The 122,365-nt window shown below is 42.8% G+C and overlaps 6 protein-coding genes across 11 annotated transcripts in view; 3 read left to right on the top strand and 3 right to left on the bottom strand.

Annotated features, from left to right (window-relative positions):
• LOC112236514 (sodium-dependent noradrenaline transporter-like) overlaps positions 1-5,860 on the bottom strand; it is a 52,564-nt gene extending 46,704 nt beyond the window's left edge. Inside the window, exons 1-3 of the mRNA XM_042331048.1 lie at positions 5,543-5,860; positions 3,231-3,362; positions 85-322 (exon numbers count right to left, since the gene is read on the bottom strand). Coding sequence (XP_042186982.1) covers positions 85-322; positions 3,231-3,362; positions 5,543-5,858 — 686 coding nt within the window. The 5' untranslated portion in view covers positions 5,859-5,860. The remainder of the gene's footprint in view (positions 1-84; positions 323-3,230; positions 3,363-5,542) is intronic.
• Positions 5,861-38,267: 32,407 nt separating this feature from the next.
• Positions 38,268-80,751, top strand: LOC112236507 (solute carrier family 12 member 4-like). Of its 3 annotated transcripts, XM_042331049.1 has the most exons (24): positions 38,277-38,785; positions 53,178-53,272; positions 54,417-54,548; positions 55,151-55,297; positions 55,729-55,783; positions 55,983-56,113; positions 56,557-56,798; positions 57,142-57,356; positions 60,113-60,277; positions 60,444-60,542; positions 60,760-60,817; positions 61,024-61,198; positions 62,781-62,899; positions 65,773-65,871; positions 72,688-72,807; positions 72,929-73,033; positions 73,228-73,396; positions 73,653-73,848; positions 74,127-74,296; positions 74,533-74,664; positions 75,175-75,282; positions 76,736-76,923; positions 78,836-78,969; positions 79,327-80,751. In XM_042331049.1, exons 1-24 carry the CDS (start codon positions 38,647-38,649, stop codon positions 79,416-79,418), a joined length of 3,285 nt encoding a protein of 1,094 aa, XP_042186983.1. In that variant the 5' UTR covers positions 38,277-38,646; the 3' UTR covers positions 79,419-80,751. The 3 variants fall into 3 exon arrangements, 1 of the variants encoding a protein (XP_042186983.1); XR_006084736.1 differs by lacking the exon at positions 79,327-80,751 and having other exon boundaries at positions 38,270-38,785; positions 76,736-77,043; XR_006084737.1 differs by lacking the exons at positions 78,836-78,969; positions 79,327-80,751 and having other exon boundaries at positions 38,268-38,785; positions 74,533-74,666; positions 76,736-76,881.
• Positions 80,236-101,083, bottom strand: LOC112236508 (dipeptidase 2). Of its 3 annotated transcripts, XM_042331050.1 has the most exons (12): positions 100,804-101,083; positions 97,802-97,986; positions 93,899-94,044; positions 93,368-93,494; positions 93,038-93,167; positions 91,525-91,666; positions 87,921-87,990; positions 86,323-86,499; positions 82,911-82,995; positions 82,657-82,732; positions 82,327-82,462; positions 80,236-81,992 (listed from the first exon to the last, which is right to left on the bottom strand). In XM_042331050.1, the coding sequence occupies exons 3-12, from the start codon at positions 94,039-94,041 to the stop codon at positions 81,768-81,770; spliced, it is 1,311 nt and encodes a 436-aa protein (XP_042186984.1). In that variant the 5' UTR covers positions 94,042-94,044; positions 97,802-97,986; positions 100,804-101,083; the 3' UTR covers positions 80,236-81,767. The 3 variants fall into 3 exon arrangements, with proteins under 3 accessions (XP_042186984.1, XP_024260868.2, XP_042186985.1); XM_024405100.2 differs by lacking the exon at positions 97,802-97,986; XM_042331051.1 differs by lacking the exons at positions 97,802-97,986; positions 100,804-101,083 and adding an exon at positions 97,587-97,605.
• A 1,005-nt stretch (positions 101,084-102,088) lies between these two features.
• On the bottom strand, positions 102,089-114,366 carry LOC112236509 (E3 ubiquitin-protein ligase AMFR). 2 transcript variants are annotated; one of them, XM_024405102.2, is made up of 14 exons: positions 114,122-114,366; positions 113,239-113,626; positions 113,038-113,130; positions 112,504-112,668; positions 111,206-111,358; positions 110,469-110,509; positions 108,720-108,852; positions 106,352-106,485; positions 105,995-106,105; positions 105,612-105,814; positions 105,321-105,427; positions 104,942-105,076; positions 104,527-104,717; positions 102,089-104,000 (listed from the first exon to the last, which is right to left on the bottom strand). In XM_024405102.2, the coding sequence occupies exons 2-14, from the start codon at positions 113,524-113,526 to the stop codon at positions 103,850-103,852; spliced, it is 1,905 nt and encodes a 634-aa protein (XP_024260870.1). In that variant the 5' UTR covers positions 113,527-113,626; positions 114,122-114,366; the 3' UTR covers positions 102,089-103,849. The 2 variants fall into 2 exon arrangements, with proteins under 2 accessions (XP_024260870.1, XP_024260869.1); XM_024405101.2 differs by having other exon boundaries at positions 113,973-114,366.
• Positions 114,367-117,353: 2,987 nt separating this feature from the next.
• LOC112236512 (leukotriene B4 receptor 1) lies at positions 117,354-120,422 on the top strand. Its single transcript, XM_042331052.1, has one exon. The coding sequence runs from the start codon at positions 117,426-117,428 to the stop codon at positions 118,497-118,499; it is 1,074 nt and encodes a 357-aa protein (XP_042186986.1). The 5' UTR covers positions 117,354-117,425; the 3' UTR covers positions 118,500-120,422.
• On the top strand, positions 119,289-120,422 carry si:dkey-148a17.6 (leukotriene B4 receptor 1). Its single transcript, XM_024405107.2, is given in 2 exon segments — positions 119,289-119,808; positions 119,811-120,422. Coding segments are annotated over 2 exon segments (1,056 nt in total). The 3' UTR covers positions 120,347-120,422.
• Positions 120,423-122,365: the final 1,943 nt, after the last annotated feature.

Consider the following 122,365-nt stretch of genomic DNA (forward strand, 5'->3'; position numbering starts at 1 on the left):
CCCACTGTACTCACTCATAGAACAGGAACAGGACAGAACCCACTGTACTCACTCATAGAACAGGACAGAACCCACTGTACTCACTCATAGAACTCTGCAGCAGGCGTCATCTTGTACTTGGCATAAGACGTCCCATTGCCCAGGAAGGATCCGTTTAGTAGCTTGGGGTCTGTGCAGTTCGGACTGTTCCAGGCGTTGCCACAATGGAGCCAGGGCAGCTCACTGGTCATAGAGGAGAACAGGTAGTACAGGGACCAGGCTATGATGACGTTGTAGTAGAAACCCACATACAACGCTATGATGATCACAGTGTAGCCCACACCTGAGGGAGGGAGGGACGGATATGGACGAGAGAAACAGAGAGAGAAACAGAGAGCAGAGAGAGAGAGAGATGGTTACATACTGTAGGTTACATAGGGTTACAGAGGGTGGAATCCTGCTACTCCTGTCTAATGTCAATCATAAATGTGTATGTGTGAGGGAACACAAATATCAAACAAAACTCTGCAGCGTGTATCCACAAGACCTTGGACAGCAGAGACTACTGAAAAAACGAGCACAGCAGTGGAATACCAGCTAGTATTATGTAAAACAAATAATAATAAAGAACTTGAGGAAATTTGAGGATTCAACCACTTGTTTCGCCTGATTCAATGTATTATTTGAGCAGAATGTGATGTGCTATAACTCTACCATCAGAACAAGCAGCAGATGAACTTAACACTGTCAGTTTAACATGGTCTTTTTTACTTTTACCCCTTTTCTCCCCAATTTCCTGGTATTCAATTGGTACTTACAGTCTTGTCTCTGCAACTCCCGTACGGACACAGAGCCATGCATCCTCTGAAACACAACACAACCAATCCGCACTGCTTCTGGACACAATGCCCGCTTAACCTGGAAGCTAGCCACACCACACTGAGCAGCACCTCTTACTGGAGAATGTATCTATCTACAGCTATCTCTTTGGTCTCCCAACCAGGGTTTAAAAAAAGCAAAGCCGTGCTTTATCACTGACACCATTGTGCTATCGTGAGAATGAGAGATCTCCACTTAAAAACTAAATAGATTTACTGTTGCTATTAAAGTCATTTCCAAAGGGTAGGTTTAAGTTTAACAGAGGTTTAACATATAGCATAAATTATACAATTTAGGCCTATATAGCCTTTGCATCAACAGCTATTGTTTCAATTCAACTTAAAAATAGACAATAAATAGGCTTAGGGTTTCAAGTTTAGCTTGATTTCAAATTGAATCTACAAGTTAATAATGAATATGTTGGATTCAACGTCTCCATCTCAACTAAAAATCTAAGTTATAGAATAGGACAAAATGAAATACAACTTTATTTAAAGTGCATTTAAAGTTTCATTTGATTTGATTTTGTCCTATTCTATAACTTAGATTTTTGGTTGAGATGGAACCGTTGAACCCAACATATTCATTATTAACTTGTAGATTCAATTTGAAATCAAGCGAAATTGGAATTAAAGCCAGACTCAGTGGCACAGAGGAAACTTTCCAAGCAGAAGATCTCCTTCAAATGGTGACACTGTAACTATAAATGTGTAACCATATAAAGCAGACGTGTTGAAGATCGCAGGTCTGTGGAGATCTTCACAATTTCTACAATAATCTGCCCGGAATCTCCAACGGCATTGATCACTTGCATAATATACAGTGGGGCAAAAAAGTATTTAGTCAGACACCAATTGTGCAAGTTCTCCCACTTAAAAAGATGAGAGAGGCCTGTAATTTTCATCATAGGTACACTTCAACTATGACAGACAAAAAATGTGATTTTTTTTTAATAAGAAACCTGGATAAGATGCCTTGGACAGGCTGATCTAAGACTGGATACTGTGACATGTAAACATCCTATCCCGTTTACTGTTGTTTCTGTGGTCTGTGCTGTCAGGCTCAGTTTCACATATCAGGAGTGTTGTGTGATGATGTTTTCATCTGATTGTCAAACTAATCACTTCAAAAAGTAGGTTACCTGCTCAGTTCGATCCACAAAAATACTTCCATAATAATTTAGCCTACTATAAATCATTTACTACAATTTAAATTATGTTTCTGCTCATAACTTCCCAAATTTGGGAGTCCAAATTATAATTTCCAGCATTTGCCATTTGTTTGTCTACTATAGTTTGATACATGCAGCTTCTCTTCTGTCATAACTTCTGCCTAATTACATCTTCTGCCTAGTTAAATAAATGTTAAATTAAAAAAATTAAAAATAACTTGTTGCCACAGAAGACTAAATAAAGTAGTGCTCACCAGAATAACGTATTCCATGGATAAAATTAATGCATTAGTAATCTAGATAACACTGGTAAAGTTGTCTGTCCAAATGTCATCAGTTTGACCTGTTTTAAGGACATGAAAAGCTGAGAAAACGACAAAACACGTTTCAGAGAAGACTTTAGTTGGTCTTGGGTGCATATTTGATGTGGTTGAAATACTGTCTGCTTACATAACAGTGTGAAAGATAACACATTACACAAGCATTTGCATTTTCTCAAGAGATGCTGAAAGAAAGAAATAATATTTCTTAACTACTGTTCCCGAGACAAAATTAACATTTGTTGTATAATTTCACTGCAAGAAATGCATAATTCTGCAAGAGTTAATATGATATTACACTACATGTGAGAGGTTATAGGCCTACAGGCAGTGTCCATAGTTCAGTTACTATTCCATTTAACCCAAATGAACTTCAATTAGAAGTATTCATTTTATTCATGGATACAGGGATACTCATGAGTGGGATATATCATCTATATTACGGAAGTCATTTTTGCTGGACCCCAGGAAGAGTAGTTTCTGCCTTGGCAGCAGCTAATGGGGATCCATAATACTGACAAAATATGAAAGGTGCATGTAAACAGCTTATACCGAATAAGACCTTAAAGCGGGATATGAGCTACCGTCCAGAATACTGTGCACCTTTAAACGTGGTCACTGATAACACATTGGTAATTCAACAAACTTTTGGCTGTCTTTTTGACTGGGTTGCAAATTAAATTAAATGATGTGGTGTGCCCACTGGGAAGGAACATTAAAAGAGCAGGGAAAGGACAAGAGGTGAGTGAAAAGAGAGAGAGATGTTCAAAGATAGAGAAGAAAAGAGAGGCCAGGAGCCTTGAGAAGGTGAGAGGTGGGAGATGAGGCAGAGGTCAGGGAAGAGATGGAATACAGAGATGGGAGAGAGAGAGACAGCTCACCTTTAAAGACAGGGCAGATCTTCCAGACTGTAGCAGCTCCTTCCCTATTGTACTGTCCCAGGGCTAGTTCCATATAGAACAGTGGCATCCCAGCAATCACCAGGAACAGAATGTAGGGGATTAGAAAGGCACCTGAAATCACCACAAAACCCCACAAAACAACGTTTTTGAACGTGAACCTTTTGGCATTTGTGTTCCAGCCAAGACAACATATTTAGCATTTTGTGGGTGTTTTCACCCTGGCAATTTGTGTTGATGATGATATCTAAAGGGAAATCACATGAAACAAACATCAACATGGGACTCTCCAGGCACAGACAGTGAATTGTCCATGCTTGGTAGCTTTTTATGTTCCAGTGAATTCTAGGAAGAATAAAATTCCCTTCGTCTAGTATAATTAAAAATATCTTGTATGCAACATTTTAACAAAAAGCTGAGCGTTGGGCTGCATTACAGCCTTTCAGAGAGCGCCAAATGAACATGACCCACAGCTGAAGAGTTGGCACCACAGGACACAACACTGCAACACTCAGTTCACCAGATGAAGATACACATGTCTATTTTCACCACGTGAAGTGTGATGCTGCCAAAGGGGACAGGAAACACTAGTAAACACTAGTAAACACTGTTATTACAACAAGCTACTGAAGGTCTGTGGTGGCAAATCCAAAATGTCACTTTGTAATTCACAATGACCTTTGGTTTCTTAACATTCACTCGGCTCGATTATAGATATATTCAGGTGCAGTTTTTATGTTTTATCTTGTTTTGGACACTTGTTTTGGGTATTGTTGGCAATCAATCATCTCTGTAGTTAGCCGTTGCTTTGTTGTTCATTCTTCAGATTTGTGATAACCCTGACTGGCACTTCTAACAGATGTTATCTAAAACTCTTCTTATCAAACAAATGCAGCACACATATTACAAGTGATTTGCTTACTTGTTCCACCACCACTACTGAGCCACTGAAATATGCCTAAGCCATTATTATTCGCTCTCAACCTGGTCTCAGAGCATTTTGTATTATTCTGTATGTAAATCCGAGGTATTACATTTTGTATATGTTAAGAATCACAATTCGTATTATATGTTACAAATTAGCAAAACGTACAATATGTTACGAATTTGCAGAACTTATGATATTTTACGAATTCTAGCTAGGTGGCTAGGTGGCTAACGTCAGCTTTCTGGCAAACGTTATCTAGGCTATGGGTTAGGGTTAAGGTTAGGAGTTAGGTTAAAGGTTAGCTAAAAGGAATAAGGTTTGGGAAAGGTTAGCTAACATGCTAAGTATTTGCAAAGTAGCAAATAGTTGAAAAGTTGCAAATGAGCTAAAGTTGTCTGTCATGAGATTTGAACTCACAACCTTTTGATTGCTAGAAGTTAGCATTACACACCCACCCACCCCAACCATCTGTCTTAGGTAACCATACCAAAAGTAGCATGTCATACTATTTTGAGTGTCAGGGATAAATTTTTACTATGTTAAGACTAGATTATGAGACCAGGCTGTCACTCTTAATGGTCTAGACCACATGTCGAGGCCTGCAGGCTGGATCAGGCCCTTGAGCCCATTCAAAATTCCAAATCCAATAGTTAAAGGACAATTGCTTAGCAGATTTTGACTGCGAGGAAATATAATACATTTTAAGTGTGGCCCCCCAGACCGCGGTGAAGACCGAATGCAGCCCGCAGGAAAAATGGGTTAGACACCGCACACATTTAAATAAAGTTATTCATAATTCACATATTTGCATAGCTATCTGTTCAACTGTGAGTATTTAAATATTTCCTAACATGTGCCATCAGCAATAAAGCACTTATGAGCCAGCAACTGGTGTGAATGGGTTATGAGTCAACCCTTTACAGTAAGAGACAGTAGCACCCAGATACAGTGAGTGTATTTGCAGTTGAGTCAACCACACTGACCTGAATGAATTTATGCAATGAGGTATTTCCGTTTTCCTCTTAAACTACACTGACCTGAATGAATTTATGCAGTGAGGTATTTCCGTTTCCCTCTTACCAGCAAAGCCTCTTGGATCAAAAAAGCCTGCGCAAAGCTATTTGGGGATTTCAAATAAATCACTGACTAGTGACTGGTACGTATGGTAGCATACAAACTAACAGATTGGCACATGTTATCATAAACTCATGAAGAATGTTATTTCACAACAGTAAAACAAACGTGATATTAGTCCCAAAGCAGTCTCGCGTTGCCATACCCAGCCTGGATCTCGACGAGGATAGTTAAAAGGAAAATGGGAAAGTCTTAACAGAAGTCTTTACAGAAGTTATAACAGTTCACTCACCACCTCCATTCTTGTAGCAGAGGTAAGGGAATCGCCAGACATTGGCCAAGTCCACTGCGAAGCCTATGACGGATAGGAGAAAGTCTATTTTCTTTCCCCATGTTTCCCTCTCCTCCAGCTCCTCGGCGGTGCAGGGGGTGCCGTGCGTGCTGGGGGTGCCGTGCGTGCTGGGGGTGGGCATGATGGTCGAACTGGTATACTGGACCCCATTTTGGTCCTTCACCAGTATCAGTTCCACCTCCTTCTTCTCCACATTGCAGGGTTTCAGCGGGGCCACTGATGACAGCTTGTGGTCTGGCAGGACCTGGATGTTCATCTTTTCTCCGGTGTCGGTGTGCAGCTCGCCGACGGCCTTGTGCTCTCACCGCACGGAGGAAGTATCCGTGGCGGAGGTGATGCTCGCGCTGCGATGGACCGTGATGACGATGGGAGTCCCGCTAGCGTGGAAAGGCAAACTCTGCATAAGTGACTATTTTCTCCACGAACTACAGTGGACTCCACCGCATTCATCGGCTAGAGAGGTAAAAACAAATACACTCAGAAGTTTGCAGAGGTGGAATAGTTATGAAAAGTTGTATAGCTACACTAGCGCACAGAGAGGAATAGTTATGAAAAGTTGTATAGCTACACTAGCGCACAGAGAGGAATAGTTATGAAAAGTTGTATAGCTACACTAGCGCACAGAGAGGAATAGTTATGAAAAGTTGTATAGCTACACTAGCGCACAGAGAGGAATAGTTGTGAAAAGTTGTATAGCTACACTAGCGCACAGAGTGGAATAGTTATGAAAAGTTGTATAGCTACACTAGCGCACAGAGAGGAATAGTTGTGAAAAGTTGTATAGCTACACTAGCGCACAGAGAGGAATAGTTGTGAAAAGTTGTATAGCTACACTAGCGCACAGAGTGGAATAGTTATGAAAAGTTGTATAGCTACACTAGCGCACAGAGAGGAATAGTTGTGAAAAGTTGTATAGCTACACTAGCGCACAGAGAGGAATAGTTGTGAAAAGTTGTATAGCTACACTAGCGCACAGAGTGGAATAGTTATGAAAAGTTGTATAGCTACACTAGCGCACAGAGAGGAATAGGCAAAATATGGGCAAAAATGATTTCTATGTTTCCGAAACCTCAGTCATATTTTACAAATACATTGTCTTATATTATATTAAATCATATAAACTACTAGTCATGCTATTGGAAACATTTTTCAAAATGTTCAAATAAACGTAAATAACAGGTGAACGTCGTAGAATAGGTTGAGGCTATTCCTTTGCTCCTGCGTATTTCTCATAATCCCCGTGCGCATTTGTTGAATGCAGCTAAGCAACATTGGTTAATTAATCAAAGTGATACAAACTGGCAGCAATACACAATAAAATATACGTTAAGCGTGCAATAGTATAGTCAGTGATGTATAGTATCGTTATTAAAGCATATTAAAACCCGTATAAGTAGAAGAGGAGCCACGGTTGGTTCGTACTTGTGAAGCTACGGACACCTCTCCATGACCCGTTGCTGCTGTAGTCCTGCTGCGTCTGAGGATAGACTGCCCATTCTGATGGAACTTTAAGACTCGCCTTCTCATGAGAGATAGACGATATACATTCAGAGCTTTTAAATCAGCTTGCTCGGTCTCTCTCCACGTGATTTTTTATAATTGTTTTTTCTGCTCCTCCCTTTCTCACTATGTTGGATCTTTCTTGGCACGCCGTCGCCACTGTTGTGAAGTGCGCGCCAACATGCGCCCGTGGTCTCACCTCGACAAACCCGCTGCACCAGACCTAAAGGAATATACACTACATGACCAAAAGTATATGGACACTGTTCATCAAACATCTCACTCCAAAATCATGGGCATTAATATGGAATTGGTCCCCCCCTTTGCTGCTATGACAGCCTCCACTCTTCTGGGAAGGCTTTCCACTAAATGTTGGGACATTGCTGCAGAGACTTGATTCCATTCGGCCACAAGAGCATTAGTAAGGCCAGGCACTGATATTGGCCGATTAGGCCTAGCTCGTTCCAATCCATCCCAAAGGTTTTCAATCCGATTGAGTTTAGGTCCTCTGTGCAGGCCAGTCAAGTTCTTCCACACCGACAAACCATTTCTGTATGAACCTCACTTTGTGGGCATTGTCATGCTGAAACAGGAAAGGGCCTTCCCCAAACTGTTGCCACAAAGTTGGAAGCACAGAACCATCTAGAAATTCATTGTATGCTGTAGTGTTAAGACTTCCCTTTAATGCAACTAAGGGGCCTACTACAAACCATGAAAAACATCCCCAGAATGTTATTCCTTCTCCACCAAACTTTACAGTTGGCACTATGCATTGGGGTAGGTAGCGTTCTCCTGGCATCTGCCAAACCCAGATTCAACCGTCGGACTGCCAGATGGTGAAGTGTGATTCATCACTCCAGAGAATGCGTTTCCACTGCTCCAGAGTCCAATGGCGGTGAGTTTTACACCACTCCAGGTGATGCTAGGCATTGCGCATGGTGATCTTAGGCTTGTGTGTGGCTGCTCGACCATGGAAACCCATTTCATGAAGCTCCTGACGAACAGTTCTTGTGCTAACGTTGCTTCCAGAGGCAGTTTGGAACTCGGTAGTGAGTGTCCCAACCAAGGACAAACACTTTTTATGTGCTACGCGCTTCAACACTCCGCAGTCCTGTTCTGTGACCTTGTGTGGCCTACCACTTCACGGATGAGCCGTTGTTGCTCCTAGACATTTCGACTTCACAATAACAGCACTTACAGTTGACTAGGGCAGCCCTAGCAGGGCAGACATTTGACTAACTAACTTGTTGGAAAGGTGGCATCCAATGACGGTGCCACGTTGAAAGTCACTGAGCTCAACATTAAGGCCATTCTACTGCCAATGTTTGTCTATGGAAATTGCAAAACTGTGGGCTTGATTTTATACACCTGTCAGCAATGGGTGTGGCTAAAATAGCCAAATCCACTCATTTGAAGTGGTGTCAAACATACTTTTGTATATACAGTGCATTTGGAAAGTATTCAGACCCATTGACTTATTCCACCTATTACTATATTATAGCCTTATTCTAAAATTGATTAAATCGTTTTCTTTCCTCGTCAAACTACACGCAATACCTCATAATGACAAAACAAAAACAGGATTATTGTTTTTTTTGCAAATGTAAAAAAAGAAACGGAAATATCACATTTGCATACGTATTCAGACCCTTTACCCTTTTTGTTGAAACACCTTTGGCAGCAATTACAGCCTTGAGTCTTCTTGGGTATGACGCTACAAGCTTGACACACCTGTATTTGGGGAGCTTCTCCCATTCTTCTCTGCAGATCCTCTCAAGATCTGTCAGGTTGGATGGGGAGCGTCGCTGCACAGCTATTTTTGATCGGGTTCAAGTCCGGGCTCTGGGTGGGCCACTCAAGGACATTCAGAGGCTTGTCCCAAAGCAACTCCTGCGGTGTCTAGGCTGTGTGCTTAGGGTCATTGTCCTGTTGGAAGGTGAACCATCACCCCAGTCTGGGGTCCTGAGTGCTGTGGAGAAGGTTTTCATCGAGGATCTCTCAGTACTTTGTTCCGTTCATCTTTCCCTTGATCCTGACTAGTCTCTCAGTCTCTGCCGCTGAAAAACACCAACACATCATGATGCTGCCACCCCCACGCTTCACCATTGGGATGGTGCCAGGTTTCCTCCAAACGTAACGCTTGACATTCAGGCCAAAGTGTTCAATCTTGGTTTCATCAGACCAGAGAATCTTGTTTCTCATGGTCTGAGAGTCATTTAGGTGTCTTTTGGCAAACTCCAAGCGGGCTGTCATGTGCCTTTTACTGAGGAGTGGCTTCCGTCTGGCCGCTCTACCATAAAGGCCTGATTGGTGGAGTTCTGGAGAGATGGTTGTTCTTCTGGAAGGTTCTTCCATCTCCACAGAGAAACTCTGGAGCTCTGTCAGTGACCTTCGGGTTCTTGGTCATATCCCTGACCAAGGCCCTTCTCCTCTGATTGCTCAGTTTGGCTGGGCATCCAGCTCTAGGAAGAGACTTGGTGGTTCCAAACTTCTTACACTGATGGAGGCCACTGTGTTCTTGGGGACCTTCAATTGTTTGCAGAATTGTGTTGGTACCCTTCCCCAGATCTGTGCCTCGACACAATCCTGTCTCGGAGCTCTACGGACAATACCTTTGACCTCATGGCTTGGTTTTTGCTCTAACATGCACTGTCAACTGTGGGACCTTATATAGACAAGTGTGTACCTTTCCAAATCTTGTCCAAACAATTTAATTTACCACAGGTGGATTCCAATCAAGTTGTAGAAACATCTCAAGGATGATCAATGGAAACAGAATGCACCTGAGCTCAATTTCGAGTATCATAGCAAAGGGTCTGAATACTTATGTAATTAAAATATTTCAGTAATTATTTTAATTGTTTTTTTGCAACATTTTCAAAAAACCTGTTTTCGCTGTTTCATTATGGTGTATTGTGTGTAAATTGATGAAGGGAAAGCATAATTGTATACATTTTAGTATAAGGCTGTAACGTAACAAAATGTGGAACAATGGAAGGGGTATGAATACTTTCCGAATACACATGTGTACATACACATTGAATCTAATCCGTGGTAAATGCAGCATAGGATACAGAGAATGCAATAGGCCTTCTTCTCACGCAAGTAGATTTAGATGACTTATTATAGGGAATTTTCAATAGGATTTTTAGAAGTGTTGACAGACTTAATTTTATGCATTTTTAGCATATTGAAGCCATTACATTTTTTGAAAGTATGAACAGTTAAAAATGACAGTTCTATTTTTGTTCTATTTATATATTTTCTAAAATTGTTTTTTCTTTTACCGAAAGCAAGAAAATAAAACTTATTTCAGAAATGTTTTAATTTGGACTTTATTTATCTGTTTCTTCTCTCAACTAAATATATTGAATTACAGTTTTCTAAGAAGCGGTAAAAGCACTGTGTTCCATACATAATTAAATAACACACCAGCTTTTGCCATGGGCAATGATTTCTATTAGATATGGGTGATCAGTTCATCCCATTAAAGTCAATGAATGTCCCCTTAAAGCTCTCCAGTGCTTTCCAGGCTTCTCTTATAAAACCTTAAAAGGGCTGTTTGGGGGCGTTTTGTTTGTAAAGATGAAATAATTGAAGTGATAGAAAAGGAAAGAGCGAGGTGAGGCCTATATGGATGGGTTATATGTTATTAGTGGTGTTTTCCTCTGTGGCATCTTGGATTTATTTCCTCCCATTTAACAGAGTTGTGAAGGTAGGCTACATTTGAATAGGTGAACCCAGGGCAAACAGATGGCAAACAATACCTACAAAATCTGTCTAAAGTTCATGTTTTGATTCATTTAAAGGCCTATTCATGTTAAAGAATAAATGGCAATAGAAAAACATGCACTAACCAAGGACTGAATCTTAACATACATAATGTGAATTTCCATACACATCTTCCATTGATATCAATGTATTAATAAGATAGCCGGGAATACAAACTTGTGAAACATATCAGTTTGGTTTCCAGGCTAGTATTATGCAACAGTTGAAGTGACGTCTCAGGATAGATTTTCGGCCTTTGGTGACATATTACATCCTTACACTTCGATGGATAGGCTGTCCAGTGTTGTGCCTGGCTGTCAGCCTAAAAGATGACCTGTGACTGGAGATGGATTGCCATGCTGTTCTAGATCAGCTCTACGGTGCTCTGGTTGTCTCGACAGGGACATATTTGTCCTCCAAAACCACAGCAATTCTGATAACCTCTGACAACAACCCACATGACATGGAGCACCATCATTCTGAACAGGGAGTACAGGAGAGGGCTCAGAACGCACCCTTGTGGGGCCCCCAGGTGGTGAGGGTAGGCAACAACATCTCCTCCCCGCTGATCCTCAACACTGGGGCCCCACAAGGGTGCGTTCTGAGCCCTCTCCTGTACTCCCTGTTCACCCACGACTGCGTGGCCATGCACGCCTCCAACTCAATCATCAAGTTTGAGGACGACACAACAGTGGTAGGCTTGATTACCAACAACGACGAGACGGCCTACAGGGAGGAGGTGAGGGCCCTCGGAGTGTGGTGTCAGGAAAATAACCTCACACTCAACGTCAACAAAACTAAGGAGATGATTGTGGACTTCAGGAAACAGCAGAGGGAACACCCCCATCCACATCGATGGAAGAGTAGTGGAGAGGGTAGCAAGTTTTAAGTTCCTCGGCATACACATCACAGACAAACTGAATTGGTCCACTCACACAGACAGCACGTGAGGAAGGCGCAGCAGCGCCTCTTCAACCTCAGGAGGCTGAAGAAATTCGGCTTGTCACCAAAAGCACTCACAAACTTCTACAGATGCACAATCGAGAGCATCCTGGCGGGCTGTATCACCGCCTGGTATGGCAACTGCACCGCCCTCAACCGTAAGGCTCTCCAGAGGGTAGTGAGGTCTGCACAACGCATCACCGGGGGCAAACTACCTGCCCTCCAGGACACCTACACCACCCGATGCTACAGGAAGGCCATAAAGATCATCAAGGACATCAACCACCGAGCCACTGCCTGTTCACCCCGCTGCCATCCAGAAGGCGAGGTCAGTACAGGTGCATCAAAGCTGGGACCGAGAGACTGAAAAACAGCTTCTATCTCAAGGCCATCAGACTGTTAAACAGCCACCACTAACATTGAGTGGCTACTGCCAACACACTGTCAATGACACTGACTCTACTCCAGCCACTTTAATCATGGGAATCGATGGGAAATGATGTAAATATATCACTAGCCACTTTAAACAATGCTACCTTATATAATGTTACTTACCCTACATTGTTCATCTCATATGCATACGTTGATACTGTACTCTATATCATCGACTGCATCCTTATGTAATACATGTATCACTAGCCACTTTAACTATGCCACTTGGTTTACATACTTATCTCATATGTATATACTGTACTCGATATCATCTACTGTATCTTGCCTATGCTGCTCTGTACCATCACTCATTCATATATCCTTATGTACATATTCTTTATCCCCTTACACTGTGTATGACAGTAGTTTTTTTTGGAATTGTTAGTTAGATTACTTGCTCGTTATTACTGCATTGTCGGAACTAGAAGCACAAGCATTTCGCTACACTCGCATTAACATCTGCTAACCATGTGTATGTGACAAATAAAATTAGATTTGATTTGATTTGATTTCTGTCATAAGGAAGCGTCCCTTCCTTTTAGATGCAGATCCTAGTGACCTAGGTCTACCAACACCCAGGCCGGCATTTACTGCTGCCTTACCCTTATTTCTGAATCATTCTAACTGCTCACGGCAAAGCAATCTCTTCCCTCCCTTCTGGCCTCTATCAACCATCCCTTCCAGGCCCCTGCAGCCAGTCTGTCTTCCTCCATGCCTGTCTGCCTGCCTCCATGCCTGTTTTTCTGCATTTATATCTGTCTGTCTGCCTGCCTACCTACCTACCTACCTACCTACCTACCTACCTACCTACCTACCTATGTGTGTCTGTCTGTATGTGTTCCTGTCTGCCTTTCTGTCTCTGTGTACCAGCATCCGTCCATCCATCTGCCTACCCGCCTGCCTCCTTCCCTTCCTCTCCCTCTCTTCCTTCCCCCTGTCTTCTCTCTGCCCCGGGGCCTCTTCTCTCCATGGGCCAGCTAGATCCTGATCTCAGATCAGATGAGGTTGATATGAAGTGAAATGTCTCTCACAACAGTCCAGAAAGGCTGCAGCCTCCTCTAGGACCACAGCCAGTCAGGGACCCCTATGCTCTCTGTCCACACCGCTCTCCATCTTCCAGGCCTGCCCTGCCATCAGAGTACCACCCCATCTCTTAACCCTGGAAAGAGCAGAGGCAGGTCCACCTCTGCCTGGCCATTCAGGCTCAGTCCAAGTGACTCAGGCAAGAGAGTGGAGAAATGTTGTTTGAGCTAGGATGAGTAGGTCACTTTACTCTAGACTTTTTTCAGTATGTTTTTGAGATTAAATTAAATGAGCGGTTTCTTAAGTACCATGTTCTTATGTCTCATATTGTATTGAATGCATTTCCAAAGTTATATGGCATTCAAGTTGATTTCCATGCACTTGTAATATGAACTTAGGATACAGCACTTTATGTTACTTTATAGATTTAGCCCACATTAAAAATACTAAAGTTTACTATGGAATACTACAGTACTTTATATAGAATTCTGTAGTAAACTGTAGTATAATGTAGAATACTATACTACACACTGTAATATCCCTCGATCATCTGAACAACTTAGTATAGAATTTTGCAGTATACTGTAGAATACTATAGTAAATACTACAGTATTATCCCCAAAAAACATTGTAGTAAATACTACAGAAATATCCGCAAAAACACTATCGTCCGCAAAAACACATTTTTATCTACTAGAGTAAATACTACAGTATTTCATTTACCCTGCCCATTCCTCTCACCATATCCCAATTTGTGAGAAACCTACAAGCCAAGTACAGTTGAAGTTGGAAGTTTACATACACTTATGTTGGAGTCATTAAAACAAATTTTTCAGTTTTGGCAAGTCGGTTAGGACATTTACTTTGTGCATGACACAAGTCATGTTTACAGGCAGATTATTTAACTTATAATTCACTGTATCACAATTCCAGTGGGTCAGAAGTTTACATACACTAAGTTGACTGTGCCTTTAAACAGCTTGGAAAATTCCAGAAAATTATGTCATGGCTTTAGAAGCTTCTGATAGGCTAATTGACATAATTTGAGTCAATTGGAGGTGTACCTGTGGATGTATTTCAAGGCCTACCTTAAAACTCTCTTTGCTTGACATCATGGGACAATCAAAAGAAATCAGCCAAGACCTCAGAAAAATATTGTAGACCTCCACAAGTCTGGTTCATCCTTGGGAGCAATTTCCAAACGCCTGAAGGTACCACGTTCATCTGTACGAACAATAGCATGCAAGTATAAACACCACGGGACCACGTAGCCGTCATACCGCTCAGGAGGAGACGCATTCTGTCTCCTAGAGATGAACATACTTTGGTGCGAAAAGTGCAAATCAATCCTAGAACAACAGCAAAGGACCTTGTGAAGATGCTGGAGGAAACTGGTACAAAAGTATCTATATCCACAGTAAAACAAGTCCTATATCGACATAACCTGAAAGGCCGCTCAGCAAGGAAGAAGCCACTGCTCCAAAACCACCATAAAAAAGACAGACTATGGTTTGCAACTGCACATGTGGACAAAGATCGTACTTTTTGGAGAAATGTCCTCTGGTCTGATGAAACAAAAATAGAACTGTTTGGCCATAATGACCATGGTTATGTTTGGAGGGAAAAGGGGCAGGTTTGCAAGCCGAAGAACACCATCCTGACCGTGAAGCACAGGGGTGGCAGCATCATGTTATGTGGTTGCTTTGCTGCAGGAGGGACTGGTACACTTCACAAAATAGATGGCATCATGAGGGAGAAAAATTAGGTGGATATATTGAAGCAACATCTCAAGACATAAGTCAGGAAGTTAAAGCTTGGTCGCAAATGGGTCTTCCAAATGGACAATGACCCCAAGCATACTTTCAATGTTGTGGCAAAATGGCTTAAGGAAAACAAAGTCAAGGTATTGGAGTGGCCATCACAATGCCCTGTCCTCAATCCTATAGAAAATGTGTGGGCAGAACTGAAAAACCTGTGCGAGCAAGGTTAAACAATGTAAAGGCAATGCCACCAAATACTAATTGAGTGTATGTAAACTTCTGACCCACTGGGAATGTGATGAAAGAAATAAAAGCTGAAATAAATCATTCTCTACTATTATTCTGACATTTCACATTCTTAAAATAAAGTGATGATCCTAACTGACCTAAGACAGGGCATTTTGACTATGATTAAATGTCAGGAATTGTGAAAAACTGAGACTAAATGTATATCGCTAAGGTGTATGTAAACTTCCGACTCCAACTGTATATTCCATATTCCATACAGGTTATAGAAAAGAGCAGAAGCTCTGAACTCTCCGTTCAGAACCCAGTCCTGCCTACCTACAGGTTATAGAAAATTTGCTCTTTTAGTATCCAGTAGGTTTCCTCAAGGAGAAAGCCCCCCCCCCACTTGTCCCCAAAAGCACTACAGTAAATACTACAGTATGCTACAGTCCAGAAAAGCACTACAGTAATTACTATAGTATATACTGCAAAAACACCACAGCGAATTCTACAGTAAAGTCTACAAAAAACATTATAGTGATTTTTATAGTATTCCTAACATAGTATATAGTACACTATAGTATTTTTTCATGTGGGAGTGGGTGGTTGGGTTGGGTTTGAACATCTTGTTTATAGAATTATAATTTCTAAAATGTTCTCATGCATAGATTTGATCATTGTGTGAAATTTTCGCCAATATTGTAATTTATTAACAGAACATGACGTGGAAAAGGGCATTTTCTTTTGATTTTGAATTAGATTTACAAATAAAATGTGTTATAATGTATTCTTTTACACTACCGGTCAAAAGGTTTAGAACACCTACTCATTCAAGGGTTTTTCTTTATTTTACTATTTTCTACATTGTAGAATAATAGTGAAGACCTCAAAACTATGAAATAACACATATGGAATAATGTAGTAACCAAAAAAGTGTTAAACAAATCAAAATATATTTTATTTTTTAGATTCTTCAAAGTAGCCATTCTTTGCCTTGATGACAGCTTTGCACACTCTTGGCATTCTCTCAACCAGCTTCATGAGGTAGTCACCTGGAAAGCATTTCAATTAACAGGTGTGCCTTCTTAAATGTTAATTTGTGGAATTTATTTCCTTCTTAATGCCAATCTTAATGCCAACCTTCTTTGAGCCAATCAGTTGTGTTGTGACAAGGTAGGGGTGTATACAGTACGTGGGCGGAAGGTAGCCTAGTGGTTAGAGTGTTGAACTTGTATTTTTTTAAAGACCAAGTCCATATTATGGCAAGAAATGACAGTCCATCATTACTTTAAGACATGAAGGTCAGTCAATACGGAACATTTCAAGAACTTTGAATGTTTCTTCAAGTGCAGTCTCAAAAACCATCAAGCGCAGTGATGAAACTCCTGTGGCTCTAATGAGGACCGCCACAGGAATGGAAGACCCTGAATTACCTCTGCTGCAGATGATAAGTTCATTAGAGTTACCAGCCTCAGAAATTGCAGCCCAAATAAATGCTTCACAGAGTTCAAGTAACAGACACATCTCAACATCAACTGTTCAGAGGAGACTGTGTGAATCAGGCCTTCATGGTCAAATTGCTGCAAAGAAACCACTACTAAAAGATACCAATTAGAATGAGAGACTTGCTTGGGCCAAGAAACACGAGCAATGGACGTTAGACCGGTGGAAATCTGTCCTTTGGTCTGGAGTCCAAATTGGAGATATTTAGTTCCAACTGCGTGTGGGTGAACGGATGATCTCCGCATGTGTATTTCCCATCGTAAAGCATGGAGGAGGAGGCGTTATTGTGTGCGGGTGCTTTGCTGGTGACACTGTCTGTGATTTATTTAGAATTCAAGGCACACTTAACCAGCATGGCTACCACAGCATTCTGCAGCGATTTGCCATCCCATCTGGTTTGCGCTTAGTGGGACTATCATTTGTTTTTCAACAGGACAATGACCCAAGACAGCTCCAGGCTGTGTAAGAGCTATTTGACCAAGAAGGAGAGTGATGGACTACTGCATCAGATGACCTGGCCTACACAATCCCCCGACCTCAACCAAATTGAGATGGTTTGGGATGAGTCAGACCACAGAGTGAAGGAAAAGGAGCCAACAAGTGCTCAGCATATGTGGGAACTCCTTCAAGACTGTTGGAAAAGCATTCCACGTGAAGCTGCTTGAGAGAATGCCAAGAGTGTACAAAGCTGTCATCAAGGCAAAAGGTGGCTATTTGAAGAATCTCAAATATAAAATATATTTTGATTTGTTTAATGCTTTTATTTTTTTACTACATTATTCCATATGTGTTATTTCATAGTTTTGATGTCTTCACTATTATTCTGCAATGTAGAAAATAGTAAAAAAGAATGAAAAGCCCTTGAATGAGTAGGTGTGTCCAAACCTTTGACCTGTAGTCTATGTGTGATTTATTTTATATAGATGTGTATGCACATGTTCTAAATTGTATGTCCTCACTTTGAAGAACTGACTGCATGCTGAGCATTTTGGTCATTTAGGTCCTGATCTATGGAAGTACACAATGTGCTGGACGAGACCTAGTGCAAGCTGTCATTACCAGGTTTGAGCCCTGTTAGTGTCCCTAAACATCCCTTGTGTAGGGCTGCACTTTACCATGTGCATCTATGTAGCCTGGCTGGGTAATCATCATACCAGGAGAATGGCACTAGCAGTCAGGTCAAATGAGATTTCTGAGGGGCTCCTTAGGATGCGTGTGTTGGCTCTAAACACCCTGTCTCATACATCATACTCTTCTATACACTTCAGCTTCTTTTAGAAATCCTCTGGTTCATATTTTGGTTAATTTCATTTGTGCCTATAAGCCTCTCCGTGTGACCTGCAGATGTGAAGAGATTTAAGTACCCCAGCAATGTTAAGTCTTACTGAGTCAGACCCCATCCACCCAGTGAGAAAAAAACCTCCCTTCAACTGTCATTGGATGAATCAACAATTAATAATAGGACTTTTCATCCAGTTTCAGCTGCTTATAAGAGACATACAAATTAATCACCAATCAGAGATGCACAAAAGCTCTTTATAGTGGCAATAGGATCAGCTGTGTAACAAATTTGAAGCACGCTTTATTGGTTGGTGTGGAATGCTATTTGGCATCAGAGAAAGGATGGTTAGAGTGATTGAGGAAATGACCCATGCGTTGCAGTGTGTATATTCCAAGGTGGAAGTGACACATGAGGAGCAGACTTGTTTACGTGTTGCTGTGCGTTTTGTTGCCAACCTTACTTTGCTACCTGACAACTTTAAGGTTTTTACTTTTTAATTACCGTTTATATTTTTCGTTTTTCTCTCACTCAACTTTTTTTCATTCAACTTTTTCACTCCGGACGCTTTATCTGGACATGGTTCAACAGGACTTCCAACAGCCGACGAAGCTAAGTAGTTCCAACGAAGCTAAGTAATAACATTAACATGATGCCTTCTAATTGCAGTCGCTGTACTCATAATATACAGGAGAACGATTGCCTTATGGTGAGGATAGCTGTGCCGCAAGCCTAACTTCAGACGCAATCGTTAGGCAAGGGTAATTTCAATTTAAAGTTTTATTAAGTTTTCTTGTTTTTCAATCAACCAACAAAACACACTCCACATTCACAGATGTGACAGACTTTTAAAAAAAAATAGAAATAAAAAATAATAATCATATATTTAAAAAATAATAATGAGAATTACAAATTAAAAATAAAATAATAATAATATATAATTATTAAAAAATACATATATATATAAAACTTGCATCAGCACTATCAAGGTTCTTATTAGCTATTTCCAGCCTAAGCTGAGACGACGAGCAAATAATTCGGTTTTAGATTTTACAGCACCTTACACAACATGTATCTGCTCATTTCCCTAGTCACCCCATTCACTCTGTCCAATTTGAAATATAGTTGAGTAGTGGAGACCAGAGTCTATCAAACTTGGGCTGTCTCTTGCGGAGGTCATAAGTGAGCTTTTCAAGAGGGAGAAAGTCAACAATCTGGTCAATCCACATTTTAAAGGGTATTAGAGGCCCACAATAGAAGAATACATTTCTTAGCAAAGTATGCAATAGTCATACGCAAATTTTCTCTGTCAGGATCAAGATCAAAGTCCTGCTGGGCATTAAGATGATAGATACACGGGGTCATATCAAACTGTACATCTAGTATTTTCTGTGCAGCAGTATGTATAGATTGCCAAAATCTGGCAATCTCTCTACAGTTCCAAAATACATGCATTTTGGTTCCACTTTCAGAGGTACATCTTTTACAGTTAGGAGAGATGTCCGTTTTCATTCTATGGAGTCTCAAAGGAGTGTAATAAAATTTGTACAAAAATTTGTAATTAGATTCTTTCATTTTTACATTAGTAGAGGAGCAGTATACCCTGTTGCAAACCTCCGCCCATAACTCATCACTGATAGTCAGACCAAGGTCCTTTTCCCAGATTATTTTCAGAGGAGTAAAGGAGGGAGCCTCCTTTCTCAGAAAGGAGTCTATAGATGTAAGGTATTTTGCCTTTAATGGATTGTGCTGTGACAAGAAGGGTTTCAACTTCATTCAACTGAGTTCTAAACCTCCTCTTGGAAGTAAATGAGGAAATGACATGTCTAATTTGAAGATATATATTTTAAAAAATGGGATCTGGCACATTGAATTCACTGCAGAGCTCTTGAAATGATTTCAGTGCAGTTGTTTTCTGATGAAATAGGTCTGAAAGGGTCCTGATTCCTAGAGTATGCCAAAGATTAAAGTTGGCATCCTTCAGGACTTTTGGCAAGTGTGGGTTGCCTACTATGGGCAAGTGAGAACATATTTGGGAGGAAATGCCCAGGTATTTCTTACAGTCCCTCCACACTAGTAGGGTGCTGTAAATCACAAAGGCTTTGGCTATGTTGCCCACTTCACTAAAGTTATTAATGAATATAATTTAACTTAGTGGCAATGAACCACAGGATTGGGCTTCTATCTGAATCCACGTTGACTCTTGTCTGTTTGTGATCCATGTTAGCATGTTGTGGATTTGGGCAGACCAGTAGTATAATTGAAGGGAGGGAAGGACAAGACCACCCTTAGATTCAGGTTTCGAAAACTCAATAACAAAAAAATAATAATAATACAAATGTAAAAAATGGGAGGGATTTCTCAGGGTTGGATACGTAGAGCAAGACATCATCCGCATGAAGCGAGTTCAGGGTCGTGCTAAGTTAATGCACAAAACGGCGAACATAAGCCAACCCCACAAAAACAGGGCGTACAACAAAACAAACGCCCCAAACATGGGGACTTAAACTGTCCAGCAAAACCCTCGAAATGGCAAACACGTAACCCACAGACGTGCACACAAGTTACAAAAAAACAATCCCGCACAAAGAGCAGGCGGGCCGGCTAGCTAATAAAGCCCAACTAATCAGCAAATACTCAACAGGTGTAACCAATAAACAGACAAGGAGGGGGAGGAAAGAATAAGTGGCAGCTAGTAGGCCGGTGACTACGACCGCCGAGCACCACCCGAACGGGAAGGGGAGCCACCTTCGGTAGGAGTCGTGACAAACTCTTTGGGATAAAAATGTCATCTATACGGGAGTAGGTGTTATGGACATTAGAGTAGTATGTATAGTCCATAGATGAGCTATTAGTCTCTCTCCAGATATCTATCAGTCCCATCTCTTTAGTAAGAGAGTTCAACATCTTTGCAGATCTAGGATTTGTGGTGGGGACTTGAGATGATTTGTCTAGGGTTGGGTTAAGGGTAGAGTTAAAATCTCCGACCACCACACCAAAGGAAACACAATGCTCATTGAACAGGGTTATCATTTTTGACATGAAAGCAGGAGTATCTGTGTTAGGGGCGTATATGTTTAAGATAGTGATTGGTTGTCCATACAGTGACCCAGTTATCAAAATAAATCTCCCCTCCGGATCAGATATGTTTTTGTCAATTATGAATGGAACATTCTTATGGATAAGTATGGCTGTACCTCTACTGTTTGATTTGAAAGATGAGAAATGCACCTGTCCCACCCAAGCTCTGCGGAGTTTGGCATGTTCAGCATCACAGAGGTGTGTCTCTTGTAATAGCGCAATGTCTGCTTTTTCCTTTTTTAGAGCACATAGTATCTTTTTCCGTTTTATTGCATGACCTGACTGTTTTCTGCCCCTCCCAAAAGAAAGAATTTGTAGATAATTGGCCCTCTTTCTGGGACTCACCCACAAACAGGACCAAGCCTGGCCTGTTGAGGAGTGACGGACTCCATCCTAGCTGGAGGGGTGCTCTCATCTTATCTACCAACATAGTCAGGGCTCTAACTCCTCTAGCTCCACAATGAAATAGGGTGCAGGCCAGGCAACAAGCTGTTAGCCAGCCTGCCAGCTTAGTGGAGTCTGCCACTAGCACAGTCCGTTCTCAGCTCAGCTATCCCCATTGAGACCGTGTCTGTGCCTCGATCTAGGTTGGGCAAAACTAAACATGGCGGTGTTCGCTTTAGCAATCTCACTAGAATAAAGACCTCCTCCATTCCTGCCATTATTGAAAGAGATTGTGATACCTCACATCTCAAAATATGGCTATGTAATGTTAGATCCCTCACTTCAAAGGCAGTTATAGTCAATAAACTAATCACTGATCATAATCTTGATGTGATTGGCCTGACTGAAACATGACTTAAGCCGGATGAATTTACTGTGTTAAATGAGGCCTCACCTCCTGGTTACACTAGTGACCATATCCCCCGTGCATCCTGCAAAGGCGGAGGTGTTGCTAACATTTACGATAGCAAATTTAAATTTACCAGACGTTTTCGTCTTTTGAGCTTCTAGTCATGAAATCTATGCAGCCTAGCCAATCACTATTTATAGCTACTGTTTACAGGCCTCCTGGGCCATATACAGCGTTCCTCACTGAGTTCCCTGAATTCCTATTGGACCTTGTAGTCGTAGCAGATCATATTCAAATTTTTGGTGACTTTAATATTCACATGGGAAAGTCCACAGACCCACTCCAAAAGGATTTCGGAGCCATCATCATGGGTTTTGTCCAACATACCTCTGGACCTACTGACTGCCACAGTCATACTCTGGACCTAGTTTTGTCCCATGGAATAAATGTTGTGGATCTTAATGTTTTTTCTCATAATCCTGGACTATCGGACCACCAGTTTATTACATTTGCAATCGCAACAAATAATCTGCTGAGACCTCAACCAAGGAGCATCAAAAGTCGTGTTATAAATTCTCAGACTCCCTCTGCCTACCCAAGGACATCAGAGGACAAAAATCTGTTAACCACCTAACTGAGGAACTCAATTTAACCTTGCGCAATGCCCTAGATGCAGTTGCACCCCTAAAAACTCAAATACATTTGTCATAAGAAACTAGCTCCCTGGTATACAGAAAATACCCGAGCTCTGAAGCAAGCTTCCACACCAAACGGGAAGTCTTCGGACTAGAAAGACAGTACCGTGTAGTATCCTCACAGAGCCCTCACTGCTGCTCGATCATCCTATTTTTCCAACTTAATAGAGGAAAATAAGAACAATACTAAATTTATTTTTGATACTGTCGCAAAGCTAACTAAAAAACAGCATTCCCCAAGAGAGGATGGCTTTCACTTCAGCAGTAATAAATTCATGAACTTCTTTGAGGAAATGATGATCATTCATGATCATGATCATTAGAAAGCAAATCACGGACGCCTCTTTAAATCTGCGTATTCCTCCAGCTCAGTTGTCCTGAGTCTGCACAACTCTGCCAGAACCTAGGATCAAGAGAGACACTCAAGTGTTTTAGTACTATATCTCTTGACACAATGATGAAAATAATCATGGCCTCTAAACCTTCAAGCTGCATACTGGACCCTATTCCAACTAAACTACTGAAAGAGCTGCTTCCTGTGCTTGGCCCTCCTATGTTGAACATAATAAACTGCTCTCTATCCACTGGATGTGTACTAAACTCACTAAAAGTGGCAGTAATAAAGCCTCTCTTGAAAAAGCCAAACCTTGACCCAGAAAATATAAAAAACTATTGGCCTATATCGAATCTTCCATTCCTCTCAAAAAATGTTTGAAAAAGCTTTTGCGCAGCAACTCACTGCCTTCCTGAAGACAAACAATGTATACGAAATGCTTCAGTCTGGTTTTAGACCCCATCATAACACTGAGACTGCACTTGTGAAGTTGGTAAATTACCTTTTAATGGCGTCAGACCGAGGCTCTGCATCTGTCCTCGTGCTCCTAGACCTTAGTGCCGCTTTTGATACCATCGATCACCACATTCTTTTGGAGAGATTGGAAACCCAAATTGATTTACACTGACAAGTTCTGGCCTGGTTTAGATCTTATCTGTCGGAAAGATATGTTTGTCTCTGTGAATCTTTTGTCCTCTGACAAATCAACTGTCAATTCCGGTGTTCCGTTTCAGGACCACTATTGTTTTCACTATATATTTTACCTCTTGGGGATGTCATTCGAAAACATAATGTTAACTTTCACTGCTATGCGAATGACACACAGCTGTACATTTCAATGAAACATAGTGAAGCCCCAAAATTGCCCTTGCTAGAAGCCTGTGTTTCAGACATAAGGAAGTGGATGGCTGCAAACTTTCTACTTTTAAACTCGGACAAAACAGAGATGCTTGTTTTAGGTCCCAAGAAACAAAGAGAACTTCTGTTGAATCTGACAATTAATCTTGATGGTTGTACAGTCGTCTCAAATAAAACTGTGAAGGACCTCTGCATTACTCTGGACCCTGATCTCTCTTTTGACGAACATATCAAGACTGTTTCAAAGACTGCATTTTTCCATCTACGTAACATTGCAAAAATCAGAAACATTCTGTCCAAAAATTATGCAGAAAAATTGATCCTGGCTTTTGTTACTTCTAGGTTAGACTACTGCAATGCTCTACTTTCCGGCTACCCGGATAAAGCACTAAATAAACTTCAGTCAGTGCTAAATACGGCTGCTAAAATCCTGACTAGAACCAAAAAGCTAGCATCCCTATACTGGCTTCCTGTTAAGGCAAAGGCTGATTTCAAGGTTTTACTGCTAACCTACAAAGCATTACATGGGCTTGCTCCTACCTATCTTTCCGATTTGGTCCTGCCGTACATACCTACACGTACGCTACGGTCACAAGACGCAGGCCTCCTGATTGTCCCTAGAATTTCTAAGCAAACATCTGGAGGCAGGGCTTTCTCCTATAGAGCTCCATTTTTATGGAATGGTCTGCCTACCCATGTGAGAGACGCAAACTTTTCAACCTTTAAGTCTTTACTGAAGACTCATCTCTTCAGTGGGTCATATGATTGAGTGTAGTCTGGCCCAGGAGTGGGAAGGTGAACGGAAAGGCTCTGGAGCAACGAACCGCCCTTGCTGTCTCTGCCTGGCCGGTTCCCCTTTCTCCACTGGGATTCTCTGCCTCTAACCCTATTACAGGGGCTGAGTCACTGGCTTACTGGTGCTCTACCATGCCATCCCTAGGAGGGTGCGTCACTTGAGTGGGTTGAGTCACTGACGTGATCTTCCCGTCTGGGTTGGCGCACCCTCTTGGGTTGTGCCGTGGCGGAGATCTTTGTGGGCTTTACTCGGTCTAGTCTCAGGATGGTAAGTTGGTGGTTGAAGATATCCTTCTAGTGGTATGGGGGCTGTTCTTTGGCAAAGTGGGTGGTGTTATATCCTGCCTGTTTGGCCCTGTCTGGGAGTATCATCGGATGGGGTCACAGTGTCTCCTGACCCCTCCTGTCTCAGCCTCCAGTATTTATGCTGCAGTAGTTTATGTGTCGGGGGGCTAGGGTCAGTCTGTTATATCTGGAGTACTTCTCCTGTCTTATCCGGTGTATGCTCTCTCTAATTCTCTCTTTCTCTCTCTCGGAGGATCTGAGCCCTAGGACCATGCCCCAGGACTACCTGGCCTGATGACTCCTTGCTGTCCCAAGTCCACCTGGCTGTGCTGCCTGTAGTTCCCCTTTTGTACATATTTATGTTTCTTCACCATTTAAACAAATAATAATCTGCTTTGACTGGCCAACCAAGAGGTCAAGATAGACAGAGCTGGCCCTGGACCAAGTTTAGGTTGCCATCTTCCTGGGCACATGTATCTTCAACACCTAGGCACATACGCTGATTTCTCACGTAAATACACACATTCATTCAGGTTACAGTTACAGACCATGTAAATAGGTCTAGGACCCCTACACAAAGCGAGTGCAACAATATCCATAGACTAGTTAATGGTTTCATAGCAAACCAATAACTGGCCTACCTAACAAACCTTCCTCTCCCAGCTGTCTCCCACCTTCACCCCATTAAGGATCATCTTTTCCAACCAAAGAGCAAGCTGACCCACACTTGTACTAGAGCTCAGGAAAAGTCTATCCCGCTTCAAACAGATGTCTGGAAACAAATCACACACACTCTATCCCAGGGTTGTGAAATTATACAATGAGTTGGAAAACAAACGTGATGTTCAAAACTTTATCCAAAAATATTTTTCTTTGCCCAGAACTTTGTTATTATTCTGGAAAAACGTCAAACAGGATTTTGTTTTTCTTTTTTGAGAAAATAATAGAATAGAGAAAATCAACAAGATGTCATCTGCCAGTTTAAGCTAACTGGAGGAACTAGTAAGTGCCAAACAATGTGGTGTTGTGGAAACCCCCAGAGGGCTGAATGGTAAACTGGGGGAACTGTGCCAGAGTCAGCCATGCTACAGCCAAGGGTGACTGGGTGTCAGCTGGAAGAGCAAGAAGACCCTATAGATACAGTCAACTCCAAAATTATTTGGCAAAAAAAATACTGTCAAAAACTGTTGAGGGCCTCTCGAGTGGCGCAGTGGTCTAAGGCACTGCATCGCAGTGCCAGCTGTGCCGCTAGAGATTCTGGGTGCGAGTCCAGGCTCTGTCGCAGCCGGCCGCGACCGGGAGACCCATGGGGCGGCACACAATTGCCCAGCGTCGTCCAGGTTAGGGGAGGGTTTGGCCGGCAGGGATGTCCTTCTCCCATCACGCACTAGCGACTCCTGTGGCGGGCCGGGCGCAGTGCACGCTGAAACAGTCGCCAGGTGTACGGTGTTTCCTCTGACACATTGGTGCGGCTGGCTTCTGGGTTAAGTGGGCATTGTGTCAAGAAGCAGTGCGGCTTGGTTGGGTTGTGTTTCAAGGATGCACGACTCTCGACCTTCGCCTTTCCCGAGTCCGTACGGGAGTTGCAGCGATGAGATAAGACTGTAACTACCAATTGGATACCATGAAATTGTGGATAAAAAGGGGTAAAATAAAAAAACGTAACTGTTGAGCATGAAAGACCCAGCAGCGCTGCAGTTCTTCACACAAACCAGGGACCCTGGCTCCTACTACCATACCCTGTTCAAAGGTACATAATGGTTTTGTCTTGTCCATTCACCCTCTGAATGGCACACATACACAATCCATGTCTCAATTGTCTCAAGGCTTACATTTTTTTTAAACTTCTTTAACCTGTCTCTTTCCCTTCATCTACACTGATTGAAGTGGATTTAACAAGTTACATCAATAAGGGATCATAGCTTTCACCCTGGATTCACCTGGTCTGTCTGTCATGGAAACATCAGCTGTTCTTAATGTCTTAATGTTTTGTACACTCAGTGTTTATTTCTTGTTCCCCAAAATATATTAGAGAAGTTTTTTATTAATTATTTTGTTAAACAAAATATATTTCCTGAGCAGTTGTATTAGTAAAAAAGTATATAATTTTAAAATGTTTGTTGAGCAATCAATATAGCTCAGTATTTGTATCATTTATTTTATACAGTCTTTTTTGCTCAACTTTATCAAGAGTGAGAATCATTTTTGAGATGACTCTATGTCATACCTCTATGTGCAATGCCTGACTGGGGGGTGGTGGACTCTAGGGCGGCATAGATGTACAGCACCTCCTAGACTCCATCTTAAATATCAACAAATGAATCCAAACGTGTATACACTCAGATAGACACTAGGTCACTGTCCTTTACAATCAAGGGAGGGTCCTACTACTTACAGTGTATAGCACCCATCTAGATTGATTGAGAGACACTCCACACATATGTTCTTAGTGGGAACCTCCAAGCATGAAAAGGGTGAAACACACATAAGTTAATCTTTCAGTGTTTGTTGTCTGTATTATTAAGCCGTCAGCGCAAAGGAGAACACACTCCCATCTGACTCCTCCTACCTTCCCGGTGAGATAAATAAAAGCCATTCAATTGCAGCGTGTCAATTAGCCTGTTGTTGCTGTCAGGGATGACCTTTTCTTTATGGCTCTGGCCAGCACTGAGGCCTCTCATCTGTCTGCGCTCGGTCCAGCCACAGCCCCAATGACCAGCCACATCTCTGCAGGAGAGGAGACCAAACCCGATTACAAACACTGATCACCTGCAATCTAACCAGACAGGTTTACCCTCAGGTAGGGTTGGAATGGATACGGTAATATTGAGAGAGATGCAGAACAGACTGAGAAAGAGAGAGAGAGTAGGAGAAAAACAACACCAGACAAGACAACAACAATGTGATGTAATTGATTTTAATTGTGATTAAAATTAAATGGGCTCTGTACATTTGAAAAGGTTAAATTCAATTGAAGGTAGAAATCACAGCTGGCAATCACGGTCTGTCTAACAGCAGGCTTTTAATGAAGCACGCTGGTCCCCATCATTCATCTGGAGGTGTGTGTGTGTGTGAGAGAGAGAGATAGAGAAATTGCATCTGGGTAGTAGACACTCTTCATGTATCGTTCTAGGGCAACAGACATCATGTTGACAGTTATCAACTGACAAATCACAGCTATGATGTGGAGCTGTTACTTTTGTCATGACTTTCCATTTCATTTAAGAAAACAATGAGAACCAATATGATGCAGTGACATTTAGACCTCTCCTAGATTCCCAATCCTTCATCTTTTGAATAATTATTTCTCTATGTTATCAATAACTCTTTACTGAATGAAACATATTAATACTGGATAACACCATGATCTCCATCTATTGTTCATTGTTAGCTCCTGACTGCACTGCTCTGTAATGTCAACAAGGAGCATTAAGTTCATCTTAAAAGTCCCAGATTTACTAGTTCAATGAAATATTACTATCTAACTGCTATACATGTTGAGTTGAGTCAAAGATACTCTGTGGTTGAGTGAGTAAACCCTTTCTTCTCTAACAGAGGTGTGGTTTTAACATGATAACGTGTATGTAAATGCCTCCATCTAGTGGTTCATTTAGAACTGCGCACCTGTTTATTGTTTTGGCAGTAGACTATGGGAATATCTCAATTGCATACTCCTTGCGTCCTCTCTCCTCATCTCCTTCTCAAAACACATTGGCTGAGAGTGCCAGAGGTCCCTCCCCTATGACCTTCTCCTCCAATGGGTTTTGAGAAGGAGGCAAGGAGAGAGGACTTGAGCAGTATGCAATTGAAATCTCCCCTATGCCTGCCAGGACCATTGACCAATTAGGAGACGGGGGTGGAGAATGGCGAGAACAACAATGAACAACATTTTGATCAATGGGTTAGTAACGCTCACATAACATTAAAGTGGTGCTCCAGAACTTTTGTATAATTTCAGACAGTAGCTTTGAAAGTAATGTTAATGATGTAGAAGTCCTATTGTTGACCTCTAGGTTTACTGTTAATGATGTAGAAGTCCTATCGTTGACCTCTAGGTTTACTGTTAATGATGTAGAAGTCCTATTGTTGACCCCTAGATTTACTGTTAATGATGTAGAAGTCCTATTGTTGACCTCTAGGCTTACTGTTAATGATGTAGAAGTCCTATTGTTGACCCCTAGGTTTACTGTTAATGATGTAGAAGTCTTATTGTTGACCTCTAGGCTTACTGTTAATGATGTAGAAGTCCTATTGTTGACCTCTAGGCTTGCTGTTAATGATGTAGAAGTCCTATTGTTGACCTCTAGGCTTACTGTTAATGATGTAGAAGTCCTATTGTTGACCTCTAGGTTTACTGTTAATGATGTAGAAGTCCTATTGTTGACCTCTAGGTTTACTGTTAATGATGTAGAAGTCCTATTGTTGACCTCTAGGTTTACTGTTAATGATGTAGAAGTCCTATTGTTGACCCCTAGGTTTACTGTTAATGATGTAGAAGTCTTATTGTTGACCTCTAGGCTTACTGTTAATGCTGTAGAAGTCCTATTGTTGACCTCTAGGTTTACTGTTAATGATGTAGAAGTCCTATTGTTGACCCCTAGGTTTACTGTTAATGATGTAGAAGTCCTATTGTTGACCCCTAGGTTTACTGTTAATGATGTGGAAGTCCTATTGTTGACCTCTGCTTACCCCTATTGTTGACCACTAGGTTTACTGTTAATTATGTAGAAGTCCTATTGTTGACCTCTAGGTTTACTGTTAATGATGTAGAAGTCCTATTGTTGACCTCTAGGTTTACTGTTAATGATGTAGAAGTCCTATTGTTGACCTCTACGTTTACTGTTAAGGATGTAGAAGTCCTATTGTTGACCCCTAGGTTTACTGTTAATGATGTAGAAGTCTTATTGTTGACCCCTAGGCTTACTGTTAATGATGTAGAAGTCCTATTGTTGACCTCTAGGTTTACTGTTAATGATGTAGAAGTCCTATTGTTGACCCCTAGGTTTACTGTTAATGATGTAGAAGTCCTATTGTTGACCCCTAGGTTTACTGTTAATGATGTGGAAGTCCTATTGTTGACCTCTAGGCTTACTGTTAATGATGTAGAAGTCCTATTGTTGACCTCTAGGTTTACTGTTAATGATGTAGAAGTCCTATTGTTGACCACTAGGTTTACTGTTAATGATGTAGAAGTCCTATTGTTGACCTCTAGGTTTACTGTTAATGATGTAGAAGTCCTATTGTTGACCTCTAGGTTTACTGTTAATGATGTAGAAGTCCTATTGTTGACCTCTAGGTTTACTGTTAATGATGTAGAAGTCCTATTGTTGACCTCTAGGCTTACTGTTAATGATGTAGAAGTCCTATTGTTGACCCCTAGGTTTACTGTTAATGATGTAGGAGTCCTATTGTTGACCCCTAGGTTTACTGTTAATGATGTAGAAGTCCTATTGTTGACCCCTAGGTTTACTGTTAATGAGGTAGAAGTCCTATTGTTAACCCCTAGGTTTACTGTTAATGATGTAGAAGTCTTATTGTTGACCTCTAGGCTTACTGTTAATGATGTAGAAGTCCTATTGTTGACCTCTAGGTTTACTGTTAATGATGTAGAAGTCCTATTGTTGACCTCTAGGTTTACTGTTAATGATGTAGAAGTCCTATTGTTCGCCTCTAGGTTTACTGTTAATGATGTAGAAGTCCTATTGTTGGCACTCTAGGTTTACTGTTAATGATGTAGAAGTCCTATCGTTGACCTCTAGGTTTACTGTTAATGATGTAGAAGTCCTATTGTTGACCTCTAGGTTTACTGTTAATGATGTAGAAGTCCTATTGTTGACCTCTAGGCTTACTGTTAATGATGTAGAAGTCCTATTGTTGACCTCTAGGCTTACTGTTAATGATGTAGAAGTCCTATTGTTGGCCTCTAGGCTTACTGTTAATGATGTAGAAGTCCTATTGTTGGCCTCTAGGTTTACTGTTAATGATGTAGAAGTCCTATTGTTGACCTCTAGGTTTACTGTTAATGATGTAGAAGTCCTATTGTTGACCTCTAGGCTTACTGTTAATGATGTAGAAGTCCTATTGTTGGCCTCTAGGCTTACTGTTAATGATGTAGAAGTCCTATTGTTGACCTCTAGGTTTATTGTTAATGATGTAGAAGTCCTATTGTTGACCTCTAGGTGTACTGTTAATGATGTAGAAGTCCTATTGTTGACCTCTAGGCTTACTGTTAATGATGTAGAAGTCTTATTGGGGGGAAATGTTCTTGACCACTTTGAATAGATTTGCCCACTGGCTTGTAGACTTGTGTGTTCAGAACAGTTGGTTTATCGTCTCACCTCATGGTAAACGTTGCTTGAAGTTTACTTCTCAGTTGGTAGTGTCAGTTGTAGTGTCAGTTGTATGACATAATTCCCAGAGTTTGTTTAATCTTGTTAATGATAAAAACAAGCCTTTGTTGTCTAAAAGCAATAGTTTGTTTTAGTATGGGCCTTTCTTTAGACATATCTGTCAAGCACAGAATTTATTCATGATTGTCAAGGTACTGTACTTTGTTATTTATCCAAAAGAGGGCACTAGAAGATGACACAGACAACTAATCAAGAGCTTATCTCCCACACATGGCTTTGCTGCTTGTTCAAAGCTTCTGTTTGCACTCAAACTATAAGTTTACAGTGGCCTTGCTCTAACCCCCGGATCTGCACCACATCACACAGCACACGTTCATAGCTCTGCTCTACCCTGAGGAAACGCCACACTAGGTCGATACAAGAGATTGTGTCTGTACATAAGTGTCTAGTGTCTGCTGGTTTTTGTTTTTTCCTTTCAATTAAGACCTAGACAACCAGGTGAGGGGAGTTCCTTACTAATTAGTGACCTCATCAATCAAGTACAAGGAATGAGTTTGACATGTGCCGTACACAGTGAGCAGTGGGCTGAACCTGGGGTTGTGCCTAGGAGCTGGGGCTGGAGCAGTGGCTGGAGCAGGGACTGGGACTGTGGCTGGGGCTTGGCAGGCTGAGGCTGGGTAGTTCGGGCCAAAGCTTATATGGCCTTTCACTGGCATCCCGGGGGCAATTACACTCCAGGACAGGCATGGTAAATGCAACGTAGGCGAGTAGTTAGGAAAAACCTATCCTCTACTACGTCAAAGGCTTCTGTCAGTGGAGACGAGAGAGAGAGAGAGAGAGAGAGTCTGTGTGAAGAACTGGGAAATGTTTGATGGGGAGCTGGGGAGACACAGAGGTGACAATTAGTTTAGCGGGCTGGGTAATACTACTGAATGAATGAACTGTGAGTAACTAACTTGTTACCATGCTGTTACCATGTAATCACTTTATTCCGGGCTGTAAAGTAAAGTGCTACCGAATGTTCGACAAAGGACCACCGCTTTCATTCGGAGTAATTCTTTGTCAATGTATATTTAGCAGACCAGGGTTCAAATACATATGTATTTGAGTATCTGGTATTTAAAATATGTTCAAATACACAGCACAAAACAAGTACTTTTGTTGGAGCATTTTAAATGTTAATTGTAAAAACCAATGGTCTGCCAAAATGTATATGATAGGATTCTCAAATACTTATTTCAAATACTATTTTCAAATACCTGCATGGGAGTGTATTTGAATCAGTGTATTTGAGTATTTCAAATAGTTTCCAAGGGTATTTCCAAATACATAAACATTTTCAACTACTTGTCTTTTCAAATAAAATATATCTGAATACTTACTTTGAATGTATGTGAAAGTAATTGAGATATTTGAATTAGTATTTGGGCTCAGGTCTGATATTTGGACCCAAAAAGGTCTATAGAAACAGATTCTGTATTACTGAATTGAACTTAAAGACACAATGTACTGTATATTGAACTGTTCTGCTTATTATTGTTACTGTTACTAGGCAGGCCAAAGTACGATATGTGACATTGCCAGCATTGCCTGGATTACGCAAGAAAGTCAGACTTTCAAACACAGTCATTGAACTGTCATTGAACTGTGAACCATAAACGGAAAACTGTCAGTTTTGGCTGTTGTGCAATAAGATAGAAGGGGGTAAATATCTAAACCCATGACATCCACTACATAATATAATAATAATAGTATGTGCCATTTAGAAGATGTTTTTATCCAAAGTACCTTACAGTATTGAGTGAGCGCAAACATTTTCATACGGGTGAGTCTTGAGTGACCCCAACAAGAATTGAACCCATAACCCTGGTATTGCAACTTGTAAGTGCCATGCTTTACCAACTGTGACACCGTTTTCTACAGAGGCCCCAGAAGTCCAAAGAGAGCAGAAGAGTAGAGCTCAAATGACTTAAAATAGGACGTTTAATGGGCCTCTGTAATTACAGGCTGCTGTAGGCCCTGTGATCTGTCTTCCTGGGGACTTCTGGCTCTCAGTGAAAGAGGGAAGGAAAGATATGATGTTATTTAAGGTTAGTTCCCCTGATATCTTAAATAGATGCCATGAAACTCACAACTAAAATGGCCTGTTCTGGATTATGGGTAAAAATGTATTTGTAGGCTATTTATATTTACATTAGGCCTACATTTTCTCGCCTATAATTTACATTGTTACTTTAATGTCACAGTACCCAACATTTCACTTTAAAATTATGTCAAACAAAAAACAATGATTACAAAGTTAAACAAACCATACAACTCTATGCACAAGGACTGCTTTTAACAATTTCCAAAGAAAATTTTACAAAAAAACATGTATTTGAAGAACAGTGCAGATGCAAAGTTCGGTAATCATCATTGTTTTTTGTTTGACACATTTTAAAGTGAAAAATTGGATTCTCAGCATCATTACAATGGAATTACCTGTAGGGTAAAGCTTACTACATGATAGCCTTTAGCCGTACCCTTATCCTACTCCTCTGTTCCTATTGTGATGTAGAGGTTAACCCAGGCCATGTGTGTCCCCAGGCACTCTCATTTGCTGACTTCTGCAACTATAAAAGCCTTGCGTTCATGCATGTTAACATCAGAAGCCTCCTCCTTAAGTTTGTTTTATTCACTGCTTTAGCACACTCCGCCAACCCTGATGTCCTAGCCATGTCTGAATCCTGGCTTAGGAAGGCCATCAAAAATTCAGAAATGTCCATCCCCAATTAGAACATTTTCCGTCAAGATAGAACTGCTAAAGGGGGTCGGAGTTGCAATCTACTGTAGAGATAGCCTGCAGAGTTCTGTCCTACTATCCTGTTCTATGCCCAAACAATTTGAGCTACTAAATAAGTCTCTCACTGCTGCCGCTTGTTATAGACCCCCCTCAGCTCCCAGCTGTGCCCTGGAAACCATATGTGAATTGATTACCCCCCATCTATCGTCAGAGCTCGTACTGTTAGGTGACCTAAACTGGGATATGCTTAACACCGTGGCCACCCCATCCTACAATCTAAAATAGATGCCCTTAATCTCTGACAAATTATCAAGGAACCTACCAGGTACAACCCCTAATCCGTAAACATGGGCTACCTCATAGATATCCTGACCAACTTGCCCCCTAAATACACCTCTGCTGTTTTCAACCAGGATCTCAGCGATCACTGCCTCATTGCCTGCGTTTGTTATGGGTCCACAGTCAAACGACCACCCCTCATCACTGTCAAACGTTCCCTAAAACACTTCTGCGAGCAGGCCTTTCTAATCAACCTGGCCCAGGTATCCTGGAAAAATATTGACCTCATCCCGTCAGTAGAGGATGCCTGGTTGTTCTTCAAATATGCCTTCCTCAAAATCTTAAATAAGCATGCCCCTTTCAAAAAATTCAGAACTAAGAACGGATATCGCCCTTGGTTCACTCCAGACTTGACTGCCCTTGACCAGCACAAAAACATCCTGTGGCGCACTGCACTAGCTTCAAATAGTCCCCACGATGTGCAACTTTTCAGGGAAGTCAGGAACCAATATACACAGTCAGTTAGGAAAGCTAAGGCTAGCTATTTCAAACAGAAATGCGCATCCCGCATCACTAATTCCAATAAGTTGTGGGACACTGTAAAGTCCATGAAGAATAAGAGCAACTCTTCTCAGCTGCCCACTGCACTGAGGCTAAGAAACACTGTCACCACCGACAGTGTTTGGGGCGGCAGGTAGCCTAGTGGTTAGTGTTGGATTAGTAACCGGAAGGTTGCAAGATCGAATCCCCGAGCTGACAAGGTAAAAATCTGTCATTCTGCCACTGAACAAGGCAGTTAACCCACTGTTCCTAGGCTGTCATTGAAAATAAGAATTTGTTCTTAACTGACTTGCCTAGTTAAATAAAGGTTTAAAAAAATAATAATAATACTCAATAATTTCAATAAGCATTCTTTACAGCTGGCCACGCTTTCTACCCGGCTAGCCCAGCCAACAGCTCTGCACCCCCTGCAGCAACTGGCCCAAGCCCCCCTTGCTTCTCCTTCACCCAAATCCAGACAGCTGATGTCCTGAAAGAGCTGCAGAAACTGGATCCCTACAAATCAGCTGGTCTTAATAATCTGAACCCTAACTTCCTAAAATTATCTGCCGCCATTGTCTGTTCCATCTCTCTTAAGTATCGTCCAAGATTCCTACATATTGGAAAGCAGCTGCCGTCATCCCCCTATCAAAGGGGGAGACACTATAGACCCAAACTGTTACAGACCTATATCCATCCTGCACTGCCTTTCTAAAGTCTTCGAAAGCCAAGTGAACAAACAGATCACCGACCATCTCGAATCCTACCGTACCTTCTCCACTATGCAATCCGGTTTCCGAGCTGGTCACAGGTGTACCTCAGCCACGCTCAAGGTCCTAAACGATATCATAACAACCATGGATAAAAAAACAGTACTGTGCAGCCATCTTCAACGACCTGGCCAAGGCTTTTGACTCTCTCAATCATCATATTCTTATAGACTCAACAGCCTTGGTTTCTCTAATGACTGCCTCGCCTGGTTCACTAACTACTTCTCAGATAGAGTGCAGTGAGTCAAATCGGAGGGCCTGTTGTCTAGACCTCTGGCAGTCTCTATGGGGGTGCCACAGGGTTCAATTCTCAGGCCGACTCTTTTCTCTGTATACATCAATGATGTCGCTCTTGCTGCTGGTAATTCTTTGATCCACCTCTACGCAGACGACACCATACTGTATACATCTGGCCTTTCTTTGGACACTGTGTTAACAAACTCTTAAAAGGCTAGTAAAACTAAATGCATGCTCTTCAACCGATCGCTACCCGCACCCGCCTAAGATCACTACTCTGGACGGTTCTGACTTAGAATATGTGGACAACTATAAATAACTAGGTGTCTGGCTAGACTGTAAACTCTCCTTCCAGACTCATATTAAGCATCTCCAATCCAACATTAAATCTAGAATCGGCTTCCTAATTCGCAACAAAGCCTCTTTCACTCATGCTGCCAAACATACCCTCGTAAAACTGACTATCCTGCCGATCCTTGACTTCGGCGATGTCATTTACAAAATAGCCTCCAACACTCTACTCAGCAAATTGGATGCAGTCTATCACAGTGCCATCCGTTTTGTCACTAAAGCCCCATATACTACCCACCATTGTGACCTGTATGCTCTCGTTGGCTGGTCCTCGCTACATATTCACCGCCAAACCCACTGGCTCCAGGTCATCTATAAGTCTTTGCTAGGTAAAGCCCCGCCTTACCTCAGCTCACTGGTTACCATAGCAGCACCCATATGTAGTACATGCTGCAGCAGGTACATCTCACTGGTCACCCCCTAAGCCAATTTCTCCTTTGGCCGCCTTTCCTTCCAGTTCTCTGCTGCCAATGACTGGAACGAATTGCAAAAATCACTGACTTTGGAGACTTATATCTCCCTCACTAACTTCAAGCATCGGCTCTCAGAGCAGCTTAACGATCGCTGCAGCTATACACAGCCATTCTGTAAATAGCCCATCCAACCTACTACCTACCTCATCCCCATATTGGTTTTTTGTTTTTTTCTGCTCTTTTGCACACCAGTATTTCTACTTGCACATCCTCATCTGCACATCTATCCCTCCAGTGTTAATTGCTAAATTGTAATTACTTCACCACTATGGCCTATTTATTGCCTTACTTCCTTACTTAATTTGCACACACTGTATACAGATTTTCTATTGTGTTAAAAACTGTATTTTGTTGCATTTGTTTATCCCATGTGTAACTCTGTTGTTGTTTTTGCCACACTGCTTTGCTTTATCTTGGCCAGGTCGCAGTTGTAAATGAGAACTTGTTCTTAACTGGCCTACCTGGTTAAATAAAGGTGAAATATATATATATACAGTATATATATTGAGTTTATTTTTTAAATAAGGTCGATTTGGAAAATAAAAGAGGGCCTTGGGAAGGAGTGCCAAAGACATGAGAGCACATGAGGTTTTCCTTCCAGCTGCAGTCTGTTACTGATGCTTTGGGTTGGGTCGTTGTGGTAAAGACGCTGTAAAGATTCTGTTGTAAAGATTCCGTTCATGTTTATTTTACTGTATACAGTAATTGTACTGTATAATTTTACTGTATTGTATTACAGCTATAAGGCCTAAAATGAAAGCAGAATCATTTATATCGTATGTCTACACAGTGTAGGAATACACAGGATGTTGCTGTCTGTTCCTCGGGTCAAAGGCTGATATGACATCAGCATTATGTTGTTTGTAGGAATAGGAGGGGGAGAGTTGGGTAGTTCACTGTGTCATATTTTCCTCTGCTTATGCCAAACGCAGGGGCTGTGTTACACGCTTGCTCTCTCGCACTCCCTCACTCTCTCTCTTTCATCTCTCTTTTTATTTATTTCTCTCTCCGTCTTGCTCTCTCGCACTCCCTCACTCTCTCTCTTTCGTCTCTCTTTTTATTTATTTCTCTCTCCGTCTTGCTCTCTCGCACTCCCTCACTCTCTCTCTTTCGTCTCTCTTTTTATTTATTTCTCTCTCCGTCTTGCTCTCTCGCACTCCCTCACTCTCTCTCTTTCTCTCTTTTTATTTATTTCTCTCTCCGTCTTGCTCTCTTTCTCTTTTTATTTATTTCTCTCTCCGTCTTGCTCTCTCGCACTCCCTCGTCTCTTTATCTCTCTCTCTCTCTCTCTCTTTCTGTCATCTCTTTCCCGCTCGCTCTCTGTTCTCTCTCAAACAAACACTTGGTTAATTTGATTATTTTCCAAACTGCCACGTCTCAGAGTTGTGTGTGTGTTTTGGTCAAGACCCACATACACAGAGGACTGTCTGTCTGTGTGTGTGTGTATGTGTGTGTGTGTGTGTTTGTGAGAGAGAGAGCGAGAGAGAGAGAGAGAGAGAGAGAGAGAGAGAGAGAACGTGTTCAGTGTGGAGAGGGTCAATTAACAACATGGCCATGGAATGGGTTTCTCTGCTGTCCCTCTTTTCTCACTCTCTCTCAGTATATGACCACTGAGTATATGATATGAGTCAGTGGTGCTGACGACAGTGGGACACTGACTGTGTCTCAGAGTCCTCTCCTCCCCTGCCAGACTGAGTTTCCCAGGCTACATGACAGGCAGCACCTCTTTTATTCACACAAGCAGCCCAGGAGGCTGGCCTGGTCGGGGCTGGTAGAGGGGGCAGGGCTATGGTATGGTAATGTGCTCAGAGGAAGTGAGCGCAGGGTAGTGGAATGCTGCTGAGATTAGTAGTACTGACTGACTGCCTGGGAGTTCAGCTGGCTGATCAAGTCTGTCAGGACAGCGCTAACCGCTAGCTGCTGAAAGCCTATCCGGAGATACTGAGGATTATTAGCATCAGGGCCTAACCAGCGGATGAAAACATGCCCCATTTCACAGTGGTACCGGTGGAGGACAGCGCTACATCCAACTATGACAGCCTGGAAGGAATTAACTGGGTGGACTACAGAGACACAGGACAGGGGGGACACCCTGGACATCTAGACACTGTCAGCTCTGATGGTGAGTCTCTCTCTCTCTCGCTCTTTCTCAGACAACTGTTCCTCTCAACTCTTTACAAAGTAGAACAACATTGTTGTCTTGTTAACTAAGAACTGCTTGGAAGAACAGACAGACAACTGTTGCTCAACTCTTTATAAGCAGGTTGTCCTATTTACTAAGAGAACTGTCTAGAAATGTGAAGTTAATGAGATGTTTTCTATAGTGTGTTGTTATGAGTGTGACCTGAGGAGAAGTTGTGGGAATGCTTTACATTGTCCTGGGGGCTGGCTGAGACAGAACAGCTGGTTGTATGTTTACCATGGCAATCCTCCAACCTACCTGGCAGATTTCCTTTCCTGGCAGAGAGTTTTCCAGCCTATTTTTGAAAGCTCAGGGAATTTTCTGTGGAGTGTTATCGTGGGATTTCAGAGATTCAGGACAGACTCAGGAAGATTACCCCATCATGAGCCCCCTCATGCCAAATATGTCTGTGGTGACAAAGGGAAAATAATTGGAGGGGCAAGGGTGGGGGTGGGGTGAGGGGGAGGGGGTAGAGGGGGCGGAGAGGCAGGGGGACCAGCCCTGCTTAGGCCTCAAGTGTTCCATCTGACAAAAGATGGAGCACTCTTTGTGCATAGCGTTTATTTATTTTCACACACAGAGGTTGAGCAGGCTGTTAAACCAGTGAGAAACAGATTTTTCTTTCTCTCAGTCTATCTCAGCTGTATATCTAGTTCTAGTCCCTCTTTCAGTTTCTCAATTTGCTTCTGTATCAAGTATGGGAAAGTGGATAAACCACTCCTAGGTGGAGAGGAGAGGAGTTTGTAGCCAGGGGGCAGGATTATATGAGACTGCTGATATGCAAGGCTGACATGGGAACCGACCAGGCGTGAGTCTGCTGTATGAGGGAGAGAAAGGAGAGCTTTAATAAAAGGGAGCTGCCTCATAATGAAGCACCCACACAAAACCACAGGCTGGCCGACCAGGCACACAGACCTACCCCTGCCTGGCCTTCCATCCATTACTGCCAGGGTAATGAATACACCACCATCACAGGCTGGCCAGCCAGGCACACAGACCTACCCCTGCCTGGCCTTCCATCCATTACAGCCAGGGTAATGAAAACACCACCATCACAGGCTGGCCGGCCGGGCACACAGACCTACCCCTGCCTGGCCTTCCATCCATTACTGCCAGGGTAATGAATACACCTCCATCACAGGCTGGCCAGCCAGGCACACAGACCTACCCCTGCCTGGCCTTCCATCCATTACTGCCAGGGTAATGAATACACCACCATCACAGGCTGGCCAGCCAGGCACACAGACCTACCCCTGCCTGGCCTTCCATCCATTACTGCCAGGGTAATGAATACACCACCATCACAGGCTGGCCGGCAGGGCACACAGACCTACCCCTGCCTGGCCTTCCATCCATTACTGCCAGGGTAGTGAATACACCTCCATCACAGGCTGGCCAGCCAGGCACACAGACCTACCCCTGCCTGGCCTTCCATCCATTACTGCCAGGGTAGTGAATACACCTCCATCACAGGCTGGCCAGCCAGGCACACAGACCTACCCCTGCCTGGCCTTCCATCCATTACTGCCAGGGTAGTGAATACACCACCATCACAGAGTTATAGAGGAAGTAGGTGCTCAATGTTCTGGCCTGGGATTAATTACTATTGTTTCCAAGATAGTTAATATTGGTTGAGCAGTTTTTTCTCTCCCACGGAGAATGCGTAGGCAGGGAGAATGCGTGGGCGGGGAGAATGCGTGGGCGGGGAGAATGCGTGGGCGGGGAGAATGCGTGGGCGGGGAGAATGCGTGGGCGGGGAGAATGCGTGGGCGGGGAGAATGCGTGGGCAGGGAAAATGCATGGGCAGGGAAAATGCTGTGCAGGGAGAATGCGTGGGCGGGGAGAATGCGTGGGCAGGGAAAATGCATGGGCAGGGAGAATGCGTGAGCAGGGAGAAAGCGTAGGCAGGGAAAATGCGTGTACAGGGAGAATGCGTAGGCAGGGAGAATGCGTGGGCAGGGAGAATGCGTGGGCAGGGAGAAAGCGTGGGCAGGGAGAATGCGTGGGCAGGGAGAAAGCGTGGGCAGGGAGAATGCGTAGGCAGGGAGAATGCGTGGGCAGGGAGAAAGCGTGGGCAGGGAGAATGCGTAGGCGGGGAGAAAGCGTAGGCAGGGAGAAAGCGTAGGCAGGGAGAATGCGTGGGCAGGGAGAAAGCGTGGGCAGGGAGAATGCGTGGGCAGGGAGAATGCGTGGGCAGGGAGAAAGCGTAGGCAGGGAGAATGCGTGGGCAGGGAGAAAGCGTGGGCAGGGAGAATGCGTGGGCAGGGAGAATGCATGGGCAGGGAGAAAGCGTGGGCAGGGAGAATGCGTGGGCAGGGAGAATGCGTAGGCAGGGAGAATGCGTAGGCAGGGAGAATGCGTGGGCAGGGGAGAATGCATAGGCAGGGAGAATGCGTGGGCAGGGAGAATGCGTAGGCAGGGAGAATGCGTAGGCAGGGAGAATGCGTGGGCAGGGAGAAAGCGTAGGCAGGGAGAATGCGTGGGCAGGGAGAATGCGTAGGCAGGGAGAATGCGTAGGCAGGAGAATGCGTAGGCAGGGAGAATGCGTAGGCAGGGAGAATGCGTAGGCAGGGAGAATGCGTAGGCAGGGAGAATGCGTAGGCAGGGAGAATGCGTAGGCAGGGAGAATGCGTAGGCAGGGAGAATGCGTAGGCAGGGAGAATGCGTAGGCAGGGAGAATGCGTAGGCAGGGAGAATGCGTAGGCAGGGAGAATGCGTAGGCAGGGAGAAAGCGTAGGCAGGGAGAAAGCGTGGGCAGGGAGAATGCATAGGCAGGGAGAAAGCGTAGGCAGGGAGAATGCGTAGGCAGGGAGAATGCGTAGGCAGGGAGAATGCGTGGGCAGGGAGAAAGCGTAGGCAGGGAGAATGCGTGGGCAGGGAGAAAGCGTAGGCAGGGAGAATGCGTGGGCAGGGAGAAAGCGTGGGCAGGGAGAATGCGTGGGCAGGGAGAAAGCGTGGGCAGGGAGAAAGCGTGGGCAGGGAGAATGCGTGGGCGGGGAGAATGCGTGGGCAGGGAGAAAGCGTGGGCAGGGAGAAAGCATAGGCAGGGAAAATGCGTGTGCAGGGAGAATGCGTAGGCAGGGAGAATGCGTGGGCAGGGAGAATGCGTGGGCAGGGAGAAAGCGTGGGCAGGGAGAATGCGTGGGCAGGGAGAAAGCGTGGGCAGGGAGAATGCGTAGGCAGGGAGAATGCGTGGGCAGGGAGAAAGCGTGGGCGGGGAGAATGCGTAGGCGGGGAGAAAGCGTAGGCAGGGAGAAAGCGTAGGCAGGGAGAATGCGTGGGCAGGGAGAAAGCGTGGGCAGGGAGAATGCGTGGGCAGGGAGAAAGCGTGGGCAGGGAGAATGCGTGGGCAGGGAGAATGCGTGGGCAGGGAGAAAGCGTAGGCAGGGAGAATGCGTGGGCAGGGAGAAAGCGTAGGCAGGGAGAATGCGTGGGCAGGGAGAAAGCGTGGGCAGGGAGAATGCGTGGGCAGGGAGAAAGCGTGGGCAGGGAGAAAGCGTGGGCAGGGAGAATGCGTGGGTGCACGTTTGGGGTGCACTTCTTTGTGACTGTGTCCCTGCATGTGGCGGGAAACAGTTTAGTAGTGATACGCTCCACTAGACCACAGGACTGATATCATCATCATAATCTCAAACACCCTGGAATTATGGGACATCTTTGCCTAAAGTCTCCTCTATATTCCTGGAATGTATGGAATTCATTCATGGCTTGTTTTGTTGGATAGGATTTTGGCCTGGGAACAAACTGAAATACAAAGTGAAACAAAGCAAATCTAGTGTTCACAATCTAGTGTTCACAATCTAGTGTTCACAGGCAACCTCAATTTAACCCAGTTTGCGAAAACACAGCTGTTATGTGTTATCACTGGCAGTTCATGTTTTGTCCATAAGAGGGGCTCCTGAATGAATAAAACAGCTGATGGCATGAAATGACCTGGAATGGTTATCCGAGCCTGTTGAGCTCTTTCTTTCTGCACATGCCTGTCTTGAGATGACTGTGAACTCTCCCCTTCTTCTTCCTCTTAATCTCTCTCTCTGTCTTTCTCTCTCAGGCAGTGGGGTTTCCAGAGAGAGAGAGAGAGAGAGAGAGCTATGTCACCATTTCCCACTGACAGGAAGAATAACATCTAGGAAGTGAGATGGAAACAGATGACTAGGAAAAGGAGGAGTTGTTGGTGAGGTGAAGTTAGGGAGGAGATTGTTGAAGTAAAGGAGGCTATCATAGATGGTGTGATGGAGGGAGGAGGTGTGTGGGTCTGGTATGGTTGGGTAAAGAGGGTGGAGGAGAGGAGGGAGACAGCCACAGTCACAGTGCTAACTCTGTTCCAGGCTGATCGCCCTGCTCTCTCCAGAGCTGGTCTGGACTGGACTACACACTGTGGCCATTGTACCAGAGAAGCCTTCCACTAGAGTGGTAGCTAGCTAGGAGTCAGTCAGTTCTAGTCAGCCAGCCAGTCAGTTTATCCACTGTACAATATCTGGCAAGGCCACATTTGCGCATGACCGAATTAGTTGTGAGAATTTGTGTGTGTGAAATAGTGTGTTTGAGTGAATGTGTGAGAGAGTGTTTCTGAGTGAATGTCTGCATCAGCATTATCATCATGTCCTACAGTATTGTTGCCTTGCTGTAATCTAATCCACTATTGAAGGAATCTTTAGTTTTGTCTTCTATACAGAAAACAGTTGGCCTCATACTGAACTGTACAGTACAGAACAGAACAGTAGATTACGTGAGGGGAGAATCATTGTTTTTCTTCCTGGGTCTTCCCAGCCTGTCTTCAGGAGAACAGTGTCCATTCCTGTCATTCTGTCCCACATGCTTCATAGATAGTCTTAACCTCATAGAGATCAACACCCACTCTGCAGACAGCTGATTCTGTGTGTGTGGACTGAGTGATGACCGATGGGCTCTGGACAGCCGGACTGCTAATTTGAACCCTGAGACCAGTGACAGATAATGAGTCAGTCAGAAGAATTTATCATGAAGGGAAGCTGAAGTGTAAAGGATGGCTTGCAGACCGGTGTCAGTTACTGATTTGTAGTAGAATAAGGATGGCTAGTTGGCTGTGTTGATGAGGGGATTTACCACTATACATTTCTTCTATACATTCATGTTACAAGACAATGTTTTCTCACAACCGTTTCTTTCTGTAAATCTGTAGGCAATGTTTTACTTCCCATCACATCAATGCTTCCGTTGATAGAAGTGGTGACTAAGCTCCTGTATTTAGAACTGTTAAACATATGATTTTAGACTGAGAAAAAGACATACAAATAATGCCCTATAGAGTGTTCATGGGTGTACTCTGCTCTGCTGTCCCAAGTGGCTTACACATTACCCTGTGTTCCCCATAGGGCTCTGGTCAAAAGTAGTGTACTATTATAGGGATAGGGTACTGTTTTAGGACACAACCCCACTAGCTACAGCTACAGTTGTCTCCCTGAGAGGCTATAGCAGAGCACTGCTGGTAGGGTAGGGTTAGCTGTATTATTCTACTAGAGCCCCTGGGGTTAGAGCTATGAGAGACATGTAACAACAAACTGGGCTATTTTAAAGTGGGAGTTGGCAGTCCTTTATGTAGGGAATGACTGTATGTTTTCCACAGCCTCTAGCTTGCCCGGTAACAATGAATCCCAATCTCTCCTGATTGGGCTGCTAAAGTGTATTAGCTTCTGTTGAAAGACAAACAGTCCTCAAAGACTGTCTCCCAAATGGCATGTTATCCCCTATATAATGAACCCTTTGGGCCCTGATCAAAAGTAGCGCACTATACAAGGAATAGGATGCAATTTGGGACTAACCCTAAGTCTTCAGGAGAGTGTCACTGTATTGTATGATAGCTTGACTTGAGGAATTAACAGAATGCACAAAAACAACACAACTTCCTAACACAACTCTCTGAAGAAAGTCATGACCTGATGTGCAATTATGTTGTATCTATTTGGCACTTTGCCTTGTTATACCTGTATCCAAAGAATGTTCACCTGTTGCTGTTTCTGTCTGCCTTGTTTCCGAATCCACCATTTGTGCCAATGTTGTGTCAATTTGATTTTCCAATTGGTGGCCCCCCTCCTCTGTACAGATGTAGGATTTTAATTTGATCACTCTTTTGTTGCTGAGAATTTTCCTGCACAGCAGGAAATACAAACTTGTAGTGTATTTGAGTTTTAAAAAGGCTTCTAAAGTTTGTAATTTCCACTTTGAAATTTGTCCTAAAGAAAAATGTATCAACCCCTACAAGAATGTTCAAGAATTATAATCCATGTAATAATTCACATTTCCTGTTGCTGTAGGATTATTTTTCTGCTGTAGCTGGTGAACATTAAGATCCTACATCTGTACTGTACAGTGCTCCTCTGTCCTTCACTGTTGTGCTGTAATCACCCTCTACTAACCATAACCACAAGAAAAAAACGGGATGAGGGTAGATAATAACAACAAAATGGAACAGTCCATTTAAATAACGTTCTCCTAGGTAGCTCAAGATGTTCTGAAAAACTTGAAGGAAAATAAAACTGGGATGTAAAATACTTCAGTAATTCAGAATTCTGAAGAATATTGCTAGTGAATTTGGATATAGTTGTCTTTATTTTTTAGATGACAGTAATTTAACAATTTATGTATGTATAAAAAATATTCACAATCTCACTTCAGTCCTCTCAATCAGTATATCTTCATCTCCATAGCAGATTACAAAGGGAAACCCAGACGCGAGCTGCCCAGTGACACGAGCCTACCAGACAATCTAAATGCCTTTTATACTCGCTTCGAGTCAAGGAACACTGAAGCATGCACGAGATTACCAGCTGTTCTGCATGACTGTGTGATAACACTCTCGGTAGCTGATGTGAACAAAACCTTTAAACAGGTCAGTATTCATAAAGCCGCGGGGCCAGATGGATTACCAGGACGTGTACTCAAAGCATGCGCGGACCAACTGTCAAGTGTCTTCACGACCTGGTGTGAACGACCCAGTACATCACTGGGGCCAAGCTTCCTGCCATCCAGGACCTATACAATAGGCGGTATCAGAGGAAAACCCATAAAATTATCAGAGACTCCAGTCACCCAAGTTATAGACTGGTTTCTCTGCTACCGCACGGCAAGCGGTACCGGAGCGCCAAGTCTAGGACCAAAAGCCTCCTCAACAGCATCTACCCCCAAGCCATAAGACTGCTGAACAATTAATAAAATCACCACTGGACAATTTACATTGACAGCCCCCCTTTTGTACACTGCTGCTACTCACTGTTTATTATCTATGCATAGTTACTTCACCCCCACCTACATGTACAAATGACCTCTAACCTGTACCCTGCACACTGACTCTGTACTGGTGCCCCCTGTATATAACCTCATTGTTATTCTTATTGTGTTACTTTTTAGTATTACTTTTTATTTTAGTCTACTTGGTAAATATTTTCTTAACTCTTCTTGAACTGCACTGTTGGTTGAGAGTTTGTCAGTAAGCATTTCATGGTAAAGTCTACACTTGTTGTATTCAGCGCATGTGACAAATAAAGTTTGATTTGATGTGATTTGAAAGAAAGAGTGGCCTATAGCGTACTTGAAAGAGCTACAGAGACTTGATGGCTGTGTTTTGACATTTATAACCAAACCACTGATAAGCATGTGCAACTTTTAGTTTTAAATTGAATCTCAACTTAATTTACCCCTTAGTGGTAGAGAAACAGTTCATCTGATTAAGTTCATCTGATAAACAATATATCAAACAGAACTGGATCCACAAATTCTTCTTCCTCTTCTTTTCCCCAGTGTCATTAAACACAATCTAACATCTTATCAGTCAGTCATTGTTGTTTGTATGATTATTAACACTGTCCAGACAGTGACTAAGTAGACACATTTCTAACTATGAAATATGAAGAATATATTCACAATTACTTAGTTGAGCACTTCACCATCCTTTATAAATGTGTAAGGACAAGTCAAATCAAAGTTTATTGGTCACATGCGCCGAATACAGCTGGTGTAGACTACAGTAAAATGCTTACTTATGAGGCCATTCCCAACAATGCAGAGTTAAAAAGTAAGACAAATATTTTCTGTATAGAAAAGGAAAAGGTAACACAATAAAAACAATAACGAGGCTATATACAAGCAGATCATGGATCAGTTCAAATGAGCTAGACAAACTAACACCAAGTTATTATACAATACACAGTATTACAGTATTATCAAATCAAATGTAACTTAACTGCCTAAGGCTCTGGTATAGTTGTGTACCCACCTTAGTGTTGCTTGGTACAGTAGCAGGCTAGCAGCATCTCTGTTGTGGACCCTGGTGTCCGTTGAGAGTCTAACCAGTGTTGACAGCTACTGGAGCTACCTGACTAGTGTTCTTACACACACCCAAATGCTCACTCACATACACACACTCACGTTTAGGTATTCTAGCTCGAGTGCATTTGAATCTGTGCTTGCATGCACGCTCACACAGTCTTGTTTTTGTGAATTTTCAGGGACTATTTTATTCCCATTCAAAATGGGAATCTCTTACCCTTAACCTAACCCTAACCTTAAACCCTAAGCCTAACCTTAACCCCAAACCCTAAACCTAACCCTTAAGCCTAAAATAGCATTTGAACAATTCATTTTTTTATCTTGTTTTCCTACCTTGTCAGAACATTCTGGTGGGTTGTCAGGACATTGTGATCCTGATAATGTAGGGAAACATGTACACTTTATCTCTCACACACACACATTGCCTTTGAACAGCACTAATCAGAATAGCATCTCTGCCAGCTAACCACACGAGGTAGAGCCATAGAGAGGTCTAAGCTGCATGACTTCTCTGCTGCTTAATAAAGTCTTAAATGTTCATTTAAGGAGAAGTTTAGCAAAGAGGCTTTCATACCGAATGAGCTAATAGGGTGACAAAGTGTTTTTCATGGATAAGCAGCTTTGGTGATTGCTGACATGTTGAAGTTTTCTTGCTTTCTTTTGCATTATTGGTTATATAAATGGTTATCTACTGAAAAGTCACAACTCCAGAGTCTAGAGCCCAGATTCTACCTTATTAAGAAAAAATGTATTCTTAAGTGCAATGTTTTCCTTAAGTTATACTTAATGTGTATTCCTCAATAAAGTTATTGGAAATGTTCTCAAGTTTCTTCCTAAGAAAAAAAATGATGTTCTTGGATGTCTTCTTGGAAACGTTTTTAGTTCCAAGATACCTAAAACCCTTGTCTTAAACTCAGGGCAGTGTGAGATGAAGCTAATGAAAGTAATTGAGAATGTTTAAGTCATTCACAAACTTCATATGAAACTTTCAGTATTGGTTGTTTTCAACCGAAGAACATGTTTTAGAACAGTAATCTCAGTTTGAAATACGCTAGCATGATTGTCATTACTAGCTAGATTGGTTGCCTAGTCGCAATCATCTTAAGAAGATTGTTAAGAAGTTTGCAAGAAGATATTTGAGACGCCTGTAAGAAAAAAATGAAATGTTAAGATAGTTGTTTTTTTCTTTATTCAGAAGCTTCTTATGTTTTTGTGTTAGAAGTGTTCTGTGAATCTGGGTCCAGAACATCTATTGGGTTCTTTTGATGCTGATGCTCACTGTGCCTTTCTTAGAGATGAGAAGATTCTGACTGTCGTCTGGGACCAGCAAGGTCGCAAGTCACCAACTGTGTTGGGTGTGGACACTGGTTCTGTGTCAGTCAGACTCTAGTCTAGGGTATAGATCTGTGTCAGTCAGACTCTAGTCTAGGGTATAGTTCTGTGTCAGTCAGACTCTAGTCTAGGGTATAGATCTGTGTCAATCAGGCTCTAGTCTAGGGTATAGTTCTGTGTCAGTCAGACTCTAGTCTAGGGTATAGTTCTGTGTCAGTCAGACTCTAGTCTAGGGTATAGTTCTGTATCAGTCAGACTCTAGTCTAGGGTATAGATCTGTGTCAGTCAGACTAGTCTAAGGTATAGTTCTGTGTCAGTCAGACTCTAGTCTAGGGTATAGTTCTGTGTCAGTCAGACTAGTCTAAGGTATAGTTCTGTGTCAGTCAGACTCTAGTCTAGGGTATAGTTCTGTGTCAATCAGACTCTAGTCTAGGGTATAGTTCTGTGTCAGTCAGACTAGTCTAGGGTATAGATCTGTGTCAGTCAGACTAGTCTAAGGTATAGTTCTGTGTCAGTCAGACTATAGTCTAGGGTATAGTTCTGTGTCAATCAGACTCTAGTCTAGGGTATAGTTCTGTGTCAGTCAGACTCTAGTCTAGGGTATAGTTCTGTGTCAGTCAGACTCTAGTCTAGGGTATAGTTCTGTGTCAGTCAGACTCTAGTCTAGGGTATAGTTCTGTGTCAGTCAGACTCTAGTCTAGGGTATAGTTCTGTGTCAGTCAGACTCTAGTCTAGTTCTGTGTCAGGTATAGGTATAGTTCTGTGTCAGTCAGACTCTAGTCTAGGGTATAGTTCTGTGTCAGTCAGACTAGTCTAAGGTAGTTCTGTGTCAGTCAGACTCTAGTCTAGGGTATAGTTCTGTGTCAGTCAGTCTAGTCAGACTCTAGTCTAGTCTAGGGTATAGTTCTGTGTCAGTCAGACTCTAGTCTAGGGTATAGTTCAGACTAGTCTGTAGTTCAGTCAGACTCTAGTCTAGGGTATAGTTCTGTGTCAGCAGACTCTAGTCTAGACTCTAGGTATAGTTCTGTGTCAGTCAGACTCTAGTCTAGGGTATAGTTCTGTGTCAGTCAGACTAGTCTAGGGTATAGTTCTGTCAGTCAGACTCTAGTCTAGGGTATAGTTCTGTCAGTCAGACTCAGTCAGAGTTCTCAGTCAGACTCTAGTCTAGGGTATAGTTCTGTGTCAGTCAGACTCTAGTCTAGGGTATAGTTCTGTGTCAGTCAGACTCTAGTCAGTCTAGGGTATAGTTCTGTGTCAGGCAGACTCTAGTCTAGGGTATAGTTCTGTAGTCAGTCAGACTAGTCTAGGGTATAGTTCTGTGTCAGTCAGACTCTAGTCTAGGGTATAGTTATGTGTCAGTCAGACTAGTCTAGGGTATAGTTCTGTGTCAGTCAGACTCTAGTCTAGGGTATAGTTCTGTGTCAGGCAGACTAGTCTAGGGTATAGTTCTGTGTCAGTCAGACTAGTCTAGGGTATAGTTCTGTATCAGTCAGACTCTAGTCTAGGGTATAGTTCTGTGTCAGTCAGACTCTAGTCTAGGGTATAGTTCTGTGTCAGTCAGACTCTAGTCTAGGGTATAGTTCTGTATCAGTCAGACTCTAGTCTAGGGTATAGTTCTGTATCAGTCAGACTCTAGTCTAGGGTATAGTTCTGTATCAGTCAGACTCTAGTCTAGGGTATAGTTCTGTATCAGTCAGACTCTAGTCTAGGGTATAGTTCTGTATCAGTCAGACTCTAGTCTAGGGTATAGTTCTGTGTCAGTCAGACTAGTCAGACTTTTGTCTTAGAGGTTGTTTTTACGGTGGCACACAGCAGCACTGATCGTAGGCCTTTACACAAAAAGACAATCTCAATTGGTGCCCCACCCTAGTGCTTACTAGACCATTTGGACTTGCCTTTTCCTGTTTCCTTTGTTTGAATGGGACCACATTGAAAATACGGCAACTAAATGTGTGGTGGTTTTACTGGTGTGTTTAAAGCTTAATATTAATCTGCAAATATAGTATTAGTTAATACATTGGCTAATAGTCTCTGCTTTGTATTAAATGTAAAAAGACAAAGAAAGAAGCTGATGGAACTAGAAACAGAGTAAAGAATGATATTATCTTCCAAAATTCATTCTGCAGATGTAAGTTGGCCTGTAACTTCACTACACCAGTGATATGTTGACACTTCCAGTAATAGGCCTAGTTCAAAGACCTCTTCAGTCAAGCACATATGAAACAACTTCATTATATGTCTGGATAGCTTTGGGAACTTGGGTAGTCATGTTATTTCTCTCTGTAAAAATCTAAAGTGAGTGCTGCCAGTAATGTGCTGACTTGTCTAATAGTAACAAGGCATTCAGACAGAGGTGACTGTTCAGTACAGCAGGAGGAGGCGGGGAGCTCGGCAGGGTTGGCAGTCTGTCTCACTTTGTTGGCAGTCGTTTGATCTTGTGGCTCAGAGGCATTTTTGTGGAGGCACCGTTTGTTCGTTGACTTGTTGGGACCTGTCGTTGTAAATCCCTGTGTGCTGTTCTTTTCAGCGGAACTCAGGGCTCTCTGTGAGTCGTTCATAACAGTTCTGTTCATCTTTAATCTGTTTTAATTAGACATCAAACGTCAGGTCAGGAGAACCCCCTCCGGACCATTCAACTTTAGAAACGGCACCCGGTCCCCATACCCTCCATCCTTTTAATAAGACCGACTTGAAGAGGGTGTTGTGGTAGAGAGAGCGACATTTGGAAACATATAAGTGAACAGTACAGACAGATAAAGGATTATATGTTGTTTTACAAGTTCAGCATCCTTCGGTCATTATTTAGAACTGACGCTATGATGGCATGCACATTGCAATGTAAACACAAACACTGTGACTTCCTTCCTGTTTTACAATGTTCTCAAATGGCACTAACAGCAAACTGACACTAGAGGACAGTATTTGAATTGATCTGGTCTCTTTCCCTGCCCATTTTCAATGACATCATACTAGTGAGTGAGTGTTAGGTCCTTACACTTATTCCCATCTAATCTCAGAAATGGTACGAGGAGTTGACTCCCTCATCATTAGTGATTATTAAGTGGGACATGTTTTCTAAATGTTTCACAGCATATCATTTTGAGTTGCCATTATGCGTTGTTAGCATATTGACAAGACCATCATGGCCCATAGTAAATATCAATGTGCTGTACGTAGTTGTGAAATACTTTTAGATCTTCATATGCTTACTGTGTGTTTGCTCTGGCCTCTGCTCTACAACCCACAGTGTATATGTATTTGTGCCTGAGTGCCTGCTTGTGTGTACTCGCTCCTGTGTGTGCACTCCCCCTCCGGTGTGCGTGTGTGTGTGTGTGTGGCCTCACGCTGTGTGTTCTGGCCCAAGCCCCTCAGTGAGTGACAGTTTGCCCTGTGTGACAGTGTGTTCTGAATGGCACCTGACTATGTCCCGAGCCAGAGATCACAGTACACTGCTCTCTGCGCACACTGTGGCAGCATGGTCACCCTCAGCAGCACTGAGGTACTGAACACTGTGGTGCCGGAGACAGGTAAGTAGAGAAGCTTGGCACCACTGAACCAGCATGGGTCTAGTTTTAGAATAGATGCCGGAGAGAAGTTAGCATTTTGTGTCTCGTGTTCAGCCCTACTTATAGGGTACGGCAGTCGGGTAATTGTCTGTGGCTCAGGATGTTAGTATTGTAACCGGTTGGATTTGTGCTGCAAGCAAATAATGTTTGAAGAGACTCGACCATTTGTCATGTTCTCGGGTGATCCAAAGGTCAGGATCCTAATTTCTAGAAATAGATTGGTTTGTGTGTCGCGTATTATCATATTCACACAGATGCTGTGTGCACTGCCAGTAGCCCCAGGCTCATATCCAGCCTCAGCTTGATGTATCAAGGGAAACAGAGAACAGAGTTTAAACCAGAGAGAAATTACTAAGCAACTTGTCGTCTCTGCTCTATTTAACATTGATTGATTTTAGTTTTGGTCTGGTGATGTTTGGATATGAATTTATCTTTGGGTGAATGCTTTGCTTACTGGTGATGCAAGAGAAGTCGCTCAATTGCTCAATCTTGTTTAATGACATCACAATCTTGATCAGCAATGATGGGTTGAAACATTTTGCAATAGAGGGTTTGAGTGAATTCCTTCCTATTTTCTCTGTGCCTGATATTCTAAAGACATTAAAAGCAGTATAATAGTGTAGGACGCAGGTCTCTGGTTGCAGTATACCTCACATAGCAGCTGCCGGGGTAGATGACTTTGAACGTGGGAGTGGGAGACTGAGACAGACAGTGATGTCATACTGTAGGTTGTAGGCAGACTGTGGGAACTAACTTGGAGATTCGTCACAGTTAGCACCATAGACCGTATATACTGGGGTTGACAGGGTTGCATCGTTGCAGGGTTTTTATGGCTATTGTACTGTAGTTATTATTAGTCATCCCTTTTCCTGTAACCTCTAACTTTGTCTCAGATGTCATTTTTGGTGTTTTTATATTGCAACATGTTGGTTGAGATTAAAACAAACAGACTGCTGTTTTACAATAGAGCACCAGCATGCATGAATGGGAACTGATCACAAACTGACTCTCATTATCACATTTCATACTTTATAATGACCCCTGTTTATCTTACCAAGGTACTGGTTGAACATGTTATCCGTGTCTACTTTATAAATGTTTTATTTCTCTTCTTCTATCTCTTTTTTCAGGCCATGGAAATCACAAGGAGGATAGTCCTTTCCTCAGCAGTGCAGATGCTGAAAGGAAGACTGATTTCTATGACAGGAACCTGGCCTTGTTTGAGGTCTGTCTTTAAAGTAACAGTCCAGTGTTTCCAGATTCCTAGGAAATATGACCTATAATTAATTACAATTTGAGTGAAATAGTTTTCCTTCCAAAAAACATGTAATTAAATATGTTAACTGCTTTTTTGTGTTTGAATGGTGGTGGGTGTTTGTTCTCCAAATTAAGATTTGGCCACAGATTTGAGCATCAGATGAGTCAATAACATTATTTGGGAGCGAGTTAACAGATGAGTCAATAACATTATTTGGGTGTGAGTTAACAGATGAGGCAATAACATTATTTGGGTGCGAGTTAACAGATGAGTCAATAACATTATTTGGGTGTGAGTTAACAGATGAGTCAATAACATTATTTGGGTGCGAGTTAACAGATGAGTCAATAACATTATTTGGGTGCGAGTTAACAGATGAGTCAATAACATTATTTGGGTGCGAGTTAACAGATGAGTCAATAACATTATTTGGGTTCGAGTTAACAGATGAGTCAATAACATTATTTGGTCAATAACATTATTTGGGTGTGAGTTAACAGATGAGTCAATAACATTATTTGGGTGCAGATGAGTTAACAGATGAGTCAATAACATTATTTGGGTGCAAGTTAACAGATGAGTCAATAACATCAATATTTGGGTGTGAGTTAACAGATGAGTCAATAACATTATTTGGGTGCGAGTTAACAGATGAGTCAATAACATGATTTAACAGATGAGTGGGAGTTAACAGATGAGTCAATAACATTATTTGGGTGTGAGTTAACAGATGAGTCAATAACATTATTTGGGTGCGAGTTAACAGATGAGTCAATAACATTATTTGGGTGTGAGTTAACAGATGAGTCAATAACATTATTTGGGTGCGGGTTAACAGAATAAAGTGATATTTTCACTGGACAGTTATTTTAAGAGTGGCTCTCAGGGACACTGATACTAATACACAACATATTACCTTTAAACATCAGTATTTGCTAATCTCAACTGCCTAGATCACTCCATAGACCACCACTCCTCCTTCAACCTATACAAATTCAATTCCTTACACTGCACTATAACACCCTTTTACTGTAGGCAATTACACCCCAAAGACACATAGGGTACCCAACCACCTCTAACTGTTCCCTGTTCTGCTGTTCCTGTCCTGCAGGAGGAGTTGGACATCCGTCCCAAGGTGTCGTCCCTCCTCAGCCGGCTGGTCAATTACACCAACATTACCCAGGGGGCCAGGGAGCACGAGGAGGCCGAGAACACAGAGATGTCACTCAGGAAGGTCCCAAAGGTCAGAAGTCACCAAAACTACCTCTCTCTTCTTTTGAGATTCAAACAGGCTTTAGTCTCTCTCTCTCTCTACCCCCCTGTCTCTGCACATGTTTGGATCTGAGCTTGCATGCGTGTGCTTTGGGTTGAGTTGGTGCCTGTTTGTTACAGGCTCTGCCCTGTAGGCCCCCTGGTGAGAGTTGATCAATATTTTACACGATCAATAATTCTGATCAATTAGCTATTTCCTGTGGGTCTATCTGTGCTACATACCATATTCAGAAACACACACAAAAACATAGACACTGAAACACACTACTCACACAAATATGGACAACTACAGCAGTACTATCATAGTTATCTTAACAACCAAATCACTCACATCTGTTTCCTGCCTTCGTGTCACTATTTATGTTTGGTTCCTTTTCTCTTCCTGATTGATATTAGATTAAGACTGTAATGATATAAATTATAATTCTTATGAATTTTTCCTCTCCCTCGCTCTCTCTGTTCTCTTTCTTAATTTCTCTTTCTTTGTCCCTTTCATTATTGTAATCCATCTCTCTCTCTGTTCTGTTTGTTCTCTCTCACTCTCTTTGTCTCACTTCATCTCTCTCTCTGTAGTCCCCCAACATGGGTACCCTGATGGGAGTCTACCTGCCCTGTCTACAGAACATCTTTGGTGTCATCCTGTTCCTTCGTCTAACGTGGATCGTGGGCACAGCCGGCATCGTCCAGTCATTCCTCATCGTCCTCATGTGCTGCTCATGTGTTAGTACACACACACACACACACACACACACACACATTGTGGATGCACACACAGGCACACTCACACACACACACACACACTGTCTGGCAATGTTAGAAGACCATTGACACGCTGTTCTTGTCCACTTGCCAAACCCCCTGTTAAAACTGGGTCACCAGCTAGTTAACATTACCAGGCTGAATAGAACCCACAGCATTTCAATCACTTTACACACCCTGCTGTTTACTCCAAAGGACATGTAATATATTTGTGGTTTATGTCTCAACCTTTCCAATATGATTGATGAATTATGTTCAGCTGTCCAATGACAAGTGTTTATTATGTGGATAAAGAGCACAGTGTATTGGTTGATGGGCACAACATCCAGAACTTTCTCATAAAGACAGACTGGCCTTATTTGATGGTGTTCATATTCTCTCCTGTTTGCCAGACAATGCTCACTGCCATATCCATGAGTGCCATAGCTACAAATGGTGTTGTCCCAGGTGAGGGTACAGTACAAGCTTTGAAGACTGAGAATCCAAACTTACATTTTACACTTAAAACACTTTAGTTGTAACAGTTACATAAACAAGACAATAACAAGATTATATCATTTTTATTTCATGACTAACAAATGATCACACCGTCAGTCTATTCTGACCAGTTTCATCCACGTTAACTCTGTTCTGCTCACTGTTGTAGCCGGAGGGGCGTACTTCATGATCTCTCGTTCCCTGGGTGCTGAGTTTGGGGGGGCTGTAGGAATCTGTTTCTACCTGGGAACAACCTTTGCTGCTGCCATGTACATACTAGGAGCTATAGAGATCTTCCTGGTGAGTTATCATCTGCTCCCAAATGGCACCCTATTCCCTATTTAGTGCACTACTTTTGATCAGGACCTATAATTGTGCAATATGTAGGGAATAGGGTGCAATTTGGGATGCAACCAATATACCGCAGTAAAATAGGTCAATGTACTCAATCATATTGAGATGGAGTAACTTACATGTAAAAATGGGATCCAACAACATTAGCTGAACATACATTTGATCCACATAATGTTGCTGGTGTAGACTGTAGTATATGACTGATATTCGTATATTCGGAGTACTCAAAATACATTTAAAGTGAAAGACATCTGTTCTGCTCTTACTGTATAGTGAATTGTAGAAGGAGCCATTATAAGTGCATTATGAATGAACACATAAGGTATTAAATGTGTGTGTCTTACAGAAAGTGTACCTAAATTACTTCTGTTGTCATTGTCCTCTCCCAGAAATACCTGGTTCCCCCGGCGGCCATCTTCCACGCCAGCGACCACCATGGGGGCGACAGTGCCATCCTCAACAACATGAGGGTGTACGGCACAATCTGTCTCAGCCTCATGGCCGTGGTGGTCTTTGTGGGGGTGAAATACGTCAACAAGCTGGCCTCTCTCTTCCTGGCCTGTGTCATCATCTCTATCGTCTCTATCTACGCCGGGGCCATTAAGTCTGTTTTCCAACCGCCCGACTTTTCGTAAGGCACTGGGGATTTTTTTACTTCTTTGTCTAAACAGGAAATGGGAATAATGGTATAATTGATGTGGATTTAATTTGGTGTTAAGGATCAGTTTGTCCCTGACGGAGGCCAAAACACTTGCTGTTCCACTGGCTGGAATGGTCAATGGAGATAAAAGTCTATTTCCATTGTTGAACTTGGTCCTAAAGATCTAGCTACTGTACGCATACTGTAAAGGTTTTTCAGTGTAGCTATAATATAGCTAATATCTCATCTAAAGTAGAGTGAAAACACACATTATCATGACATGTTATCATCACTCTGTTGATAATCAGAACCAATAATATTCCTCTTTCTCCAGGATCTGTATGTTGGGTAACAGGACACTGGTGAGAGATCAGTTTGACGTGTGTAGTAAGACGGTTCTAGTGGGCAATGTGACTGTACCTAGTCAGCTGTGGAGGAACTTCTGTAGCTCTGGCAACATGAGTAGTCCTCAATGTGACGACTACTTCAACCAGAACAACGTTACAGAGATACAGGGAATACCAGGACTGGCCAGCGGCATCATCAGAGGTAAAGACCAAAGTCAGAGGATGGACCATAGTTGTAATGATATGGCTATTACCACACTCCTGGGTCTAGGATACAGATCTAAGATCAGCTTCACCCTCCCACAGTCCTAACCTTAACAATTAGTGGGGGGAAATGTATAACTGACCCACGATTTGCGTCTGGGGGCAAATTCACCCTATTAATATAGCCAATGGGGGCCAGCCAGCTAGGGGGCAGCAGAGCCACACATTTTTATTACACATTTACTTAACCAGGTAGGCTAGTTGAGAACAAGTTCTCATTTACAACTGCGACCTGACCAAGATAAAGTAAAACAGTGCGACACAAACAACAACACAGGGCTACACATGGAATAAACAAACATGCAGTCAATAATGCAATAGAAAAGGTCTATATGCAGTGTGTGCAAATGAGGTAGGATAAGGGAGGTAAGGCAATAAATAGGCCATAGTGGTAAAATAATGACAATATAGCAATTAAACACTGAAGTGATAGATGTGCAGAATATGAGTGTGCAAGTAGAGATACTGGGGTGCAATGGATGAAAATAAATAACAGTATGGGGGATGAGGTAGTTGGATCGGCTATTTACAGATGAGCTATGTACAAGTGCAGTGATCTGTGAGCTGGTGCTTAAAGTTAGTGAGGGATATATGGGTCTCCAGCTTCGGTGATTTTTGCAGTTCGTTCCAGTCATTGGCAGCAGAGAACTGGAAGGAAAGGCGGCCAAAGGAGGAATTGGCTTAGGGGGTGACCAGTGAGATATCAATTCACATATGGTGTCCAGGACACAGCTGGGGCCAGAAGGTGCTCTATAGCAAGCGGCAACGGTGAGAGACTTGTTTCTGGAAAGGTGGATTTCTAAAAATAGAAGCTCAAATTGTTTGGGCACAGACCTGGATAGTAGGACAGAACTCTGCAGGCTAACTCTGCCCCCTTTGGCAGTTCTATCTTGTCGGAAAATGTTATAGTTAGGGATGGAAATTCCTGTTTTTTTTGTGGCCTTCCTAAGCCAGGATTCAGACACGGCTAAGACATCCGGGTTGGCAGAGTGTGCTAAAGCAGTGAATAAAACAAAAACTTAGGGAGGAGACTTCTAATGTTAACATGCATGAAACCAAGGCTTTTACGGTTACAGAAGTCAACAAATGAGAGCGCCTGGGGAATGGGAGTATAGCTGGGCACTGCAGGGCCTGGGTTAACCTCTACATCACCAGAGGAACAGAGGAGGAGTAGGATAATGGTACAGCTAAAAGCTATAAGAACTGGTCGTCTAGTAAGTTCGGAACAGGGAGTAAAAGAAGAAGGTTTCTGGGCACGGTAGAATAGATTCAAGGCATAATGTACAGACAAAGGTATGGTAGGATGTGAATACAGTGGAGGTAAGCCTATGCATTGAGTGACGATGAGAGAGATATTGTCTCTAGAAACATCATTTAAATCAGGTGAGGTCACTGCATGTGTGGGAGGTGGAACTAAAGGGTCAGCTAAGGCGTATTGAACAGGGCTAGAGGCTCTACAATGAAATAAGTAAATCATTACTAACCAAAACTGCAATGGCCAAGGCATATTGACATTAGGGAGAGGCATGCATAGACGCGTGATCATTGGGTTCAGTGAGTAGCTGGGCGGGCTGGAGATACGGCGATTCAGACAGCTAGCGGAAGGGCCTTAGAAGGATGTTGCGACGGAAGAAGTCAGTTGTAGCCCCTTCGTACGGTTACGTCGGCAGATCAGTCGTGATGGATCAGCAGGGCTCCGTGTAGTAGAAGGGTCCAGGCCAATTGGCAAAATAGGTATAGTAGCCCAAAAAAATTATTGGCTGATGGACTTCTTCAGCTAACAGTCCGGTGTGCTCTAGACAGCTAGCGGGCCGCGGCTAGCAGGCTAGCAGATGGGCATACAGGGGACGTCGTGACGGGGGAGCCCGTTGAAAAACTCCCTCGGCGGATTACGTCGGTAGTTCAGTTGTGAAGGATCTGCGGGGCTCCGCATCGGCAATAAAAAGGGGTCCAGGCCAATTGGCAAAATAGGTATTGTAGCCAAAGGAGTGGCTGAGTGACCTCTTCAGCTAGCCGGGAGATGGGCCTAGCATAGGCCATCTCCAGGCTAATTGGTGCTTGCTTCAGGACAGCTAGCTAGCTGCGATGATCCAGGTGAACAGGTTCAGAGCTCGCAGTAGGAATCCGGGGATATGGAGAATAAGAAGTCCGATACACTCTGGGTTGAATCGCGTTGTGCAGACTGGCAGGAGTTGTCCGGGCTAAAGGTTAGCTGGTGACCGCTAGCAGTGGCTAACTGACTACTAGCTAGTAGCTAGTTAGCTAGCTAGCTTCTGTTGGGGTTCCGGTTCTGAAGTAAAGAAAATGGCAGATCCATACCACATTGGGTGAGATGTGTTGCAGGAGAGTATGTTGAAGTTGGAGTTGAGAAAAAATATAAAAAATACGCGAAGAAAAAAAAAATATACCTGGGACACGACAAGACGAAGACAAAAGACACCAGACTGCTACGCCATTTTACAATAATGATGACATGTAATTACAGTAAAACAGCTAAATTACTACAAACATTTTGTACAAAGTCTATCTAAAAAGTGAATTTATATACTTTGTAAAACATTTTCTGTTATTATAACAATAATTTGTGATGCTGTGGAGCTTTGGTGGGTGTTGCCGTGCCATTAGGTGGATGCCATTACGTTGTGGATGGGATGCTAGCATTTCTATAAACTTGGTTCCTGATGTATGTTTTAGATAACATGTGGGGAGACTACCTGGAGAAGGGTCAGATCTTGGAGAAGGCAGGTCTGCCCTCAGTAGACTTCCACGGGGCTGTGGAGAGCGTCGGCCTGTACGTCTCAGCTGACATCGCTACCTCCTTCACCCTCCTGGTGGGAATCTTCTTTCCCTCCGCCACAGGTAAGACCTGGTAACCCAGATCCATAACTGGCAACCCAGACCATGAACTGGCAACACAGACCAATAATCCCAGCTGGCAACCCAGAGACATTTTTGTTCACTGATTGGTCAACATTCTGAGAGTTGTCAGTAACTGATGCGTGTCCTTCATGTCCCTGTACTGTAGGTATCATGGCAGGCTCCAACAGATCAGGAGATCTGAAAGATGCTCAGAAGTCCATCCCTATTGGAACCATCTTGGCTATAACCACTACTACCCTTGTCTGTATCCTTTCATGGAGTCAATAGTAAAATCAAATCAACATTTATTTGTCACGTGCACAGGATAGAGCAGGTGTAAATGGTACAGTGAAATGAGTACTTGCAAGCTCTTCCTCATCCATATCAATAGGCAGTGTTCTCCCCAAGTTGTTCAATGTCTAGATTCATCTGTCTTCCATACTGCATGTGTTTCTGTGTGTTCCTTAACATCCTGTCGTCAGATTTCAGCTCTGTGGTTCTGTTTGGGGCCTGTATTGAAGGAGCGGTCCTAAGGGACAAGTAAGTGAACTTGTCTGTAGCATTAGGCCACATATTTGACATCACAAGATATATTCAAGTCCAGACAATAGCCTGTCTGCTTCTCAACAACATACAGTACAAGCTTGTAATTATATTTGTTGGTATGGCAAAGCACTTCAGATGCTGTGTTTGTTGGTATTGATAATGGCCCCACTAACAGGTCCATGTCCTCTCCTGTCTTGTAGGTTTGGGGATGCAGTCAGTAAGAACCTGGTTGTGGGGACTCTGTCCTGGCCCTCCCCCTGGGTCATCGTGATTGGCTCCTTCTTCTCCACCGTGGGGGCGGGACTACAGTCCCTGACTGGCGCTCCTCGTCTCCTACAGGCCATCGCCAAGGACAACATCATCCCCTTCCTCAGGGTAGGACCAGCCACCTTGGCAGGTAGCCTAGCGGTTAAGAGCATTGGGTCAGTGACCGAAAGGTTGCTGGTTCAAATCCTAGAGCCGACTAGGTAAAAGATTATGCCCATGTGCTCTTGAGTAAGGCACTTACTTAATTGCTCCTGTAAGTTGCTCTGGATAAGAGTGTCTGCTCAAATGTTTTAAAAAATCAATCATACACTGGCTAACCTTATGTCTTTGTGGGTGGAGCTGTATTGTACATAAACACTGTGTAATTCCTATACAATGCAAAGCATCTAGTGGCCTGAAAAACAGCCATAATTCAAGGTTTCTCTAGCTGCCACCGCTGTTTGTACACATTGCTTGATACATTGCTCGGCTCTATGCCCATGTATGCTCACAGTGGCCCTACTATTAGATACATTATGATACACAACTAAAAACTACAGTGAACAAGAGAATAGAGTTATGGTTATCTTTCCTTACTCATTTGAATGAAGCTGAACATATGAGTTCATTTGCATTCGCACATGTAAAGTATTGTTGGTAGAAGAGGGTTAGCTATATAAAAGGACATTATGTAACCTTGTTCTAGGATCAGCCTAAGCGACCATGAAACTTCTGGTAAAAAATAAATAATTTAAAACTGGCCTAGGACCAGTACTTAGAGGCCCAATGCACCAGTTTTTCAATCAATAACAAATCATTTCTCGGTAACAATTAATTACCTTACAATAATATTTCTCCATTAAAAGCAACAAAAATAGATTTTTTAGCAAAAACATTTTTCTCAAGCAAGAATTTAGCCAGGACTGTCTGGGAGTGGTCCAAGTGGAGAGGGGAAAACTGAAAACTAACTGTTATTGACAGAGAGGTTGGAACTCTATTTGTTATTGGTCTATTAAAGTTGCACTATGCAGAAATCGCTCCTCCATTTCCTGGTTGCAAAAATTCAAATAGTTCACCTAATTTCAGTTTATGTGATAAAACAAGCACACGTATAGTATAAAGAATCATTGTACCACCGTTGTGAAATATATTTTCCATAACCAAATAAAACTGAAAGTAGAAGACGCAAAAACAAAACTTAAGAACTGGAAGCATAGAAATAATTCACATAGGACACATTTACCACTTGTTAGATTTGCTTTCAATGTGAATGACGGATCTATAGCTCATATTTCTATGTGAATTCAGTCGGGTCGCCCAAAAGGTTACATATTACAACTTTAACCAATTTGTTGCCTGGTGATGTCACCAGACAAGCCGAAACTCCCGCCCATGCAAACCTGCTGATTAGGAGGTCCTGTGTAGATTGTATTTTCAATCAGTAACTATCAGGAAGTAACACTGATCAAATGTTTTCACATACCACCTTTACAGTGTTAGTTTCATCAGCTGTTGTACAATCTGATATGAAACACAGAGAAAAACAGAATTTTTACTGCACTGGGCCTTTAAGGCCACTCAATCCATAAATGATCGGTCCCCTTGGATACAATACAACAATCAACCAGAAACAAAACAAATAAAATAAAATAAACATCACAGAAAAAAAAATGTATTTCTAAAGTGTATATTTTTTTATTTTCTGGTGCAGGTGTTTGGTCATGGCAAGGCCAATGGGGAGCCAACCTGGGCACTATTACTGACAGGGCTCATTGCTGAGCTGGGCATCCTCATAGCCTCTCTGGACATGGTGGCCCCCATCCTCTCCATGTGAGTCACACACACACACGAAACAGACTAAACACACACATCAAACACGATTTCTTTCAAAGCAGGCAAATAGGGATTATTTCAAATCATATAATGGTCAGTTGGGTGAACTTGCTGAACCCGGGCCTCCCGAGTGGCGCAGAAGTCTAAGGCCAATAGAGATTGTAGGTCGCAGCCGGCTGTCACTGGGAGACTCATGTGGCGGCGCACAATTGGCCCAGCATTGTCCAGTTTAGGGGAGGGTTTGGCCGGCGGGGATGTCCTTGTCCCATTGCGCACTAGCGACTGCTGTGGCGGGCCGGACGCAGTGCACGCTGACACAGTCGCCAGGTGTACGGTGTTTCCTTCGACACATTAGTCCAGGTCAAGTGGGCATCATGTCAAGAAGCAGTGTGGCTCGGTTGGGTTGTGTTTCGGGGGGGCGCACGGCTCTCGACCTTCGCCTCTCCCGAGTCCGCACGGGAGTTGCAGTGATGAGATAAGACGATGAGACATTGTGGAGAAAAAGGGGTAAAAAAATGAAAAAATAATAATAATAATTGCTGAACTTACTCCCATCAGCCAAAGTCATGAAGTTTACATGGGAGAAAACAGACTCTTAATGACTCTACTTCCCTTCTCAAACACTGTTAATAAACCATAAACACCTCACAGATGTTTAAAAAACATTATGGTCCTCCGAGGAGTAGTTTGGGCGGCAGGTAGACTAGAGAGGCCAGTAACTGAAAGGCTGCTGGTTCAAATCCCTGAGCTGACTAGGAAAATTATCTGTTGATGTGCCCCTGAGCAAGGCACTTAACCCTAATTGCTCCTGTAAGTCACTCTGGATAAGAGTGTCTACTAAAATATACTTTAATCAAATCACTTGCATTTTAACAACCACTTCACAAGTGAAACACCCATTCCAGCCAGGCACTCTGTACACAATCAGCACAAGTGGCTTGGTGCAAGTGCAGTGGTTCACAAACTGTGGGTCCAGTTATTTTATATATATATATTGTAGCAAACCTCTTCAAAGTTAGGAGCGTTTGTCACAAATTAAGTGGGAAACTTTCACCAAAATCACCCCAGAATGAGAGTTATTTCGAACAGGACAGTACCTGTGTGTTTGTTTCTCCATCCTGGTCCACCCAGGACGCAGGCAAGGTCAAGGATAGGTCAAGGATAGCAGGGTTCGGTACACGAATCGGTTTCTCGGTAGGTCCAGGTCCAAACGCCAACAGGTAAGTCCAAAACAGTTCAGCTCATACACGGTAAATCCAGCCGTGTCTCGGCCCCATTCTGATTCTTTCCTCACGGCCCCACACTGCTCTTTTCCCCCTCCAAATGTTGGGACAGTCTTACCCTGTCCGCTGGTTTGCCCAGGCCTGGGGAATGGGGATCTTTCCTCCTGTGCGATCTTTCCTCCTGTGCCTGCTCAGCTGTTCCTGCCGTACAATACCGTTCAACCAGGGCCACGAGATGGTCGGCAGAAAGTACCTTGTTCTGGCCATCCCATCGTCAAACTCCTTGGGGTAGACCTAGCTGAAACTAGTCGAGTACAATGGTCTCTACGATCTCGGCGGATGAACGGGTCTCCGGTCGCAACCATATCTGTGCCTGGTGAGTTAAGTCGAACATCTGTGTTCGGGGGATTGTCCAGGTCGGCATCCCCTGCCAGGAATGGTTCCAGAAGCCCTGCCCGCATTCTCCATCACGTGTGGCAAACCTCTTCAAGGTTAGGAGCGTTTGTCACAAATTAAGTGGGAAACTGTCACCAAAATCACCCCAGAATGAGAGTTCTTTCGAAAAGGACAGAACCTTTGTGTTTGTTTCTCCATCCTGGTCCACCCAGGCCGCAGGCAAGGTCAAGGAAAGCAGGGTTTGGTACACGAATCGGGTTCTCGGTAGGTCCAGGTCCAAACGCCAACAGGTAAGTCCAAAACAGTTCAGCTCATACACGGTAAATCCAGCCGATATATATATTGTTTCTGTCTCTATGGTTCACAGATCCTTCCAGCCCTCTCTCTCTCTTCCTGGTTTGTCTTGACCCTTTATCTGTGGGTCGGCCCCACCTTCTGAGGGTTTCCTTTTGCTTCTGGGAAGACCATTTTGTGATCTGTAGTTCTGATTGGGGTGGTCATTTTAGTGATCGGGCAGAGCCCCTTTTATTAGTTCTGCTCTCACATATCCGCCATTTATCACTCGACCCCCTTCTTTGCCACAATATCTTTGCCACTCAGTCCGGCTTTTAACTTACTGTTGAAAGTTATAATAGTAGAATGCACAAGGTAAGATTTTGAAATTGGGTGGTGCATCATCAGTATTCCTCTTGTCATGTCAGTCATTGAATACCTTAGACAGCTATTTATAACGTGTCAGAAATGTCCAGATCAACAAGCCCATTTCAGCTAGGTTTTTTAGCCCATAGATTTTGTAGTAATGTTCGAGTCACACAAATATCACATGAATACACATTAGACATGGCATAATGTATAGAACTGCAGGAAATAAGCTTTAAACCTGAAAAACTATTATCTACGCCAACAAGAGGGGTGTGAACAGTTTGTGTCATGAACAGTGCTTGTGCCCATAGAAATAGACGTTGTGCACGTGCAGGATGTTCCTCGATGCTGGAAGGGGGGCCTGAGTGAAAGAATTTGGGAACCCCTGACCTAGTGCAGTTTCTTGTGCTTCTGTGTTTTGCCATCAGTTGAGATATATTTTAGCAGACTACCAGGCCTATACATCCTGCAACAAGTACATAACTACAAAATTAATATATTGGAATATATTAATATATATATATATATATAATATATATTAATATATTTAAATGACTAAATCAGTTTGGACTGAATTACATTTTGTGGTGTGTGATTTTTTTTCTACAGGTTCTTCTTGATGTGCTATCTGTTTGTGAACTTAGCCTGTGCTGTGCAGACTTTACTACGGACACCAAACTGGAGGCCTAGGTTTAAATATTACCACTGGTAAGTACAGTACAGGTGTATGTGCGTGGCTGTGTATCCGTGCATACTGTATGTGAGCGATGTAACACTCATTTGTATATGCGTGGGTGTTGGGTACACTTTCAATCCATTTGAATAATCACCTTTGCTTTCTCAGGTGACATATTGGGTAGCTTATCAAAATATCCTGTTGACTGACTGGAGGACTTTATGCAGACTCCAGCTATAGAGGCATTTTGTTCTCTGGTGTTCTGATGGTAACCTAGAAAGAAGGAACTTCACTGTAATAAGCTTCAGTAGCTGAACAAGTATAGCACCTGTCGTGGAAATTCACCACTCAAACTCAGTGTAAAGGAATCAATCTTTATTATCACAACCGGAGAGGTTCACATTCTCAATCCAAGTTTTATGAAAACTCTGAAAAGGGATTTCCCTCTCAGTCCTTTTATAGTGCTATACAAATAAGTTATATAAGCATGATTTACATTATTCATTATTAACATCGGTTCCTGCATGTGACTGACAAGGCTTCTTCTCTCAAAGCTGGGACCTTGAAACTGAGATACTCCTTTCGGTTCCCAGAACAATGTTCTAGGCGTTCTGCCAATTGGTCTGAGGAGGAGGTCACAGTCACCTGCACGAACCAAGATAGAGTGAGAGGAGATGCTGTTAACAATTCAATGCTAGCTCTTCAGGCAACAACATTTTCCCCTCACATTCCCTCCTTTTATCACTTTGTGATAATTATTGTTACATTTTAAGGTAAGCATTAGATTATGGCTTAAACTATCAAAGGAGGTTCTATCAAAATGCGTCTATTAAAGTAAGCGGAATCAACACATAAAACCAGACACTTTATCCTTTCAAACGCCTTCACTCTGGGTTGTAAAATCTAAAATACACAAGGGATCTGTAGATCCAGAGGTAAGTAAATCTCTAAAGGTTTTTGTTTCCATAGCTCTTACCACAATCTGGTTGCATTGACCTGTTCTGTACTAACTGTCCCTGGGACATCAACTAGTAAAAATATCAAACCTGTTGTTTAACAAATCCCCTAGGGCCTTCAAAAAGTTGCTGCTGTCTTATCAGCTCAATATTCGGTACTTAAACATTTACTTGGATCTACTCCAATTCCGAACAGTGTTCCTCGTAATGGAAAAAGTTGCTTTTAGATGACATTACCTTCTTATTTAAATAACTGGTATATTCAAACTATCGAATTGAGTAATAATAATTGAAAATGGTCAAAAACATATCTTATTGGCCTCTTGGATGGCGCAGTGGTCTAAGGCACTGCACTGCAGTGCTAGCTGTGCCACCCAGAGACTCTGGGTTCAAGCCCAGGCGGCAGCGACTGGGAGATCCATGGGTGACGCAACATTGGCCTAGCGCCGCCCGGGTTAGGGAGGGGAGCGCCAAGTTTTCCCACAGTGTTCCTTACAGCCTGTTTGAGTTTAGTGAATACCACTCACTGTTACTGCCGGCTTTTCTTTTGGTTCACTTATCTTTAACCTAAACACCAGATGGCAGCCTCTAATATAATATCAGTCCCAATGCTCAATCCCCCTGTCAGTCATGTGACCTTGTATTGAAACATTTATTTCTTCAAATTACTAAGATATTGCATTATTAGAGTGCTATTTGAAAGACACTAATATTACCATTCTGTCAACACTCATTAACTCATCAACACTCAACATACTGTCAACACTCATTAAATGTGACATCGACTGACAGACCATGAGTACCATGAATCTTTCCATTTTACTATCTTTATGACTGTCTTTATTTACCTATGCTAGTCTCCATATCGGTTTCCTTCAACTAGGACCCCTACTCTACTCTTCCCAATAGGAAAAACCCTCTCAATCACTACTGCTAATACACACGGATCACTCTCAAACAATGCTCTGCTTTTACCCCTATTGCAAGGTCTACAAACAAACAAAGCAAACATGATAACTTTCTCCTTATTGAAAGGCCTTGTTTGCATTTTAGTCTACCCTAACAATGTTACTCTATATTTATTACCCATTTCTGTTGTTTATTCACTCTCTGCTTCACACTCATTAAATGTCTATTATTTTGAGAGGAATATGTAATGTGCCGAAATTATAAAATACAACAGCCAATTTAGAAGGGGAGAGACACTTTGGAGGGAGCTTCCTTTTTAAGATAGCTCTCGAGACTAGAGTTTCTTTCTAGGATCAACAGTTATTATAACTGGGCTAGCACTGTCTATCAGTCCACTGTCACTGGAATGTTCTGACCATAAGGTTTCTGGTACCTGAGACAGAATAGACTGGGAGGCAGTGTCAGACTCCCACTCTTCCTGGGGGAGTGGTTCAATTTTCCTGCTTACCTATTGGTTTAATATCTCATCATTTGGGATATCAACAAAAACTCCATCGGGAGTACAATAAATTGTAGCCTTAAGTTTAGTTAACAAGTCTCTACCTAGCAAGTTTAATGGTTGAGTGGGTGAATACAGAAAAACATGTTCAACATTCATTGTTCCTATTGAACAGTGCATGAATTTTGTTTCAGAATGTATTATCGGGGTGGAGGAAATCCCATAATCCCCCCGTACCTTTACCAAAAGTGGAGGTAGTAGCACCCATATCCACCAACATAGGAATTTCTTTCCCTTGTATTTATACCATAATGTTTGGGCCAAATTGGTCTACTTTTCCCTGTGGGTATTGCTGTATTAAAAACGTTGTTTCCCTGAGGTGCATCCCTATTGTGGCTGTTTCATTTAAATTAATTCTTAACGAAGCCTTTGATTTAATGTGGCATGATATTTTGCATTGGAAGCTGTTTTAAACGCATAGGAAATGCAACAGTCTTTGTATGAGGCTTTATTTCCCAGAACGTTATGACAGTCATACTCATCAGAACACTGAGGCTTTATTTCCCAGAACGTTATGACAGTCATACTCATCAGAACACTGAGGCTTTATTTCCCAGAACGTTATGACAGTCATACTCATCAGAACACTGAGGCTTTATTTCCCAGAACGTTATGACAGTCATACTCATCAGAACACTGAGGCTTTATTTCCCAGAACGTTATGACAGTCATACTCATCAGAACACTGAGGCTTTATTTCCCAGACCCTTTAGACAGTCATACTCATCAGAACACTGAGGCTTTATTTCCCAGACCTTTAAGACAGTCCAGACCCTTTAGACAGTCATACTCATCAGAACACTGAGGCTTTATTTCCCAGACCCTTTAGACAGTCATACTCATCAGAACACTGAGGCTTTATTTCCCAGACCTTTAAGACAGTCCAGACCCTTTAGACAGTCATACTCATCAGAACACTGAGGCTTTATTTCCCAGACCATTTAGACAGTCATACTCATCAGAACACTGAGGCTTTATTTCCCAGACCTTTAAGACAGTCCAGACCCTTTAGACAGTCATACTCATCAGAACACTGAGGCTTTATTTCCCAGACCTTTAAGACAGTCCAGACCCTTTAGACTGTCATACTCATCAGAACACTGAGGCTTTATTTCCCAGACCTTTAAGACAGTCCAGACCCTTTAGACAGTCATACTCATCAGAACACTGAGGCTTTATTTCCCAGACCTTTAAGACAGTCCAGACCCTTTAGACTGTCATACTCATCAGAACACTGAGGCTTTATTTACCAGACCTTTAAGACAGTCCAGACCCTTTAGACTGTCATACTCATCAGAACACTGAGGCTTTATTTCCCAGACCTTTAAGACGGTCCAGACCCTTTAGACAGTCATACTCATCAGAACACTGAGGCTTTATTTCCCAGACCTTTAAGACAGTCCAGACCCTTTAGACTGTCATACTCATCAGAACACTGAGGCTTTATTTCCCAGACCTTTAAGACAGTCCAGACCCTTTAGACAGTCATACTCATCAGAACACTGAGGCTTTATTTCCCAGACCTTTAAGACAGTCCAGACCCTTTAGACAGTCATACTCATCAGAACACTGAGACTTTATTTCCCAGACCCTTTAGACAGTCATACTCATCAGAACACTGAGGTTTTATTTCCCAGACCCTTTAGACAGTCATACTCATCAGAACACTGAGGCTTTATTTCCCACACCCTTTAGACAGTCATACTCATCAGAACACTTGGTAGTGGCCATTCCATCAGTCCTCTTAGTTATGAGAGCCCAGCAGGGTTCTCCTTCTCCAATGAACATCTACTTCTGGGCCACTACTCCAGGCCTGCGTTGGTCCCTTTGGCTCAGGACTCAACTCACCCTCTTCTGCACTCCTCCAGGCCTGTGTTGGTCATTTTGGCTCATGACTCATCTCACCCTCTGTCAGGTTTCCACAGTGGAGGTGGTCAGAAAAGCTTGGTACGGCACTCTCCAACAGAGGTCCTTCCAACTCTCTCTCCTGAAGTCTTTGACCACCACGAAATCACCTGGGTTGAAATAGTGCTCAGCTCCACCTGCCACGTTCGGCAAAGACACCTTCACCCAGGGGAAAAGTCTCTTAAGAACACAATTCTCAACCATGTCTTCCTCCATTCCTTGCAGGGACACCCTGTTCTTGAGAAAAGGTGTATTAGTCATCCTCGTGGGATGGCCAGTCAGCACCTCGTGTGGAGAGAGACCAGTGACTGTGTGGAATCTGCCTCTCATACTCAGTGCCAATGGAAGCACCTTTACCCATGTCAGGCTTGTTTCACCTATTAGTTTAAACAATTTTGTTTTCAGAGTTTGGTTCAACATTGTTAGTCATGCAAATCAAACATTGTACAACCCCACCAACAGAGAAATGTCCTGCAAGCACAGTAAAACCTACTGTACACCAATATCAGCCCCCCGCACCTCTTTGATTCAGAGGGGTTGGGTTAAATGCGGAAATCACATTTCAGTTGAATGCATTCAGTTGTAGAACTGACTAGGTATCCCCCTTTCCCTTATTTATTCATTTATTTACAGGATCCACCATCCCTCTTTTTGACATATGGTCTTGATCATGTGACAATTTTGCAAGGAATTGGAAAGTACAGCGGGGCATGGCTGGTCTGCTCCACTCATCCAGCCATACACCCGAGGCGTCCTTCTCTGATGCATCAGCCGTTGCCTGCAGAGTCATTAACAGAGAAAGGGTTAGTGGAAGCGGGAACTGCTGCCATGTGAAGGAGGGGGAAACAGAAGAGGAATCAGCCAATTTAGCTGTGCGGTCAGCGTTAGTGTTCCCCAGAGGAATGTTGTCATTAGAGGAAGAATGCACCTGACTCTTGATTACAGAAACAGAGGAGTGAAGCTGGACCACCTCTAAGAGAGACGAAACAAGATTACTGTCTGCAATCTGTTTTTCAGATGAGGTCAAAAACCCTCTATTCCTCTACAATGTTCCAAAATCATGCACAACACCAAACTCAGATCTACAATCAGTGTAAATGTTAACGGAGCATTCCTTTCCCAAAATATAAGCTCTGGTCAAGCCAAATAGTTCTGCTGCCTGGGCAGATTCATGTGAGGGGAGTCGAGCACTTTCCACAGTTTCCAAAACAGTCACAACAGCATAACCAACTAATTGATTCCCTTTTTCGTTTCTCTGGGCAGACCCATCTACAAAAAAACTAAAAGTCTGGATTGTCTAATGGGGTGTCTCTCAAGTCCAACCTAGAGCTACAGTCAGCTTCAATAGCTAAATCACAGTCATGGTCTTCACCGGTTTCTGCTGCAGGGAGAAGAGTTGAAGGGTTAAGAATGTTCTTGTAACGGTTTTCTAGTGGTGATGAAGGAGAGTCGGACCAAACTGCAGCGTGTCGATTGAGATTCATGTTTAATCAAACAAAGAAACACGAACACTACACAAAACAATAAACGTAATTGAAAACCGAAACAGCCTATCTAGTGCAAACTAACCGAGAGTACACATAGGACACTAAGGACAATCACCCACGACAAACTCAAAGAATATGGCTGCCTAAATATGGTTCCCAATCAGAGACAACGATAAGCATCTGCCTCTGATTGAGAACCACTCCAGACAGCCATAGACTTTGCTAGACAACCCACTAAGCTACAATCCCAATACCACCACCAAAACCCCAAGACAAACACACCACAATTACAAAAAAACCCATGCCCCACCCTGGCCTGACCAAATACATAAAGAAAACACAAAATACTTTGACCAGGGCGTGACAGTTCTGATAGTCTAGCAGTCTCGCAGGCATCAAATGAGCCATTTTTGCCTGTTTAATAATGTACGGTTAGAAGAGACATTGCCGCAATATCAGAACATCTCTCCAGTCCAGACCACAGCTTCACTAGCCTATATCTTTGTGAGCAAACCAACAAATGGTCAACATACTGAACCAAAACACTCCCTCCAGGATCAACAAAAGAAGAGAAGAGAAAATAAAGAAAGAAAGAAAGAAAGAAAGAAAGAAAGAAAGAAAGAAAGAAAGAAAGAAAGAAAGAAAGAAAGAATGAGCTAAAATGAGCTAAAAAACAAACTACCTGGAGGCACCTGGGATAAAATGGTAACAGTGTTAGGCACCAGGGGTGCTCTAGCATGTACAGCATCGTTTACTATTCTAAGGTCTTGCACACAACGATATTCACCAGATGGTTTAATAACAGGTCAAATTGGTGTGTTACAGGGCGAATTCGGGCAGAGAACCAGAGCGCCTCTTTTAACTAATGCACTATGGGAATGATACCCTATTTGCCTTCTTTGCTAAACGGGTACTGAGCTTTGTAAGATCTGTGGGTGCTTTTTGGAACAACCACAACTGGTGATCTCCTTTCATGCGTCCAATAGTATAGTATAAAGAGTACTACAGTATATCTGTGTGTTTCCCCCACAGGGCTCTGTCTTTTCTGGGTATGAGTATGTGTCTGGCTCTGATGTTCATCTCCTCCTGGTATTATGCCATTGTGGCCATGTGCATCGCTGGCATGATCTACAAGTACATTGAGTACCAGGGGTATGTCTGGACTCTTACCCGTCTCATATCATAATTGTATATCATTGGATCACTGTATGAGTTAGCTATTTAGGCCAGAGTATATATTCTGATGCTGTCACTCTCTCTGTCTCTCTCTCAGAGCGGAGAAGGAGTGGGGAGATGGGATACGAGGTTTGTCCCTCAGTGCTGCGCGCTACTCTCTGCTACGGCTGGAGCATGGACCACCTCACACTAAAAACTGGAGGTGAACATCCTTCCTTGTCCATAGTCTTAGATATCCGGTATCTCCAACTTCAGATATGCATAACTACCTCTTCCTCTTCATACATTCTGTACTTTCTAACACTCTACAGTTTTTACTGTTGTTTTGTAGTTGTTTATTAGTACTTCCAGGTAGATTCTCATGTTCTTTGTCTCTCTTGCCCTTCCACTCTCCAGGCCCCAGGTCCTGGTGCTGTTGAAGCTGGATGAGGACCTCCATGTGAAGTATCCCCGTCTGTTGACCTTTGTCTCCCAGCTGAAGGCAGGGAAGGGCCTGACCATAGTGGGCTCTGTCATCCAGGGACAGTTCCTGGACAGCTACGGAGAAACACAGGCCTCTGAACAGGTAGGGATAGAGCTGTAACTTATTTCTCAGATAGCCTAATGTGTGTACAAGGAAAATACATTTTGCCGTACTGTAGCTTTATTGAATCAGTTCAGGATTGTTTGAAGGCTGTTACCTTCCTCGCTAGGTCATACAGTCCACTTTATAAAGCTATAAGAAAGAGATCGAATTTCTGTTGTCCCCTCTGTGCCAATAAGAATAAGTGAGTTTATTGCCAGCTTCATGATTACCTGCATTGTCTGCTCAACCTCGTCAGGCCGTAAAGAACATGATGGAGATCGAGCGGGTGAAGGGTTTCTGCCAGGTGGTTGTGGCGTCCAAGGTGAGGGAGGGCATTGCCCACCTGATCCAGTCATGTGGCCTGGGGGGCATGAAGCACAACACAGTGGTGATGGGATGGCCCTACGGCTGGAGGCAAAGTGAAGACCCCCGCGCATGGAAGACATTCATTCGTAAGACTCTGATTTACTGTAAACTAGCCTGGTCCTACACATGGATCTGACCCATTCCCATAATAATATTCCAAACCATAACCTCATCCCAGTTTCCCTGTGAGAGCATTGGCCATCTCTATGTTTCTATTGGTTTGGTGGACTGTCCTTCAGCCTGTATAGTATTTGAAACATTACGTGCTGACTCTTTAGTTAACTGATAGCATCAGCATTGAACTGTATTACATTACATATTACACAAAGTGAACATATTTACCTCTCTGTGCCCCTCCCCACAGACACAGTCCGCTGTACCACAGCAGCCCACCTGGCTCTGATGGTGCCCAAGAATGTTTCCTTCTACCCCAGCAACCACGAACGCTTCACAGACGGCACCATCGATGTGTGGTGGATCGTCCATGACGGAGGAATGCTCATGCTGCTACCTTTCCTGCTCAAACAGCACAAGGTAAAGTCCCGCGCACATCAATGCAGAAACTCTGGGAACATTTACTGTTTGGCCACCATGACTTGAGAGAGACTAAAGAAGAATGGATGTGTTGTTCAGAAAATGATCTATATTTACATTTTAGCAGACGCTCTTATCCAGAGGGAGTTACAGGAGCAATTAGGGTTAAGTGGCACATTGGCACATCGGCTCTTAACTGCTAGACTACTCCATTCTTACCATGGTGTGAATTTCAGGTTTGGAGGAAGTGTAAGATGCGTATCTTTACTGTGGCCCAGATGGATGACAACAGTATTCAGATGAAGAAGGACCTGGCTACGTTCCTGTACCAGCTGAGAATAGAGGCAGAGGTGGAGGTGGTGGAAATGGTGTGAGATGTTCTTCCTTAAATCTAATTATGTAATGATGGTGGAGAAGGTGAGAGATGAACCTCCTTAAATCTAATTATGTCATTATGGTGGAGACGGTGAGAGATGAACCTCCTTAAATCTAATTATGTCATTATGGTGGAGACGGTGAGAGATGAACCTCCTTAAATCTAATTATGTCATTATGGTGGAGATGGTGAGAGATGAACCTCCTTAAATCTAATTATGTAATGATGGTGGAGACGGTGAGAGATGAACCTCCTTAAATCTAATTATGTAATGATGGTGGAGACTGTGAGAGATGAACCTCCTTAAATCTAATTATGTCATTATGGTGGAGACGGTGAGAGATGAACCTCCTTAAATCTAATTATGTCATTATGGTGGAGAAGGAGAGAGAAGTCCCTCATACCAGGAGTCAAACATGCAATCCAACCAGGAGTTTCACTTCTCTCCCCTTAGTGTATTCAAAGGTCAGATATTTACATACTACCATGTTAATAATTTCAGCATGACAGCGACATCTCGGCCTACACGTATGAGAGGACTCTGATGATGGAGCAGAGATCTCAGATGCTCAGACAGATGAGGCTGTCCAGCGCAGAGAGAGAAAGAGAGGTACATATTACACATCAACAAACATCCACAGAATTACACCTGTCAGATCAAACATACATAACAATAGTTGTTATGTGAAGGACATATTGAGCTGGTTTCCCAGACACAGGTGTCTTCTCCTGCATTTAACCATGCTCAGTTGGAGAATCTCCATTGAAAGTGTGATTTATCCCAGTAGTAGGTTTAATCTGGGGCTGGGAACCAATACACTACATGACCAAAAGTATGTGGACACCTGCTTGTCAAACATCTCATTGCAAAATCATGGGCATTAATATGGAGTTGGTTCCCCCTTTGCTGCTGTAACAGTCTCCACTCTTCTGGTAAGGCTTTCCACTAAATGATGGAACATTGCTGCGGAGACTTGCTTCCATTCAGCCACGAGCATTAGTTAGGTCAGGCACTGATGTTGGGCGATTAGGCCTGGCTCACAGTTGGCGTTCCAATTCATCCCAAAGGTGTTCGATGGGGTTAAGGTTAGGACTCTATACAGGCCAGTCAAGTTCTTCCACACCGATCTCAACAAACCATTTCTGTAAGGACTTGCTTTGTCATGCTGAAACAGGAAAGGGCCTTCCCCAAACTGTTGCCACAATGTTGGAAGCACAGAATCATTTCGAATGTAATTGTATGCTGTAGCATTAATATTTCCCTTCACTGGAACTAAGGGGCCCAGCCCAAACCATGAAAAGCAACCCCAGACCATTATTCCTCCTCCACCAAACTTTACAGTTGGGGCAGGTAGCATTCTCATTGGCATCCGCCAAACCCAGATTCGTCCGTTGGACTGCCAGATGGTGAAGCGTGATTCATCACTCCAGAGAACGTGTTTCCACTGCTCCAGAGTCCAATGGCGGTGAGCTTTACACCACTCCAGCCGATGCTCGACATTGCGCATGGTGATCTTAGGCTTGTGTGCTGCTGCTCGGCCATGGAAACCCATTTCATGAAGCTCCCGACAAAGTTATTGTGCTGACGTTGCTTCCAGAAGCAGTTTGGAACTCGGTAGTGAGAGTTGCAACCGAGGACGGCGGTCCCATTCTGTGAGCTTGTGTGACATACCACTTCGCGGCTAAGTCTTTGTTTCTCCTAGACGTTTCCACTTCACAATAACACCACTTTCAGTTGACCGGGGCAGCTCTAGCAGGGCGGATTAACTTGTTGGAAGGGTGGCATCCTATGACGGTGCCACGTTGAAAGTCACTGAGCTCTTCAGTAAGGTCATTCTACTGCCGTCTATGTAGATTGCATGGCTGTGTGCTCGATTATACAACTGTCCACAACGGGTGTGGCTGAAATAGCCAAATCCACTCATTTGAAGGGGTGTCCACATACTTCTGTATATTTAGTGTATCTACACTAGCATTAAATGAAGCAATGTATGGCCATGCATTTCAAGTCACTCTAGTATGGACATTAGGACATTGTATCCCCTGCACTCTGCCCCCTATAGGCCCAGCTGGTAAAGGACAGACACTCTCTGATCCGTATGGGCAGCCTGTACTCAGACGAGGAGGAGGAGGTGGTGGAGCCTGTAGCTGATAAGAACCAGATGACCTGGACCAAGGAGAAGTACGAGGCAGAGAGGAGGAACAGGAACAACGCACCAGAGAACTTCAGAGAACTCATGAGCCTCAAACCGTGAGTCACTTGTTGTTGGTCTATTGGAAGGCCAGGAGTTTTTCTTGAGACGTGATCTGACGAGGAAAACCCCCAGGCCTTTCACGTGGTTAGGAAAATCTCCATCCGGTCCCATCTGAGGTATTCCACTCTTGCTAGTCTTACTTCTTCACTCTCTCCTCCTCATCTCCTCTCTCTCTTTTTTCTTCCTCTGTCATCTTGCAGACAGAGAATTGTTCATCCTTTGAGTGATGTGTTATTCTGATCACTCTGTCTGTAAATTCCTGTGAGTAATATGTTAATCTGATCACTCTGTCTTTAAATTCCTTTTAATTAGATGTTAATCTGATCACTCTGTCTGTAGATTCCTGTGAGTAATATGTTAATCTGATCACTCTGTCTGTAGATTCCTGTGAGTAATATGTTAATCTGATCACTCTGTCTGTAGATTACTGTGAGTAATATGTTCATCTGATCACTCTGTCTGTAAATTCCTTTTAATGATATGTTATTCTGCTCACTCTGTCTGTAGATTCCTTTTAATGTTATGTTATTCTGATCACTCTGTCTGTAGATTCCTTTTAATGTTATGTTATTCTGCTCACTCTGTCTGTAAATTCCTTTTAATGTTATGTTATTCTGCTCACTCTGTCTGTAGATTCCTTTTAATGTTATGTTATTCTGCTCACTCTGTCTGTAAATTCCTTTTAATTAGATGTTATTCTGATCACTCTGTCTGTAGATTACTGTGAGTAATATGTTAATCTGATCACTCTGTCTGTAAATTCCTTTTAATGTTATGTTATTCTGCTCACTCTGTCTGTAGATTCCTTTTAATGTTATGTTATTCTGCTCACTCTGTCTGTAGATTCCTTTTAATGTTATGTTATTCTGATCACTCTGTCTGTAGATTCCTTTTAATGTTATGTTATTCTGCTCACTCTGTCTGTAGATTCCTTTTAATGTTATGTTATTCTGCTCACTCTGTCTGTAGATTCCTTTTAATGTTATGTTATTCTGCTCACTCTGTCTGTAGATTCCTTTTAATGTTATGTTATTCTGCTCACTCTGTCTGTAGATTCCTTTTAATGTTATGTTATTCTGATCACTCTGTCTGTAAATTCCTTTTAATGTTATGTTAATCTGATCACTCTGTCTGTAAATTCCTTTTAATGTTATGTTAATCTGATCACTCTGTCTGTAAATTCCTGTGAGTAATATGTTATTCTGATCACTCTGTCTGTAAATTCCTGTGAGTAATATGTTAATCTGATCACTCTGTCTGTAAATTACTTTTAGTGATATGTTATTCTGATCACTCTGAGTCTGTAAATTCCATGCAATGGATTGGATGGCGGGGTGGGGTGTGCTTTGTTATGTGAACTGCACTTGATGTCTTTCTGCTTAATGACTGAGTTGGTTCATGCTGTCCACTGTTGGATATCTGAACATTATTCCACGGCATTGTTAAAGGGATAGTTCACCCAAATTACAAAATTACATTGGATTTCTTACCCTGTATGCAGTCTATGTACAAGGTATGACAGCAATCCATGCTTTGGTATAGTTTCCTTGGCACCGTTTCCACATACTAACGTTTTAGCATTTGTGGCACAAATCCCATTAAAATCATGGGACCAATATTCATATTTTTTTGCGCATCATGTTCAAAATTTCTATAAGGTACTTTTTTGATGTTCAAAATCAATTGTAGATACTTTCGGATGATATGGACACGAGTGAAAAATTATAATATCGGTCCCATGACGTGAGCATGTAGAAACAGAGCCAGGGAAACTGGATTGTTGTCATTCGTTGTCCATAGACTGCATACGGGGTAAGGAAACCAATGTGTAATTTGGGTGAACTATCCCTTTAAATAATTGAATGTTCTGGATTGCATTTGTAACATCTGTATGTGGTTGTGTCCCAGGGACCAGTCCAATGTGCGGCGGATGCACACAGCAGTGAAGCTGAACGAGGTGATTGTCAACAAGTCCCATGATGCTCGCCTGGTGCTGCTCAACATGCCGGGGCCGCCACGCAACACAGACGGAGATGAGAACTGTATCCTTCACTAACAGCCGTTCTCATTGTACTGGACAACACTGGTCTTAGAGGTCTGTGTGGTACAATATTTCATTTTTTAGGACAATGTTTTAGGGCTCATTATGGGGTTAGGGAGTGTAATTTGGGGATTGTCATTTGGGGTTGAGTGTAGCATGAGTTGTGTAAAAGGTGAAAGAATGAGTAGGAGTTGATGGCCAGACAGCATACACAAAGATTTGGCAATGTGACCCGAGATGAAAGACTACTGGCTTTTAAGCTGAACATCAAATCTGTTGTGTACACAGATTTGCAGATGTAATCGCAGGTGCAGTGATGCAGAGTTGCTGGTTATAACAGTGCTTAACTCTGGCCCAGATATGGAGTTTCTGGAGGTGCTGACAGAAGGTCTAGAGAGAGTGCTGCTGGTGAGAGGAGGAGGACGAGAGGTCATCACTATCTACTCCTGACCTATCAGAAACCACTCGGGTCACAGGTCACGACACTGCCTCGAAAGGAGACATTCCACCCCGACCACTGGGGGCACTGCAGCACCGGCAGCAGCATTCAGCCGATCCTCAACATACAGTACATACCAACTGTGCCAATTAATGATGGAATTAAGAGGACTTTTATTGTGGTATTTGAGGACCACAGAAAGCAATAATAATTTGCCTGGCATTTCTGCGGAAAGTATTGCCTTCCATGAGGACAGTAGCCTTTAAAGATGGCATGCTATAATTCCCTCATGAATCCCTTATTGCCAAGGCAACTAAAGCTTGGGTCATTCACAAACCTATTTCTGCAATAGGAGACCATTAACAACTGCTACTTTTACACATACATCCATCAAACATGAATTTTCTATGTCGACTGAGTCAGTATTTTTGTGTTGTTTGCAGAAAATAAAATATGGTGGGCTTTCCCTCATCAAGGATTAGCTTGCCAGATAGCACAGTCTTGGGTGGTCCTTATGAAGCCATCTGTGTAGAGTGCCAATTTTAGTTATTTTTTCACAACCTTTTTATGGTTGGTGGAATAATAACTTTTGTTATTTATTTTCTTATTTATTTTCTCAACCTTCCCCCGATGAGGATAAGATTTTTCGTATTGTAGATAATGAAATGCCAGTTGGGTATTTAAACAGATGGCACAGAGAGTGCTTGTAAATGTAAATGTGGATTCCAGAGATTGTTTTGAAGCATTATTTTACTGGATTATAATTTGGAATTGTTGAAAGAGAAGATGTTTTAAATCATTGACAATTATACATTACATTTAATCTGCTATTTCTGTACAAAAGTCTTTATTATAGGCATGAAGACTACTTACAGGGCCACCTGAACAGAGGAGCATATGCACACATTTCCTTTTCTTTCCTGTAGACTGCAAGAGCTGTAAAGGCAGAGTATTTAACTGAACTTAGCAATAAAATCATGATTCATTTCCCTATTCAACCAGAATTGAACTATCTTGACTTCAGATATATCAATGTGTTCATAAAATAAGATGGTAGAAAAACAGAAAACTCAAAGCATTATTTACTTAAGAGAAAGGCGAAATAAATACGATATAACCTATGAATACAGAATACAACATTCCTGAGATGACTGTAGGAGGCATTACAGTATGTTAACATGTTGCATACTGTTTCACTGTACACCCTTGTGAGGAAATGTTACATTAATGTTCATTTTAAGATGAAATCGTCTTTCTATGAAACAGTGTCATTGTGAAACTCAAGTTTGTCTGATGGACATCAAGATCTGTGTCCTCAGAGAAATAAAGATAGTTTGTAAATTCCTCAGTATGACCTTGTGGCCTTGATTGTATCATTAAACAAACATAACACAGATATATTTTTAGAATGAGATATGTAAATAGAGTTAAAAAGTGATTGTTACATTAAACTCAATGTAATATAGTATAAAGTGCGTGCAGAGCATTGTGTAAATATACAACTCATTCAAGGTCAAAATGACCAACAACAAAATAATTAGGTAAAGTTCTTTGTAGGAAAGATCACATGTAAGCAAGTGACCCAGTAAACACGTTAAAGCTAGGCTTGTCACTGTCGGAGAAACATGGTTGTAGTAGATAGTGTATTGTAATACAACACTAGTAGTACTACTAAATAGGTTCTGGTACTCATTTTGGGTGCAAGTACTGTTTATATTTAGGTGCAGGAGCTCCACTATACTTTTGAGCTAATATTCTATAAGAGTAAAACAAGCTCAAGCAGTAGAGAATTTGAGGTGCCGGTACTCAGCTCCAGTGGGCTCCTGCGCAAGTCAAGCACTGCTAGTTTAGTAACACTAAGGGCTAAATGCAGATCCGTGCTAGTCGACATCCGGTTGTTTTGGCAGTGTTGAAGGTGGAACTGCGTTAGAGCTGCTCCTTATGTTACATTATCGTGGACACTGTCATTGGATGCAATGAAACCACACCGACTTTATATCCAACAAATCCCATGCAGCCTCGTTAGTTCATGTAGCCACATTACAAGTTCAAACACTCTAATGCGTAATGGTCTATTGTCTACATAGACTAATAAATCCCGCCATCCAAATTAAAATGAAAACATGCATTTCATATTATCTATTGTCGATAGAGCCTGCACTTTCTATTGTCGTTTTGAACATCTAATGCGTAGAGATAATAAGGAAGGGAGTGGTTGGTAACACAAAAGAGCAGCCACACACTTATTTGTCAGTTCACACTGCAGCTACACCTCCAATACTGCCAAAACATCCGCTATCAGGATATCAGTCAACCTGGGTTACCACTGGATCTGATTGAATCCAGGCCATATTATAGTCTTAATGGTCCATCAGGACACAGAGGCAGGAGATTAGTATAACCATGGTCCAGACCAGACTCCTGGGGACCACCAGTTCACTGTGGCCCTTGGAGTACATCTGTTCCATCTTTGTCGTCTGGTGGTCAGGTCGCCTGAGTACCAGTCTGCAGGGGTTCTGAACCCCAGTCAAGTCGATCTGAGCTTCACTGGGGAGAGTTCCTTTCGCTTTCTGCCTGTCACGCTCCTGGGGAAGGGATAGAGGGAAGGAGGGAGGGGGGGGAGAGAGAAGTTTACACTGTGTTATGATGCTGTGACAGTGACTCTACTGAACAAGAAAAAACAAGTGGGATTTTACATGCACTATACAATGCTCTTTTTCCAGTTCTCAGTTCCCTTCATACCACAAAGTACTCAGACACTCGGACATTCAGTCCCAGACAGAGATGCCTTTCATTCCTGTCATTCTTTTGATGTTACTACTGCAGGTGTTTTTGATGGCTTTGATACAATACTCACACTGTAGCATTGAGCCTTTATAACGAGCAAAAACACAGAGCTTTTGTTCATTTAGCACTCACTTTCTCAACCTCCTTGAACACACGTAGGAAGTTGTGTCTGAGGACCCCGGACAACTCGTTCTCTGTCCAGTGTCTCTTCAGCAGCTCCTGGATCAGAGCGGGATACTTGGACACATCCTCTAATCCAAGAGGAAACCTTCAGACAGTAGAACATAACAGGCTATGTATTACTCAAACCCTCAGGCCACTTAAAATGCAGCTGCTATCTGTTACCAGTCTGCTTACAAAAAAGTGAGTCATTCTGATAGCATTCAAGCTGGAGCATAACATGGCTGTATTAATGAACTAACGCTGAATGTGCTGCTGTTACTCTGAGGTAAAAGTTCTTACTTAGAAGCTCCATCAAAGTCCCCTCCTATTCCTATTGACTCAGATCCAACCACCTTCCTAATGTGGGTAAAATGGTCTGCAAAAAGTAAGAGGAATATCAGAAGATAAGATAATCAGAAGATAAATCATGTGTACACATGTTATTGATGTTCTTGTAACTGGTCTTCTAAACACGTCTTGATTGATAACAAGGCAGCCAATTTTGCGCTTAATTGTTTGATGCCAATAAACACTAATCAAAGGCAACTGCTCACCAGCCACAATGGAGACATTGGCTTGGCCATGGCAAGCCACAAACCCACTGTGCAGATTAACCATGATGAGTCCTCCGTTCTCCTTCTGAAACAACACACCCAGAATAGAACGCTAAAAAAACATTCCACACTTCCAGTGACCTTCCAGCCATGTAGATACAGTGCCTTCAGAATGTATTCACACCCCTTGACGGTTTCCACATTTTGTTGTGTTACAGCCAAAATTTAAAATGGATTCAATTGAGATTTTGTTTCACTGGCCTACACATAATACCTCATAATATCAAAGTGGAATTATGTTTTTAGACATTTTTACAAATTAAATCAAAAATGACAAGCTGAAATGTCTTGAGTCAATAAGTATTCAACCCCTTTATTATGGCGAGCCTAAATAATTTCAGGAGTAAAAATGTGCTTAATAAGTCACATTATGAGTTGCATGGACTCACTTGGATAGCAAAACTTGTGTTTAGCATTATTTTTGAATGACTATTTCATCTCTGTACAACACATACAATTATCTGTAAGGTCCCTCGGTCGAGCTGTGAATTTCTAACACAGATTCAACCACAAAGCCTCGCAAAGAAGGGCATCTATTGGTAGATAGGTTTTTAAAAAAGGCAGACATTTAATAACCCTTTGAGCATGCTGAAGATATTAATTACACGTTGGATGGTGTATCAATACACCCAGTCACTACAAAGATACAGGCATCCTTCCTAACTCAGTTGCCGGAGAGGAAGGAAACCACTCACGGATTTCACCATGAGGCCTATGGTCACTTTAAAACAGTTACAGAGTTGAATGGTTGTGATAGGAGAAAACTGAGGATGGATCAAGAACATTGTAGTTACTCCACAATACTAACCTATGTGACAGAGTGAAGAAGGAAAAATATTCTAAAACATGCATCCTTTTTGCAATACGGCACTAAAGTAAAACAGCAAAAAAATGTGGCAAAGAATACAAAGCGTTATATTTGGGGCAAATCCAACATCACTTAGTATCAGTATCGACACATCACTTAGTATCAGTCTTCATATTTTCAAGCATGGTGGTAGCTATATCATGTTATGGGTATGCTTGTCATCGGCAAGGACTATGGAGTTTTTTAAATAAAAAGAAACGTAATAGAGCTAAGCACAGGCAAAATCCTAGAGGAAAACTCGGTTCAGTCAGCTTTCCAACAGACATCGGGAAACAAATTCACCTTTCAGCAGGACAATAACCTAAAAGACAAGGCCAAAATATACTGGCGTTTCTTACCAAACGACATTGAGTGTTCCTGAGTAGTCTGGTTACAGTGTTGACTTAAATTGGCTTGACAATCTATGGCAAGACTTGAAAAGGGCTGTCTAGCAATGATCAACAACCAACTTCACAGAGTTTGAAGAATTTTAAAAAAGAATAATGTGCAAATATTTTACAATCCAGGTGTGCAAAGCTCTTACCCAGGAAGACTTGCAGCTGTAATCGCTGCCAAACGTGATTCAAAAATGTATTGATTCAGGGGTGTAAAAATACTTTTGTAAATGAGATATTTCTGGATTTCAGTTTCAATAAATTTGCAACATTTCTAAAAACATGTTTTTCACTTTGTCATTATGGGTTATTGTGTGTAGATGGAAAAAATATACAGTACCAGTCAAGAGTTTGTACACCTACTCATTCAAGGGTTTTTCTTTTTTTTACTATTTTCTACATTGTGGAATAAAAGTTAAGACTTCAAAACTATGAAAAAAATCATGTAGTAACCAAAAAAGTGTTAAACAAATCCACCCTTTGCCTTGATGACAGCTTTGCACACTCTTGACATTCTCTCAACCAGCTTCACCTGGAATGCTTTTCCAACAGTCTTGAAGGAGTTCCCACCTATGCTGAACACTTGTTGGCTGCTTTTCCATCACTCTGCAGTCCAACTCATCCCATACCATCTCAATTGGGTTGAGGTCGGATGATTGTGGAGGCCAGCTCATTTGATGCTGCATTCCTTACACAGCCTGGAGGTGTGTTGGGTCATTGTCCTGTTGAAAAACAAATGATAGCCCCACTAAGAGCAAACCAGATGGGATAGCCTGTCGGTGCAGAATGTTGAATTCTAAATAAATCACTGACAGTGTCAATAGCAAAGCACCCCTACACCTTCACACCTCCTCCTCCATGCTTGACGGGGGGAACACATGTAGAGATCATCCGTTCACCTATTCTGCATCTCACAAAGACATGGCGGTTGGAACCAAAAATCGCAAATTTGGACTCATCAGACCAAAGGACAGATTTCCACCGGTCTAATGTCCATTGATCATGTTTTTTGGCCCAAGCAAGTCTTCTTCTTATTGGTGTCTTTTAGTAGTGGTTTCTTTGGCCTGATTCACTCAGTCTCCTCTGAACAGTTGATGTTGAGATGTGTATGTTACTTGAACTCTGTGAAGCATTTATTTGGGCTGCAATTTCTGAGGCTGGTAACGCTAATGAACTTATCCTCTGCAGCAGAGGTAACTCTGGGTCTTCCTTTCCTGTGGCGGTCCTCATGAGAGCCAGTTTCATGGTTTTTCAGACTGCACTTGAACAAACTTCAAAGTTCTTGACATTTTCCGTATTGACTGACCTTCATGTCTTAAATGAATGATGGACTGTTGTTTCTCTTTGCTTATTTGAGCTGTTTTTACCATATATGGACTTGGTCTTTTACCAAATAGGCCTATCTTTTGTAAACATCCCCTACCTTGTCACAACACAACTGATTTGCCCAAACACATTAAGAAGGAAGAAATTTGAGAAATGTACTTTTAACAAGGCACACCAGTTAATTTAAATGCATTCCAGGTGACTACCTCATGAAGATGGTTGAGAGAATGCCAAGAGTGTGCAAAGCTGTCATCAAGGCAAAGGTTGGCTACTTTGAAGAATCTCAAATATTAAATATATTTAGATTTGTTTAACACTTTTTTGGTTGCTACATGATTCCATATGTGTTATTTCATAGTTTCGATGTCTTCACTATTATTCTACAATGTAGAAAACAGTACAAATAAAGAAAACCCCTGGAATGAGTAGGTGTGTGAAAACTTTTGACAGGTACTGTATATTTAATCCATTTGAATTCAGGCTGTAACACAACAAAATGTAGAATAAGTCAAGGGGTATGAACACTTTCTGAAGGCACTGTAAAACAGGAAATGCAAATAAAGGACAAGTGGATTAAAGAAACATTGCAGAAAGGAGACATCGTCAAAATATAATTCCAAAAGACTCTCCTGATAAGGAGTAAACACAGGCCACCCACAATGAGTGGCCGTGCCGATGGTGGTTGAAAGGGGGGAGTGATGGAGGAGTTTTAGAGAGAGAGAGAGAGAGAGAGAGAGAAAGAGAGAGACAGACAGAGAGAGAGAGTTCTTGTCAGGGCTCTCACCAGTTCGCGGAGCAGGTCATCAGGAACATTGCGGCTGTGGTTACACACGGCATGGGCTGAGGAGTGGCTGAAAATAACTGGAGCCTTAGAGATCTGCAGTACTGCCCTGGCTGTGGCCCAGGAACTATGGGACAGGTCTACTATCATCCCCAATCTGTTCATCTCCTTCACCACATCCTGAGAGAAAGAAAGACAGAGAGAGAGGGAGAGAGAGAGAGAGAAAGAGAAAGAGAGAAAGACAAAGAGAGAGAAGAGAGAGAGAGAGAGAGAGAGAGAGAGAGAGAGAGAGAGAGAGAGAGAGAGAGAGAGGGAGGGAGAGAGAGAGGGAGAGAGGGAGAGGGAGAGGGAGAGGGAGAGAGAGGACAGGAAAAGCATGTTACCACTTGCTGTGAGGTTTCCCAGTAATTATATATTACGTGCTCTATGTACGTCATTGTGCATATCTGCTGACAGTGAAAAACATACAACACTTTGCGCCACTTATCTACAAACAGTAAACACTACAAACAGTAAAACACTACAAACAGTAAACACTACAAACAGTAAACACTACAAACAGTAAACACTACAAACAGTAAACACTACAAACAGTAAACACTACAAACAGTAAAACACTACAAACAGTAAACACTGACAAACATAAACAGTCTACAACACAGCTAAACACTAAAAATCGTCAAGGATCAAGAATGTTTGTGTACAACTCCTAGAGACTGTGAAGGAAAATGTTATGTTTGTGTACAACTCCTAGAGACTGTGAAGGAAAATGTTATGTTTGTGTACAACTCCTAGAGACTGTGAAGGAAAATGTTATGTTTGTGTACAACTCCTAGAGACTGTGAAGGAAAATGTTATGTTTGTGTACAACTCCTAGAGACTGTGAAGGAAAATGTTATGTTTGTGTACAACTCCTAGAGACTGTGAAGGAAAATGTTATGTTTGTGTACAACTCCTAGAGACTGTGAAGGAAAATGTTATGTTTGTGTACAACTCCTAGAGACTGTGAAGGAAAATGTTATGTTTGTGTACAACTCCTAGAGACTGTGAAGGAAAATGTTATGTTTGTGTACAACTCCTAGAGACTGTGAAGGAAAATGTTATGTTTGTGTACAACTCCTAGAGACTGTGAAGGAAAATGTTATGTTTGTGTACAACTCCTAGAGACTGTGAAGGAAAATGTTATGTTTGTGTATCAAATCAATGCTGCTTTTCTAATAACCATTTGGATGGGTTCATGTGGGTGACTGACTGAACGAGTATGGAGGAATCCTCTCTATCACTGATAAGCAACTTGGCAGTACACCCAGAACATTACTCTGGCTTGTTTTGGTTATTTCAGGTATTTCAGTTTCAAGGTCTCAACTTGGAGAGAGGAAGCCTCGTGAGGTATTGGTCCATCACATGCAGGAGCCAATGATGAATAATAAATCATGTCAATCATGCAAATATAATGCCCCGGCGTTCTAACCTCTCCAGCTTGTTGACTTCAGGTGTCCCTGAAGACATAAGTGTGTCGAAATGTCATTACGCCTGAAGTGACCAGCATAGGCTACAAGTATTGGCTTGAACACAGACTTAGTGTTAAAGGTTGACCTTACCTTACCGAAGTCTGTTAGGCTGTCATTTTCTCTTTGATAGACATCATAAATTGTTGAGGAGGACTCAGCCCTGAAGCAATAAAAAAACTACTCTGTTATAGCCCAGAGGCAAGAACCTAAGATGTCAAACCAAAATATAACAAATATTGTGCATGAGTCTAAGTTTTAATATCACATGCACAAGTACAGTGAAATGCCTTTCGTGCTAACTCAAAACCCAACAACGCAATAATCAATAACAATGTATTAAAACAACAGAAAAACACAATAAATAAGAATAAGAAATATGAAAAACACAATAAAGTAAATAAGTAAGCATACTATGTACTGCACAATAAATACTTAAAAAGTCATATCCAATACCATACTTCCATATGCAGGGATACTGGAGTGATGGTGGTAGATACTGTATGTATAGGGGTAAGGGCGCTAGACAACAGGATATAAGATAAACAGAGTAGCAGCAGCTTGCATGTGAGTGAGTGTGCAGGTGTGTAGAGTCAGTATATATGTATATGTTAGTGAGCAAAATATGGAGTGAGTGTTTGTGTGTGTTGGAGTGACAGTGTGTGTGAGTGTGTAGGGCTCTGTGAGAGGGCAAATATGAAAATAAAAGGTCAATAAAGATACAAGTTAAACTCAGTCCGTGTAGCTATTTATCAGTTGTATCGCTTGGGGATAGAAGCTGATGTTGTCTACCCTCACCAACTCGGGTCGGCCCGTCAGGAAGTCCAGGGTCCAGTTGCAGAAGGAGGTTTTCAGACCCAGAGTCATATGCTTGGTGGCGAGATTGGAGGGAATAATGGTGTTGAACGCTGAGCTGTAGTCAATGAACAGCATTCTCACGTAGGTATTCCTATTCCTATCGACTACAGCTCAGCATTTAACACCATAGTACCCTCCAAACGCGTCATTAAGCTTGAGAACCTGGGTCTCGACCCCGCCCTGTGCAACTGGGTCCTGGACTTCCTGACGGGCCACCCCCAGGTGGTGAGAGTAGGTAACAACATCTCCACCCCGCTGATCCTCAACACTGGGGCCCCACAAGGGTGCGTTCTCAGCCCTCTCCTGTACTCCCTGTTCACCCATGACTGTGTGGCCATGCACACCTCCAACTCAATCATCAAGTTTGCAGACGACACTACAGTGGTAGGCTTTATTACCAACAACGACGAGACGGCCTACAGGGAGGAGGTGAGGGCCCTCGGAGTGTTGTGTCAGGAAAATAACCTCCCACTCAATGTCAACAAAACAAATGAGATGATTGTGGACTTCAGGAAACAGCAGAGGGAGCAGCCCCCTATCCACATCGACGGGACAGTAGTGGAGAGGGTAGAAGGTTTTAAGTTCCTCGGCGTACACATCACAGACAAACTGAATTGGTCCACCCACACAGACAGCATGGTGAATAAGGCACAGCAGCGCCTCTTCAACCTCAGGAGGCTGAAGAAATTCGGCTTGCCACTAAAAACACTCACAAACTTTTACAGATGCACAATCGAGAGCATTCTGTCGTGGTACGGCAACTGCTCTGCCCATAACCGTAAGGCTCTCCTGAGGGTAGTGAGGTCTGCACAACGTATCAATGGGGGCAAACTACCTGCCCTCCAGGACATCTACACCACCCGATGTCACAGGAAGGATCATCAAGGACAACAACCACCCGAGCCACTGCCTGTTCACCCCCGCTATCATCCAGAAGGCGAGTTCAGTACAGGTGCATCAAAGCAGGGACCGAGAGACTGAAAAACAGCTTCTATCTCAAGGCCATCAGACTCTTGATTCTAGCCATCCCGGATCTGGGATCGTGAATACAGCCTCAAGCTCATTACCATAACGCAACGTTAACTATTCATGAAAATCGCAAATGAAATGAAATAAATATATTTGCTCTCAAGCTTAGCCTTTTGTTAACAACACTGTCATCTCAGATTTTCAAAATATGCTTTTGAACCATAGCTAAACAAGCATTTGTGTAACAGTATTGATAGCCTAGCATAGCATTAAACCTGGCATTCAGCATGCAACATTTTCACAAAAACAAGAAAAGCATTCAAATAAAATCATTTACCTTTGAAGAATTTCAGATGTTTTCAATGAGGAGACTCTCAGTTAGATAGCAAATGTTCAGTTTTTACAAAAAGATTATTTGTGTAGACAAATCGCTCCGTTTTCTTCATCACGTTTGGGTAAGAAAAACCCCGAAAATTAAGTCATTAAAACGCGAACTTTTTTCCAAATTAACTCCATAATATCGACAGAAACATGGCAAACGTTGTTTAGAATCAATCCTCAAGGTGTTTTTCACATATCTATTCGATGATAAGTCATTCGTGGCAGTTTAGTTTCTCCTCTGAAGAAATGGAACGCGCATGGACCTGGAGATTACGCAATAATTTCGACGCAGGACACCGGGCGGACACCTGGTAAATGTAGTCTCTTATGGTCAATCTTCCAATGATATGCCTACAAATACGTCACAATGCTGCAGACACCTTGGGGAAATGACGGAAAGGGCAGGCTCATTCCTGGCGCATTCACAGCCATATAAGGAGACATTGGAACACAGCGCCTTCAGAATCTGGGGCATTTCCTGTATGAAATGTCATCTTGGTTTCGCCTGTAGCATTAGTTCTGGGGCACTCACAGATAATATCTTTGCAGTTTTGGAAACGTCCGAGTTTTTTCTTTCCAAAGCTGTCAATTACATGCATAGTCGAGCATCTTTTCGTGACAAAATATCTTGTTTAAAACGGGAACGTTTTTTATCCAAAAATTAAAAGAGCGCCCCCTATCTCGCGTCATCTATGGATTTGTTTGGGCGGTATGCAAATTGGAATGGGTCTAGGGTGGCTGGGATGGTAGAGATAATGTGCCATAAACAGTCTCTCAAAGCACCTCATGATTACAGAAGTGAGTGCTACAAGGTGGCAATCATCTTAAAACGTGAGGATTACAGCCTGGGACAAGGAGAGGTTGGAAATGACTGTGAATATGCCTGCCAGCTGTTCTGCGCATGCTCTGACAACGCGCCCTGGAATACCATCGAGGCGCATGGCCTTGCGGGTGTTGACCTGATTAAAGACTCTTCTCACGTCGGCCTAGGAGAGCGAGATCACCCAGTTCTCTCTCGGTGACGACCCTCACCCCCGGCTCGATGTTGTTGCTGACAAAGCGCGTATAAAATGCATTGAGTTCGTCTGGTAGAAAGGCATCGTTTGGCAGATCACGGTTGGTCTTCCTTTGTAATCCGTAATGGACTGTAGCCCCTGCCACATGCGGCGGGTGTCGGAGCCTGTTTAATATGATTCCACCTTATTCCTATATTGTCCTTTTGCTCATTTGATGACAGCGAGGAAGTCATAAGTGTGTGTGGATGTGTGTGGGTGTGTGTGTGTGTGTGTGTGTGTGTGTGTGTGTGTGTGTGTGTGTGTGTGTGTGTGTGTGTGTGTGTGTGTGTGTGTGTGTGTGTGTGTGTGTGTGTGTGTGTGTGTGTGTGTGTGTGTGTGTGTGTGTGTGTGTGTGTGTGTGTGTGTGTGTGTGTGTGTGTGTGTGTGTGTGTGTGTGTGTGTGTGCACATGCGTGCGTGCGTGCGTGCGCTCACCAAGGTGTATTGCAGGTGTGTGTGAGGGCCATGGAGCGAACCCCCAGCTGGTAAAACATACGCAGGGTTGGCAGGCTGCTGTCTATTGAATGACCTCCCTCAATGCTGATCAGACACGCTATCCTGTTAGTGTCATTTAGTCCTGTTGAATACACACACATGATACACACACACACATCATCATCATCATATTCATTATCATCATACTACTGTAAATTGGGCAGAAATATGTTTTTACCAGGCATCAACCCACTTAGACACCCACGCATTTCCATATATTGGTGGAAAGATCAATTTGAAGAACCCATAAAATTACTTCAGAGAGCGTAAATTACAGGCCAGAAGACCAGCTGGCAAGTGTCTCCTTGCCCAGTCTGTAAGCCCAACATGTTTGAAGCTGCCCACCATTGTTCCTGTTCCTAAGAACTCCAAGGTAACCTGCCTAAATGACTAGCGTCCAGTACCACTCGCATCTGTATTTATGAAGTGCATTGAAAGGCTGGTCATGACACACATCAACACCATCATCCCAGACATCCTGGACCCACTGCAATCTTAATTAAACTTCACACTGCTCTCTCCCACCTGGACAAGAGGGGAAATAACTATGTGAGAATACTGTTCATAGACTACACCTCAGCTTTCAACACCATAGTCCCCTCCAAGCTCATCACAAAGCTTGGGACCCTGGGACTGAACACCTCCCTCTGCAACTGGATCCTGGACTTCCCGAGAGGCCTCCCCCCAGGTGGTGAGGGTAGGCAACAACACCTCCGCCATGCTGACCCTCAACACAGGGGCCCCTCAGGGGTGTGTGATTAGTCCCCTCCTGTACTCCCTGTCCACTCACGACTCCAAAACCATCATCAAGTTTGCTGACAACACGACGGTAGTAGGCCTGAATACCGACGGAAATGAGACAGCCTACTGGGAGGAGATCAGAGACAACAGCCTCTCCCTCAATGTCAGTAAGGAACTTATCGTGGACTACAGGAAAAAGGGGGAGAGCACGCCCCCATCCACATCGTTGGGGCTGTAGTGGAGCAGGTCGGGAGCTTCAAGTTCCTTGGCATTCACATCACTACGGACTTAACATGGTCCACACAACAGCCACCTCTTCCCCCTCAGGAGGCTGAAAAGATCCTCAAAAAGCTCTACAGCTGCACCATTGAGAGCATCTTGACTGGCTGCATCATCACTTGGTATGGCAAAGGCAAAGCACCACAGAGGGGGAAAGAATACTAAAATCACCAGGAATTCAGAAAGAAATATATAATAACTTAAGAAATTTGTTCCCAAGTATTCCCACAAATAAAAAAAGAAACATGATCATGTCTCAATGTAATCAAAGTATGAAACTATTGTTATTTTCAAATGCTCTCTCTTATTGGGCCTATTTGTGGTCCATTTACAGTGTACAAATTATTATAATTATGTTACGGCCAATGACCATTCTCACCAAAAAATATCAGCCCGCGGCTGAATCTACTTGCCTACCCCTGGTATATTGTACCTTCAGCAGATGTAACTAGCTCCAGTTCTGGGTTCTCTGTACACATACGGTTGATCACGTCTATCTGTTCCAGTGTGAGCCTCACAGCATCCTTCGCCTGGGCGCCACACAACACGTAGGCTGCAAACACCTGATCAGAGCATGGGATGGGGCAGAGACAAAGCAGGGGGTCAGAGAGCAACACTTGAGTTAGAAGGGTATTATGGCTTTAGTACAACTCAGTGTGCACATGCACGGACACACATACACACTCACACACTCACACAAACATGCACACGCATACACAATCACACACACACTTAGGCTACTATTAACCATATATTAACCGACCTGAGCGCCGACGTGTCCCGTTGTGAGTCTGTTGATGTCCGTGGCCACTTTGCTGATGTTGTGCAGGTCAACCTGACTCAGTCTGTTGCCGTGGAGAATCCTCAGCATCAAAGCTAGGTCATTATGTCTAGGAGAGAGAGAGATGAGGCAGTCAGATGTAATAGAGGCGAGGGACTCAAGGTGGAGCCGGAGGGAAACATTTTTATATATCACATTTCTAAAGCGACAGCTCCATACAGTACCACGTGTGTGTGGGCGAGTTACATACTGAATTACTCAGTATGGGATGATCATTATTTGTATTTGGAACCACACTTGTTTGGACACTTGGTGGTGAAGTCCCAAAAGTTTACTGTTGAAAATCCATGAGCTATTAATATTTTAGGCTGCATATGGTATGGCAAAAAATGTCTATGTATCTCTGAACAGACAAATATATCATCAACCAATAATAAGGGATACTGTAGGATAAACTTGTCTCTATTTTAGGAAAACCAGAATAACTAAGACAACTTTCCTCTGTTTACTTACCCATCAATCAAAGAATATTTTGTCATCAAGCCAAATGCACTTCCTGTTGTAGGATCTCCCGATGTCATCCCACAGAGAAAACACAGCATCAAGTTCGTCCCCAGGTTTAGAAAATCACCTCTATGGAGTATCCGCGATATCATATTCTATAAATAAAATAATTTTAAGACGTGGTAACTTCAATTAGTCCAGTACTTTTAACTTTTGGTACCACTTTAAACAAACGACAATGTATAAACACTTTATCAAATCAAATCAAATTGTATTAGTCACATGTGCCGAATACAACAGGTAGACCTTACATTGAAATGCTTACTTACAAGGTAATTGAGGTAATATATACAGTACCAGTCAAAAATTTGGACACACCTATTCATTCAAGGGTCTTTCTTTATATGTACTATTTTCTACATTGTAGAATAACAGTGAAGACATCAAAACTATGAAATAACACATCTGGAATCATGTAGTAACCAAAGTGTTAAACAAATCAAAATGTATTTTAGATTTTAGATTCTTCACAGTAGCCACCCCTTGCCTTGATGACAGCTTTGCACACTCTTGGTATTCTCTCAACCAGCTTCACCTGGAATGCTTTTCCAACCGTATTGAAGGAGTTCCCACATATGCTGAGCACTTGTTGGCTGCTTTTCCTTCACTCTGCGGTCCAACTCATCCCAAACCATCTCAATTGGGTTGAGGTCGGGTGATTGTGGAGGCCAGGTCATCTGATGCAGCACTTCACCCCTTTCCTACCTTGGTCAAATAGCCCTTACACAGCCTGGAGGTGTGTTGGGTCATTGTCCTGCTGAAAAACAAATAATAGCCCCACTAAGCGCAAACCAGATGCGATGGTGTATCGCTGCAGAATGCTCTGGTAGCCATGCTGGTTAAGTGTGCCTTGAATTCTAAATAAATCACTGACAGTGTCAGCAGCAAAGCACCCCCACACCATCACACCTCCTTCTTAATGCTTCACGGTGGGACCCACACATGTAAAGATCATCTGTTCACCTACTCTGCGTCTCACAAAGACATTCCAAGAGTGTGCAAGAGTGTGCAAGGCAAAGGGTGGCTACTTTGAAGAATCTCAAATATAAAATATATTTTGAATTGTTTAACACTTTTTTGGTTAGTACATGATTCCAAATGTGTTATTTCATAGTTTTGATGTCTGCACTATTATTGTGCAATGTCGAAAATAGTAAAATTAAAGAAAAACCCTGGAAGGAGTAGGTGTGTCCAAACTTTTGACTGGTACTGTACATGTAGGTAAAGGTAAAGTAACTATGCATAGATAAAAAACAGAGAGTAGCAGCAGTGTAAAAATGCAAATAGTCCGGGTAGCCATTTGATTAGCTGTTCAGGAGTCTTATGACTTGGGGGTGGAAGCTGTTAGGAAGTCTTTTGGACCTAGACTTGGTGCTCCTGTACTGCTTGCCATGGAGTAGCAGAGAGAACAGTCTATGACTTGGGTGGCTGGAGTTTTTGGTATAGAGGTCATGGATGGCAGGAAGCTTGGCCCCAGTGATGTACTGGGCCGTACGCACTACCCTCTGTCGTGCCTTGCGGTCAGGGTCCGAGTAGTTGCCATACCAGGCAGTGATGTAACCAGTCAGGATGCTCTCAATGGTGCAGCTGTAGAATCTTTTGAGGATATTTTCATTCTCAAGAGGGGGAATAGGCATTGTCGTGCCCTCTTCACAACTTTTTTGGTGTCTTTGGACCATGATGTGGACACCAAGGAACTTGAAGCTCTCAACCTGCTCCACTACAGCCCCGTCAATGAGAATAGGGGTGTACTCAGCCCTCCTTTTCCTGTAGTCCACAAACACCTCATTTGTCTTGATCGCGTTGAGGGAGAGGTTGTTATCCTGGCACCACACTCCCAGGTCTCCGACCTCCTCCCTATAGGATGTATCATCGTTGTTGGTGATCAGGACACCCACTGTTGTGTCATCTGCAAACTTAATGATGTGTTGGAGTTGTGCTTGGCCATGCAGTCATGTGTGAACAGGGAGAACAGGAGGGGACTGAGCACACACCCTTGTGGGGCTCAGTGTTGAGGATCAGAGTGGAAGATGTGTTGTTACCTACCCTTACCACCTGAGGGCGTCCCATCAGGAAGTCCAGGATCCAGTTGCAGAGGAAGGTGTTTAGTCCCAGGGTCCTTAGCTTAGTGATGAGCTTTGAGGGCACTATGGTGTTGAACACTGAGCTATAGTCAATGAATAGCATTCTCACGTAGGTGTTCCTTTTGTCCAGGTGGGAAAGGGCAGTGTGGAAAGCAATAGAGATTGAGTCATCTATGGATCAGTTGGGGTGGTATGCAAATTGGAGTGGGTCTAGGGTTTCTGGGATAATGGTGTTCATGGTGTTCATGTGATCCATGACCAGCCTTTCAAAGCCCTTCATGGCTACAGACGTGAGTGCTACGGGTCGGTAGTCATTTAGGCAGGTTACCTTTGTGTTCTTGAGCACAGGAACTATGGTGGTCTCCTTGAAACATGTTGGTATTACAGACTCTGTCACGGACAGGTTGAAAATGTCAGTGAAGACACTTGCCAGTTTGTCAGTGCATGCCCTGAGTACACGTCCTGGTAATCTGTCTGGCCCTGCGGCCTTGTGAATGTTGACCTGTTTAAAGGTCTTACTCACATCGGCTCCCGAGAGCGTGATCCCACAGTCATCCGGAACAGCTGGTGCTCTCATGCATGATTCAGTGTGGCTTTCCTCGAAGCAAGCATAGAAGTTATTTAGCTCATCTCGTAAGCTTGTGTCATTGGGAAGCTTGCAGTTGTGCTTCCCTTTGTAGTCCGTAATAGTTTGCAAGCCCTGCCACATCCGATGAGCGACAGAGACAGTGTAGTACAATTCAGTCTTAGTCCTGTATTGATGCTTTGCCTGTTTGATGGTTCATCAGAGGGCATAGCAGGATTTCTTATAAGGGTCCGGGTTAGAGTCACGCTCCTTGGAAGCGGCAGCTCAGTGCGGATGTTGCCTGTAATCCATGGCTTCTGGTTGGGGTATGTACATACGGTCACTGTTGGGACGACATCATCGATGCACTTATTGATGAATCCAGTGACTGATGTTGTATACTCATCAATGCCATCAGAATCCCGGAACATATTTCATTCTGTCCTAGCAAAACAGTCCTGTAGCTTAGCATCTGCGTCATCTGACAACTTCCGTATTGAGCGAGTCACTGGTACTTCCTGCTTTAGGTTTTTCTTGTAAGCAGGAATCAAGAGAATAGAGTTATGGTCAGATTTGCCAAATGGAGGGCGAGGGAGAGCTTTGTACGCATCCTTGTGTGTGGAGTAAAGGTGGTCTAGAGTTTTTTTCCCTCTGGTTGCACAGGTAACATGCTGGTAGAAATGAGGTAAAACAGATTTAAGTTTCCTTGCATTAAAGTCCCTTGCTACCAGGAGCACCGTCTCTGGATGAGCATTTTCTTGTTTTATTATGGCCTTATACAGCTCTTTGAGTGTGGTCTTAATGTCAGCATCAGTTTGTGGTGGTAAATAGACAGCTAAAAAAAATAGAGATGAAAACTATCTTGGTAAATAGTGTGGTCTACAGCTTATCATGAGATACTCTACCTCAGGCGAACAAAACCTCAAGACTTCCTTAATATTAGATTTCATGCACCAGCAGTTATTTACATATTGAAACAGACCGTCACCCCTTGTAATAAGCTGTAATATCTTGCCGATGCATGGAAAACCCAGCCAGCTGTATGTTATCCATGTCGTCGTTCAGCCACAACTCTGTGAAACATAACATATTACAGTTTTCAATGTCCCATTGGTAGGTTAGTCTTGATCGGTGCTCATCCATTTTATTACCCTATGATTGCACGTTGGCTAATAGTGCTGATGGTAGAGGCGGATTACCCACTTGCAGTCGAATCCTTACAAGGCACCACGACCTACGTCACCGATATCTCTGTCTCTTCTTCATGCGAGTGATGGGGATTTGGGCCTTGTCCGGTGTCTGAAGTAAATCATTGCCGTCCAACTCCTTAAAGTAAAAATCTTCGTCCAGTACGAGTTGAGTAATCGCTGTCCTGATATCCAGAAGCTCTTTTCGGGGGCCATTAGAGACAGTGGCAGAAACATTATGTACAAAATAAGTTACAAATAAAGCAAAAAAACACACACAATTGGTTAGGAGCCTGTAAAATAGCAACCATTTCCTCCGGCGCAATTCTGCTTATGTGGCATTCATAAAGCCTTAATAAGCACAACATCATTTATAAACAAAGTAATACTGTATAATGTGTGATATGAAAGGTCACAGCTTATATATAAATCCAGGTCTTTGGCAAATGTGATCCTTTACCACTAATTATAAAGTATGAAATTTGCTTAAAGGGGCAATCAGCAGATGCTACATACATTTTCTTTTTACAAATGAAGGATATGTGTAAAAAGGCTGTCCTGCTCCTCTCCTCTCTACCTAAATTCACTGCACAGTCCCTTCAGTTTCCCTTCGGTCCCGTTAGTTTGGCTGCTCAGCCTACCTTGGTTATCCCTCACCCATCATAGCCCTGCCATTCCCAACCAATCAGAACTCTTGGAGATGTGCATCTGGACTCTGAACACCGTACCCACCCACTCAGGTCAGAATGTTATCATCATCCGAAGGGAGAAGACGCATGTTTCGGAGAACTTTGTATTGTTGACGGCAACAGGAATGTCTGAATGTTGTGCAAAGTAATTGGTTTCTCTCTCTCCAAGAGGTGAATGTTTAAGTTTATGTTTATATTGATGCTGTGTTTATAGCCCGTTATAGACATGTTGTAAGTATAATGCCATTTCCATTTATTTATGTACATATAGGTATAGTGCATAGTTATAATCCTTAACTAATACTGTTTACATGTGTGCAAATCTTTGTCTTATAGAACCACAACAATAAGATTCCACGTCAATCAGATTACCAAATCCATATACACCTCTTCAAATGGAAACAGATGTGTCTGCGTGTGTGTGTATGGTGGTGACTGTCAAGAGTACTGTGATGGGCCTCAACATCAGCATTCACAGCCGACCGCTCAGATGGGTGAGGGCATTCACAGCCGACCGCTCAGACGGGTGAGGGCATTCACAGCCGACCGCTCAGACGGGTGAGGGACAGCCGACCGCTCAGACGGGTGAGGGCATTCACAGCCGACAGCTCAGATGGGTGAGAGAGCCGACCGCTCAGACGGGTGAGAGCATTCACAGCCAACCGCTCAGACGGGTGAGAGCATTCACAGCCGACCGCTCAGACGGGTGAGGGTATTCACAGCCGACCGCTCAGACGGGTGAGGGCGTTCACAGCCGACCGCTCAGACGGGTGAGAGCATTCACAGCCGACCGCTCAGACGGGTGAGAGCATTCACAGCCAACCGCTCAGACGGGTGAGAGCATTCACAGCCAACCGCTCAGACGGGTGAGGGCATTCACAGCCGACCGCTCAGACGGGTGAGGGCATTCACAGCCGACCGCTCAGACGGGTGAGGGACAGCCGACCGCTCAGACGGGTGAGGGCGTTCACAACCGACCGCTCAGACGGGTGAGAGCATTCACAGCCGACCGCTCAGACGGGTGAGGGCATTCACAGCCGACCGCTCAGACGGGTGAGAGCATTCACAGCCGACCGCTCAGACGGGTGAGGGCATTCACAGCCGACCGCTCAGATGGGTGGGGGCATACCAGCCTACCATTTTTACTTGGTCTTGACAGGTTTTTATTTTTTATGAAACCTTTATTCAACTAGGCAAGTCAGTTAAGAACAAATTCTTATTTACAATGATGGCCTCCCCCGGCCAGACCCGAACGACGCTTGGACAATTGTGTGCCGCTCCCTATGGGATTCCCAATCACGGCCGGTTGTGATACGGCCTGGAATCAAACCAGGGTCTGTAGTGACACATCTAGCACTGAGATGCAGTGCCTTAGACTGCTGTGCCACTCGAGAGCCCATTATGGATTTAGTGACCAACAGTTTTTTACATGGTCTGTAATTTCTCCGGATTTAGTGACCAATAGATTTTACAATATGTACAGATTGATTCTTGAATATTATAATTTATAGAATGCCTCATGAGTTTAGTTCAACTGTCGTACCCCATCAGAACCCAAAATATAAGCCTGTTTTACTCCAATGTTTGTAAATAGAGTAAATGTAAACAAACACTATATAGCCTCAAAACATGGTTAAAACGACATGATAAATTGGTTGGTTCGAGCCCTGGATTCTGATTGGCTTACAACCGTGATATATCAGACACAGGTATGACAAAACACTTATTTTTACTGCAATAAGGTACCTCAGGGTTTGTGGTATATGGCCAATACACCACAGCACTCTGTATTATCCAGGCACTCTGCATTGCGTTGTGCATAAAAACAGCCCTTAGCCGTGGTATATTGGCCATACACCACACCCCTCGTGCCTTATTGTTTAAGTATAATGTTGATATCATGGATGGTCAGTCCTTGCATACATAGCTCTGTGAATTAATAAGAGAGTGGTTACATTTCTCCAGCTGTATCCCTCAGTTTTTTACTGCAACATAGGCGGGATGACGGCTTAGTTATTATTTATTCTGCTGACTTTCGCTTTAGGAATGGTTTCTTAAACATACATAGGCCTATTTATAAAGGGCTTATGAAGGCTTAATGAATCCTTAAAAATTGTAGTACGTTTAAAGTTGAACATAACATTTAAAGTAACTTTTACAGTAAATGTGTCAACAGTTTTAACGAGTGAACCAAAACATTACGCAACTATAACTATTACGCAAATAGGCCTACAAATAACGGAAATTCTATAAAAAACATAATAATTCAGTTAATCTAGGCAACATAATTATTTAAACAGTAAAGTATTTTTAGCAAAACAAAACTCACTGTGCAAGTTGTTCGATCAGCTGGTCGTTTTTTAAATTTTTTACAACGAATGATGCATAAATCCGAACATCACAATTCAATAATGCGAATTTTCTAGCTCCCTCCGCCCAGATGTAGGCTACGTGAGTAACTGAAATAAATTGTAACGTATAGAATAGATCGAGTACATTACGCAGTGTGGTCATAGAGATGGGATTACTGACATCTACTGTCCAATCTAACTAAGAACACTATGGACCAGTTTCCCAGAGATAGATTAGCCTAAACCTAGACCTAGAAATAAAAACGATTTAAATGTTTTTTAGTCCAGCTGTGTCCAGGAAGCCAGCCCTTTAAAGGGGCAATCTGCAGTTGCCACATACATTTTTGGACATATAAATTAATATGTACCCATTGATTTTTTAAATAATATAGAATTTATGCTTCATGAGTTTAATTCAACTGCCATACCCCATCAGAACCCAAAATATAAGCCTGCTTTACTCCAATGTCTGTAAACATTGTAAATGTAAAACACCGTACAGCCTCAAAACATGCTTAAAACTATCATTTTCATATATTGCATCCACAGCTATGTCTATGCATTTGGGAGTGGTTACATTTATCTAGGCCCATCCTTGAGCATTTTACCGAAACAGAGGGGGGCGACCGCTTTGTTATTGTTTCAACTAAGGATTGTACTCATAGCCTAATCTCAGAAATCCAGACCTAGGTGTGTATGCTGGAACACTGAGGGTATTTGATTAATGCCCTGGGACTGCCCCGGGTAAACCGGGTTAGCTTTAATTGCATTTGTTTTGGAACCGGCTGCCTCCCGGGCGTGAGCCAGGTGCTCCATTTTGGCCGACGGTAGAGTCGGCTCAAAACAAAAGTGGCCATAGGTTAAGCATGTGGAGTAAATTGTAGGACTCTGTTTTCACATGCAAAAATTATTGCTCTTGATAAAAACACTATCTGCATTCCAAATGAAAAAGTTAGAAAATGCAAAAAAATTGGTTAAAGAGGATGTAGGTTTCTGAACGATGCATCATGCTGCCTTGTTGACAACATGACCGAGCGGAGCAGATTACTGTTCTATTTGAGAGGGTGCTCCTCCCTCACTGCATAGCCCGGTGCACTGCGGTTCAGCTGAATCAAACTCTCTCACTGGTAACATTGTGGGAGGCAACCCATCTGTCTAGAAAGAGATTACTCAATATCTAGAGCAGTGGTTCCCAACCTGGGGTATTAGGACCCCTAGGGGTACTTAGCCTATCCACAGGAAGCAAAGAAAAGCTAGTTTGGCTGTAGAGAAGCTCTGTTTATTATTCATCATTTGTTCATGTTACTTGAGCAGTTCTTACAAAAACTACATTATTTACACAATCAAACCATATATTCTTGATTTAGGCACAAAATATGTGGAAAGCTCAGTCCAAAAGATTAATTCATGTTTTTGATTAAGATTAAATATACAATGGTTACAAAAAATAACCCCTTATGAATATAAAAATATGACATGGATATGAAAATTCAAGTTGATCAATAGCTTGAATCAATGAAAAACTGACTAGTGTATTTTGTTTTTGACAAGAGGTGAAACACAGTTAGTAGAAACTTCTTACAATCCCACAGATGAAACAAGCTGAAAGAGAGACACACAGAAATATGCACATCTCAAAGAAAGAAATCTGCATCATGTGGAAGTTCATGGGATCAATGTTCTTTGGGGTGAACGTAAACTAAAGCATTCCATTATGATTCATGCATATCTACCACTCAACTTTAACAAGCCTTGAGTTATCAAAGACATCCAACACATAGGCCTACATATCGTCTGCAAGAATCCAACACATAGGCCTAAATATCGTCTGCAAGAATGAACCTACCAGTACATGGAGTGTAGGAATGGAGTGTGAGTGACTGAATCAGATAGGTTCATCAGTATTCAAACCTCAACCCAACTCCTCTGAGCCCATACAGTCTTCTGTACCTCTATCAATGGATGTTTAATACAGTGTAGGTATGCTTTGGGAAGTTTTAGAGGTATACAGACTGCAGATAGAAACCACTGGTTGACCTAGAGGTCAGGGAGCCACTCTTCTATAACTCTGTACTGGTGAGAGTTTTACTGTCAGGAGACAAAACTATTCCGTCTTCCTATTTAGTTAGTGTTCTTTCTTGGGAGGATATGTGACATTTAACACATTATTAACAACCAGGTCTCCACAACGCCCAGAATTTAAACTCTTCTACTATCTCTCTGCAGCATTATGTGGATAAAGTACATTCATATTTCGATGAGTGACATTAAGTGACATTCTCTTAATTAAAATTTTTAAAAAGCTTTACAATGTTTTAATCTATTAAACCTACTCTTAATTCACAGTTTTCACTCCATTTTTATAAAATAACATCAGTATGTTATCAACCCAACCCATGATATCAATAGCAATCTCAGCTCATTACAACACAAATATTTTTGTTGTGGAATAAAACCAATACAAACTATGTCCCACTCCATTACACTATGAGCTGTATGTAGCGACAGCACCTTAACAAACCCTAACTAACCTCAGCAGCATCCTCGGACTGTGACACCATGCTCTTTCCTTCCCCATCATGGCCAGTAAAGAGAATGGCAGGTAAGTCTAGTGAAGCTGGGGGGCTAGAGCTATGTGATGACAGGTGTGCACTTCAGAAACTCCGACAGACACCCAACACTCCTTTAAAACGCTGGTGATCCATGTCCAATTACGCCTCTGGTGTCTGGTGAAAGTTCAGAGGAGGCTGGTACCATTCCCAAGGCCCAGTTCTCATATCTCACTAGGGCAGCCTAAAACAGCAGAGCCCCTGTGCCATGTGCAGCCAAAGCCCATGCTTCTTGTAACACTTTGTAATGTAATGTTTTTATTTAGGTAATTCCATTGATCATATAACGTAGAGAGCTCTTTCAGTGGAGGTGCCTCTTAGGTGGGACATGAGGAGTTTGGTGGACACTCCAAGGGCATTAGGTGTGGGTTCGAGGCGAGACTGTCCATGTGGGAGTTTACAGTCCAGTATAGTCTCAGGGAGCAGGGTCTGGTTGGCTCTGCATGCGTCTCTCTGCAGCTGCTGCCATGGTCCTGCGTCTCAGCATGGTCACGTCTGAGACAGGGGCGTCTTCCTCCAGAGTGGGCAGGTCCTCCTCGTCCTCTGGGCTCTTTCTCAAGTATCTCCTGTGGGGAAATGAATTGAGGTCAATGTGGGTTGTGTTCAGCAGACACGAAACAGAAGGAAATGCTCAGAAACAGAGAGTCGCAGGGAGAAACTGTCTGTACCAGTCCAATAAGACTTTCATTTTGCTAAACTTTTGCTGTGGTGTGTCCTTATAAACATAACAGTGATCTCAGTCATTTAGTTACAATAGAGCTATTCTGCTACTGTAGTTACTCAGTAAAAGGGCCAGTGACTGAACCCTGACCTAACAGACAAGAAACCACCACCAAGACAGCAACAGGTGTTTGCTCTGATCTAAGAAGACTCATTTTGAAAATATTGTCAGCTGAGGCCTGTTCAGGATGCCTGGTCACGTTGCAAAACATTCAGACGGAAATTGATTGCGTAATAAGATGTGATTGTCTGCGAAGTTGAATAGGGTAGGCTATATTTCTATCTGCAAAGCTGGGAAGGTTTCCCCTCACTGAATACACCCGTTTCGTTTGACAGACTGGTCTAGTATTGCCGGTGGTGACAGTACAGTACCTGCGTGCCTGTTGCAGCAGCTCATCCTTCCTCTGTAGCAGCATCTTCTGTCTCTCCTCTGCAGACTTGGAGAAACGGCTCCCTCTGACCTCCAGGCTGTTCAGCTCTCTGGGAGCAGTCTCCACCCCCCCACTGGCTCCTGCCCCCTCCTCTGGGCCTGGGTTCACCTGCACGGGGGAACGCTCAGCCGCCTGGAGGGGGAGAGGCAAGACATCTTTAATCAACACCAGTTAACGCCACAGTATACACCTTTAAACACATTTGACTAGATCCTGAACTCATTCCCTCCCTTTTTCAACCTAACCCTCAGAAAGAGGCAGTACAATCACACACAAGGGGAAAGTGTAGGCCTTCTGGGGTCTATATGTGGACCACCATGGCCAAAATACCCAATGAACTGAACTGGAGGACCTACCAGAGCAGGGAAGGGCACCACGATGCGTCCCTCCAGGATGTTGTCGGTGGTGACCTCCACAGAGCGGGTCAACTGCAGGTCCTGCAACACCAAGTGGTAGGGAACCTGAGGAAACATCTCCTGGATCTGATGGGCCTGTGGGGAGTAGAACACTATGTTACCCAGCAGCCACCTCCATTCTAGTCAAGTCATATTGCTGCAATGAATACATTGAAAACAAAGCTGTTGATGAAGGGCAGGTGTAAAAACAATCTTCAAAGCTCAGATGATGCTTGCGAGACCTCTTGGAAGGATTAAAGCTAGTCCAGGACTAAAAAACATGCTGAAAGGAGAATCCCCTGGTGTCCCGGGAGGGGATTAGAGTAAGGCTGTGACTCACCATGGTGTTGAGCTGAGAGTTGTTGGCCTGCTGAGCGATAGCCAGGATGTTAGTTGTGTGCATCACCTCTACTGAGAAACTAGGCAGCCAGCTGGCGATGCGGGAGCCTGGGAGGAGACATCACCACAATAATCACTACCTGAAATGTGCACTATAAGAAATGTCTAACAGTGTGATGTCTGTCTATGTGACTATCAACATGTTATATGCCAGAACTCATCAACCATACTCAATAGAGTAGTCCATTCAGTGAGATCACCTGTGTTGTAAAACAAGTCTGTATGGCCTTACCATCAAAGTGGAAGAAGTGATTGTGTTGGTTGAGGTGTGGTCTGGCGTCTGCAGCGGGGCCCCCAGGGCCCAGGTTGTTCTCCAGTGGGAGGCCAGCCCCCTGCTGCTGGCCTCTGGCTGGACCTCCATCACCACTGATGTTCAGGGACATCCTGCATGTTGGACACGACGTGTCCTGCTCCAGCCACGACCGCAGGCAGGAACTGAGGAATAGCAAACAGGAACGTTAATGTACACAGATGCGCAGCAAACACAGGTACAGACACAACACTCTTAAGTGTCAATCGAAACATCACCCACATAATGCCACATTCAATCAAGTGTGAGGAAATAATGACTCCTGTGATTTTAGAGGTGCCAAGGTGGCTGGGTCAGTCTCTTACTTGTGGAAGAGGTGTCCGCAGGGCAGTTTACGTGCTGTCTGCATGGTGTCCCAGCAGATGGCACAGTCATCGCTGTTGGCTACCAGCTCCTCGGCTGTGGCCACTGCGAACCTGAGAGGTACAGAGCATAACAAATCTAGATCAACAACTGCACTAGTCTCATAAATAGCTAACAGCTAGATAGCCCGTCATAAGAAAGCAGAGAGACAAGATTCACACAACACACACTGCTACAGCCTCATGCACTGAGTCTCAGCTAAGAGTGAAAGAACACTACCCATCACCTAATAAGTAACAGTAGGGATGTATTATATACAAGACAGTGAGAGCCATCAGTAGGCTGGTCAGTAGACAGACCTGGCCTCCATGTTGTTGATGACACGGAGGTAGTTCTTGTGGCGTCGGATGCGGCGCTGCACCTCATGGAACAGATACCTCAGCTGCATGAAGATCACCAGACTGGCCATGGACAGCCAGATATTACCAAAGAGCTGACGGGAGACAGGGGAGTCAAACGTTAAACACAGCTCTAAGATATTACTAAAGAGCTGAGGGGAGACGGGAGTCAAATGTTAAACACAGCTCTAAGATATTACCAAAGAGCTGAGGGGAGACAGAGGAGTCAAATGTTAAACACAGCTCTAAGATATTACTAAAGAGCTGAGGGGAAACCGGAGTCAAACGTTAAAACTGCTCTAAGATATTACCAAAGAGCTGAGGGGAGACGGGAGTCAAATGTTAAACACAGCTCTAAGATATTACTAAAAAGAGCTGAGGGGAGATGGGAGTCAAATGTTAAAACTGCTCTTAGATATTACCAAAGAGCTGAGGGGAGACGGGAGTCAAATATTAAACACAGCTCTAAGATATTACCAAAGAGCTGAGGGGAAACCGGAGTCAAATGTTAAAACTGCTCTAAGATATTACTAAAGAGCTGAGGGGAAACCGGAGTCAAATGTTAAAACAGCTCTAAGATATTACCAAAGAGCTGAGGGGAGACGGGAGTCAAATATTAAACACAGCTCTAAGATATTACCAAAGAGCTGAGGGGAAACCGGAGTCAAACATTAAAACTGCTCTAAGATATTACCAAAGAGCTGAGGGGAAACCGGAGTCAAATGTTAAAACAGCTCTAAGATATTACCAAAGAGCTGAGGGGAAACCGGAGTCAAATGTTAAAACAGCTCTAAGATATTACCAAAGAGCTGAGGGGAGACCGGAGTCAAATGTTAAAACAGCTCTAAGATATTACTAAAGAGCTGAGGCGAAACCGGAGTCAAACATTAAAACTGCTCTAAGATATTACCAAAGAGCTGAGGGGAAACCGGAGTCAAATGTTAAAACTGCTCTAAGATATTACCAAAGAGCTGAGGGGAAACCGGAGTCAAACGTTAAAACTGCTCTAAGATATTACCAAAGAGCTGAGGGGAAACCGAGTCAAACATTAAAACTGCTCTAAGATATTACCAAAGAGCTGAGGGGAAACCGGAGTCAAACATTAAAACTGCTCTAAGATATTACCAAAGAGCTGAGGGGAAACCGGAGTCAAATGTTAAAACAGCTCTAAGATATTACCAAAGAGCTGAGGGGAAACCGAGTCAAACATTAAAACTGCTCTAAGATATTACCAAAGAGCTGAGGGGAAACCGGAGTCAAACATTAAAACTGCTCTAAGATATTACCAAAGAGCTGAGGGGAAACCGGAGTCAAACGTTAAAACTGCTCTAAGATATTACCAAAGAGCTGAGGGGAAACCGGAGTCAAACATTAAAACTGCTCTAAGATATTACCAAAGAGCTGAGGGGAAACCGGAGTCAAACATTAAAACTGCTCTAAGATATTACCAAAGAGCTGAGGGGAAACCGGAGTCAAACATTAAAACTGCTCTAAGATATTACCAAAGAGCTGAGGGGAAACCGAGTCAAACGTTAAAACTGCTCTAAGATATTACCAAAGAGCTGAGGGGAAACCGGAGTCAAACATTAAAACTGCTCTAAGATATTACCAAAGAGCTGAGGCGAAACCGGAGTCAAACATTAAAACTGCTCTAAGATATTACCAAAGAGCTGAGGGGAAACCGGAGTCAAATGTTAAAACTGCTCTAAGATATTACCAAAGAGCTGAGGGGAAACCGGAGTCAAACGTTAAAACTGCTCTAAGATATTACCAAAGAGCTGAGGGGAGACCGGAGTCAAATGTTAAAACAGCTCTAAGATATTACTAAAGAGCTGAGGGGAGACCGGAGTCAAATGTTAAAACAGCTCTAAGATATTACCAAAGAGCTGAGGGGAGACAGGGGAGTCAAATGTTAAAACTGCTCTAAGATATTACTAAAGAGCTGAGGGGAAACCGGAGTCAAACGTTAAAACTGCTCTAAGATATTACTAAAGAGCTGAGGGGAGACCAGAGTCAAATGTTAAACACAGCTCTAAGATCAAACTCAACTTTCATCTAACTGAATACTGTGCTTCTCTCTCAATTAATCTTTCCTCAATTACTCTCATCATCTGAGAAGAGACACCATGGACCTTCTCCTCCAATACAGTTGAGGAGGCGAGGAGATAGAATGCAAGGAATCGAAGAAAGACAAATTGAGATAAAGCCCTTATTTTAAATTGAGGCTAGTTTAGTCAGCCATCTTGTGGGCCTCTTGGTGGTGCTCTTACCCATTCAGTTAGTTCCCTTACTAATACCAGCCCGTAGTGCTCCCGGCTCTGTCACTCACCAGCATGTGAATGTGGTGCATAAGGTCCAGGAACAGCATAGACAGCTCCATGATGAAGTCAGTGTAGTAGACGTAGGAACCTTTACTCTCCCAAGTGCCTGGGTGGTTCAGATCCCACAGGTGAATGGTGTACCTGCAGAGAAACAGACTTAGTCAGAACCCTGCCCTGGTCACAATAATGCCTTTTTATTTGGACATTTTAGCACCTATGCTTTTGAATTGTACATACCACAAATCAAGCAAATGTATTTATAAAGCCCTTTTTACATAAGTAGCTGTCACTAAGTGCTTATACAGAAACCCAGCCTAAAACCCCAAAGTGCAAGCAATGCAGATATAGAAGCACAGTGGCTAGGAATAACTCCCTAGAAAGGCAGGAACCTAGGAAGAAACCTACGGTGGCAAGAAAAAATATGTAAACCCTTTGGAAATACCTGGATTTCTGCATAAATTGGTCATAGAATTTGATCTGCTCTTCATCTAGGTCACAACAATAGACAAACACAGTCTGCTTAAACTAATAACACACAAACAACTATACGTTTTCATGTCTTTATTAAACACACCGTGTAAACATTCACAGTACAGGGTTGAAAAAGTATGTGAACCCTTGGATTTAATAACTGTTTGACCCTCCTTTGGCAGCAATAACCTCAACCAAATGTTTTCTGTAGTTGCGGATCAGAACTGCACAATGGTCAGGAGGAATGTTGGACCATTTCTCTTTACAAAACTGTTTCAGTTCAGTAATATTGTTGGGATGTCTGGTGTGAACTGCTCTCGAGGTCATGCCACAGCATCTCAAATCTGGTTGAGGACAGGACTCTAACTGGGCTACTCCAGAAGGCGTATTTTCTTCCGTTGAAGCCATTCTGTTGTTGATTTACTTCTGTGTTTTGGGTCGTTGTCCTGTTGCATCACCCAACTTCTGTTCCTTCAATTGGCAGGCAGATAGCCTAACATTCTCCTGCAAAATGTCTTGATAAACTTGGGAATTAATTTTTCCATTAATGATAGCAAGCTGTCCAGGCCCTGAGGCAGCAAAGCAGCCCCAAACCATGATGCTCCCTCCAACATACTTTACAGTTTGGATGAGGTTGATGTTGGTGTGCCATTTTTTCTCCACACATAGTGTTCCTTCCAAACAACTCAACTGTAGATTCATCTGTCCACAGAATATTTTGCCAGTAGCGCTGTGGAACATCCAGGTGCACTTTTGCAAACTTCAGATGTGCAGCAATGTTTTTTTTGGACAGCAGTGGCTTCTTCTGTGGTGTCCTCCCATGAACACCATTCTTGTTAATTGTTTTACGTATCGTAGACTCGCCAACAGAGATGTTAGCATGATCCAGAGATTTCTGTAAATCTTTAGCTGACACTCTAAGATTCTTCTTTACCTCATTGAGCATTCTGCGCTGTGCTTTTGCAGTCATCTTTGCAGGACGGCCACTCCTAGGGAGAGTAGCAACAGTGCTGAACTTTCTCCATTTATAGACAATTTGTCTTACCGTGGACTGATGAACATCAAGGATTTTAGAGATCCTTTTGTAACCCTTTCCAGCTTTATGCAAGTCAACAATTCTTAATATTAGGTCTTCTGAGATCTCTTTCGTTCGAGGCATGGTTCACTTCAGGCAATGCTTCTTGTGAATAGCAAACTCAATTTTTGTTTGCTGGTTCATTCTAGATCCGCTATGTCATCTGTGTTGCAGTGCAAGAGAGTCTGCATTCTGCAAGGAAGGGTCTTACCTCATGATGACATGTCCAGTCCGCACAGTAACCAGCAGACACTGAAAGACAGAGAAAGACATAGGAATTATACATAAGTATTTTATACATCTTTTTTTTGTGGTAAGCAAATGTAACTGATGACAATGACGTAATACTAATTTGTGACTGAGTAAACCTCCTTGTTACTGTAACTTACAATAAAACAACAGCTGGAAAAAACTCCTGCAGGATGGTAGTCCCAACTGCCCAGGAGGTTCAGCCAGCCCTACTCTAGTCTACACCAATACTCTCCACCCAATAGAGAGCAATAGTAAGGGGGTCTTTTTGTAGGCACTAACTCTGCCATGGTTCGTTGGAAAAAAGTCTATGGGGAAATTAACAGAGTTTTCTTGGGTCTTTAGATAAATGCCTAAAATAATGTATGTGGTAAACACAGGCTTAGGAGATCTGATACGTTTTGTTCTATAGGAATCTTCATCAGCTAATGTCACCTTTTGAGAATTTTTAAACATTTACGTAATCAGAAAAAACACAAAGGTTTCATAATTCATAAAGGTCATGTTAACTGACTGATATTTTCTCATAGAACAAAATGTATAACATATCCTAAGTCTGTGTTAACCTCAGACCTTATTTTCGGTGTCTATTCCAAAACCCTATTCTTTCCCCATAGGAATTTCTGAATGAACCAAAGGTAACTAATTTCCATTTATTAGGACTACATGCTGGTGAGCTCTTTAGGGTTAGGTCCTCACCTCGGCAGCCATGAAGGAGAGGGTGTGCATGCCATGGGCAGCGCCCAGCAGACCACAGACCACAGCCAGACCACAGCAGCCCAGCAGCAGGGACACCAGTAGGGTAAGGACACGCACATGGCTGTTCATAGAAGTAGTGGGGGAGAAGGACAGCTGCAAGGGGGAACAGGTACACATTAGCCTACTGTATACACTCATTCAGAAAGAGAGATTACTAATCACAGATGTAGACGGACACGCACACCTACATATAACTTGTACTTTCATACAAAGAGCGACCGACACACAGAATAACAATTTAGGGGTGGTTGCAGACTTCATGGGTACTAGACTTTCAATAGACTTTCCCGTTGAGCATGTTTTTGGTCAAGAGGTAAGCTTTATCTGGGCAGTGTCACTGCAGCCCCATACTGTACTACTAACACATGCTCAAATAACATGTCTAGTGACACACAACAATATTGACACAGGTACAGCGACACACATACAGGCTTGTTATTCAGCCTTACATCTAACTTTTACTGCAGACAGCAGCAACAAAGTACAGCATTACAACAGGTACCATGTCAGCTGATATGATAAGGGGAAAATCTAACAACCATTGATTTCAGACAAAGAGATGTCATTCTTCACAATATGGTGTGATGTTCTGTTTTCCTATAGCTACAGCACACTACCTAAATGTTCATCTTAGTTTTTTTGTAGTCCCCCACTCTGTAGTTTGAGTCCATGAAGTGACTGAAACATTAGCTAAACCTAAGACCCTGGCCGACATACATACAGCAAGAACTAGGCTTATTAATAGGTCTGGCCTGGACCGGAAAGAGACCCGGTCTATGGCAGTCACTGTGACTGAATGTATAGCCAACAGCGTCATATCACTGGCATCTAACATAAGTATATAAGTTTACAGTGTAAACAAGTCAACAAGGTCTCTCTCTACAGTACAGTGGGTGGGCCCATCTACATTTTGTCATTTCCTTATTTCAGTTTTTTATTCAGTGCTCTAATAAGTTGTCATGCATACTGCGTAATAGCACTTGTTACCCAATATAACTAGTTTTAGAACATTTTCTTTTTAATGAATTGAACCTTTGTATCATGCCGTTACTGTTAATTATTTAAAACTACTCATGACAAATGTTATATAGCTGTTATAAAGGCTTTATGTATGCATTCATAAAAACACCTACAGTAAAGTGTTAAGCTATCTTAAGATGAATGCACCAATGTAAGTCGCTCTGGATAAGAGCATCTGCTAAATGACAAATGTACTGTTAGAGGTTGATGAGACGTACATATTCAAAGCGGTCCTTGCACAGCTGGACCATGAGGTGGAGGAAGACCAGGGCAGAGAACCACAGACACCACATGACCACTTCCTCCACCATCTGAACATTCAGCACCCCGAAGATAAAGATGAACTTATAGAAGATGAAGTTCCAGAACTTGTCCTTAAGGTGCTGAGGAGAGAGAGGAGGGGAGTGGAGTAGAGAGGAGAGGAGATGGGGAGAGGAGATGGGAAGAGAGAGGGGTGGAGAGAGGAGAGGTCAAGACATTAGAACATGGATGGAGTGGTCAGAGTACACTAATAGACTTAAACCACCAGTGTAGATTTCAATGATAAGATCTTGTTTTGTGGACTATTTGTGGACATTTGTACTATAGTTTACATAAACAGTTAGATGCCTAACCTTCAATAAGGTGACATGCCAACAAGCAAACACTTGAGAAAACATGCAAGTCCCATGTTGACATGTGAGTACACACAAGGCTTATCAAATTATCCCAAATATCAGTTATTAGGTTACCACCACAACTCCAAGCCTCACCTGCTTCTCACTGACTCGAAGAGGCCCAAAAACCATGCACTGGATCATCTTAGCAATTAACATCAGAGAACAGCAAGCTGTATTCACCAACACCTGCGGCGTAGAGAAGAGCAGAGCACTTAGCAACCATGTAACAACTAAGTAACATAACAACAATATTTGATGCTTGGCTGAGTTGAGCCTATCTTGAATAAGACTTACCCATACAAAGAGACTGTCGGTGACCAGGTACCACATAACAGTGGTCGCCAATTCTGTATCTGCACCCACAACATCATCGCTGGTCACATGTTCTAGGCCTAGGCCGCCTCTATTATCCCCTACTAAGGGTGCAGGTGGTGGAGGCTCGTCCATGTCTGGAACCCCGAACCCCTGTTCTGTCACAGTAGTGTAGGCGCTGAAGATGCTTCCAGCCAGCAGAGCCACACTCAGTGCTGTGTAGGTCTGCAGACTGGGCCAGGGAAACCTCTCCAGGAATAGCAGAGGCATTGGAATGTTAATGTTGGAGGTGTCTCACACACAAGACTTGTGAAGTTAGGCCTAATAGGCTTGACACTGTTTTTCACCACACCGTAGCTCTGTCAACAACCTGCAGGGAAGGAAAACAAATTAGTAATGCTACTGTAGGTAATGGTAATGCATGGAACAAGCTAGTTAGTGTAACGGTAGTAAGCCTGAGCAACAAGCCCTCTGTCTAGTACTAGTTTCTAGTGTTGTTTCACTGGCCAGAGACAGTTAGACTAATGTTGCATGGAAGCTAGCTAGCTAGCTATCTGTTAGCTACACGATTTGACAGCTAGCTAGCTACCCAATGTTGTATAGTTCAAATAAAACAAACTCCTATAGGGGACCTGATATTGCTTATAAATGAGCACTTTAGCTTGCTGGCTGTCTAGTTAAAAAAAAGTCCAAGCTCTCTAGCTAGCTAACGTTACCTGTCCCAGAGTCTATCTGATGTTTCCGTACTCGGTAGAGGTTGCTAACTAGCTAGCATTAGCAACTAGCTAGTTAGCTAGCTGATGATTATGAAATACACCGAACCAGTCCGGTTAAAATTTGAGCAAAGACATTTCACTCAACTTACAAATTAATCAATTTGATATTAACTAGCTAACTTCATGTCCAACATCCAATTTCCTCTTGTTGAGGTTGACAGTAGACTACGTTAAAATTCCCCGATCCGTGGTTATTGCTGCGTTCACACACTAGTCGGACCTAGGAAACTCGGAAATTTCCATTTTGCTAAATCGTTGGCCGCGGCACGTGTAAAACTTCAACCAGTTAGCAAGTCGGACGTTTCCGAGTTTCCTAGTGCCGTCTAGGGTGTGAACGCGGCATATGTTGACGACATCTTGTTTATTTCTCACAAGCTGGAGAAAAACAATCTGCTGGAGACCCAGGACATGAAATTCTGAGCGTCATCACAGCAACTTTCAAAATAAAAGTCTATCAAGTGCAATGTTGTCCAGTAAAATCAGGGTTGGGGTGTAACTGATTACACGTAATCATTTTACATGTCTAATTAGGAAAAACAATGACCTGTAAATCGCTTACTTTACCAGCAAAAATATTGCAATCAGATTACAGATACTTTTGAACAACTAGATGATTACTTATTGGATTACTTTTTTATTCAGAAAGGATGTTTGCAAAAAAATTAATTCTGACATCTTTCTGTTTTCTCAATGACTTTCAATTCAACATTTTTTTTAAAGTGCAAGATTAAGTTTGACACACCAAATGAGTTTGATGGATCATTTTTATCTTTATTCTTTTGACTCTTGAGGAAAAAGTGATCCAAAAGTAATGTAACTAGGATTACAGTGTTGGACAGTTAACTGTGAAAGTAATCAGATTATGTTCCTGAGTTTGTGTTATCCTAGTTACATTACTGATGACAAGTTTGTAATACATTACATTTAGAACGTAACCTACCCATCCAAAAAATCTAATAATAAAAAAATACAAATTCATGACAAACCCTGTTTACAGCAGGTATAAAAGGTGCAGTCAAATTCTTATGCACTAGCTTCCTCAACAATACAGTAGAGTAATCAATAATAACAACGAAAAGAGTCAACCCTATGTCAAATAAAATGCTATTCTTCACGAGCGAAATACAACAAGCGTAGACTTTACCGTGAAATGCTCACTTGCAACAATGCAGAGTTAAAAAGTAAGAAAAAAAATTGCTAAAGAAAAATAGTAACACAATAAATTAACAATAATGAGGCTACAGTATGTACAAGGAGTACCAGTACCGAGTCAATGTACAGGGGTACAAGGTTGTTGAGGTAATATGTACATGTAGGTGGGGTAAAAATGACTAGGCAATCAGGAGAGATAATAAACAGAGTAGCAACAGTGAAAAAGTGTGAAAGTGTGTCTATGTGTGAGTGTGTGGTGTCAATATGCATGTGTGTGTGTGTTTGAGCGTATGTAGTGTGTGTGTGTATGTGTTGGAGTGTCAGTGTAGTATGTGTGGGTAGAGTCTACTGAGTGTGCGTAGAGCCAGTGCAAGAGAGTTAGGGCAAAAAAAGGGGTGGTGGAGGGGGGTCAATGTACAGTCATGGCCAAAGGTTTTGAGAATGATATGAAACTTTTCCACAAAGTTTGCTGCTTCAGTGTCTTTAGATATTTTTGTCAGATATTACTATGGAATACTGAAGTATAATTACAAGCATTTCATAAGTGTCAAAGGCTTTTATTGACAATTACATGAAGTTGATGCAAAGAGTCAATATTTGCAGTGTTGACCCTTCTTTTTCAAGACCTCTGCAATCTGCCCTGGCATGCTGTCAACTTCTGGGCCACATCCTGACTGATGGTAGCCCATTCTTGCATAATCAATGCTTGGAGTTTGTCAGAATTAGTGGGTTTTCGTTTGTCCACCCGCCTTTTGAGGATTGACCACAAGTTCTCAATGGGAATAAGGTCTGGGGTGTTTCCTGGCCATAGACCCAAAATATCGATGTTTTGTTCCCTGAGCCACTTAGTTATCACTTTTGCCTTATGGCAAGGTGCTCCATCATGCTGGAAAAGGCATTGTTCGTCACCAAACTGTTCCTGGATGGTTGGGAGAAGTTGCTCTCAGAGGATGTGTTGGTACCATTCTTTATTCATGGCTGTGTTCCAGGCAGAATTGTGAGTGAGCCCACTCCTTTGGTTGACATAACACAGGACTGATGGTAGCGCTCAACTTGTCTTCTCCGGACAAGCTTTTTTCCGGATGCCCCAAACAATCGGAAAGGGGATTCATCAGAGAAAATGACTTTACCCCAGTCCTCAGCAGTCCAATCCCTGTACCTTTTGCAGAATATCAGTCTGTCCCTGATGTTTTTCCTGGAGAGAAGTGACTTCTTTGCTGCACTTCTTGACACCAGGCCATCCTCCAAAGTCTTTGCCTCACTGTGCGTGCAGATTCTCACACCTGCCTGCTGCCATTCCTGAGCAAGCTCTATACTGGTGGTGCCCCGATCCCGCAGCTGAATCAACTTTAGGAAACGGTCCTGGCGCGTGCTGGACTTTCTTGGGCGCCCTGAAGCCTTCTTCACAGCAATTGAACCACTCTCCTTGAAGTTCTTGATGATCCGATAAATGGTTGATTTAGTTGAAATCTTGCTGGCAGCTATATCCTTGCCTGTGAAGCCCTTTTTGTGCAAAGAAATGATGACGGCACATGTTTCCTTGCAGGTTAGCATGATTGGCAGAAGAAGAACAATGATTCCAAGCACCACCCTCCTTTTGAAGCTTCCAGTCTGTTATTCAAACTCAATCAGCATGACAGAGTGATCCCCAGCCATGTCCTTGTCAACACCTGAGTTAACGAGAGAATCACTGACATGATGTCAGCTGGTCCTTTTGTGGCCAGGCTGAAATGCAGTGGAAATGTTTTTGGGCAATTCAGTTCATTCAGTGCATAGCAAAGAGGGACTTTGCAATGAATTGCAATTCATCTGATCACTCTTCATAACATTCTGCAGTATATGCAAATTGCCATCATACAAACTGAGACAGCAGACTTTGTGAAAATTAATATTTGTGTCATTCTCAAAACTTTTTGGCCACGACTGTAAAACGTGCCCAACACAATGCATTCATGCACTAAAAATAATTATTGTATAAACTGTAATGGGGAAGGCATACATAACCTACTGCAAAAAATAAATACAATGCAAAATACATAAAATATTTAACAACCTTAATTTTTCTTCGTCACATCTAGCTAACCACATTGCTTTCCTGTCACACTCAGACAGAAACCCTTGTTTGTTTTATTACAGAAGTAAAGTGGCTGTTACTGCTTTCGAGGCCAAGGGTGATATAAGGAAGTACTCCCCAGACAAAATCATTATTTCTTAGGAAACAGCAGTTGACTGCAGTGCAAAATGAAGAGCTCGGGCTCCTCCATCTCAGACGATGATGATTCATTGTTTAATGAAACATCAACCATAGGGCGATCCGTAGTCTGTGTGATCCTGGGCCTGTCGTTCCTGGTGGGGGTCCCGGGGAACCTGCTGGTGATCTGGACCATCCTCAGGCACGTCCAGCAGCGCTCCCACACCGTGGTGCTCATCCTCCACCTGGCTGCTGCAGACCTGCTGGTGCTCATCACCCTGCCCCTGTGGATCTACTCCCTGGCCCGCTCCTGGGTGTTCGGGGAGGCATCCTGTAAGGCCATGGTGTACGTCATCAACACCTGCATGTACAGCAGCGTCTTCCTCATCACCCTCATGAGCGTCGAGCGCTTCCTTGTCATCCTGTACCCGTTCAAGATGTTGCGCTGGAAGACCAAGGCAATTATGGACAAGGCTCTAGTGGCTATCTGGGTTCTGGCTTTCCTTTTAGGGATCCCATCCATTCTTACCAGCTCTATGGATGAGATCAATGGGACTGAGCAGTGTCTTTTCAAGGAGTACAGCTCAGTGGCCCAAGAGGTGGTGTTCTTATGCCTGGAGATCTTGGTGGGCTTTGTGGTCCCCTTCTCCACTCTGGCTGTCTGTTACTGTCTAGTAGCAACACACCTGAGGACAATGCATTTCGGCAGCAGCAAACAGAAGTCGACAGTTCTGATCAGTAGTGTGGTGGTAGCCTTCATTCTCTGCTGGCTTCCTCACCATGTCCTCAACACTGTAGACCTAGTCAGCATCCTGGCAGAGGATCCAGATGATGCTGTGCCTGTTTCAGTGGCCCAGACTGCAATAGTGTTTATCTCTGGAGCGCTGGCCTTCATTAGTAGCTCTGTGAACCCTGTGTTCTATTCCTTCGCTGCAAGGAACTTCCAGGGCAGTCTCCAGGAGTCCCGCATGGTCAGGCTGTTCCAGGAACTCTCCTCACACACCTCCTCCAAGCTAAGGGGATCTGGCAACACAATAGGATCTGGCAACACAATAGGATCGGAAAACACAATGTCCTCAGTAAGGCCAGACTGCAACAATACCACAGACATAACTACCATGTAGGACTACAGAGATGGTGGCGCTGGATAAGAGCATTCTGGATAAGTCGTTCTGGATAAGAGTGGCTGCTAAATGACTCAAATGTCAAATGAAAACTGTGACCTGATCATTGATTCAGATGTCAGCATTGATGAGAAATAAATATGTCTAGAATCTAGAAGTTTGATTAACAGTTGTATTTTTATGATCATGGTACAAAATGTAGATATTGTTGTGGTCCTTGTGAAATACGGTGAGAAAAGCTCACACAAGTAATTCAATTGTGACTATTTCAACACAATAAAGCTATTGCATTTGCTCATAAAGTGGTATAATTTAAATAACATTTATTCATGGTCATGTTACAATTCCTTGAATATTATTTGATTTAACCTTTATTTTGTATTTACATTCATGTTACATAAAATAACACACTGCCTTACTCTATTTGATCACAATAAAGTTCACAATAAAGTTCATATGACTTCAATAAAAGTAATTTGTGGTCAATACAACTGTTTGAACTCTTAAAATATCTCAGAAGATATATTTTTCCAGACAGTGCAACAATAAGGACCCACTGGATGACTCAGTGCTATGTCTCTCACAGAATGATGGCTCTGTGAAAAACCAACCTCTTTCCTGTTCTCCTCAGCAAAGTTAAAGGGAAGTGAAAGCTTGCTGGTGCAGATCTTTTTTCTGTCTGAGTATGTACACCAGATAGAAGGCACGTAATGCGAGGTGAGGCAAGGCGATCGGCAGCATCAACCAGAACCGTTCGATCATCAGCTGTCTTCAGCTTCAGAGTCCACCATGGCTCCTGATGAGTTTCCTGGCGGGACAGTGGTGGCCTGTGTGATCCTGGGCCTGTCGTTCCTGGTGGGTGTCCCGGGGAACCTGCTGGTGATCTGGACCATCCTTAGGCACGTCCAGCAGCGCTCCCACACCGTGGTGCTCATCCTCCACCTGGCTGCTGCAGACCTGCTGGTGCTCATAACCCTGCCCCTGTGGATCTACTCCCTGGCCCGCTCCTGGGTGTTCGGGGAGGCATCCTGTAAGGCCATGGTGTACATCATCAACACCTGCATGTACAGCAGCGTCTTCCTCATCACCCTCATGAGCGTCGAGCGCTTTGTAGCTGTGCGACACCCCTTTGCCTCAGCCGGATGGAGGAGGAAGAAGGCCTTGAATAAAGTTATTCTTGTTCTGTGGGCTGCTGCGTTCCTATTCAGCACCCCGGTCTTTCCCACCCAGGTGGTGGAGGGGGACCCTGGGGAGGAGCATTGCCTGTACAGGGACTACACCTCAGACGGCCAGGAGGCTGTGTGTGTTCTACTGAGACGCTGGTGGGCTTTGCTGTCCCCTTTTGCATTCTTGTGGTCTGCTACAGCTGTCTCTACAGCCGCATCGCACAGATTACCTTTAAGTCCAAGCGTAAGTCCATGGGGTTGATTGCAAGCATGGTAGTGGTGTTCGCATTATGCTGGACCCCTCACCACGTCGGCAACGTGCTCTCCCTCGTCATCCTCACCATCAAGGGGTCCCACCGAGAGGCCGCAGCGCGTATAGAGAGCGTCAGAACCACCATGACTTTCATTGCTGGAGCGCTCGTGTTCATCAGTAGTTCGGTCAACCCTTTGCTCTATGTGTTTGTGGCACGTACGTTCCGGAGTTCTCTGAGGGAGACAGGCATTCAGAAATTGTTCCGGCATATCTCAAGCACGGCTCCTGGAGAGGGGACTAAAGAACTGTCCTTTGTGACCAAGAGACCAAGCATCTCTCAGACACAGAGCCACAGCTCCCAGTGTGTCACAGAGCCTAAGGAACAAATGGATGTACTTGTAAATGTATGTGAAAATGTTTCTTCCTGAGATTGAAAACAATGTTTATCATATGTTTTGATAAAGATTTTTGTGTGTAAATTAAATTACAAAGTTTGATTTGTCACATTGTTTCTATATGTTAATTAACTTAAAATGTAGAAGAGCAATTGTTAGTAATGTTTATGTCAAACATAATGCACATAAAAACATTAAAATAGGTTCCGTATATAATTTTACCTGTGGTAAATTTGAATTAACTTTTGAAATACTTTTTAACATATACACATTTTTCTATGTAGGCCCCACTGTGTTAGACACATTTTTCTATGTAGGCCCCACTGTGTTAGACACATTTTTCTATGTAGGCCCCACTGTGTTAGACACATTTTTCTATGTAGGCCCCACTGTGTTAGACACATTTTTCTATGTAGGCCCCACTGTGTTAGACACATTTTTCTATGTAGGCCCCACTGTGTTAGACACATTTTTCAATGTAGGCCCACTGTGTTAGACACATTTTTCTATGTAGGCCCACTGTGTTAGACACATTTTTCTATGTAGGCCCCACTGTGTTAGACACATTTTTCAATGTAGGCCCACTGTGTTAGACACATTTTTCTATGTAGGCCCCACTGTGTTAGACACATTTTTCAGTTGTGGTATAATGCTCATTTCATGCTCAAATGTTTTTATATTTCATGTGCCACAGAAGAAAGAGCTTCATAGAAAAAAAGAACATAGTGTCACTGTATATGTTTGTCTGAAGCTATATGATATGAGTATAATGACTGAGTGTACTGTATGTATTCAGCTGCTTATCTTGAGGCCTTGCCTCAATACATTTCTTTTAGACCCTCCTGATCTGGATAGAATATATTTCACCCACAGCTTTAGCCTTAATGATAACAGCAACCACAGATATCAGCCTCTTCCTGTCATACTGAGCTTTCCAACTGTCTTCATACTGATCATTTCATTGTTATAGTTGAAGTCAATGAACATGTGTATGTACCCCATGCCATATTTTTTATATTTTTTATTTAACCTTAATTTAACTAGGCAAGTCAGTTAAGAACCAATTCTTATTTACAATGACGGACTACCCCGGCTGAACCCGGACAACGCTGGGCCAATTGTGCGCCGCCCTATGGGACTCCCAATCATGGCCGGATGTGATACAGCCTGGATTCGAATCAGGGACTGTAGTGACGCCTCTCTTGCACTGCGACGCAGTGCCGTAGACCGCTGCACCACTCGGGAGCCCTTTATGCGTTTATTTAAATAAAAAAATACTTCTTTAAAAAAAATATCACTGAAAAAATGTGTTGAAAGTGTTTCAAAGACCATTATAAACTGGGTGGTTCGAGCCCTGATTACTGATTGGCTGACAGCCATGGTATATCAGATCGTATACCACAGGTAAGACAAACAACTATTTTTACTGCTCTAATTACGTTGGTAACCAGTTTATAATAACAATGTGGCATTTCGGGGGTTTGTGATATATCGCCAATATACCACGGATAAGGGCTGTGTCCAGGCACTCCGCAAAGCGTTGTGCTTAAGAACAGCCCTTAGCCGTGGTATATTGGCAATATACCACACCTCTTCGTGCCTTATTGCTTAATTATAAGTGTTACAAAATGTTTTTTCAGTCAGAAAGTATAAATCCTCTAGTTTTGTCGTTCCAGGCTACACGAAACATCTGTTCTGCGACAGCACGAGTCATGCTTTCAACTTCCCTCTCATCTACGGAGATTGCAACATGAAAATCTGCCTTGTGTCCCCTTTGACCATTGACGAAATGAGGAATTGTGTACTACTCTTTGGCACAGTCATATTGGAGAGAAAACCATATTGTTTTTGTTGGGCTAGGGGGTTTCCTATGTCAGCTAAATCTAGTTAAACATTTTATTCAAATAGGATACATTTTATTTTCATCAATATCATACTATTGATTGTAAATGATGATCCATCAGTCCTTATAGTCCAATAGGTGGCAGTGTACCTATTTTCCAATGACTGTGGAATTCTGACACATTCACAAGTCATTGTCCTCTCTCTCCA

The sequence above is a fragment of the Oncorhynchus tshawytscha genome, linkage group LG12, assembly GCF_018296145.1.
Source record: "Oncorhynchus tshawytscha isolate Ot180627B linkage group LG12, Otsh_v2.0, whole genome shotgun sequence".
Lineage (NCBI taxonomy): Eukaryota > Metazoa > Chordata > Actinopteri > Salmoniformes > Salmonidae > Oncorhynchus > Oncorhynchus tshawytscha.

Excerpts from the sequence above, each read along its gene's own strand:
- LOC112236507 (XM_042331049.1), top strand. The coding sequence starts at position 38,647 with ATGCCCCATTTCACAGTGGTACCGGTGGAGGACAGCGCTACATCCAAC. Across the intron at positions 72,808-72,928 it reads AAGTACATTGAGTACCAGGG|AGCGGAGAAGGAGTGGGGAG; the intron begins GTATGTCTGGAC and ends TCTCTCTCTCAG. Across the intron at positions 73,397-73,652 it reads AAACACAGGCCTCTGAACAG|GCCGTAAAGAACATGATGGA; the intron begins GTAGGGATAGAG and ends CAACCTCGTCAG.
- LOC112236508 (XM_024405100.2), bottom strand. The coding sequence starts at position 94,041 with ATGATATCGCGGATACTCCATAGAGGTGATTTTCTAAACCTGGGGACG. Across the intron at positions 82,996-86,322 it reads ATGACCTGCTCCGCGAACTG|AAGGAGAACGGAGGACTCAT; the intron begins GTGAGAGCCCTG and ends GTGTTGTTTCAG. Across the intron at positions 82,463-82,656 it reads GACTTTGATGGAGCTTCTAA|GTTTCCTCTTGGATTAGAGG; the intron begins GTAAGAACTTTT and ends TACTGTCTGAAG.
- LOC112236509 (XM_024405102.2), bottom strand. The coding sequence starts at position 113,526 with ATGCCTCTGCTATTCCTGGAGAGGTTTCCCTGGCCCAGTCTGCAGACC. Across the intron at positions 106,486-108,719 it reads TGCACCACATTCACATGCTG|CTCTTTGGTAATATCTGGCT; the intron begins GTGAGTGACAGA and ends GTCTCCCGTCAG. Across the intron at positions 105,077-105,320 it reads ACTCTCAGCTCAACACCATG|GCCCATCAGATCCAGGAGAT; the intron begins GTGAGTCACAGC and ends TACTCCCCACAG.
- LOC112236512 (XM_042331052.1), top strand. The coding sequence starts at position 117,426 with ATGAAGAGCTCGGGCTCCTCCATCTCAGACGATGATGATTCATTGTTT.